General features: G+C 32.6%; 14 protein-coding genes across 40 annotated transcripts in view; 8 read left to right on the top strand and 6 right to left on the bottom strand.

The window, feature by feature from the left end:
- Positions 1 to 1,497, bottom strand: part of ATMAP65-6 (Microtubule associated protein (MAP65/ASE1) family protein) — a 6,824-nt gene extending 5,327 nt beyond the window's left edge. The window contains exon 1 of the mRNA XM_068605955.2: positions 747 to 1,497. Coding sequence (XP_068462056.1) covers positions 747 to 821 — 75 coding nt within the window. The 5' untranslated portion in view covers positions 822 to 1,497. The remainder of the gene's footprint in view (positions 1 to 746) is intronic.
- An 18,999-nt stretch (positions 1,498 to 20,496) lies between these two features.
- CYCJ18 (cyclin J18) lies at positions 20,497 to 22,698 on the bottom strand. 4 transcript variants are annotated; one of them, XM_068605956.2, is made up of 10 exons: positions 22,593 to 22,698; positions 22,370 to 22,466; positions 22,099 to 22,281; positions 21,930 to 22,028; positions 21,840 to 21,857; positions 21,563 to 21,633; positions 21,355 to 21,481; positions 21,209 to 21,269; positions 20,989 to 21,079; positions 20,497 to 20,690 (listed from the first exon to the last, which is right to left on the bottom strand). In XM_068605956.2, the coding sequence occupies exons 1-9, from the start codon at positions 22,646 to 22,648 to the stop codon at positions 20,997 to 20,999; spliced, it is 795 nt and encodes a 264-aa protein (XP_068462057.2). In that variant the 5' UTR covers positions 22,649 to 22,698; the 3' UTR covers positions 20,497 to 20,690; positions 20,989 to 20,996. The 4 variants fall into 4 exon arrangements, 3 of the variants coding, with proteins under 3 accessions (XP_068462057.2, XP_068462059.2, XP_090155769.1); XR_011080296.2 differs by having other exon boundaries at positions 20,642 to 20,690; positions 21,351 to 21,481; XM_068605958.2 differs by lacking the exon at positions 20,497 to 20,690 and having other exon boundaries at positions 20,946 to 21,079; positions 21,351 to 21,481.
- Positions 22,699 to 24,887: 2,189 nt separating this feature from the next.
- LOC137806046 (type IV inositol polyphosphate 5-phosphatase 9) lies at positions 24,888 to 29,407 on the bottom strand. Its single transcript, XM_068605959.1, has 8 exons — positions 29,151 to 29,407; positions 28,891 to 29,057; positions 28,223 to 28,330; positions 27,795 to 28,140; positions 27,044 to 27,228; positions 26,331 to 26,439; positions 25,476 to 25,630; positions 24,888 to 25,330 (listed from the first exon to the last, which is right to left on the bottom strand). The coding sequence occupies exons 1-8, from the start codon at positions 29,169 to 29,171 to the stop codon at positions 25,087 to 25,089; spliced, it is 1,335 nt and encodes a 444-aa protein (XP_068462060.1). The 5' UTR covers positions 29,172 to 29,407; the 3' UTR covers positions 24,888 to 25,086.
- A 6,384-nt stretch (positions 29,408 to 35,791) lies between these two features.
- Positions 35,792 to 46,794, bottom strand: EMB2765 (P-loop containing nucleoside triphosphate hydrolases superfamily protein). Of its 2 annotated transcripts, XM_068605961.2 has the most exons (14): positions 46,109 to 46,794; positions 45,920 to 46,009; positions 45,509 to 45,571; positions 44,796 to 44,882; positions 44,508 to 44,654; positions 44,241 to 44,401; positions 43,754 to 43,988; positions 43,506 to 43,616; positions 41,893 to 42,951; positions 41,503 to 41,766; positions 40,626 to 40,811; positions 38,103 to 39,257; positions 36,908 to 37,255; positions 35,792 to 36,554 (listed from the first exon to the last, which is right to left on the bottom strand). In XM_068605961.2, exons 1-14 carry the CDS (start codon positions 46,529 to 46,531, stop codon positions 36,204 to 36,206), a joined length of 4,680 nt encoding a protein of 1,559 aa, XP_068462062.1. In that variant the 5' UTR covers positions 46,532 to 46,794; the 3' UTR covers positions 35,792 to 36,203. The 2 variants fall into 2 exon arrangements, with proteins under 2 accessions (XP_068462062.1, XP_068462061.1); XM_068605960.2 differs by having other exon boundaries at positions 45,920 to 46,675.
- A 2,520-nt stretch (positions 46,795 to 49,314) lies between these two features.
- On the bottom strand, positions 49,315 to 49,961 carry LOC137806048 (uncharacterized). The gene has a single exon (XM_068605962.2). It carries the CDS (start codon positions 49,875 to 49,877, stop codon positions 49,422 to 49,424), a length of 456 nt encoding a protein of 151 aa, XP_068462063.1. The 5' UTR covers positions 49,878 to 49,961; the 3' UTR covers positions 49,315 to 49,421.
- Positions 49,962 to 52,936: 2,975 nt separating this feature from the next.
- U2A' (U2 small nuclear ribonucleoprotein A) lies at positions 52,937 to 57,040 on the top strand. The gene is made up of 9 exons (XM_068605963.2): positions 52,937 to 53,292; positions 53,560 to 53,681; positions 53,752 to 53,792; positions 53,931 to 54,060; positions 54,148 to 54,353; positions 54,642 to 54,815; positions 54,956 to 55,006; positions 55,777 to 55,950; positions 56,679 to 57,040. Exons 2-9 carry the CDS (start codon positions 53,600 to 53,602, stop codon positions 56,682 to 56,684), a joined length of 864 nt encoding a protein of 287 aa, XP_068462064.1. The 5' UTR covers positions 52,937 to 53,292; positions 53,560 to 53,599; the 3' UTR covers positions 56,685 to 57,040.
- An 800-nt stretch (positions 57,041 to 57,840) lies between these two features.
- Positions 57,841 to 69,332, bottom strand: LOC137806050 (uncharacterized). Of its 5 annotated transcripts, none has more exons than XR_016519562.1 (13): positions 68,888 to 69,332; positions 68,677 to 68,793; positions 67,847 to 67,911; positions 66,552 to 66,657; positions 66,115 to 66,186; positions 65,361 to 65,420; positions 64,596 to 64,725; positions 64,326 to 64,519; positions 64,043 to 64,227; positions 63,585 to 63,712; positions 62,127 to 62,345; positions 60,084 to 60,303; positions 57,841 to 59,115 (listed from the first exon to the last, which is right to left on the bottom strand). XR_016519562.1 is itself a non-coding variant. In XM_090300439.1 (13 exons), the coding sequence occupies exons 1-13, from the start codon at positions 69,236 to 69,238 to the stop codon at positions 58,328 to 58,330; spliced, it is 2,703 nt and encodes a 900-aa protein (XP_090156565.1). In that variant the 5' UTR covers positions 69,239 to 69,332; the 3' UTR covers positions 57,841 to 58,327. The 5 variants fall into 5 exon arrangements, 4 of the variants coding, with proteins under 4 accessions (XP_090156565.1, XP_090156566.1, XP_068462071.1 ...); XM_090300439.1 differs by having other exon boundaries at positions 62,127 to 62,413; XM_090300440.1 differs by having other exon boundaries at positions 62,127 to 62,413; positions 64,670 to 64,725; positions 68,888 to 69,312.
- Positions 69,333 to 71,494: 2,162 nt separating this feature from the next.
- LOC137806052 (pentatricopeptide repeat-containing protein At5g04780, mitochondrial) lies at positions 71,495 to 75,355 on the top strand. Its single transcript, XM_068605973.2, has one exon. The coding sequence runs from the start codon at positions 71,841 to 71,843 to the stop codon at positions 74,610 to 74,612; it is 2,772 nt and encodes a 923-aa protein (XP_068462074.1). The 5' UTR covers positions 71,495 to 71,840; the 3' UTR covers positions 74,613 to 75,355.
- A 370-nt stretch (positions 75,356 to 75,725) lies between these two features.
- LOC150028619 (uncharacterized) lies at positions 75,726 to 81,769 on the top strand. 6 transcript variants are annotated; one of them, XM_090300418.1, is made up of 5 exons: positions 75,726 to 75,741; positions 75,947 to 76,956; positions 77,623 to 77,760; positions 78,743 to 78,991; positions 79,850 to 81,039. In XM_090300418.1, exons 2-5 carry the CDS (start codon positions 76,090 to 76,092, stop codon positions 80,294 to 80,296), a joined length of 1,701 nt encoding a protein of 566 aa, XP_090156544.1. In that variant the 5' UTR covers positions 75,726 to 75,741; positions 75,947 to 76,089; the 3' UTR covers positions 80,297 to 81,039. The 6 variants fall into 6 exon arrangements, with proteins under 6 accessions (XP_090156544.1, XP_090156545.1, XP_090156547.1 ...); XM_090300421.1 differs by lacking the exons at positions 75,726 to 75,741; positions 79,850 to 81,039 and adding exons at positions 81,355 to 81,425; positions 81,631 to 81,769; XM_090300419.1 differs by lacking the exon at positions 75,726 to 75,741 and having other exon boundaries at positions 75,887 to 76,956.
- Positions 81,770 to 81,773: 4 nt separating this feature from the next.
- On the top strand, positions 81,774 to 87,453 carry LOC150028618 (uncharacterized). 5 transcript variants are annotated; one of them, XM_090300431.1, is made up of 5 exons: positions 81,774 to 82,640; positions 83,307 to 83,444; positions 84,427 to 84,675; positions 87,039 to 87,109; positions 87,315 to 87,453. In XM_090300431.1, exons 1-4 carry the CDS (start codon positions 81,774 to 81,776, stop codon positions 87,099 to 87,101), a joined length of 1,317 nt encoding a protein of 438 aa, XP_090156557.1. In that variant the 3' UTR covers positions 87,102 to 87,109; positions 87,315 to 87,453. The 5 variants fall into 5 exon arrangements, with proteins under 5 accessions (XP_090156557.1, XP_090156558.1, XP_090156556.1 ...); XM_090300432.1 differs by lacking the exon at positions 87,039 to 87,109; XM_090300430.1 differs by lacking the exons at positions 87,039 to 87,109; positions 87,315 to 87,453 and adding an exon at positions 85,534 to 86,723 and having other exon boundaries at positions 84,436 to 84,675.
- Positions 87,454 to 87,457: 4 nt separating this feature from the next.
- Positions 87,458 to 93,137, top strand: LOC150028617 (uncharacterized). Of its 5 annotated transcripts, XM_090300436.1 has the most exons (5): positions 87,458 to 88,324; positions 88,991 to 89,128; positions 90,111 to 90,359; positions 92,723 to 92,793; positions 92,999 to 93,137. In XM_090300436.1, the coding sequence occupies exons 1-4, from the start codon at positions 87,458 to 87,460 to the stop codon at positions 92,783 to 92,785; spliced, it is 1,317 nt and encodes a 438-aa protein (XP_090156562.1). In that variant the 3' UTR covers positions 92,786 to 92,793; positions 92,999 to 93,137. The 5 variants fall into 5 exon arrangements, with proteins under 5 accessions (XP_090156562.1, XP_090156563.1, XP_090156561.1 ...); XM_090300437.1 differs by lacking the exon at positions 92,723 to 92,793; XM_090300435.1 differs by lacking the exons at positions 92,723 to 92,793; positions 92,999 to 93,137 and adding an exon at positions 91,218 to 92,407 and having other exon boundaries at positions 90,120 to 90,359.
- A 4-nt stretch (positions 93,138 to 93,141) lies between these two features.
- Positions 93,142 to 98,821, top strand: LOC150028616 (uncharacterized). Of its 5 annotated transcripts, XM_090300426.1 has the most exons (5): positions 93,142 to 94,008; positions 94,675 to 94,812; positions 95,795 to 96,043; positions 98,407 to 98,477; positions 98,683 to 98,745. In XM_090300426.1, the coding sequence occupies exons 1-4, from the start codon at positions 93,142 to 93,144 to the stop codon at positions 98,467 to 98,469; spliced, it is 1,317 nt and encodes a 438-aa protein (XP_090156552.1). In that variant the 3' UTR covers positions 98,470 to 98,477; positions 98,683 to 98,745. The 5 variants fall into 5 exon arrangements, with proteins under 5 accessions (XP_090156552.1, XP_090156553.1, XP_090156551.1 ...); XM_090300427.1 differs by lacking the exon at positions 98,407 to 98,477 and having other exon boundaries at positions 98,683 to 98,821; XM_090300425.1 differs by lacking the exons at positions 98,407 to 98,477; positions 98,683 to 98,745 and adding an exon at positions 96,902 to 98,091 and having other exon boundaries at positions 95,804 to 96,043.
- Positions 98,822 to 98,825: 4 nt separating this feature from the next.
- LOC137806053 (uncharacterized) lies at positions 98,826 to 103,400 on the top strand. Of its 2 annotated transcripts, none has more exons than XM_068605975.2 (4): positions 98,826 to 99,692; positions 100,359 to 100,496; positions 101,488 to 101,727; positions 103,098 to 103,400. In XM_068605975.2, exons 1-4 carry the CDS (start codon positions 98,826 to 98,828, stop codon positions 103,209 to 103,211), a joined length of 1,359 nt encoding a protein of 452 aa, XP_068462076.1. In that variant the 3' UTR covers positions 103,212 to 103,400. The 2 variants fall into 2 exon arrangements, with proteins under 2 accessions (XP_068462076.1, XP_068462075.1); XM_068605974.2 differs by having other exon boundaries at positions 101,479 to 101,727.
- A 1,656-nt stretch (positions 103,401 to 105,056) lies between these two features.
- On the top strand, positions 105,057 to 108,105 carry LOC137806054 (pentatricopeptide repeat-containing protein At2g13600). The gene has a single exon (XM_068605977.2). It carries the CDS (start codon positions 105,116 to 105,118, stop codon positions 107,801 to 107,803), a length of 2,688 nt encoding a protein of 895 aa, XP_068462078.2. The 5' UTR covers positions 105,057 to 105,115; the 3' UTR covers positions 107,804 to 108,105.
- The last annotated feature ends 1,879 nt before the right edge of the window (positions 108,106 to 109,984 follow it).

Below are 109,984 nucleotides of genomic sequence, written 5' to 3'. Positions count from 1 at the left end.
TTTGGTAAATCAACAAAATTATAAAACACTAAGCCAAGGTACACAGTAGTTAACGAGAGTAACAGATAAAGAATAAAGAACAAATGAAAAAAAAAAACAAATTGGTAATAACTTCCTAGACACATTAATGCAAATCAACAAAATTATACAACACTACACAGAACCTAAACCAAATTGTCACCAAATCAGAAACCGGTTCTCTGAGCACAAGGCAACGAGATTGAAGAAACAGTGAACTGTTGTAATAGATGGACTGTTAAAGACCAAGTCAACCCAAAACTCCAGACCAACTGCTGAACTGGTAACTTCTAAAATGCTTCAAGAATCCCAATTAAATGAAATTTGAAAACATACAGTAAAAATGAACCTTCGAAATTTAGACTAAAAAACAAGGAACACTTAAAAAGCTGAAAAAGGGCCCTTTTACAACTCAGGTAATCAACCTCATGAAGAAAGACAAAGCCCCTTTCCCCCGTAATAAAATAACCTACAGAGACCCTATCAGTGTGCTTTCCCTTTTGACACAGTAAAACAGACAAAAGGTTGACCTGAAGGGAAATAAGACATCATTGGGTAGAGAATACTCAAGAAGAAGAAGATAAAGAAAAAGGGTAGGGCATATCATGAACAAATAATCACGAGCAGACTCTTCATCACGAAAAAAAAACACCCCATGTCCTCATTTTTTTTGCACCGACAAATTCCTCAAAACCCAGAATTCTGAAACACCAGAGAAGGAGAAAGACCTCAAGTTCCCGAAGCAAAGCAGTGCAAGTAGTACTTGTACGGATACTGGTGCCATGTACCCCAATGGCCAGCATTGTTGACCCTCTTTCAGTCGCTCACAAGGTAGTGCTAATTTGAGAGTTACTAAGTAAGGCAGTGGTAGAAGAAAAGCTAAGTAAGAAGAAGAAGAAGAAGAAGGGTCAAAGCAGAAAGCAAGAAACTTTCAACTCATGTGAAAGACCAAGAGACACGGGGTGTCTCCATTGGTTGAAACAACCTTAGCTCCCTCAGATCTAAAGCTGAAACCTTTGGTTGCTTCTTTCTCCCACTCTCTCTCTTAACCAGATTGTTTTGGCAGCCACAAAGAGAGAAAGGAAATAAATTGTGAAAAGAGAAATGACAGGATCTGTAAAGAGGGTGTGTGTTGGAGTAGGAGAAAGTGTTCAGAGGGAGAAAATGGAAATGATTGCCATTATTATTGCAGAAGAGGGAAGCAAAATAAATGAAGAGGAAAGAGAAAAAGGGTTAAGCAAAAGCAAAGGGGCAAAGAACAAAGGAAGAGGATAATGCTTTTTTAGGGTTTGGTTGTTAGATGCTCAAATGCTCAAACATGTAGCTGAAAACACAAGAGCAGGTAAAGAACCATGTATTCAAATGGATCTGTATTCTACTCTCTGTATCTCTCTCTCTCTCTCTTTCTTCCTCTGTTCACATTCACCAATGATTTCTATAGGTTATAAACTCCACCCAAAAACACAAACATGGCTTCTTATTTTATATTCTATTCTTAACATCAATTAGATTCCATGAGAATTCTGCGTTTTCTGGCTTAATTTTCAATGAAAGACACGAAAATACTTATAATCTCTAATTTTTAAAAACACGTATATTACGAATTATATAAATTAATAATAAAAATTTATGTGTATAAATAAGTTTCAATTTATAATATAAAATCATCACTTATTTAAAAAAAAAATTTCTTATTTTTACAATCATAATAAAAATTTATATAATAAATTTAAATTTTTAAAAAAATAATATTTTTTTTTAAATATATTATAATTATATTAAAATAGTCAAAAATCACATAAACATTTTTTAAATTAAATATTTTAAAAAACATAATTTATATGTATTTTACAAATATTGATATTGATACATATATCGACATAAACACATTGTTTAAGATACGTATTCCTAATCCGAGCCTAATAAATTATATTGAAACAATACATTTAAATTTTTCTTAAACTTCTCTCTCCTATTGATGATGTTGTTGTGTTTGTGAGGAAGGGTCTCACTGAGTCACAGTGTTTGAGTGAGAATTTTTCTGTGACAGGATAGAATCTCTGCATTAAATGTTTCGCACTCGCTGTAAGGCGCGTGATACACAATCTCTAATAAGACAAGGAATTTGCTTTGTGAAGTTTGTGGAAGCGCGTGGGAATTGTTTGGGTTGGATTTCGCTGTGACCCAACTAGCTGTTTTGACATTGAAGTGTTTGCGCCAAATATTTTTTTTCCTTTTTATTAAATCTTATGAAAAATGTATTTCATTTATATATTTGTTATAACTTTTTCTATAAAAATCATAAAAGCCACGTGATATTATAAAAAAATTGATGTAACAAATATTTTTTTAAACAGTCTCATATAATAATAATAAAAATATTATAATTAAATAAACTTTGAGATAAAGCATTAGATAAATTAAAAATATTTTATAATTTAAAATCAAACGGATATAGAAACGAGTGAGTTTATAAATGCGTATTTCCATTCTGGATTTAATTTAAGAGATTATTTATTATTCATATTTATATTGATGCTTAATCAATCTAAATATTTTCTATTAATATAAAAAAAATTCAAATAATTCATGTAGATACAAGTTGATTTGTTGTGGAAAAAAAAAGAAATAAAATGAAAATGAAAAAAAAAAAAATTTAGGTTTCAACGTTTATATATTAATGACGGGTTTGGTATGAATTAATATTATGAGCAGAATTTGTATAGTTTAAGATAAGTTTTAATTAAGATTAGATTTTCATTTGTTTCATTATTTCATCTTTTAAGGAATAACACTTTACTTTTAATTAATCTTAAAGAGTTTATCAAGTAAAATAAGATGGGATTAGTCATTCATTTTTATAAGATAAGATAAGATAAATATAGATATCTTAGTAAATGTTGTTTGAATTTTGAGGTTTTTTTTATCCTAAAATATATATGTGCAATGTTTTATTACACAGAAGACACCTCATTTAATTTAGGAATAAAGTCTTGAATGATTCACATGTTTCTTAAATATAAGGTCGTGAAATCATTTATAACTTTTAAATATAGAATATATATATATATATATATATATATATATGTGTGTGTGTGTGTTTTATTAAAAGAGTTTAGTCTTAAATAAAATGTTAAATGCGTAATAAATTAATAAAATAATAATCTAAACTAAGCAGAGTTTTTTTTAACTTAGTTTTATATTGTAATGTTTGTGTCAATATTTGGTGTAAAAGTATCATTTAGATTTTGGTAATGTTTTTTGTGTGTATAAGGTTATAAATAATGTTACAAACTAGAAAAAATAATGAAAAGTTGGTAATTTTATGTGTGTGTTTTTAAGGTTAAATGTGTTTCACCTTAATTATTTTATATACTATCATGTTACTTAATGCTACTCTTTGTGCTCCAACAACAAAAACTTGCAAATAAGGAACTAAATTGTGAAAATACTATTTTAAATAAAACTTAAAAATAAATATTTATGTATATAAAATGATAATATATCGATAAATATAATATTACTAATATACATATATAGATATATTATATTTTTTAAAAGTGACATTTAAAAATAATAAATTTATATTATTTTTTACATTTAATTTCAGATTAAATTTTAAATAGTATATATTTATATATTATAATGATTAATTATTTTTATCTTTGAAAATAATTATTATTATAATACAATATCATAATTAATATCAATCAAGAAGTAGTTATCTCAACAATATCTCAACCTTAATCAAATTGATATTTCAATCAAAATTGAGCTAAGAAAAATATATAAAAAAATACATAAATTAAAGAATATTATGAAAATTTTCAAATTTTTTTTTTTAAGTTTAATTTAATTTTTGCAAATAACCCAATTTTAAAATTCTAAAATATCACTTTTTTAAAATTCCTTACCAAACAATATAATTTGTTCTAGAACATTTGAAACTCTCTCCTTAAAATTTCCTATCCAAATATATATACTCACTATTAATTTAATTAGAAACAATGGAGTTTAATTTATATAATTTTCTTGAGTTTTAATTAGAAGAAGATTGGTTAGAGTGAATACGACAAGCATTATAAAACATAAAATGATAAAAAGGAAAGAAGAATTTAGTTGTTGTGTGTGTCCACATCATATATGATAATTTGAAAATTGAGTTTAGAAATGATTTCCATGTTTGGTTAAGTGTCTATTATCTCTCTATCAATCTCTATTCTCTCAAATTTCCCAAACTAACATTCACATTAGGACTACACTAACACCAAACACAACTTCCACAATCATTACAACTCACAATTTAGACACTTTTATACCCTACTAAAAAAACTATTAAATAAAAAATAATTTTAAAAAAATTAAAAAAAATATTATATTAATTAAATTAAATACTATTTTAAAAATTAAAAAATTATCAATATCTAAATTACTTTATTTTATTCTAAATTTATATCTAATTAGCTACCAAAATTTTAACTATCAATTATTTATATTCTAAAATTCGTACCTAAAATCTTGATATCTAATTAAATATTAATTCAAAAACTATTTATCAATCTTATAAATTAATTTAGATATCAATGTATTTTTAGTTTCTAAAATAATATTTAATTTAGTCAATATAACAATATTATTTTTTATTCATAATTTTATTGTAGTAATATTTACATTCTTCAACTTTTTCCCTAGAGATCAAGATCATATTAAAATTACTTAATTTCAATGTAGTTTATGTACCATGTTAAAATTACTTAATTTCAATGTAGTTTATGTACCATGTTTAGCAAAAAAACAAATAAATGCATAATAGATATGAAAAAATATTTTTAATAATCCATTTGATTTTTGAGGAAACACAGTTGCACATGACTATTGTTGTTATTTATTATTTTTCTCTTTTTTTAGTTACCATTTAAGAGACAGATATTTTTATATAGCAATATATGTCTATCCACATGAGGAAACCCTATTATAAATAGCTTACTTTATGACTCTTTTTTTTTCATTTGCCTGATTTTCCCATTTTCTCAAAAATAATTTCTTCAGATATTGAATGATATAATTTGTAGAAAGGAACAAAAATAGAGGGACAACATAGAACTACTCACTAGTGCAGAAACATAAAACAAATGCGGTTGTTTTGAATTTATAAATGCGGTTTTATAACCGCATTTGATCAACACGCACTTGTAAATCAAGAAATATAAATGCGGCTATATAGCCGCATTTATAAATACCATTTACAAGTGCGGTTATTTGCTTTAACCGCACTTGTATATGCGAAATCATTAAAAAAAATTAAAAATTTTAAAACATCGTCAATCTTGTGTGAAGCCAAGATTGATGAAGAGTCACGGGAGCGAAGAACGGTGGCGGCAGCAGAAGCGACGACGGACAGGGAAGCAACAACGGAGCAAACCAAAAAATCCACAAGAAACCACGAAGACAATGAAAGAGTGCTTCGAGACCACTAATGCAAGGAAAAAAAACATATATAAGAAAAACGAAAAACATTTGTGCATATATTTGTGAAGATGAAGAGGAAAAAAGAGAGTTCAAGAAACTTACGTTGCACAAATGGAATGCAGATGCAGTAGAAGGAGACGAACTCAGAGTGCAAACGCGAAACGAAGGCAAAGACGAGAAATAAAGTTTGAAATTGTGTATGGCGCGCTTCAAAATTTAAGGTAAAAAAGGATTTACGAATGCGGTTAAAGGTAAAACCGCATTCGTAAATCAAAGAATTTTGATTGACGAATGCGGTTATTCAAATAACCGCATTCGTAAATCAAAATAATTTCAAAAATGCTACCGCATTTTTTTCGAAAGCGGGTAGCGCAAAAGCCGCACTAAATAAAGCGTATCCTTTTCTTCTTTTTGCACTAGTGACTTCTGCTGCATTTCTAAAAATTTGAAAACAATATGAATAGATAAAAAAAATGCATTTAATCACTACTTTGTGTGTCTTTAGTGACATCAATAAATTAACTAGTAGTGTCACAATAACAAAAATGTTTACTAGAAAAGTAACATAAAGTAATATATTTTATGAACTTTTAACTAATAATGTATAGGGTATTCAAACTAATTTGTAGTTTCTAATTCATTTAATTTTCTTTTATTTGTTATCTTTTATATTTTAATAATTTTTTATATTTTTTAATTTTATTTGTCTTATTATTGCCTATAGGTATACACACATTGAAATATAAAAGAGAAACTCAATATAATAATATTTTAAATTAAAAAATAAAATAAATAAATTTATGAAAATAAAATAAAATTTTATTTTCATAAATTTATTTATTTTATTTTTTAATTTAAAAAATAAATAGAAATACTAGGAATTTTAATTATTTTTTAAAAATATATAATTATAATTACATAATAATATATTTTTATCTAAAAAAATAAATTTTATCTGTATAATATAACTTATATGATCATGTTATTTTATGTCATTCTATATTTACTAATTAATTTATCCACTACTCTTATCAAATATTTGTAATCTAATACATTATTTTATTATCACACAATTTATAAATTAACTTATCAATTAATAAAGTACAGTTTTTACAAACACATTACCAACATTAGTTTTTGTTCTAAACAATGGCAACATAATAATTGTTTTAAGCCATAGTAGTTTGCAGTTTTAGGTTAGAATACAAATGTGTATTAATGAGTTTATCATTAAAACAAGATTGAAGGAAAGTACACATGCATATTCATTCATCACTAAATAGTGACAAATAGAACTTACCACCTTAGCTACCTTAAATCATGTGCCATTAAAATAATAACATACACGTGTTTTCTTTAATAACAAAAGTATAAATAATGTAAAAGAAAAAAATATTTATCATTGAATATTTTATTTTTGGCTTAATTGCAAACTTTGTCTTTCACTTACCACTTTCTCTTTAGATTTGTTTTCAATCTTTTTATCATGAATTTTGCCTCTCAGTGTTGAAAATATTGTGAATTTGTCCTTATGTTGTAAGGATGGTGGATGTGCAATCTCATCTTCCATATGTAATGGTAGAAATAGTGGCCTTTTGTTATAATTATAATTATTATTGTTGTTTATTATTTTTTAGTTATTATCTTGTATTTTTTTCTTCATTGCACCTTCATCACTCTTTTAAAAAGTTTAATGTGTATCTGAATTCTAACAATTTTTTTATATTAGTCCAATCGGATTTTTTTGAGAAGGCTTGGTCCTAAATATTTTATACACCTTAAATTTTTTAATGGAAGTAGAGGAGAAAATATATTCAATATTCAGTTCCATATTTTTAGATATTGAAATTTATATAGCAAATCAATAAAAGAATAACATATTAACAAATATAACATAGCTAAACAGTTTTAGTAGGGTTATCATTCCCGTGAATTTATGGTTGATTCTCTTATATTGTGAAAAAATACTAAAAAAAGGTTTCGTAACAATGCTAGTCACTTGATAACAATTAAGAAGATGAACTAGACAGACCAAATTTTATTGAACTTGATCATGCATGAAATGTAAATCAAGCTCAAAGTGTTTTGGACTTGGAGTGTGAGACAAGATTGGCCATAAGGAGAACAACTCCAATATTATTTGAATAGACCACTAGAGTATTAGAGAAAATTCGAAGTTCTTTAAGTAGAGACATGATCCATGTAATATCTACAAACATAGTTGCAATGCCCCTATATTTAGCTTTTGTATTGTTTTTGGATATCACCCGTTGTTTATGAGATTTCCATAAAATAATATTAGAGCCAGCATAGACACAAAATCCTATAGTGTACTTCCTATCATCCAAATCTAATCTTCAATTTGCATCACCAAATTCAATGATAGATGAAGTCAAAGATTTGTGAAGGAGTAGGTTATGGTGAACTATTCTAACAAGATATCGTAGGATCCGTTTGAGTGCTTTCCAATGATGCTATCGAAGCTGGTGCATATACTTATTAACTTTGTTGACAGAGTAGACAAGTATTGGACGAGTAATAGTCACATACTAGAGAACGCCAACTATGGATATGTAAATCACGGAAGACAGTGATGTTAGCTTGAGTTAGGCACATGGAAGATGTCATAGGTTTAGGCTGCATGCTTTCTTTGTGTAGAAGTTGCTTAATATATTTATTCTAACAAAGGTGCATGTTGAAGTTCATGTGCCAAACAACTTCTATACCAAGAAACCAATGTAAAAGATCAAGATCTTTTAAAGATTTTTTTTGTTTAAAAAATATATAATAGAGGTATTTCGGTAGAGGAACTACCAGTTAGGATAATATCACCAACATAGATAACATATTTTTTTTAATCTTCTATTGTTTGGGTGATAATATGACTCAGTATTTTCATTCATTATTTTATCAATTTCACATATTTATAACTATAAATCTAAATTTCATTTTATGGTCCATTTTCATATTTTTTATAATATATTTCATTACATTTTTAGTAAATAGTAAATTAATAGTCTTTAAACTTTGTTTTGTAATTGCTATACATACACTTTTACAAAATACTCAAATTTAAAAGTAAAAGGTTATAATTGTTTTTCCATTTTTAATTTATGTGAGCTTATCTAGAGAACTCACTACAAATCCAAAATTATGTGACACATAACACATCTACTAACCTATAATGTGGATGAACCCTAATAATGGTTGGCGTTTATCTAGTGACATATTTAATGAAAATTGTGATTATTGGGTTTGTTAGATTAGGTGTATGATTATTGGTTGTTGATTGATGATATAATTTATGTGTTAATAAGATATGATTTATTCTCTTTGTGAATTGAATGATGGAGAGCAAAGGTTGAAGCTAAGGATAAGAATACAATGGAAGACAAAACAACCATAGCTGGCTGCCATGTATAAGATGGACCCCTCACTATTCATAACTTATTCATACTTTTATAATTCCACCACCCAATCAATCATCATTGCTTTCTCACTTCTAAATTCCCCTAATTTATTAATTCCTCTTTTGCTTTATCACAAACCCTAACAAGGGCATCTCTTATGTCATTCTTCTAAACAAATTATATATCAAAAAATCTTTAAAATAATTTTTGTAACAAAATGAAATCCACTTAACCTAAAAATCCCATAATCATCTTTGAATAGAAACAAATTTTAGAGATCAAAATAATTCATTAGTATTTGATTAAATTAGAGATTATTTTGTAAACTAAAAAAACTATTGGTATCTAAAGGAGTTTCTATTATTAATAAAAAATTATAAAATGGTTTCTAAATTGGTATCTAACCATTAGCTATCAAGGTTTTAGCTACTTACTACTTTATATTCTAAATTAGTGTATATTAGTCTTTTAGAGACTAATTAAAAATCTAAAATATTAGTAACTAAAATTTAGGTAGCTAATTTAGATACAAATTTAGAAATTATTTTATAAATTTTTATTAATAATAGAAACCACTTTATATATGAATAATTTTTTAGTCTCTAAATTAATATATAATTAAAGACTAATTAATTTTATTTTTAAATTTAATACTATTTAATGATTTTTTTTAGTGCATCAATTAAAAATAAAGACATTTTATAATATATAAGTGGATACAAATTTTATTCTATAATAATTTTTATCAACTATAAATAAAAATATTTTATAGTATGTAATTAATGGTATAAAATTGAGTTAAATTTAAAATTTACTAAATAATATTATATATCATCACCTAACTTATTATATAAAATGAAAGATGTTGTAACTAAATTGGAAGGTGAAGAATAACTTCCATTAAAAAAATGCATGACATTATATTTATTCATCACCTTCTTTCCCAATAATTAGAAAATGTGTATATAACCAGAAGTGATCGATGAGATGTCGTACCTAAAAAGAAAGAATAATTCAAAAAATATTAAACATTTCAAATGAGGTTTATGCAATCTTTGACTTTCTATCTCTGTTGATTTTTATTCTATAAAATTGTTTGCCCTAAGTTTTAGTCAACTAAGGTCTTTATTTCTAAGTTATTTTTCAAACTCATAAAATAAATATTTTGACTAATAAATTAATCATAAACAGTTTTAATTAAAATCTAATAAATAATATATTATTTTTTTAATATGTAATACTAAACATTTCTCTTTTTAAAAGTGGTCACAAAATGATCAACTTCTGACAATGAAAGTAATTAATGAGTGCATGTTCCTAACTAAATAACATTAAAATTTGTGATTAATTATGGTGGAAAAGTGATAACCATAAGCCTGTGTGGTGCCTGCTTAATAGGGGAAGCTTAAGTTTATCGCCAAAAATTAATTAGTGACAAAGATAAGTGTCACGTCAAAAATGATATATAACTAATTTTCAACAACAAAAATATAACCTCAAATTGAAAACATGTGCATTTTGAAACATCCCAAAAATTATAACACTTCTTTTTCACATACAATAATACTGTATCTTTTAGCCTTAAAATCTTTTTTTTTTTCCTTTGAAAGGGGACTTCATTTCAGAAACAAGCTTTCAAAGTCCATTAGTTTGTATTAAAGAATAAAACATAAATAATATTTTTTTATCATAAAAAATTAATTAAATTACGTGAAATTATTCTGGAGTGTTTCAATCCTTATAAAAAAAATCTACAACCTCGTGCTTATCAACCTTGTGGTGTTATAAGATTCTTATCAGTATATCATTCATACAACACCCATCTTCATATCTAGATAGGGGTGGCAAAGCGGGCCAGCCCGTCCAGCATAGGCTCGCCCTGCACTTGGTCCGCAAAATGCGGGCCGGGTTGGCCCGTCCCGCAAAGTGAGTGCAGGCTAGACTTTCTGTCCCATCCCGCATAAGGGCTGGCTCGTGGGTTTGTGGGCCAACCCGCATTCAATTTTTTTTTTTTAGAAATTCAATGTTTTTTTTAAACTTTTTCTCTTGAAAAAATTTCATAAAAAACAAAGGCATTAATGTTACATATCTAAGTATCAACCTACCAATATTCTTGACTTACTCACTACCTAACATATCCACTATTATTTATTCCAAATTACATAAAAAAATATCATATATGTATTTTCATCCCGAAACTAGACCAAAAAGGAGTCTTAAAGGAAATTATAACTCCAATGACCCTTGTAATTTTCTACCCCAAAATGAAAACGGAAGAAAAACAAAACATTTACTCCACTATTTTTTTGGTTTGCGGGCTTGCAAGCCAGCCCGCCCCGCTGTTGGCCCGCGCGGGCCACAGATTATGCGGAACGGGCTAATGTGGGTTAGCGGGTTGAATAGGTGAACTCACCCCGTATTTTTGTGCTAACGGGCCGCAGACCGACTCGTCCTGCTTTGTCATCCCTATATCCAGATAACCACAATCTTATAACACCACATAAATATAGACATGAGCCAAATCAAAAAGATCCTATAACAATAAAGAACCATTAACATAATCATCAAATATAAACCTTTTAACCCCAAAAAAATATCATTTCCACTATAAAAACAGAAAAAAACAACAACGAAAAAACATTCTCTCAATATTTTGTTCTACCATTGATACCTTTTAACCTATTACATACCCTTTATTAAGATCTTAACTGGTATTTATCTTGCTCTTATAAACAGTATATAAAAATAGTTATATATATGTTTTGACAAAGTTATGAACTTTTTAACACATGTGTGTAGACGTGCACGTGTGTAGACGTGCACGTGTGTTTATATATACAATTGTCCCATTTCCCTTTTTCTTCTCATGTGTGTTGGAGGCAAGTTATACAGATGAATTTTGGAAGGCAACAAAAGACAAACTTTCATGTTTTCCTCGAGATTCAATTACATATAAATAATTCTATATTATTTTACCCTGAAAAAAGTACTGTACGTAATTAATACTACACAATGAATTTTACTTTTTACTTATTATTGGTGTCTTGAAAAATATCTGAAATTTGAAGAAAAGAATTATTTTGATGGTGTGTGTGTGTCGTGTTGCTGTTGACAAAGAGTAAAAATAAAAAGAAGTAGTTTTGTGGTGCAGTGGAGTACACTGCATGAAGATCTTCATGATGACAGATGAGTTGGTGAGTGAGAAGGCTATGGGACAATTAAGGACACTGAACACAACCATGCAATGAGATTCAACCAGAGAAAGAGAAAGAGAAAGAGAAAGAGAAAGAGAAGTATATATATATATATATATATATATATATATATATATATATATATATATATATATACATGCAGAAAGGTGAAGCATGACACTTTACGTAGCAGGCAATTATTTTGGCTCAGCTTTGTCCATCCAATTATAAGAAGGAAACAGAACATGACAAAACCTCTCTCTGTGTTTTTTGTCCATTTTCTAATTCTAATAAACAAAAAAAATGCATATCAAACCAATCTATTTATATACATTCACCATTCACCACATATATGTAAGAAAACTCATCCAATTTTTTTCACTTTATTTTAATAAAAAATAAACAAAATGTGGTTCACTTAAGAGATGATCGAATTCTTATACATAACATAAAAATAAATATTTTTTTTTTCTGAACACAACAAATTCCGTAAGATACTTCAAACTGCTGACATTAACGAAACCAGTTAAAAAAATTCTACCACTCCCACTACAAGAAAATCATCAAATAGAAACCAATATTTAGAAACCAAAATAATTAATTACAATAATCACTAAATTAGAGACCATTTTAGAAACTAAAACAAAAATTAGTTTCTATTATTGTTAAGTAGTTTCTAAATTGGTATTTAATTAGCAACCAAGATTTTAACTACCAATTATTTAGTTTTTAAATTTGGTCTCTTAAAAATTGGTTGCTAATTAGATACCAATTTAAAAATTATTTAACAATAATAGAAACTAATTTAAAAACCAATTTTTATTTTAGTTTCTAAAATGGTCTCTAATTTAGTTACTATTACAACTAATTATTTTGGTCTCTAAAAATTGGTTTTTATTTCATGATTTTTTTTAGTGTCCCAACTACCTCAAAACTTCTCAAATACATTTGTAACTTCTCAAATACATTTGTAACCATCTCATCAACCTATAAAAACTTTTTTTAATCAAGACTATGCAAACTAGGGATTCAAATCACCAATGTAAAAAATAAAATCTCACATCTACTTTTAAAAAAATTCAAAAAATTCAAAGACCAATCCTTTCAGTGTAAAAACTAATATTTTATGAAACAAAATAAATATTTGAAACTAAAACTAGCTTATGAAAAGAAATTAAGAAATGATTTGGTTGAATTTGTTAAAATAAAAGTTGATGAAAATAGATATGTATGTGGAGGGTGTGGTGGGGTTTTGAATTTAGGTGGGAAGAGATATGTATTGGGTATAAGATGCAATGATTAGCCGACAAAATCAATGAAAAGCAGAAAATTATGGAATTGGTTACTATGGAATTGACAAGTTTTTTGGATAATTTGAGAAAAAAAAACCATCACTTGATGTAATATTTCATCAAAGATAGCTAAGTGAGAGGGATTAAAGTCCATTTTGCCCACCCTCTCCATATCTTATCTTGTGTCCATATTTAATATACCAAGCATAATCATTTGTGTAATGTCTTTTTTTTCTTTCTCTAAACCTTATCTTTTATCTATATCCATCATTTATATGCTAATAATAGTTTTTGTAATATTCATAAATTTTAGTAATAAATAAACAAAGTTGAGCATGATGGACATAATATTTAAGTATGTTGGATAAGTAAAGCTACATTCTTAGTATGTTTCTATTACTCATAGCACATGGGGTTTTATTTTATGTATAGAATAAAACTACCACATGAAAGAAATATATACATGCACACTAGTAAATACATGCACACTAGTAAGAGTATAGTTATTGTACATTTGTAATTTAAAAAATAAAAAAAAATATTAAAATATTGGAATTTAGGGTTTAAATTTTTAAGGAAGGAGTGTTCTGAAGCTTGGGTGTCTTAGAAGATAATGTGTTTTCTTTTGTCTTAATTGTCATCTATTTTATATTTTTTATAGTAGTCAGTCAGGGACATATAGTTCACATTCTGATATTTGTTCCTTATACTAGTCATTTATGAAAGGATTAGAAGATCTAATAAGTTGACTAGTAGGGATATCTTTTTGTTGTACCGACTAGAGAGTAAATGAGCTTTTGCTTTTGGTACAATGAGAGATTCATTTTTTTATCAGTAAAGAATAAATAAAATAAAAGAACGTACAACACTTGAGGGGTACTCTTACCCTTTTACATAAATATATAATCTATAAATATCAGACAACACCAAGAAATGTGATAAAAACTTGTAAACTAAGGCATATACATCAATGTATCCCTTTACTCTATTGGAAGGATTTGGAAGGATTTGTAAACTCTTTTGCTTCTCCCAATAGACTCAACCTAAATCAATGTGCAATTCAAAATCCATTAATATTCACAACATGTAAACATAACACCACTAATTTCCATTATCTCACTTCATGTTAAAATAGGGTCACGTGACACATGTTGTGTACCATAGCATTTTTTGGAAAAAAAAATATTGTTGTATATTTATGGAATAACACATAAAATTTAATTAAGACATGAACATATAATTCTCATTATAATCATCATCACATCTAACTCATACGACAACAATTCTAAATCATCGTTTAATTGTTGCTAAAATCTCATTATAATTTGGTTTGACTCTCTCAAGATTTGTTGGCTCACCCTTTATCATCAATAACTTAAATTTAAAAAGGAAAACATTAATAAGCTCTTGAAAAATTAAAATAACTTTAAATCAAACATTTATATATATAGATGACATGTAAATTAGAAAATGAAAAAACTAAACTGTGGATTAGAACAAGTTGTGAAGTGGAAGTGAAAATAAAAAATAATCACAAAATCATATGTTTGCAACAATGAAAAGTCATTTAAACTGAAGTATAGAAGGTTGTCCCAAATTTAAAAGAATTTTATCTGAACTGAATTCAATCATAAGTAAAAGTATTATTTTGAGCTATGTAAATTGTTTTGAAAATTTAAAAGAAAATAAAGATATAAATTAAAGTTTAGTGATGTATCATTGACAATTATCTTTAATAGAAAATGCCATTCTTTTATAGTAGTTGGTAGTGAAAATAGGTCTTAATAGTTTTTTAAATTTTATCTTTAAACATTATTGTTATGCAACTATGGAATTAATTATATTTTGTTATTATATCTAAACACAATTACAAGATGGAGCAATGGAAAAGGGTGCCTACTACAGTATTATTTATATTTTCTTTCACTTTTGATTTAAAATATAAAAAAATAAATAAATGGTGTAACAATATATTGAGTAGACCTATGTAATATAAAAAAAATTGATAGCATAATTGAGTAGTATAATGATGTATGATGAAGATATGAGCTAAAGGAACAACTCATATCCTCGTCTTATTCTATAACATATACAATAACTCTTAACTACCACAATACAACGAATCTAAAACTTCACTTCAAAATTTCAATATGCATTTCATAAAAAAAACTAGTTCTTACTATATACTAAATTTGGATTACATTCTAATTAAAATATATACTAAAGCTGAATTTAGAAGTTTAATATTCAATCATATTATGGGTTCAGTATTATTAGACTAATTATAATCGAAATACATTATTATAGTAGTTATTAGTTGTAGGAGAAATTTGTATTGGTCATTTCGTTTGGCTTTTTTTTATAAGAATTTTATTTATTAATATTTTATTATTGATAAAAAAATAGTACTTATTAGTTTAATAAAAAATGCAGCTAAATATTTTATTGTTGTTGTTTAGTTTTATTCACCAAGGTCTAAAAATCTATACTTACACATTATTATAAAAAAGAGTGAACACTCAATTCCTTTGACTTATTATTATCAACTTTTACTAATTTAAACATAGAAGATTTTAAAAAGAGTGAGAATTTTTTTTAGTACAACTCATCCCTTGAAATAAGAAGATTTATGTTATGATAAATAAGAAGTTAATATTTACTTTATTTTAATTGCAAAATTCTGTCGTTTTAGTATTGACATTTGCACATAAATAATTTATATTAATAAATATAAATTTTCAATTAAGCTTTTATTTTGGTATTATGTCCGCAATAGTTGTAAGAATGTATTTAATGTGTGATTGAAGGCAGAAGAAAATGTAGATTCTAAATTTTGTAGTAATGTTTTAATTATCAATTATTTAGATTCTAAATTTAGTAGTAAAAATATTGGTAGCTAATTAGATACCAATTTAGAAACTATTTAATATTAATAGAATCTAATTTAAAAATCAAAATTTTATTTAAAATTTAAAATAATATCTAATTTATTCATTATAACAATTAATTATTTTTTTTTTTAAATTGATTTCTACTCTATTATTTTCTGTATTGTTATGTGCCCGATAATTGTAAGAATGTATTTAATGTGGTGATTGAAGGGAGAAGAAATTGTAGAGAGTGATGATGTTGTGGAACCTGACAAGTGGAAGAAATGTAGGATTTAATTTTTGTGAAAATAGATAGAAAATGAGGTGATATCCTAGGATGCTCTTGTTGTTGTTGCTGTTCCTGTTGGTGGGTTCAGAACCACACTGTCCCCCTCATCTCTCTCTGCCCCTTTTCTCATTTCACAGCTGCTATTTCTTCCTTCCTTCTCACCTTCTCAATATTTAAAGAATCAAAAATTAAACAATGACTTTTCTTCACTCTTTCTACAATAGTTTTTACAAAAGCTTTGGGTTGAATTTTTGTCACAAAAGGTAGTTGTAATGTCAAGAATTAAAAGTTTTTCATATTCGATATTGGATCAAATGATACGAGTTGTTGGAAATTTCATATCGACTAGAGATGAAAACAATTCATTGTATATAAGTGGATGTAAAACTCAATCTCATGAACCGGTTTGATGAGGTTGAGTTATGCTTAAAGTTCACTTTATAATACGAGTTTAAATGAATTAGTTAAAATATACGGTAGCTAAATTTTATATAATTAAGTAATGGGAATATTAATTGTGATGTATTTAATTGTGAAATGATTTAAATATTATAAACAGACATTAATTAATATAAAAATATTATATTATTATAATTTTTATTATACTTAATATTGAACACTTAATTAAATGTCGAACATCTTTTTAGAAACTTTTTTAATTGAAAATCAAAGCTGAAAAAAAAAACTAAAACAATAAAAAGAAAAAACCCAATTGTTCAATCATAAATACTATTATCTCAACCTTTATACAAGACAAAATAGTAGTATTAATGAACATATTCAAGTGCTTAAAAATATTCAGACCTTTAGGAATTCAAACAAATTCATATTTCTTGGTATTGAAGTTGGCACAAAATGTTAAGATAGATTGAAGACATAACAGGTACTATATATGGCTTTTTAAATAAGGAAGTATATTTGTTATTTGATAGAAATGGGAATTGGAATGAAATTTCATTGAAGAAAATGAATATGAAAGAAAAAGATGATGAGTTTTTTTATTGTAGAAATAGGAAGGAATGAAAGTGAAAAGGTGAAGAGAAAGGGTCTTAAAAAGTGAGGAAGTAAAGAAATAAATGGATTAATTTAATCTGCAACAATAATATTCCATTGCAATATTATTTAATAAAGTTTAAGAAGCAGGACACTTTGTTTGAATTGGTTACTACTTTTAAGAGTAGACCCATCACACGTGAAAAGCATCATAGTTAATGATTTTGTTTAATTAAATTGGTTATGTTCTTGGGAGTTTGTTCCTACCACACAACACAAAGTGTCTCCATTATCTATCTTTTCATTATTTATTACTTATCCTAAACCTCCAAAACATTAGACATCAATGAGTAGTAAAAAACTTTACATAAAAGATATAAAAATTTCAACCCTCAAAACCTTCTAATATTACGGTCAAAATATAGTTTCACATTGCTTAAAAGTCGAGGTAGTCGAGGTTAAAGGCAGTTTAAATACACTTTCATTTCTTAATCCACTGAGACGTCTTTTAAGGACAAAATTGTGACGGAACACCGACTTTCAAAGTGAACAATATCTCGAATGTAGTGATTGTTCTGGTACGACCAAAATATAGTCTCACATTATTCAAGAGTCGAGGTTAAGGGCAGTTTAAATACACCTTCCTACCTTAATTCACCAAGGCGCCTTTTGAGAACAAAATTGTGACGGAGCAACGATGTTCAAAACGGACAATACCTCGAACGTGCTGATTGACCCTAACGATGTTACATCTTTTTATATAACATTTTTTTATCAATGTAAAACTTTCCCTCATCTTAAATTTGTAGTGTAGGCACAAATGTATGTATCTTTAATGTCATTTATTTGTCTTAATTGAATAACAAGACTATAGAAGAAAAGGGGTATGGTTGGTTGGTTGAAGGAAAAAAGAAATGGAAAGTGGAGAAGTATGCAATAGTTGAGGAGGTGAATGGCAGCTAGGGCAAAACAAATAGTTGGTAATATATTTGAAAAGAAAGAATGATTGCATGGAGATGGGGTTGGGGGGCCTTCATGTGTCTTCACACTTCATTCTCCACCGACACCAACTAAGGATTTCAGAACACATCCCACCATTTCTGACTAAAAAGTTCATATTTAAAAGCACATGAATTGCTCTTCTTTTGCATTTTTCATTTTCATGCTCAAAATTTCTGATGCAATTAATATATAGTTCTTATAGGTTGGACCTTTGAATCAAGTGAATTAGAATTATTAGTCAATGAATATTTCTTTCAATTCACCATCTTCACACACTCACTATATTAATTATTCATCCTTCAATTTAACTATTTAATGTTACCATTTCATGTCCTTTTAGTTCCTAATTTAGCCATTTCAAATCTTTTATTATCTAAATTTTAACTATACTTGCTTTTATTTTTGTAGGATTTAATAGGAATATGAGAATAAGTGATTCAGTCTAGGGAATAAAGATGACAGAAAGTACATAATTTTCAAAACTCAAATATTAAAAATTATCATTTCAATAACAAATAAATTTGTTATGTAAGATTTATTTAATGACAAATTTAAGTGATCGATAAACTATATTTTTTGAGGGTTTTATATTTATTTTATTTTAATACCTTCAAAAAAAATAGTTAAATACAAAAATGTTTAAAAAAACGTAGAAGCCAAAATGAGAGATAAGAAATAGTGTTTTTGCATTTTTTGGACTTGGTTTGGCTACTTTAAATAATGTTCATGCATTATGCAATAGAGGGGTATTGTTTCTTTTAAACACTTTTTACAACACTTTTAGCGTATATTTGTTTTTGTCTTTTTCATTACAATTTTTTTTCATTCCTATTTCTGATTCTTATAAATTATAAAGAATATATATTTGTTGTAGAAGTAGAAATTTTGTTTGAAAAGGGACAAAAGAAAATAATGAATGCAATGTGTTGTGCTTATTTGAGGAGATGAAGTACAATAATGAAAAGGACTGAAAATGTAGAAGAACATGTTTTTAACTTTAATTTTAATTTAAGTTGAATTTAAACTCGTTGTTTGTTATATAAAGGTTGAATTTTACCTTTTGGTTCTCCTATTTAGTTTTTTTGTTGTACAAAGGAAATATGATCTGATTTTACAAAGTGTATTGAGAGAATATTTGTATTCTCTATTTATTTAACACCTTAAATGATTTTTACTTTAAAATGGACCCACTTCGTCTCCACCATTACCATGCTTCTTCAGAATAAGAGTCTTCAATAATATTTGAAAAAGTGTGTAATATTCTCTTTAACTTACTTTTCTTTAACACAATCTTTATTAAAGTTTTAAAAAACTATAGAATTGAGAGTGAGAACCATTAAATAAGAAGTGATATATAAAACTTTGATTTTGAATAAATTTCCACCATTAATTAAAAATATGTTTAAGGGTATTTCTTGCTGCACCCTACATTTTTTTGCAATATCTGAATTATCTTTAATAATTTTGGATGATCCAGAATAGGATTCCATAAGCAAAAGGTATTTCCGAGGTTCTGTAAACAAAATATGTTTCCATAATAGAAAATCCAGAAGTAAAAAGACCATTCTATAACACATTTTTTTAATTTCCAAAATGGTAAATCCAGAATTCATAAAATGTATTCCAGAAAGTATGTTCTGGAAATATTTGAGAAAGAGTAATCCAGAAGTCATTTTTAAAAAGAATAAAATGGTCTTTTCCGAAAATGATGGGGTGTGGGAAGTCATTTGTTGGGGTGCAGGGAGAAACACCCTTAGATTAATGGGCTCAAATTCAATAGGGACATATGGCCCAATATCTCTGCCTCATTAGTCAAACAAATTGACTACATTGACTACTAAGCTATAGAAGTTGTGAGTGTTTAATATTTTTTTTTTTGTTTCTATAAAACTAACATCCTTTATAGGAATTCAAATGAAAAGGATGTTTCTGCAAAAAAGAAAGAAAGATAGAACCAACTTGCAAGTAATTGAAGCTTAATAGATGGTCACATGTAGCACAATGTCCTCCATTACTGTCTCATGAATGGAAGAGTGTTATTTCTTCGTTTTTTGAATTTTTAACATTCTTCTTTGATATGGCTACATATTTATCCTCAAACTCTGCTTCAACCTGAATGTCTAATTTCTTTTGCCGCCACCTACTACAGCACCCTTCACACAGCACAGAATTATACAAGTTATCCAAAATACAATCAAGCTAAGAATATGATGTAAATAGTTACGATAAATGAAGCAGAAGAAGACAGGAGTTAGAATAAGAATCCATATTCTCAATATACTATACTCAGTCAACTTCATCAAACTATTTTCATCTGATAATAATATGTACACTTTGTACAGACAAATCGATTTTAGCTATCAAATTCAGGAAATTTTAGTAATTGCATAGTGCACCGATGGGCCACATTCCAGATATTAAAAGTCTTTCATTCTTTGGAAGTCCACTTACCTCATATCTCAAGAAGGACCAAGAACATGCTCGAGAATCCTGGTCACCAATTTAGTTATATCATCTTCCTTACATGAGGTCACAAAATTTACTGACAACAAAATCCTTTTGTTACTTGCTCTCGTGATCAGTGAAAAAAGTTTGTTCATATGATTGTGTTAGAAAGTCGATAGAAAATCAAACAGGCACACTATATTAGAACCCAGATGCACTTTCTTACCCCATGCAAGAACTGGAAACTCCCATTTCTGTCTAGGGACCGTGATTACATATGAGGTAACCTGCAGAAGTATGTTAGAACTTTGCAATAGTATATTACCTCATATTACTTGAAATTTTGAAATAAGTAGTAGGGAATATACCAACCAAGATTGACGCAGCAAGCGACTTAGGAGACCTAAAATGAACCGACATCTCCTCTTTTTCATAGAGAAGATCCATAATATCCATGCAAACTTCAATGCTAATCAATTCACCAACTTTGGCCACTCCCCTGTTCTCAACCATTCAAAAGCGTGAATGAATGAGAAGATGACACAGTGCAAGTAGACAGATAAAAATGAGTCACACTCACTTGAACTGAACCCAAAGCTCTTGAAGGAAGAAAAACGCAATATTTGCTGTACCAATCTCAAAATTCAAAACCTGGGGAAATACCAAACCATGTCAGGATCAGCTCAACTCCAAAAGTTCATAGGTTTTCGAAAAACTGTACAGCAGAAAAGTCTTTGTGGTCTCAGGGACTGCAATTGATGCTGTATGAGGTGCATAATTTTCCACATGACCATGGTGTGTGAAAAAAACTGAACCCGAAAGTAAAAAGGTTGAGTGATAGTTGGGGTTGAAGTTACCTGCATGAAGAGGACCTCCTGCAGAAAAAAGTAGGTAAAAGAGTGAGAGGGTAGAAAAGGAGAAAAAGGAGATGATGATGGGTGGCTTACTGCTTCTAGGAAATTACGAGTAGTGAAGTGGTGCTCCTTGATGGAAGAGTTAGCTAAGGACTTGAAAGATGCAACGGAGAGTGGTCGAGAATAGTGTATCTGCATGCATGGAAATTGTGAGTGCAATGTGAGAAGAAGGGTAACAGAGAGAAGGAAGAAAGAAAGGCACTTTGGTGGAAATCCAGAGAGAAATAAGCGCAAACAGGTGGAAGGTGTTCTGGGTGAGGGGTCGCAATAGCCAGCTTGAAGAAGAAGTTCCACCAGCTTCAATGAAGGTTGGTAAAGAGGGAAAGAAGCGATCAACAAAGAAGGAGAATGCAGAGTATTTAACAATGGCGGAAACTTGGAGGAGCTACCATTACAACAATTACAGAGAAAGGATTAGAAAATTACAAATATTAGAAGAAACAGTGAAAGAGGCAGAGATTCAAAGAGGTTACTTCTGCAGAGTGGATAAAAAACTCAACCATGGCCACACGATCTAACCCACTTTCAGTTCCAATCTCCATTTCCATCTCAATCTCTTCCATTAATTCTCTGCAACAAAACTTTAATTAGACAGTGGAATAAAAGAAGAAGATCATCATAAATAAATTAAAACAAGCACAAAATTCCATGAAAACATGATTCACAACACAAGACATTGTGACAATAAAACCCTACTCAATACATTGGAAAGCTAATGATTTTCGAGAGGCAGTTTCTTCCTGCACCTCCATGCACTTGAACTATATTTATTTTTTCATTATGGATTATGGAATCCGAAATTTTTTTGGATTGGCCGGTAAAATTTCGAATCCACCAATCCATAATTTAAAATATGCATCATTCAAAAAAATATTTTGGATCCACCAATTCGTAACAGAAATATGCATTCTGGATTCAAAAATCTGTAATTTAAAAAAAAAAATTCTGGATCCATGAATCCGTAATAGAATTAGACTTCCGGATTCAGCAATCCAAAAATCAATAATTTATGCAAAAATTACTTCTGGAATACTCCCTCATCCAGAAAAAAAAAAAATTTCAGTTCTGGATTGCTGAATCCGTAGCACACTCCCAGATTCCTATTTTCGGTAACCACGGTTTTTCAAATAAAATATTAAGGCCAATTTCGGGATTTAAAAAATTGTGAGGGTGCAGGAAGAAAAATGTAGGGGTGCAGGAAGAAGAAGCCTTTTCGAGAATACCAGAAAGTGTAGGAAAAGAGGAAGAAACCAAAACTCACGTAGTTTTATTTGAAAAATGTTACATTTTACAATAGTAAAAAACACTGTATTATAATTTTCAACAAATTTCCATGGGTTTCATTTCAGAAAGATATTTTTTTCTTCTACTTCTAGATTGAATTATCAAACATATCACACGTGTACAAGAAAAAAAAACAAAATAGAACATACTTATTAAACAATTGTAATTATAGATGCCATATTTTTTTTATTGAATTATTGCATTTTCTTAAAACAGCCATATTATAATAAAATCAAATTCTTTTTGTGATCATTTTATGTCCTCACTTTAATTCTGTTTAGAGTTTTCATCTATGGTTGTTTCAAGTATGAAGACAACAAACAAACACCAACCTCCCAAAACAGAGTATTTTCATTTTTTTATTAAAAAATAATAAATTTTAATGGCATGAAAAAATGTTACGTGGCATTGTTAGCATAGTTATTCTTCAACTATGTCATCGGTTAACCTATCTAAACTAACAAAAAGATAATAAAAACAAAAATATATAGCACCAATAACAAATGCAAAAAAATAATAATAATTAGAAAAAACACTTTTTTATAAGTAATAAAATATATTTAATTAAATGAGTGAAGAAGTTGATAATAAGGATTAAAAAAATTAAGCATAAGGGAAAGTCGGTTTTATAAACTATTAAGGATTAGTGGCGGCGCTTTGGATTGCATTGTGTTTAAGAATCTATTTTCCCATCGAATGGGATTCAAGATATTCGTTTTTATTTTATTACTTTTTTATTCATAGATAAATATGTAGAATAAAATAATAGAAAGGAACAAAAAGAAACATTATATTGTGTGTAAATGATTTCTCTAATAACAACAATTTATCTTCTTTTTTTATGCAATGAGGAGAACCTATCAAATACAAAAGTTTGTGTGATTAACTTGCTCAATAATTGGCTTATACTTTATCTTCTTTCACTTTTTAATGCATACTTTTCTTTTATATTTTAATCTCTTGATTTTCTTTGAATTTATTTATATAAAGTCTTTTAATTTCTTCTTTAACTCTCACAAGTTGCTCATACCACTTGTCCCCAACTTTGACCCCATTCACCATATTCTTCATTCTCCTCCATTTGATCATTCACCAAAATTCTCCATCTCTTTTATCTATTTCACTTATTTTTTAAATGATATCTTCTTACTCCCATTAATGTTACTAAAATCCTCATTATTCCAAACATTGATGTCATTTTTAGCTCTTTTAGTTTCTCTTAAAATACAATATTTTATTTTTATATATATCTTCCTTTCTAATTCTTATAAATTAATTCCCAACTCTTATAAAGCTCTTCTCTCTATTCTCTCTATGGCACACAAGTAACTAAATGGTTTAGCTCCCCAATCAATGGTAGAATATTTATTTAAGTATAAGGGACATCAATCATAAATGAAAAAAAATGATGTTTGATCCATTCTCTTTCATCTTCTACAATTTTAAACTCTACTTTTTTTTATCAATAAAAAATATAAATAACTTAATCTTTATAAAAAAAATAAAGAGAAAAATAAGATAAACTTTACACGTCAGTCTAAATCAATCTTCCAACAAAAACTGTCAACTAATCCAAATCTTAAAAATATCTTCTTTGATGTGTTTAGTTTGTGAGTTATTTGTTCATCTTGCACCACTTGAGAATATGTTTTGAGAATATGTTTAATTATTAAAAAGTAGAACTGATTTGGGTCGAAAAGATGAAGCTTCAAGAAAATGTGTGTGATTATAGATTATAGATTTCATGTTGAATGACATATTTCCACCTTCTACCGGATAACTTAAAAAACTAGCTAAATCATCTGATTTATTCCTTGGGAATTTCTTCTTCTTTAACTACAGTTTTAAACATAAACATGTATGTGTGTGGATGTACATAAGAACACTAATTAATACTAATCATTATTCACAACCGAAAACTTGGTTGCCTTTTAGATACAAACTCATCAGTGGGGGAAACTTCAAAGTGAGTTTTAATTTGTTCAAATCTCTCTGACATAAACAAGCTTTCAAAGCTTTTCAGTGCTGCTGAAACCCTCACTTGTGCCACAAACAATGCCTTCACAGGCCTGTGATCTGATAGTTTTGACTCACTTCGACCGTACTCAATTTGCTTCAAACCTTTGGCAAGCCATATGATTCTGTCACACCTACAACATCAAAATTTCCAAAGTTTAAGCACATTCTTATTAGGTCATTTTTGGTTTAGCTGTTTTTTTTAATTAAACAACATTGTTTAACGACATTTATTGTTGAAACAATGTTGTTTTAAAAAACATGTAAGTTGTTTCTTACCATGCTGGTGCTCGTTTCTTTGCTGTTTTTTTGCAGTGATAACAACATCCATAGTACAGGTCAGAACTTGGACAATACTTGTAGGTTGGTGCAAATTTGATTGTTCCCTCATGCCATCCTTTTAACATGTTTCCACTCGTCACTTCCATCATTAGCTTCAGTTTCATTAATTCAATCCAAGTTAGAAAATATACAGTTAATCCAACAAGATATATATGTATTAATTCTATCCATTTTCATTTCCCAAATAGAACATATAGAAAAGTATACATCAAGGTGAGTAATCTAGATCATGCTAGTTGAATCCTTAATCTGAATCGAAATTTTTTTATTTTGAATCGTGAATCGTTTCCTATTGTAAATTTAAGATTTATAAACATTTAAAATATATAATATATAAATATGTAAAAATATAATTAATAATCACAATCATGTTAAAAAAGAGTGGTTGTATTAGTGATAAGATTAGGTTAGTATTATAATGGTTTGATTGAATTGAGTTATATGATCCAACTATTTGTTAAATGAAAGAAAAAATTAAAATTTGAGTTTTATAAAATCAATTCAAGTGATATAACCCAGTTTACACCGAAACACAAAATAAAATTCAAACTGTGATACAAAATTATTTCACGATTCATACTATTCGTGATACAATTCACACAATACTACTACGACATGAGAGTAAAAACAATTCTAATGATTAACATCATCACGAACATCTGAAATCGTATCATATCATACAATTCGTATAGTGAATCGTAGATCTAAATTACTCTAACGTATATGTATTATGATCTAAATTACTTTAATTAATGTATATGTATTTGTAGTTTTATTCATGGATTTACATACCTGATCATATTCTAGTAGAGAGTCCCAGTCTTCATTTTCAACAAGTAAGCGTGTTGTTTCTTCTGGTAGAGAAATTCTGTAATTTAAATCTCCTAATAGTATTATGTGGCTGCACAACATCACCATCATTAGTTAAATGTTAAAGTAATACAACTTGCAAGTCAAAGTAAAAGTAATTAAAACTAAATTCTGTTTGAATATTGAGTAATTAAATAAATGGTTAAAAGTCGGCAGAAAGTAAATTCTATTTTAATATTGAGTAATTAAAAGGGGTCAAATGGTTTTCTTTTTAATTATATTTCTATGTATATGGACAGTGATAGGTGCAAATGTTTTGTATTTTATTCTAATTGGCACCTCTTTGCAACATTTTCATTAATTAATTAATTAACTCACAGTCCCTCTTTAGCTACAAACAAAAGAGCCAACAAAGAACAATATTTTAAGTGTTTTGGCAGCCTTCAATATTTAGATGGACAGATTCAAAAGCTGGAAACACACAACAATGATGCTTTCAAGTAGCAAATTCTTTATTTTAACAGCCATAAAAATAAAAAACAAAAAAATAATTTATTCAATATTGGAACTTTGTTTTCATGATTTGTTGGGAAAGGAACCTAATTACTATTAAAATAAAACCAAAAAGCAATTATTGAGGTTGATTAGTTGGAGGGTTTGTAATTAACAAAAAAATGTGATTGCTAATTACTTACTCATGATCAAGAATCTTCCTTGGCAAATCAAGCAAAGGGCCTTTGGGAAAGCTTGTCCTTGAGAATATTTCAGCAACATTAGAGTTTCTGTGCCTCTCATCACCCTCTCTCCCCCCAGAAGCTAGGTGACCACACACAAAGCAAAAACTTGTTTCATGTAACACAAATCTCACAGACACAGAACCCTGCAAATCAAATCAATCACAGTGGAATAAATCAATAAATATAATCAAGAGGACTTATTCCTAACCAACTCAAATGGATGAAGTTGATGTTGACAGTGATGATCAGCATATAATTAAACTGCAAAGTGCAAAACCAATAGATGTATGATGCATGAATTAAGGTAATGAATATGAAAGAAGTGGGATTTATATGAATAAACCCTAAATCCTAAATCCGAAATTGGTGAGATAAGTTTCTCATATTTTGACTGGTGTTTTAACCTTTGACATAAAATATGACTGGTGTTTTAACCTTTGACATACATGAGATCTGTTAGAAAATTGTAAGTTTTTGTCGTGTTGTATCGTGGAATTGTTATGTCTGTCGGATTCTCAGTTTTTGAGTTCTGTTGGAATTGTTATGTCTGTTAGATTTTCAGTTTTTGAGGTCTGGTCTGTGTATGGTTTTTTGAAAATTAGTTCAGGATGACTTTGTATAAAGGTTGAGATATCGGGAAAGACATCAATTTAATTTATTTATTTTTATCGATAAAAAAAATAAAGAAAGTAGGGTTTGGTTAGGTAACCTTGTTCCCTAAGCAGCCCATAATGCCACATCCCACACATGAGACACTTGGATGTTGAATGAATGGACGAAGGTGTCTCTTTGCCCATACAGATATCATTATACCAACCATTTGCTTGCTAATGATACATTCGAAATCTTGTGGGGCTTCAAACTTCTGCTGACATGGATTATCATTTTTTCCTTCCTTAATATTGCAACAATTCTTCATCTTTTCATCTTTCAAATCCCTACCATGTGTGTTCTTGTTCAGGGCTTCTCTGATCATGGAGTTCCACTTGCTACAAATCTTACTGTTTTCACACCCCAGTACATTGGATGCTTTCAGAGGCACAATTTCTTGAAACCTAAACAGTTAATGATGACAATTAAGCATCTTGCACCACATGCATGATCTTAAGGATTGTTAAAAGAACCTCAAATTCATACCCTAGTACATAGATGTCACAGGACTTGTTGCATGTCTCCAACAAATCCTCCATGTTCACTCCTTCATCTGGGGCAACCCCACCTACGTTCCATGTGCTCACAAAAATCCTTCAATCATTAAACAAAGATTGTTTCAGAAACATATGGAAATAATTGATCAAAATGAAAACAGCATCGAACATTATGGAACTCTATCAAATATATATATATATATATATATATATATATATATATATATATATATATATATATACTGCATTTCATCGCAGCTTTTCTTATGTGCAGTGAGCGAGTTGTTTTTTTTATTGGCAAAAAAAAAGGTATAAAATAGACTTATTTCGGTATATCTCAACCATTATACAAGAGAGGATAACTTAGTTAAACTGTAATCGATCTATAACCGACTTCTAACCTTAAACAAATCTACTCTTCCCTACCTTAACTTTAATCTCTTATACTTACACAACTGCTATGATACTCCATCTCTAACTATTATTGTTTTTAATAGATCTCATACATCTTAAAGATTCCAGATACCAATCAGAATAAGAAAAACATATTAGACGTAATTTTGATGTTACCATGACCAAGCAGTGAGGGAGTTGTGAGAAGGATAATAAGAAGAGACAGGAATTAGTATATAGTATATAAGATATTCTAATTCTTACTTGTATTTTTGTGTATCTTTGTGATCATTGAGAAGTGTTTTGGATGTGAGAGATGAGTGAAGATGAGCCAATAAGGGTTCTGTATTAGTTGGATAATCTGCTATGAAGTTGCTGCTTCCGACTCGCTTGTTGAGTATCTTATTAGCCACTAATGCTGGCCACATCAACTAAGCAAATTGTGTACATGCACAAATAGATTCATATAAGTAAAGAATAGGTAAGAAATTAAAGAAGAGAATGGAATAGTTATGTATACTTACTTCAGTTAGCTTTGCAGTCATGGTAAGAAACAGTGGTCTGTGGTACTTTTGGGGACAGAAAAATGATGAGAAGAGTGAAAAAATGGAGATGATTAGGATATATTATAGGAAGAATTGAGTGGCATTGAATGTAGGAGGAAGAGAGAAGAAAGCATGGTGTTGTTGAAGAATGGAATAATGAGTAGAGTTATATATTGAAAGTTTGTGAATGGTGTGCAAGTGGGAGAAGTGTGGTCCATCACAAGCTATATTGCCACAACAAGTTGCCAACCGTTTTGCATGCTAATATTATGAGGCCATTTTCATTGTTGGAAAACCACCCAATCAATATCTTTTGGTTTAGGACAAGGTTCAAAGTTTGACTGGTTTTTATCAGATTATTATAACTTTATCTTCTTTGACAATCTCATTAATTATGCACAAAATGGACCCAAATTTTTATATATTAATACTACTTACTAATTTTTATATCAATCAATAGTCGATAAACAAATAACTGGTTCATATTTTAGAATTTTTAAAGATATATATTAGTCATCAACTTTTACTTATGCAGATTTTTTTTATCAGCAATTTTACTTATATATACATTAAACATAAATAATTTTAAATAAATATAAAATTTATATAAAAAATATGTCAATAACTTTTAAATTCTAAGTTGAATTTTGAAGAGAATATGATTCAATTTAAAAATTATTTTGCATATTTTCTCTCTCTCTCTCTCTTTTATTTATATATATTAATTAGATGTGATATGAATATTTTACTTGAAAAGAAATTAAGAGTATATGAACCTTGTTAAGATTCACATGTTTAGTTTTACATGTTTAAAAGTATTTTTTATTTGGTTGAGATTTTTTTTTTAAAGGACCAAGATATCTTCTTTCTCTATTGGAATAGTAGGATAGGTGAGTATGTGAAGACATTCTAATTAGATGAGATATAAATGAGATAATAAATGTGTAATTAATAAAAATATTTTTTTTCTAAATTTAGAATTTAAATAATTGGTATTTAAAAATTTTGGTAGTTAATTAGATATCAATTTAAAAACTATTTTTTTTTTATATAAAGTTTTCATCTCACTATGTAACTTGACATCTAAGCTAAGTTCTACTATCACATGAAAAAAGTATTATTAAAAAAAATACAAAAAATATAGAGAGACTAGCCCAAAATCCATATATTAACAAAAATATATATGGGTAGACTACAAATTCACCCTTTAATGAAAGAAATTCATTATTTTCACTATACCACTTTAGAATTATCACAATTTATAAACTACTTATCAATAATAAAAACGAATTTAAAAACCAATAATTTTTTTAGTCTCTAAAATAATATCTAACTTAGTCAATATAATAATTAATTATTTTTAATCTCTAAAATTAATTTCTATTTAATAATTTTTTTTTAGTGTTATATGATTTATTTCACCCCTATATGTATTATAATAAAAAAAATATGTATTATAATAAAAAAAATATGTGTTGATTTCATTTATCAAATATTATAACTTAAGCCTAAAGAAAACTGTTTATCGAATTCTATCAGCTACAGTACAAGATAAGAAAAGAACCAACAGAAAAAAAAAAAAACAAAAAAAAGGTTTGCAAAGACCCAATTAAAATATGGAAATGGAAGAATTAAATTAAAAAAAAATTAAAAAAACAGAAGTTCATTGATTTTACAATTAAGAATTGGAATCCACTATGTTATAAGAATCTTCTTTCACTTAGCTGCTCATTATCTGGTTTGCACTATTCGTATCAAGAAAGTGTCACTAAAAACCAAAAGTGTCAAACGAAACTAAAACATGATTCGTTATATTATGAATTACGTGAAGACAAAGGTTAAGTGTTTTTTTTTATGATGGTGACATAACTTTTACACTTTTTGTTAAAAAAAATAGGCAAATTTGCACCAATTTCACTATGAAAAGACAAAAATGTCCTTAGATAAAATGGAGGTATATATAAAAATACATTTCGGATATTTTTTTCTAAAATATATTCTGAATTTTTTTTCAGAACAAATATTTTGTATTACAGATTTTTTTTATTTAAAATGAAATTTTGATTTTTTTTTCAAATTTTCATTTCTAGAATACAATCATCTCATCTCGATCTATTTTTCGGAATGTATTATTTTTAATTTTTAATTTTTATTTCCAGAATGAAGAATTTTTTGGAAATTTAAAATTGTGTAGGGTCTAGATTTAAAATGATTGGATGTAGAGAGAATTTGCAAAAAAAAATTAAACAAAAGAGATGTTAGAATGCATGTTTTTTAAATTAATTTGTGTAATTATGATATAAATTAAGTAATCTTGTAGCCATGAAAGTGATGTAATGAAGATTAGTTTGTTTGGTTAGAAACAAAAAGAGAAATAGGAAGTGTGATTGGATGGACGGCACAAGTGATTCCACATTCATCGTCAACTTTATCTTATTTTTAAACTCATTAATTATCCAATTAACATGCATCTTCCAACCTCCATCAAAATTATATTTCTTTTAGAACACCATCACTCTAAAAGTTGCATCTAATCAAATGGGGTGATTAATATTTTTTAATGCACAAAGAGAGGGAAGTTTCCAACAAAAAAGGAAATGAAGTATACTTAGAAGAGAGAAGGGTGTGAAAATCAAATGGTAATATCCAATCACAACCACACACCTCTCACTCACATCATTACAAAACTAACCCTCTAATTAATTATCTATGCACTTTTTTTATGTGCTAAAGCTCTCTTCTATATGCACCAACCAACTCCATAAATAATATCATAATAAATGAGGATATGCTTTGTGATGAGGGTTAAGATACTTAATGTATAAAATTCACACCATTGTCATATGCTTTAAAAAATTTGAATTTGAAGGTAAATATGGATGAAGCAATAAAGTTTTTCCTAATTTACTATATTTTTTAAAAGAGATAGTACTTTGTCAACCCATATGGAAAATGAGATATTTTGTTTGATAGGTTTGGAATACCAAAAATAAATATATGTTTTTTTTTCATTGATCATATATTATATAGAAGAAAGTTTGAATCTTTCCATATCACACTTCAAAATATTAGAAACTAATATACATATCAATATTTTTTTAGTTTCTAAAATAATATCTAATTTATTCAATATAACAATTAATTATTATTTTTCTCTAAATTTAGTTTATATTTAATTATTTTTTTTAGTGGAAGAGGATGATGAAATTGATTTTAGACAAAACCGTTGTCTAAATTTTAGACAACAAATTCTTTGTGATCTAGGTGGTTGTGTACTATAGTATATAAACTAAGATTTTTTCAATTAGACAACAAAAGTTTAAAAATTGTTGGTTAAAATATGACAATTCACAACAGATTTTTTAGCATCTACATTCAGGTTGCAATTATTTAAGAGTAACAATTGAGTTTAAATAATTATGACTTATATTATCATTTTATAATTACTTTTAAATGAATAAAAAAATTAAGTTTTTCTTTATTTGAAAGCATTTATCTCTTATGGTTTAAAACTTTTTCTATATATTCTTATATTGAATTATTTGATTTAAATAATGAATTAGTGTGACACATCCTCTCTTTGAAGTAACATATTCTTCATTCTCTTTTTCCTTTAATATCTTAAAAAAATTTCTTTGATCTTTTCTAATATTGTATGGAATGAAGAACATCTATTCATTGCTTCTATATAAGATGGTTTGATTAATAGTTTACCTTATGAGCTTTACATAATCCCACAATTTATCAAAATTCAAAACTTCAATCAAATTCAAATTCAAATTTCTCAATACAAGAACCTGTTCATTTATTCCTCTCCAAAATCATGTTTCAATTCCAAAATCATGTTAAAAGAGTCTTTGATTTTTATTTTTATTTTACTTGTAATAATAGTTAAAAGTTGACCCTTTATACAGTATAGAAATTTTAAAAAAAAAAATTGTTTTACAACGATTTTTAACAAAATTAATCTTAAACTAAGTTGTGATTGCTTTTAAAGTATATAAAAAACTAAATTAAACTTTTAAAAATATAAAAGGTAACCTTAAATCAAATAGAAATAAATAAATTAATTAATAAGTAAGTAAGTCTATATTTCACCATTCTTTAAAAGAAAAACTAATAACAAAAGGTTGGTGTCTCTAATTAATTATCTTTGCACTTTTTGTTGCTTTAAAGTATCACTAGAATGAAGTTCTATTGCACCAACCACTTTAAGGTTGACTATACTTTAAAAGTGACCTATAATCGTAATTATAAAAAGTAATATGCTTTAAAATAAATCAACATTATACTTACCATTTTTTTATTTACAAGATTTTGGAATCTTCATGGTACCAAAAGTGTCCTAGCTTCAAATAACTAGATAACATAATACATTCACTCCAAGAAAATTATTAAATAAAAATTAATTTTAAAAATAAAAAATAAAGAACTACTATATTAATTAAATTAAATATTATTTTAGAGACTACAAAATATTACAATTTTTATTATTAATAAATAATTTATAAATTAATATGTAATTATCTATCAAAATTTCAAGTTATCAATCTTAAAATCAAATTGAAATATATCCTAACCGACGTGGCAGGAAGTGCTTTTCAAAATAATTATTATATTTTAATTTAGGTGAAAAATATTTTAGTTAATTAGGGATTAAATTAAAATGTGAAATAACTAACAAAATGACCATCCTTAATTAATTAATTGTTCACCACTTATCTTAACCTATTTCTCCATCTTCTACTAATCATATGCATCTTTCAATTGATATGAGATGATTGGTTAGATTTAACATTAATTATAATAAAGTGTTGCACAAATTTAATTGAAAACATAGATTAAGTAACAAAAAACACCTCCAATGCCCTCATCAAAATGGAATACTATATGACAAAAATTTAAGTAGAATAAAACTTTTTGGAATTAAAAATAAATTTTTGGTTTGCTAACGTGTCGACATTTAATGGTTCCTAAAGTATAATTTTAATTTGAATTGAGAAAAGTATGAAATTTGAGTCACCATCACTAACCACTTGGTATATCAAATTATGTAATAGCATGGTAATATCTTAGTTCTTAGTGAATTCATATTTAAACATCAAGAACAAAACAAAAATATTATTAATAATAGTCCACAGTTTCAACTTCAAAAATATGCATGCACAACACAACAATTTTAATAACAAAATGAGTGATAACAACTATGGAGAAAGGAACAAATAATGCAATAGTCATTTGCTCTTATCTCAAACTAATTAAGTTTAGGATCACCAATTAATCAACTATTAATGCCTTATTACTTCAATTTAATTTAATTGCTTGGATTTTCTTTTCAGTACTTAAAGAAGCCTTAATTTTCTATCGTTTCAACTAATCTAGTTTAACTAATTTAAAACAATAAATTTATTAATAATTTGTATTAGTGTTCAGAAGTTATTCATTTAATGTAGTAAAATATACCACTTTAATATCAAATGCTTATTTTGTTTGTGAAATATATACTTATATTTTAAATATTTAAACACAATCAGACTTTATTAATTATTTTATCCAGAATCAATAAGATTTGAAGACTGATTCTAACTCCATTAGCTAATATCATTACATCTGTTTGTCATCACTATATCTCTATCTATGATGAAACTAAGTAGGAAATAATTTGTACACTTCAAAGTTTTATTCCAATTTACATAAGAGATAACAAATAAATTTATATTGAAGATTATTAAACTAAACATGATTTTAACGGAAAATATTTAGATTGATGAGATATAAAATAATATCTGATTTTTTCAATCTAACTTCAGATTAAAAAACAACGGACATATGCATATTTATCTTGTTTTTGTTCCCATACTTTTTCTATTGATTTATTTGGATATCGTTTTTAAATTTCAACGATTACAATTTTACCTTATTATTATTTGGCATTTATTATTGAATTCTTAAATATTTCTTTATTTATTGAGATTTCTATTTTATATAAAAAAATATTTAAAAAATATTTGAACAGGTTAAGTTTCGAAACATACAAATTTCATATTTATCTAGTTTCAGAAAAAAAAACCGACTTTTAAGTCAAAAAAATGGATAAAATGAAATTCACATCATATAATTCCAAATTACAATATCTAAAATATAGTTCTTAATTACAGAATAAATTATGTAATTCAAAATATAGTTTTAAATTTTATATTTTAATCCAAAATTATATTACAATTTATGCTGAAAACACATTCCACATTTTTAACCTAAAATCATGTCAAATTTTGCTATCCATAATATAATTTCAAGATCTATAATATGAAAATTATGTAATCGAAATATATTTCAAGTAAAATATAATTCTGAATTACCTAATGCATAATATAATTTAGAAGAAAAAAAAAGATCTAAATTACCCAATCTCGAACTACGATTAAAACAATAATTAAATGTTTCCAAAAACAAAAAAAATTATAATCCTAGACTGACAATTATAGAACCTTTCTAGATTTCATAATCAAGAAGATCTTCGACATATTCCAAAGAGTGAGGGATTTTACTGATAAAAGTATTTTAGTAAATGAACAATAGGTATGGGGTGAAAAAAAAGAAAATGCCCAGAAATTTGGTTAGTTTAAAGGATACCCTGTGATAAAAAAACAATGTTCACACAGTTTTACTTTTTTTAACAAAAAGAACAAAACTTAAATAAAAGTCATCTTATCCTACACTAGAGAATGTTGGTGGAGTTACTGTACAGTATGAGATGGGCATACCCTTCTTGTAGGGGTGAGACATTCAATCTACAGTAAATTCATCGTAGTCTATCAAAATTTAATGGAAAATATTGCTTCCTCTAGGCACTGGCATCTCCATATACTCACTACAATTGGTACAAGCTCATGAATTCCTCCATGCTACCTTTCACATCAAAAATCTGATTTCCCATTGCTACATCTTGGCAATCTATCTAGACATAGAAAAGAAATGGCATGCCTACGGATATGTAGCTTAAAAATAAACAGAAGTGTAAAGGATGCTCGATTACTCAGCAGCACCTACACCAGTCTCCTCCTTTGCAACACCATCACTGTTATCAACCATGGTAACTTCTTCCACACTGTTTTCCGGTGGCATATTTTCAGCCACATGGTTATCGACAGTTGTAGCCTCCTTGATTTCGTGCGGTGTGTCCTCTGCTTGTTGTGGTTTATCAGTGTCCTCTGCTTGTTGTGGCTTATCAGTGTCCTCTGCTTGTTCTGGCATATCAGTGTCCTCTGCTTGTTCTGGCATATCAGTATCCTCTGCTTGTTCTGGCATGTCTATGCTGTTTTCGGTATTTTCTGATGGTTCTAAATAAGGCTCATTTTTATGAAACTCTAGTCTCAACTTTTCCTGGAAATATATAGAAAAAATCATTAAGTATTTTTGTTGAATAGAACCCAGAAAGAATATAATCTATGGCAAGTAAAGGAGTACAACGAAAGTTCAGCTTGTATTAAAAGAAGCTAGCGTAAACAATATTATCCCACAATAAATATCTCATCGGAATACTTCAGGCATAATGTTCAGAAAAATTGGAAGATAAACTTTACTGTATACTTATGTTAAGATGTATTCCTTAGCCCGATTTTCTAAACTTTTCGGTCCAAATAAATTTAGTTTATTAGTAAAAAGCAGGAAAAGTATCAGAGTAACTGAAGATAAAATGGAGAACATTTTCTTGTATTATGAGATTTGGGACATACCTGATACAATCTATCTATGATACTCCCCATCTCCTCGATGCCACTGACAAGATGTACATGATGTTTAGGTCCAGGATTTTCAACATCTCGTTCAGTATATGATGTTATTTCATTCACATTAAGGGCAAGGTGGTCGGGTCTTTTAAGAAGCAGCTGAAATGTCGGTTGCAGCTCATAGCATTGTTCAAAAAGGGAACGACGGCAAAAGACATACAAACCAAGTCGAGCACGTGACATTGCAACAATTAATCTTCTTACATCACGTAGGTGACCAACAAATCGAGTACGCACAAGAGATAGCAATATAAAATCATTTTGCTGACCTTGAAACTTGTCCACTGTAGTAACCTGAGAGCAGCCATTTATAGAAAACTGACATAATTGAGAATCAAAACTTGAAAAATGTACAACAATTTCAGAGATGTCTGTTTACTCCACAGTCCAAAATATCATAGAAAAAACGGTATTAGTATGCAAAGTATGACTTGAGTCCCACGTTGGAAGTATGGGATTCTAGTGTGGGGTCTTACAAGGCTTTGGGCTCTCCAACTACAATAGGTAGTTTTTGTGGTGTGGTTTTCCGAATATATTTATCAAAATTTTAGTATCCTTCCTAGAAAGACACTGACATTAGGCTACCATCCACTCTAATTTAAAAAATAACCACTCCTCCCGATAAATGAATATGTAGTGTAAAAAAGCTAATTGCTGGTATTTTTCTCTCTACAATACCCCACACCATCTGTAATGTAATCAGTTCTGAACCCTACTATCAAATTGGGAAGTTTAGAAGATGAAACGAAGATTATAGGTAAAAAAGTTCCAAAGCTGATAACAGGCATGTTTAAAAATTCATTACATCTTCTAAAATCCATAACTCAATAATAAGGCATTAAAACTAGTAGTTGGTGACACGGAAAGATATAGGGAAAGGAAAAATGTCAGTGAGAGCCTAATCCATAATTGTTTGCAACTACTAAATTCGTTTACGTAAAATGGACAAAATTGTGGCCCATTTCGTCTTGGTAAAATGTCCTATCAAGAGAGGGAAATATAATACACCCTAATAAAAATAATAATTATAAAATCATCTTCAGAAATCAAAAACCCAAAATTGACACTTCCTTCTATTAAAGAAACCATTTTGAAATTTGATCTAAAATATAAATTAAAAGGTAAAGGATGAGAAACATACCTTGCTAGGAGGACCAATGAAGTGATATGGAACACATCTCCTATTTATAACATCTCGGATGAGAAGTTTCTGACCATTATAAGTAGTCAAAATGGATATCTTATTTGCAGGATACCCTAAAAGACGCATGTATATATAGACACTGACAACATATTCTGCTTCTCCCTCATTTTGGTAAAACCAAGGGGATGGAGTTGTCTCCCCCTTATCAAGGTAATCTGGAACATCCACTAACTGATAATCATAAGCAAATCCAGCATTTGCCCTATTGAATATGACTTCCTCCTTTACAGAAGCAAGGTCTCCCAATTCTCTGTATCTCCAATTGTAAAGTTTAGCTATATTTGGCCTGGCTCTTCCTTGAGCATTTAGCTCAATGTAAGGAATGCCCAATCGGACGAACCTGGTAAATAGACTCTGATCCATGTGACTGTACTTCTGAAAAGCCATGTTCTTCACAACAGGAGGTAACTGGTGATGATCACCAATCAGAATACAGCGTTTAAGCCGTGCATGACCATCCTCTTGCCGCTGGAGTAACATTGGAATGAAAGTCTCAATTTCTAAAATTTGGGCACTTTCTTCCATTAACAAGTTGTCATACTTAAAACCTAACTGGAGGAAATCTTTCCTCTTTAGAGCTGCATGGGTGCAAGTCATTGCCACAATCTTAGCCTGCTTGGTCATTAAGTAGTTAGCCCTATCAGCTGTTGATTTAAGTAATTCAAATGCTCGGCACTCTTCAAGTTCTTGAAACATGGTCTTAAGATGGCAAAAACACCCCATAGCAGCCCGCATATCTTTCTCAAAAGACTCACCTGTAAATACAGGATGGGGTGTATCAGAGAAGAACTCTTTGAAGGGGAAACGATCTCGAACAAATGTTGGTTTTTCTTTATTCTCAGCACAAGCAGCAAGAAATTGCTCCCAGCGAGAATAAACATGAAGTAACCAAAAGTATCCTGCAGTTTCACAAGTGTAACCCACATCCTCTGGTAATTGAAGAGATCTTGCCAGCCTCTCCACTTCACTCAGCAATTCTAACCGTCTAACAAGCATTGCATTAACACGACCTTGCCGACTAAAATCAAGATCAGTTGCTAGCTCTTGTTCTCCTTGACCAAGTCGGAGAAGATACCGTGCAGGAACATCTCTCTAAAGCAAAAAGAAATAAAATGAAACACATGTTAAACTTACGTAAAGAAGACAGAATTAATCAAAAATGAAGTTACTAACTTCCAAGTTAGAACCCTCAATAAAAAATCCTATTCCCAATAAGAAAAACAATACTAAATATCAGGTTCATCTTCCAGAAAACTAAATATTTGGTTGAAACAAAATAATGAAAATAACAGATTCAAGATTAATGAAAACAACATAAATGATTGATACTGTGAGCTTGAGGATGCTTCCATCAATGATGAAGCCCAAAAATTTCTTAAACTGCATAGAAGGGAAAATATGGAACTATGTTTGGTAATTATGAGGGATAAAGGGTTGTGTGGGAAGATAAAAAACTATAATGATCAGATGTTTTATCAGAAGTTAAAAAGAATATCCAGAGATCATTCCCAATATACTTCAATCTGCAGCAAGTCACCCTTTCACTATCCGAGTCTCCCTTTAAGTTCTCTGCCACTTTCATGTTGGCATTGGAGAACAAAATACTCCAGAGAAACATACCACCCTAGGACCAAAACTGCCCATATATATTATTCCCTTCTTTGGAACTGTGTCTGGTATATTTGATTTGTTCGAAAGGATCGTCAGTTGGTGTTAATTTTAGAGGATTGAGCACCATAATTTTCTTTACTTGGATGCGTCAGATTGAAGACAAAGGCTAGAAATTTTACTAGTCAAGTATTGCCTCTAGAGTTCATATGGGATCAAGTAGTTCATCTAGCTTTTTCGCCTTTGTTGGAATTGTTCAACTTGTTTGAATAGGTTTAACTTGTAAGAATAGTTTAACTTATTTTTTTAAATACTTATTTGTCAGTTAGGTGTAGTTGTTGGAGATCTCACATCAATTAGAAATATGACCAAATTATAATAAATATATAAGAATAATTTTTGTTTCCACAAGTTATGCAAATCTTGCCTTATAAGTTGATTGTAAGGTTGAGTTAGGATATCCTAACAAGTTTTGTTGGAACCCACTATTGAATAATTTTTGTTTCCACACTCAAGATATTTGGTCCTCAATGTGAGGGGATATGTTAAAAATATCACATCAACAAGATATATAGGCAAATTATAGTATATATAAGTAGGTGTTCCTTACAAGCTAGTTTTGTAAGATTAATTAAAGCTTAAAGTCTACATTCTAGGAGTAGTTTTTCAATTGTTCTCTTTCCATCTATGATGTATGAATTGTTATAAATACATGAACCAGCTAGAACATTAATACATCTCATTAACATTCTTTCCATATTTTTCATTCCATGTACTAGGACATTAACTACTAAAAATTTTAATCCAAAAATTAAAATCACAACATTGTGAGGAGTTGAAATAAAAGCTCACCTGCATTATCTTCTCAAACAGGTCATTCAAAGCCTGATTTGAATGAGTAATTATTAAGGTTCTTTGAGAAGGACAATTATGATAAAGAACATTCAGAATTTGTACAGCTGTATCAGTCTTTCCTGTACCAGGTGGCCCCACAACCATAGTTAAACCAGGCTGAATACCAGAGATAATTGCTTCAACCTGCTTGACAGAAACATTCACATTATCATTAATATTACTCCTGTGTACTCAGATGGAGAATAGAATAAAGTAAATGGTGGGAAATGTATATGGGGATTTTGATCACCTGCACTTGAACAGCAGTTAGAGAGAAAGGAAGAACAAGAAGCCACACAATCTTTTAAAATGTGCAAACCATGTTCTCCTTTACATGCTCTCTCCAACTGCCGCTACTGACAGAAATAATGGGGCAAGAAAAAAAAACAGTCCAATTTCTTTGCAAAACTAATGTGGAAATAGCTTTAAAACAACCATCAGCAGAACATCACACAAGGAAGGTAAACATAATCTTATTCTATAAGAAATGTAAGTGTAATGAGAAAACCTAGAAAATATGGTCCGTACTCTAGGAAATACATGAGAAAACTACATAGATTCAACCATGGTCTCCTTACTCTATCAAATGAAAAGAATGCTATAGCATCACCGTACAAGATGCAAGCCAAAGTAGGTTAGCTCTACTTGTATCAAAACACAAGCACTGCATTTGTACATTCCAGGTGAATCAAATTAGCCATATTAATCAATTGAATTTTGGTAAAAGATCAGACTCACCTACAGTGAGGGAAGCAAGGGGCAGAGTAAGATAAAAGCAAAAATCAGTATGTCTGGAAAGTGAAAATGTAAGATTGAGATCAAGAGCTGAATGCACCTGTGTAGGAGTAAATCTAACTGAATTTTGTTTAGGCTGATCTTGAGGATAAGGACCAGGATCTGGAGGAGTATATGCCTCAATAATTAGTGCTTCTTTCTGATCAAAAGTAACAGCTGTATTGACATCATTTGTTGCACCAGCAGTAGAAACTGCATTCCCAGTAAGAGCTCCATTGCTAGGTTTGAGTGTTCTCGGAAGCTTGATCTTAAAAGGAGCCCTTGGATTCAAATTTTCTGTTCCATTGGAATTAATAAAAGACACCTGAAAAATACATGAAGTGAGAGAAAATCACAAAAGCACCAAAATTTCATACAAGAATTCCAAATGGAAAACATCAACCACACCCATGCAACAAAAAGCTTTATGAATTTTATGAAAATGAAATACCTCATAATCCTTAAAACATTCTTTCAAGTGATCAGCATCAATAAAAGTATCTTTGAAATCTACTGTCTCTAATAGATCAGGCATATTAGTCCACTGTGCAGCAGAAGGATCCCCATAACCGAGAAAAATGTTTTCCAACCACTTGGGAACAATACAGTATTCATTCATTAAATCCCTTATTGATTCTAAGATGGCTTTAAAATTGTTTTCTTTTGGCTTCCTCCTCATCAACACATTAAATGTACCATAAACATCTTCTGCCCCTTTCTCAGCAATGTTACTTACATCCATGTGATATTGTGCTGTATCCAAAGCCACAGTTACTGTTCTCAGTTCCCCCTTTGGGGGTTTCCACTCATCACGTTTAATCCTTCCAGAAAAATCATTCATAAGGTTTCCTTCCTCATCCCGAATCTCAATAACTTCACACCCACGTACATATTGTAGGCCTAGCTTCTGTGGGACACTAGCCTTGTCTTCTTCCTCTGCACTAAGAGGCTCAAATGATGGACGAATAGATAGTAAAAACAATACATCATGTTCTTTGAGTGCATCCCATTCTGATCTAATCTGTGCTCTATAGCTGGAAATACTATAAGTAACTTCTGCAGTCACAGATGCTGGTTTGACTTCTCCAATGTTAGGTTGTTTAACTTCAGAAATTTTGAATTCTTTGACTGGCACTCCCATTCTTGACCAACCACGAAAAGCAGTTTCTCCATCATTATTAATATATGCAAGAAGATGTGGAACAGCTTCCTGAATGTCTTCACGTATCTCATACGTTGATTCAAGTCTAAAAAGATTAAAGTTTCGAAGAAGATAATCATGAAGTGTTAAGAACTGTAAGTTCAGCTTTGGCAATGCTAAACAGCCTTCTCCTGAGTAATTTATGCTAGGTACAACACTTTCATCCCACATAATCTGCTCATTTGGGTAAAGGGGAAGAGCATTAATAGCTTCTTTTTGAGATTGTTGCTTCTCGAAATAGGATACCATTACTTCAATAAGAAAATCAACCCTCTCAGACCAGGGGTCTTCCTTGGAGATCAGTTTGAGCTGCATAACAAAACGATGTCAACAAACAAAGTATGTACTAATGAAAATCAACACATGGTGCATTCCTACAAACACTACGATACAATTTCTAAAATTAATCAACATAACTACTGCATGAAATAATGGAAACACGTACATTAAAATGAAAGTTAACCCCACTACAATACAGTAAATATAACAAAAGATCACTTCTCCTTATGATCATAAACAGAGTAAGCCAGTATGCATTTTATTAAAAGGGAGACCAAGCAAGCTTTTAAATTCAGGAGGAACTCGCAAATATCTGGATAAGTATAAAAATGACAACTAAATTGGAAAATATATAAGCTAAAAGATACCAGAAAACTGAGAAAATAAAAAGAGGAAATGATATGAAATAAGAAAGGAAGAAGAATAAGTGAACTTTAAATGAAATAACTATAATCATTAGCAATAGAGATAAAGATTAACAATCAATTCTAAAACTCTACATTTATAAGTGGTACAGGAAAATTGAAGACCCAAAATCAATATTATAAAAAATAGACGAGTCAAGAGTTAATCTATTAATATACCTTACAGCAAACAAAATCCCTTAACTCCTCTGGAGAAAGAACAGACAATTTCTTGCATAGATTAGCACGCTTGTGAATAGAACCAATGTTAGTCAAAGCAAGTTCCCGCAGCTACAACCAGAAAAAAAAAATATGAAATCTTGTACACAAACATGAAATTAGGGAAAGGTAGGATATTAGTAATAGACAGTATAGTAGGATTTTAGTATTTTATGTTCATTCATATTAAATTATATCTAAACTCTCACCTTTTCCATCTTTTTAAATGCAAGAAGCTGGAATGCCTGCAATCGACTGTAATGAGTTTCAAGAACCTCATGATCTGTTAACTGTGTTCCTGTATGATCATTAATCTCAAACCCTTCATAGAATTGCAGCAAATCAACCAACTGGGCAAAAAGCTTCCCCTTTTCATGCCTATAGAGTGCACTTAAATGGCATTTGGCAACTACAGCTACATCAGCCACCAGAGGCCTCAAATACCTACAAATCAGAATCAGAGTCAGGAAATATTTGTTCTGTAATATTAGACAAAAGAATGATATTGTCTACAAGAATTCCATCTTGCTCCAAGCGTTTAAGAATTGAATCCATTTTAAATTATGGAAGTAACTTGGACATCATTCATAACACTGGCAAAATATCTAAGTAAAACTTAAATATAACATTTGTAGTATTAAACAAAACAACATAGTCCTTAAATGAAAAAGACTACAGATAGTCATAACAAAATACCTCCTTGTTGGCAATTGACTCAAGAGGTCAATTAGAAATTCCATAAACCTCTCACAGTACAGGACACAAGCATCATTAACAAGTCCCAATCCGGTACCATCAAAAATTTCATCATCCCCACCGCAAAATTGTTTCTGGGGAAGTACCTGTGAATCTAGTATCTAAAAAGAAAATGAATACAACAAAAAGAAATTCAGGAAACTACTTTCAAGTAAAAATATTTTGTTGAAGTGGAAAACATTACATTCAAACTTTTTAAAACAAAACCTCAAGAAATTCTTCTATGAGGTTTCTCACGAACATCACTTCAACTGTAGTTGAGGGATCTAAATGTGATCCACCTCCTTTCACAGGTTCCTTCTTTATCATCCTTTTCCATTTCTTGCTCAAACCAGGATTAAGACAAAGCTCCATCTACATAGGTGAAGACCAATGGCCCAAAGAAATGGCACTTAGCATGCAAACAATAATATTTAACATTAATCATAAAATAAAGAATATGATTTAACAAAGGTAATATTCATCAACACAAATTGATTTTTTATTCAATCTTACCTGAAAACGACCATAAGATAAACTGTGCCAAGATTTCAAACTTGCCAATCTCAATATTGTCCTGCTAACAACCTCATCTTCCAAACTCTGCAATGCAAAGTAATAGCTTAGCTACATTTAACAATGATCTGAGAGCCTATTAGGTTCACTATAACTATTACAGTTAGAATGGGAAAACAGAATGTATGGAATAGAATAAAATGACCATTCCTAGAATCACTCTTGTTAGGCATGTTAAATAATGGATTGACCATTCTGTTTCATTTCAGTTGGACTGCCTTGTCAATTCTCCAAGTAGCACTAACTGACAATCACTAATAAGATAATGGATTGCTACAGTTCATGTACAACAACAGATTTTGATGACTTGAGAAATTGGAAATTATTCTCTCCATTTTGGTATTTTCTTCTATGATGACAGTTTTTGTCAAAATTAAAATCGGAAACGAAACATTCCTATTATGTCTCAAGGCTTAGGAGCTGTAGCAAACCAAAAGATATTTGAACAAAAAAATTGCTGAAAACATAACGACTGTGTAGAGCAGTAGTAGTAAATCAGTAAATCAACAACAATGTAAGCGTCTCCTTGAAGATATGATAACATTACAGACACACAGTCACATAAACATACATACATGATTAAATTATAGCCAACAAAAAGTTGTGCATAATGTAAACTAAGAGACAAAGCGCAGGTGCGCTAGCAAGCATACCTGAAAGGCATTTATCATGAAAACTAGATAATTTGTCTTCTCTGCTATACTCAGTTCTCGTCCCTACAGTCAGATTAAACACAAGGTTTAGCAAAATGTCATAACTAACATGGGATTCTAATTGTACAGTCAAATGCCACAGTTCAAACAGAGAAAAGGGGGAATGAAAACTCGAAAGCAAAGGTTAGAGAAAAAACTTGAAAAGGGTCAAGGTTCAACCGTAACACCAAGGTTGATGGACCCTGGGTGACAGAATTGCTACCACAATTATGGCTGTATTGACTACATTAGTGTGCAATTTGCCGCAATGTCAGGGACTGCATTGCAACGAAACTGCAACCGTGACCGCCAGCATAATTTAAATGTTGCTAGAAAATCCAACCGAACAAGAAAAGTTGAAGCTAGGTATACCTCCTTTAAGCGAAGAACCCTCTCAAGAAAGCCTTTGAAAGCGTCTTTCCTCTCATGGAAGCAAGTCCAGGCAGCAACATTCTCACGGAACTGGAAGCAAGGCACACAATATAAGCAACACATAAGTGAAATTAACTTGTAAGAAAGCAGAACAAAGACGACAAAAAAGAAAAAGAGGAGAGCGAGGACCTTCTCGTTGACCATGATGATGATGGACATGACGTGCTCGAAGGTGGCGGTGAGAGGATCGAAATGAGGCCACAGATAATTCTCGAGATACTGGCTAACCTCCAGAATCATGACGCGTTGCAAGGGAACGGGTTTGGAACCCTCCTTCACCAACAATTCGGTCTCGTAGATTTTGCGAACCAGGTCAGGGTCCAACTCCTTCACCTTCGCCGCTGCATCGCTGCCCGTCAGCCAGTTCGCCTCCGCAATCTTGGTCAGCCGGTCGCGCTGAATCTCCGACAGAGTGATGCTGCTCGGAACGGCACCGCTGCCACCACCGGCCACATGACCTACCGCTTTGGAGTCGGCCGGCGGCGCAAGCGGATACTCGGCCACGCGGTGGCGGCGGAAATCATACGTCCCGGTGCCGTAAACCTTGGTCATGATGGGAGCGAGGGTTGGGGAAGTTGTGGAATTAGGGTTTTGAGGGTTAAACCCTACACAAACCAAATGCGCGCTCTTCTTTTCTTTTGGCTATTAAGATTGATTCACGTCTTCATAAGAACGACGTTTGTGAGCATTCACTCCACTGGCTAAGATTTGGTGTTGGTTCTAAGCGCGCACACTTTTGGATCTGTTTATTTTAAACGGGATGATGTTATTCTACTAGTGCCCTTCACCACTCTCTTACTACCTTCTTTCTCTATGTATTTCAATCTTTGCTATATTTTATTTATAACAAAATTTTAAGACCTTCAAAATTATTTTTCTTGTGAAATTTTGTCTTCTATGATTTTTTTCAAGCAAATTTTATTTTAATTTCAAACATATGTATAAAATCAGTGATTTTTTAAGTTGGGAGGTAAATTGAAATCATCTTGAATTTCTTAAATAAATAAAAGAATTATGAGTAACTTTAAAAAGTTATAGTTGTCGCAAATAATTTAATTTATTATTGATAATTTAAAGAAAAATAATAATTTAGTCATAAAAAAATATGTAATTTAGTTTTTTTTTTAAATGTCCATAATCAACGTTAACTGCTTATGATTACTCAGTATAATGGGTATGCAAACGTAAATTGTGCAATTATGACCCATAGTATATTCATGTATACACTCACGTTAGGGTTTTATTTTCTTCTCGGTGGCGAATGTGGTGGTTGAATGAGATGGATTTAGGGCAACGACAACGGCTATTCTAAGATTTTATCATCTTCACATTTCACCTTCACTTTCCATCCCAAATCAACCATGAAATCGTGCTTAAATTAACCTTTTCGTGCGTTGTCCAAATAATGGTTTTTCTTATAAGGGTTGCGTTTCCAGATGACCATTGTCAATTCATTTTATTTGTTGGATTTAATTACCTTTGAGCTCCAAATCTATTACTTTGACACTATCCAACAATCAAAATACTCAATGAGAAATTATTAGGTTTACATATGGTCTCCAAAGTTTAACGTGCAACATCAAATCTTTCCCACTTAACATAAAAGTCAACATTAGATTCTTGATTGCGTTGCCGATTCTGCCATTGAGCAAGCGGACTACGATGACCCATTTGTTGTGAAGCGAGAATATGGGCATTGGAGGAAGATGGTTAGAGTTGATGGTTGACAAGGTTATGATGTGAAGACGCGTGTGTGCACACTGTCAGTCACACTTGTCACATCTTAAATAGTTAAAATGTTGTTGGTATAAATTTAACAAAATGAACCAACTTGCATACGTTTACAAAAATCTTTGAACTGAGTACGTTATGTCAACATAAATAAACAACTATCTACCTCTTTACGACTTAAAAAAAATACCATTAAATTTGTTAATACACGAAACAAATTTACTTAATCTGGAAAAAAAAATTATTTAAACAAAATCGTCTATGATTTACACGACTTCACTTAACTAAGTGATTCCATCTTTTTATTGGTAAAATTGTTTCAAACAACCATGTATTTTTAAGTTGAAGAAGTTCATATTTATTTGACACAATTTATCTAAATAAACAAATATTCATTTTGATAACAAACTAGTTAAATTGCACACAAAAATCTTACTTATTGTGTAAGTGATGTACATATTTTGAAATCTTAATTATAATTTCTCACATCTAATTGTAATATACATTGATTTAATCTAATGATATTATTTAAAATATTTATGGTGGCAAAATGCAAACTTGTGGTAGTTAAAAAAAATGGAAAGAGTAACAAATATGACTGTTGATAATATGTACGAGGAAAATAGTTAAATGAATGAGAAAATTTAGTAGTATAGCTCATATGTACATATAGTTAAAAAAAATCAATAAATAAAACTACACAAATATTATATTATAAATTGTAATTCATAGTTATTTAAAATATATAAAATTTAGTTTAATAGATAGTTAATTCCACCTTCCTTAGGTTGGTTAGGTATGACAAAAGCAATTATATTTACTATAATTATTATGTTTTTAAAATACTATTTTTATATTTATATAAATAACTAAATTATAAATACTAGTAGTCTTTTAGTAGTTATACTATTAATATTTTATTAATATATACTTTTATATTATAATAGACAAAATAATTATACAATAAATAAAATTATTTAATTTAAATTTATCAATTTAATATTTAATAACATATTTTAATATTTAATAACATATATTTTCATATTACAAAAAGAATAAATAAAAATAAAAACATTACAATAAAAAAATCAAATTAAACTAATTTAATATATATCATAAAAAAATAAATGACTACATAATAAATTAAATTAATATAAAATTTATATATTTATTATTTTAATATATAATTAATTTTTTTTATTGAGATAGATAATAATTTTCTGTTTTAATATAAATTTATTTTAAATATACACCAAAAATCTATACTATTACACATGCTGTGAATTTTTCACTTACATTCCAATTTCTTTATAAATATAATTAATCTTAGTTCTTAGAATAAAAAATGATTGAAATACAATTATTTTATATATAAACTTTTAAAAATAAATTTTATTTTATTTATTATAATAAAAAATGAAGATGTGTTTCCTACTGAACACATGACACATGCTTAATGCAGTGAACAATTCTTAAATAACAAATTAGGGTTCAAAGTCTTCAAAAAGCAAAATCGTTTCTTGCATCAATAAATCGCGAAACAAACAAAATATGCAATCTGAGAAAGGGTTAAAGATGGGAAAAGAAAGAAAAAAAAGTGAAAATGTGAGAAACAGAAAAGATATTTGAAGGAGTGAGTTATATACAGAATGAGAAACAGAAGCTGTGAAATTCAATTTTGATGAACAGTAAAATAGAAATGAGTTGAATTCTAGATATCTCGGAGGTTCTGATCGTCGTCGTCGTCGTCGGAGGGCGGAGAAGGATCAAGCCTCGCCGCATCCTTAGCCCACTCAATGAGTTTCTGAACTTGAGTCTCTTCGTCGTCTTCACTTTCTTCTTCTTCTTTGCAGTAATTGGAATTGGAATTGGATGATTTGGCTTTGAGAGCATCAAATCTGGCGGAGAGATCTTGGTGTTGCTGTTGCTGTTTGAGGTTAGGTTTTGTCTTCATTTTGAGGGCCTGGAAGCGACGCTCCAGGTCAAGATCCAGATCTAGACCCGTAACCGTAACCGGATCCGGATCCGGATTTAGGGTGGAAGAAGAAGCACGTGCGATGTGGGCTTGGGAGAGATTCAAGAGAATCTGATCTTGCGCTGCTTGCAACATTTCTTCAACTTCATCTTCTATCTTCGTCTTCTTCTCCTTCTTGCTTCCCTTCTTCATCTTCTCCGCTCAAATCCCTTCCTACATCCCATTATTGATGATATTATAATTGCATCACAATTTTTAATTCACTGGATTATTTTAATTTAATTCGTGCCAAACATAAACTTAATTTATCAAATTATTATACAAATAAAATAAATTATAATATTATAAACTCATTTAGTTTTTTTTTTTAATTCTTGAAAAACTTACTTGTGAATTATAACTGTGCATGTATTTGTATTTTTTTTTTCATATTTGTGACATTTTTAGAGTATATGTTGAAAAAGCCTGATTTAATTGTTTGTGGTAAAATTTATATTATAAAATATACGTGTTTTAATTATTAACTGTGACGTTTGCGGGTAATCATTAAAAAAAAGATTTTCGATATGAAAAAACAACTTATATAGAAAAGGATTAATAAAACTCTAGTATTTTTTTGAAAAATAAATAATACAAATTAATTAATATTTTAGCATAATAATAATTTAAAACTGTGAATAAAAAAATTGATTGTAAAATAAATTGCAACATTGATTACATTTAAAAAGAGGAAGTTTAATAGTATACTATTGGTACTCCAGGTTTTGTTTTTGTTTAGTTTTTGTTTTTCTTTTAAACGAAGTTTGACTCTTCTCAACATAATAGTTATCTATTCATATAAATAACCTAACACGAGTCATTATTAATGAAAATATATTAAATAATTTTAAAAATTAAATATAAAAAAATTATATTTATAGATATAATAATGGTTTCACTAAATATTTTACCTAACCGAATGCAATTTAATATATTTTTTATTATTAAATAAAATTTATTAAATAACTTCAACATTAAAGATCACTTCGTTAAAAAATGGAAACATGATTCATATAGAGACGACATTCAACTTAAAAGACAAAGTCGATCTCAAAGTTCACATAACTAGATAATTTGTTTTTTTTTTGTTTCTTACAAGAGATCTTGTTATGTGAATTAATATATGTTTATTTAAAATCATAATCTTAATGGTTTTCTTCTTGTAGGATACAACTCCATTACAATAAGTGGAAACACATGTTGAAAATTTACTTAAACTAGTTAAATAGAAGTCGAACAAAAAAAGGGATTAAGATAGTTTGTAATGGATGGACAAATTTTCAAGATCTTTTATTCATTTTATGTTTATAATGTATTAATTACTAGGTTGACTAAAAGTAGTTGCATTACTCACTCTATGAATCTTAGTTAATTTTGTTAATACTCGTTTTTTAAAGATTTGGTATTAGAGTCCCGACACTCTCTACAAATGACACACATTTGACGTCGCAAACGTGACAATGACGTGATAGAGTGAGATTGTGCGCGAATGAACAACGCGAGCTTCAAAATAGGGTCAAAAATATATATTACATCGGTTATTATAAATAACTGGTGTAATATATATTTTTTTACTTATAATAACTCATATTACATCGGTTAAGTCATCTAACCGATGTAATATATGGTTCATATTAAAAAAAATTGATTTTTTTTTCATAAAGAGTGGGTGGGTCATAAACGTCACATATGTAACCACTACTTACAAACACACGGGTAACCAGTTTTGTGTGTGTCAGTATATGTGAAGAAACCTACATCGGTTAAGCCATTTAACCGATGTAATATATGATTTTTACATCGGTTAAGCTATCTAACCGATGTAATATTGATTTTTTTTCATGAAGAGTAAGTGACCATAAACGTCACATAGATAACCACTTATAGACACACGAGTAACCAGTTTTGTGCGTGCCAGTATATGTGGAGAAACCTACATCGGTTAAGCCATCTAACCGATGTAATATATGGTTTTTATTTAAAAAAATAATTTTTTTTCATGAAGAGTGGGTGACCATAAACGTCACACAGGTAATCACTTACGGAAACACGGGTAATCAGTTTTGCGTTTGTTAGTATATGTGGAGGAACCAATTTTGCGTGCGTCACATAAGTAACCACTTACAAACACACGGGTAACCAGTTTTGCGTGTGCTACGGGTCATATATTATAATATAGAGTCAGTGTCACATCCTTACCAAATGTCACGTCTGCAACGTCAATTAATGTCACGTAAGCAGTGTTAAGTCTATGTTAGTGACAGAGGGTATTATAGTAAATAATGACTTTGAAAGATTTAAAATAAGATGAGGATAAAGACATTTATAGGAAAATAAATGAATGTTTGAAAAAGTGTTTCACAACCAAAGAGGATAGAAGAATGATTGCACTTAATGTGCTCACTTCTCATCAAATGAAAACAACTTTACTTATTTTAACCATTGAATATACATTTTAGGTTTAGGGTTTAGGTATACATTTTATGTCTTATAGTTCATGTGTTAGGATTTAAAAGTTTTTACACCTGAATCTAAGGTTTAGCTGTGACATTTTTAATAGGGTTTATATTTAAGAATAAATATTTATTTTATAAAAAAATTCAATTTTTTAACAATTTAATTAATTATTCTATTTTTTAAAAAACAAAAAATAAATACTTTTTTTAATTTTTTTTTTTAACAAAGTTGAAGTCATATTGTACATGCAAGCCTTCAACTTTGTTGAATTTTTACACCAAAGTCATCATGTACCTTATTCACATTTTTTTTTTCATACAAGAGTCGTGTGTACGAAAGACAATTCAATTGAGGAACCTTGTGCTTTTGCTTCACAACTTACCTATTTTGTAATAATTTTTTCACTCATTCTAGTAATTCGAGAAAAAAATTACAACATTTTGCTGATTTTGTCCATAGTACATTCCGATTTTTAAATTTTTTAAAGGTATTTATTGTGTTTAAAAATATATTTTAAACTCTAAAATTTTAAATACAATTTTATATTTCAAATTTAGAGTTAGAAATATACTTTCAAATCTAAAAAATATCTTTTAAATTGTAGAATTCAAAATACAAAATTGTATTATATTTCAAATTAAGATTTATGGATTATACCAATTTGAAAATAAAAAAAACAAACCATACACCTTTTATCGAAGGATAATTTTGAAATTAAAAGATTTATAAGGTTACATGAAGAAACTAGGGAAAGTGGAGGAAGAAATTGCCTAAACTCATGAAGAAAACTCATGGGGAGTTTTCTTGCTCCCTTTTTGTTCAATTAACACCATTCATTCCATGAACTTCACCTGGTTGCAGTGCTGTCTCTCTCAGTCATGGTTAACAACAAATCTTCCACCATTTTGGGGAATATTTTTTTAAAAAAATTATAAAGGTTGATAATTGCATAAGAAAATATTGTTATAAAAATAATGTTTTGTTATCCCTTTTACCTAATTTTTTTTTTACATTATGAGTGGAGGGAAGGATTATATTCACTCCCTTTAAAACCATAAAAGATTAAAAGGGACTCAACACTGTGACCCCCTTGCTCCTGCTTCTTCTCTAGGTTTTTGTCTTCTTCTTTCATCTCCCTTTAGCTTTCGCGCACTTCAATTTCATGCTTGTTCTCTCATTTCTCGTGTTTCTGCATTTCATTTTTGGATTCGTGTTTTGTTTGTTTGTTTGTTAGTGTTTGGTGTTGTGATGACCTAAAAGGGTTTGAACCCTTTTAGGTTTCAAATTATTCTTTGTGTGTTATTTGAATTATTTTTGGTTTGTAAAAGCACCCTTTGTAATTTTGACTTGCTCACCTCCACAAGTTACGTTTTTGCAGCCATTACTGTTCAATTTCTTCTGCACTCTGAGTAGAAGAGATGGTGAGGCTCACTGCTGACTTGGTATGGAAAAGCCCTCATTTTTTCAATGCAATTAAAGAGCGTGAATTAGATCTTCGAGGTATTTACCTTTCCATCTCTCTCCTTCTTACTATCCCTCTTTGAGAATAACTTTGTCATGTTTTTTACAGGCAACAAGATAGCTGTAATTGAAAACCTGGGTGCTACTGAGGTGTGCAATTTAGTTTTCCCCTTGTATTGTGCAATTTAGTTTTCCCCTTGTATTGTTGAGGTCTTCTTCATTAGAAAGGATGTATTAAGTGATTCAGTGTTCACAATTTTGAGTTCCTGTGTATTGAATTTCCTTCAGGACCAATTTGACACCATAGATTTATCTGACAATGAGATTGTCAAACTGGAGAACGTACCATATCTTAACCGGTTGGGTACCATTATCATTAATAACAACAGGATTACTAGAATTAATCCCAGCATTGGAGGTACAGTTTTTGAACTTTGAACTGCACATTCTTTCTTTTAATTTCCTCATTTTAGTGACCTTTTCCCTTCTGTCATTTTCATTGCAGAGTTCTTGCCAAACTTACACACACTAGTCCTCACTAACAACAGAATTGTAAACTTGGTAGAGATTGATCCTTTAGCATCCATTCCAAAGCTGCAGTTCCTTAGTCTGCTTGACAACAATATTACGAAGAAACCAAATTATAGGCTTTATGTTATTAACAAACTGAAATCCCTCCGAGTTTTAGATTTCAAGAAAGTGAAAAATAAGGTAATGCTTGTTTTTCCCACTACCCGTACTATTTTTTATTGGGCTTGTTGTTTGAAATATGAAAGATAGTATGTTCTGTTAGTGTCTGTATAAAATTTATAAATCAGCATTTTGAGTATATTTTTGAAAGATAGGATGTTCTGGTAATGCCTGCAAGGCCTTTGTATCTACCAATGTTATAAAAAAGGAGAAAGATGATAGATATATTATCAGGTCTATTTCTTATTTCCAATTGCATATGCCCTTCTATTATATTTCATTCTTTTTATGGTTTATTTAAATTAATAGGAACGGTTGGAAGCCAAAAGCTTGTTTGCTTCGGAAGAAGTTATGGAAGAAATTAAAAAGACACCACCCAAACCATTTTCACCTGCTAAAACTCCAAATGTTTCAGAAGCAGCTGAGGAACAACAGGTGCCCAAAGTGGTTGCTCCCACACCTGAGCAAATTACTGCTATCAAGGTACAGTGATGATACTTGAACTCGTCATTTATTTAAGGCTTATCACAATAGGGTTGAACATGTCACATATCCAACATGACACACTCTGATAACTGCTAAGCTTGGTTACCTGTGGTTTGATGTGTTTCTTCTTTATGCAGGCTGCCATTGTGAATTCTCAGACTCTTGAGGAGGTTGCTAGACTTGAAAAGGTGCTTACTTTTCTAAATTAGACAATCGCTTATTGGATTTTAAGTATTTGTTTCTGTCATACTCTTGCTTAACATTATATTGAGATTATTGTAAATAATGATAGGATAATTTGTAACTAATGACCTGCTAATAGAGGGATGATCTGCAGGAAGACTCTATGAAATGTGTCACATTGCACCAGAGCTTTAGAAATACTGACCCGCACTCAGTTTTTTTTGTCAACGTTGCTACTTACTGGCATAGAATATGTAGATTGGATTATTTGCTGTGTGGGGTAGGTTGAATTTGGGTTGGGTTAAGTTGAGGAATTCCTCTTGGTTTTCTTTAGTGGTTTACAGAAAGAGAAGGGTAATTGTTTTTTTTTTATCATTTGGTTTAGGGAGTCTTATTATGATATTTTGCTGGCTATTTCCTTGATTCATGATATTGTGTCTTCAAAAACTGAAAAAATGTTGATTCGTCCTAATTGAATTTGAGAAGCTGACAGTGTTAAGACATACTATTCTTACACTGATGAATAGCTTAAGTATGGTTTATTTGAACAACAATATAAGAATACAATTATATAGCCCTTAATTTAACATATTCCAAAATTACGTATCATATTAATTTTAATGTATATAAATGTGATACTTATTAATTTCAATAATGGTGTAAACTAAGAATGGTTTTAACTGTTGTAAACTGATTTTTCCTCGTTTAATTGTTTAATCTATTACGAAAAAAACTGTAATGATGCTGTACATCTAATCAGTGTACATGATTGCAGGCATTGAAGTCTGGCCAGCTTCCTGCAGATATACAAGGCTTGAATGATAATATAGTGTTGGGTAATGTTGATGAAAAACCTGAAGATATGATCCATGATGACAGAGGTCAAGCTGATGGTGAATCCAATGATACACAGGAGCAGACAAATACTGATTCTACTTCAATGGAACAGGTATATGTCCACTCTGATGTGTTTATGACTTGTATTCTGTATATTTGTTACAGTTGAGACATCATTATTGCTCTCTGATGCATGTTTATTCAGTTTGTTTCCTATAGTTATCTATTGTGCTATACCTATGTCTTCATCAGAACTTTTTTGAGCATATAAGCAGTTGCTGCTCAGTGTACTCAATCATTGTTTTATTTTAATAATTTAATTTTAACTAATTGTTAAAATGTATCAAAATGAACTTTTGCTCTGCGATTTACAGAGTCTGCAGACTCTTCCTCGTTTCTAATTCTTTTTACCCAGTTCCTACTGTTTGACTATGCATCTCTGGTCCGTGGTCACTGTTGCCAGCCACCATGAAATGCTTTTAGGCTTGTTTCAGACCATACCCTGATCGAGTCCCCTTCTTGCTATTTTTTTTGCCTGGGTTTCCTGTTTGGTTGGTGTTTTAACTTTACATGACATGTTTGCATTGTACCAAGTCCTTATTTGAGGCTATGCACTAACTTAGCTGGTGTTTTATATGAAGATTAGGATTTGTTTTTTTTTTCCTGTAGTTGAGACTTTTGGAAATGTGGATAAAGCTCGAGTGTGCCTCAGCTGAATTATATATATGTGTGTGTATGCTCAGTGTTGATCAGTTCATATTTGGCAGCTCAATCTTTATCTGTTTTCATGCTCTAGTAATGCTCTATGTGTGGTTCAATATTTATTTTATTTTTGTGCAGGATTAGAGTGAAGATTTTGAAGATGCCTTGGCACTTCTTTAATGTGATGATGTTCTTGGTAGATTTCCATGAAGCGTTCTTGATGAATTTTCTGTACTGAACTTCTCTACTTGATGATTTACATTGCAGTTTAGTATGTCTGATTTCGGAACTTCGATATTGATTTTCTTATCTTTCTACTACTTTAGTTTCTACAATTTAGATACACAATTTTGATTGTATCTTTAATTTCTTTTATAGTGTGTTTTTATCTCGGAAAACGTAGCGTCCATAGTAGTGGAAAGACAAGTTTTGTAACTTTGCTCAAAGTTAGAGTAATAATGTTACAAATAGCGATAATGGATGGAAATTTATTTGGTGGAGATGTTATTATACAGTTTTGAGAAGAGTTTTTATTAATATGAAAAAAATAAAACATTCTTTTGGGATTTATTATAATTTAGATCCTATTGGAGATAAAATAGAATGATTTAGCTAACAGTAGAGTTTTATAATTAGTTTTTTAAAGATTTTTAGTAATATAATTAATTGATTTTGGTTGAGAATTGATATGTGAATAATTTTGAGATACTTGAGTGTTGGTAGGTATATAAGTTCTCAAGCTTAAAATTTAAATAACTTATATTATGTAGGTGACCATTTAATGGATTCATTCTTTTTTGAGGATAAAAATTTATCGTTTTGTAAATTTTGCTGAGTTCCATTATATATAGCATAATATAAGCACGTAATTTTTTTTTCTTTATCAAGATAATATTATTTAGTACTTTTAAACACCATTTCTCCATTTTTAAGGACTCTTTTATAAAATAGCGTTCAGCTTTATTGTTAATTAGCAGCAATAACAATTGTGTAAAAATTTACAAATAATTAAAATTTCGTAAATAACTTTTTTAAATACTTAACTTTTTTCTTTAAATTCCACTTAGGTAAACTCTAAAGTAGAATTTCTGCACATTCATTTTAAATACAATTTTTTCACACTACCACACTATATCTACTAACCAGAGTAATTAGTAATTATTTTCTAACGTGAAAGATCTGAAATCACAAATCATACTAAGATTTGTTTTATAAGACATTAATAATAGAATGTGAACAAATAATCTGTTTTAGTGAGAAAACATTGTGTTCCTAGTAACACAAATAAGCACCAAATAAGTAAAATAAATCCTTATTAGTAACATATTCAATTTTTTAGAAAAAAATGTACTCTTCTATTTAATACAAATAAATATAAATAACTAATAATATTAGAATAAATCTGTGTTAATTACATGTATAACTTAATAGCAAATATATTCCTGAACGTTTCATCAATAAGAAATAAACAAACCCAAGCAGGTGTTTTGAGACAAACAGAAAGCAGAAGCAGCAATGGAGTTCAGTCTCGGAAACATCATGATCATTTTCCTCGTACTTATGATAGCAGCAATATCAATCGAAGCAGAAGAAAGCAGCAACATATAACGATTCCTGCAAAATCTCAAAATTTCTCTTCATACGTTGAGAGAAGGCGTCTCTTCCCTTCGCTGTAACCAGTGCAATTTGCAATAACAATATCATGTTGTCAATGAACAAAACATCTTCTCTGTCAACATATAGTGTCAATGAAGTCGGATAAAAAAGGAAATTACAAAATCTCCCCTTTATTCGGAATCAGAATCTGGATCTCCATCCACAATATCAGGAAAACCATCTTCTTCTGCCAGTGAATTGTCATGATCCAATTTAAAAGCAAAATCCTGAAAAATATTAGAGTCTGAGGTTGTTTGCCATAAGCTATTACTCTGAGAAGCAAATGCAAAGTCTTTGTTAACAGAGCTTCCTTGATCTGATTCCATATGACTGGCTTCATTATGAGGAACAGTGCTGCCTGAAAGAATCTTCTCAGACACTATATCATCAAATGTACCATTGTGAGCTTCAACCAATGGGATGTTTGTGGCGCAAGATCCAGGTTCCCGAAACTGCACCGCGGATTCTCCAGGTTGATCTAACTTCAAATTGGTTTCATCCTCAACAGTTTTCATTTCAACATCTGCACGGGTGGCAGCCTCAGAATCCATCTGGGTCCTCTCCTTGTCAGAAGATACATGCACAGGAAGCACTATAGGATCACTATCTCTGCAAACTGGCTCTTGGTTGTTTTCTGCATCTTTATCCATAGACACATCAGCTTCTTTGCCATTTTCAAGCCATCTAGCACAAAGATCATCATCGTAGTCAGGAGGATCTTGAGGTAAACTGAATGGGGTACTGTTGCTTCGGCCAAAATATTCATGTTGGAGACTACCATGGGCTTCACCCAAAGAATTGTTATTAGCATAGGCGTAATCTACCAATGGAAGTGCCCTAGGATGTATCAGCACTTCCAAGGTTAACAGAGCACGGGCACAGAACTCAGCTAGCTTTGGTACAGCAGTTTGTTGCTTCCCTGCAAACAAGGATTCCCATGTTCCAGGAAACAGGATTAAAATAAAATTTCATGAAATTGTAAGTACAAGGAACACAAATGCTGCTTTTATTTTATCATTCTATATTCAATAATAAAACCAAATAAATGGGAAGTATATATTCATATCAACAAGAATTTATATTATCTAAAACACAGGATATTACAAATACACCTTAGATATCATGTACAATACAACATCCTCCCTATTACTAAATGCTTTCATACATATACATGTACATATATATATATATATATATATATATATATATATATATATATATATATATATACCAATGAAAATCTAACAGTATAATAGTCAAATTTGAACAATACATTCATGGATGCTGTGTAACCTTCTCTAAACTTCTCATTATCAAACACTACTTCATTCTACTACACCCTATCCATTTTTCCAAATCACATAATAAAAATTTGAATCCACTCCTGCTCTGACACCAGAAAATTTAATGTCCAAAGTTAAAATCCAATACTTTTGAAAACTGGACCACCTTTAAGGTCATGGTGATTTGCTGTAAATAATTTGGATTTGATTTGCCTACCTGTTTCTCTATACAAACATACCATGCTAAGGATTTTCTCAATCAACTCAGAAATCTTCTCTCCCTTTTTGTCCACAAAAAAAAAGGCATAAATTGAAATATGCAAATCAAGATCTAATTATTAACAGCAAACACCGTATAATAGGACATACTTTCCAACAATATCACCAACTATGCAAGTTATAAAATCCTAAGCATCTTGCAACAATAATCACAAGATTTTACGTAATTAAAAGAAGTGTTAATATTCCAAGCAACAACAATCATCAAAATCTCTTTAGACACATAAAGCCCAATATTTTACAACCTGCTAAAATACCAATACTTGATACCAAAATAAATAAGAATAAAACAAATTCAAATTGATATATGTATATATAGAAGTACCTCTACGGAAAAGTTCAAGACCCTGAGAAAAATATGGAGGTCGTTCTTGAATAAATGAAAGAAAGGATGCTAGTAAAGCCCGCAATGCAGCAAGCTGCAAATCTGTGACAGTGGCAGCGGGTTCTTCAGAAACTGTTCCTTCCTTAAAAGAATCCGTTGCAATGACTATCAAAAGGCTATCAACTTTTGATCTCCATGGTTCAGATTTTAAAGCTCCAGCCTGTTAAAAATTATAAAAAAAATCATACAGATCTCTTAAAATTGAGAAGAAAATAGAGATCTCAAGGGTCAATTTGATTTCCCCTTTAACTTGTGAAGATTAGAGAGGATGTATGAGGATATGTGAAGTTGTTTGGATTGAGGGATGATAGAGTTGATTTGTGAGGATGGTTTATTGTAAGTTTATAAATTTGTCCTTCTTATTAAAAAATATTTGAATAATGAATTATGATTCTTTTTGTGTGAAGGTTTTAATTAATTAAATTTTTTAATATATAATATTCATAATTATTTATATTTTATAATAAAAAATTTAAAAATATAATAGAAAATATTTTTGTGTTAAATTGAAATAAAATTATTAAATATATTAAAATTTATGAAAATAATATTTATTATTATATTCATTTATTATTTTATATAACTATATATTTTGTTAATAGTATAATTTTTTTATTTTTATTATTTATAATTGTATGTTGTTATTTTGATATTGTATGTTGTTAACTATATATTTTTGAAATTATAAATAAATTTGTAATATTTAATTTTGATATTGTAATAAAATGCATGCTCAATGGTATTTTGGTAAAGTACAACCATCCTACATAAATCTCCACAAATCTCTTCATTTTGTGAAGAATGAAAAAAATCACTCACCCTCTCCTCCATCCACTCCCCACCCTCAAAACCCTTGAAACAAACACAAAAAACACCCCTCCCTCCTCCCCCTTGGAAACAAACACACCCTAAATGTATTCCACAGGTACTAAACAAAAACTGTAAGTAAGCATTACAATATTCAACCCCATTTAAAATAGAACACCTTTTCCTCATTTTCAATTTTTGGCATGTCAATTTGTTTAACATGTGTAAAAAAACTAGATAAAGGATAGAAATTACATAACAATTGTGAATTGCACCAGTTTGAGTCTAACAATATTGAATACCTTAAATTACTTGCTGAGGGATAGCTTTTAGCTTCTCTTTGTTGTTTTGCTTATAGCTGTTTAAAGGGGTCACTATCTCGGAAATGCAGTTTATAGGGCAGGTTCACTGTACATTTAACTGTTTTTCATGCTCTCTTCCAATGTGTAGTTGTTAGGCAGGGAAGTAATGAGGCGGTTTGGAAATGTATTATAGGAAGAAATTTATAAATAAAAGTAGTTAAAAGTTAGTTTTTACAGGGGGTTGAGTTGAGAGTTGAATTAGACACAAGGCCTAAGTTCTAGGAAGTTTCTTGTTTGAAGGATATCCTGTCCTCATCTAACTTGTAGTTCCCCTATTTTCCCTCTAATAAATTCCTTTTTATTTTTTATAAAAAAATAAATAAAAATAAAAATAGCAGACTGTTTGGACAGATAAAAGTGTATTTATAGAAACAACATTCCAAACCATGGCCCACCAACATAGCAGTGTCCCAATCTGTCCTCCCAGAGAGAATATGATGAGTTGATATATCATTAGAAATTTATTAAAGAGGTTGTGAATAACGACACTTTGCATAAGAAACATAGGCAAGCACTTGCAATTATAAACATTGAGTTCTGTGAGAAGATTAGGATACCAATGTGTTGGGATTCTTATTATATTTGGAGTAACTGTGATGGGCTCATACTAGGTATATTACCTAAAATATCTGTGCAAATAACAAGAAGTTATACAGTCACATTACTTAAAATATGGTTTTTATCCTTTTCCATCTAACCCTACAATTACAACACAAATTATGAACAAGAATAGCCATTGAAGGTAAGGAAAGGTTGATGAAGAAACAAACACCTTTAGTTATTTTATAATAAAGTTACTCAGACAGACGCATACCACAGTAAGAAGAGCCTCTAATGTCTCAAGTGCAGCTATTCTCAGAGAAATTGGAGTCAATGGACGATTCTTGGGAAGTTCCACACCCAAACCACCTCCTTCATCATGCTCCTGAAGGGATCCCGTTGCACTGCTGTGCTTCCTTTTTCTATGACTGGGCGGTAGCTGTGCTCCAGCAGAGGCATTTGAATTTGAACCATTTAATATGCCACCATCCATCTGCTCGATACTACTTAAATCAGTAAAAGCATTGTTGACAACTTCCTGTGCAAGGTATAAAGCCATTCCTGCTCAAGATGACTAATTAGTAAAGGCCAGTATGCATGGTCAAATTAAATGCATCTTAATCATACACCAAGATAAGGGAAACCGATGAATTCATGTGTCAACAAAGATAAGCTGAAAAGGGAAAGAACTGCCCATGCAGCCTACATGTGAAGTTGTTGAAAAATAATATACGGAAAAAATACATAAACAGTGTAGCACAAAATCAGATGCAAGATGGAAACAACAGAGACGATGGAACTAAGACTAAATACACTTAAGCTGAAGCATTTCTCTTTCCTCCTTTCTTATTCTCTCTTCATCTCCCCTTCTCTGCCTGTATTTTAGTTTCCTTAATGGGAAATAGTACAGAGGAAATTGTGTCTCGGTAAATGTTTCTAAACCTGATTTGTGATGATCTGGATTTGCAAATTGACGTTTATTAAAACCAGGTTTGAAGTTATTCAATTTAGGAAACTTTTATCTCAAAAGCAAGCGAGTAATAAAACGTTGGCAGTGTCTGGCTCAACACTTTTGGGATTCTTTCCTTAAAAGAAGTTAGGCCAAACAAAATTTCCAAAAAGCTTAAAAACATACAAGTAGCTTTTGCAAAAACCCAAAAAATACATCCTCTTCAAAATATAATCAGAGGAGATTGTTCTTTTAAGAAGAGAAAAGCCCAAAAAGTTGGATCAAGCACTACCTTAGTATAAAATCTTAAGCCCCACTCAAAAGCTACAATTTTTAGGTTTGATTTTAGAAGCAAAAGCAATTTTAATGACAAACAACCAAAGATCATGTTTTTCCCCGGAGTCATGCTGTTATTGATGTTCAAAGTGGTTGCATATAACTGTTGATGGATGAGAAATTTGGGGATATAATATAAGAGAAAGTAAGACAACCATACACAAGGTTCTCGCTTGTATGGAGAGAGTAGATGCATACAGATTTAACGCCACAAGCATCAAAGATTTAATTGAGTGACCTCTAAGTCAGAAGGCAACAAAACTTACCATTGAGCCAGGGCCCTTCCTCTAGGAATGTATAATATATCTTCCCAAAATGTAAAAAAAAAAAAATGTAACAAGGAGCATGAAAAAAATAATATAAAGACATTCCAATCCACAAACTTCATTGCTACAAGATAATACCAGTGTAGGCAGAAAAGCAATTAAAATGGGAAATTTTACATACCAGCACCCATGGTTATGAGCAAATCCCTCGCGACTGAATAGAACTTAATCCTTAACTCTGGCAATTCACATGTCTTGAAGTACTTTGTAATGATACGTACAATACTGGCAGCATATGGTAATAGTTGACTGCAATACAAATATTGGCAATAAGTAGAGTTCTTCCACTGACAACAAATAAATACATGAAAGATATATCAGAGGAAAGAACTTGAAAGCCATGCATAGAAAGAATACCAGAACACCAAAACAGTGACGGGTAAACCCTTTGATGATAAGACACATTATAACAGAGATCATTAACAATGGCATTAAAAGTAATGACAACATTATTCTGAAATGTCAAGGTTTGAAGAATGTTACATTTAATTTATCCCAACCATATTTTTTTTTCTGTTTTGCCTCTGTTTTCTTTCTTTTTTTTAAGGGAGAGAGGCTATCGTGTAGTCATACACATACCTGCCCATACACTTTATGATAGCTGTGAGCAATTCCAGGCTACTCGAGTGCAAAAATGGGAGTTCTGAACAAATGTTCTCTTGCTGCTTGGCAGTCATGAATGGCAATGACATTTGTGGCAAAGAGCCATTTACCATCAGAACCCTATCAACCAGGGCCAATAACAGACGAACAGGAACATCTACCTAATAATGTGATTGCATTTTGTCATTGTTCTTCCAAAATAAGAATACACAGAACTGACCATCAATTGTAGGAACACATTGTACAAACTAAAAAGTACCTTAGCAGGATATGAATTTGTAAGCATTAGACAACAGCCCAACATAAGGGTAGATACATTAGACATCAGTGATTGCTCAGTCATTTGTGATGCCTTGTTTCTAACTTCTTTTGCCAATATGTAGCCTCCTAACGGTGGCGGAGGATGTTTTCCTGGTAAAACCAGCAGCCTAGTAACACTGTCACGCATGGTTTCTGCAACACATGGAAAAAGATTATCACAAACTGCTTTAACAGAGGCATTTACTACACAGATATTATCAACATTTACCTTCTTCTAGCCCATGAAAGGCTAGATTTAATTGATCATTTATTAACACCAAAATTTTCTGCATCAGCACATACCAGCTTTCATTGTCTCCTTTCGATTTTGGAAGCAGTGCAAGGCAATGGGCGAGTTTCTAGATGTACCCAAGCAGAAAAAGTAACACGACAGATTAAGACTAGGAGGATATTCTTTTTATTTATCAGAAAACACATCCATACAAAATTGAGTTAAGCATAAAAGACTAGGAAACTATAAAAAATAAAAGAGAATTAAAAAATCACAAATGATGCCCCCCATGTTGAACATTGACCCAGCAAAAATAGTGAAATTACTTTTAAGAAAAATGTGGATGCTGCTAACATATAGAGGCAGACAAATAATGTCCTTGATTTAATTGATCATTTATTAACACCAAAATTTTCTGCATCATCACATACCAGCTTTCATTGTCTCCTTTCGATTTTGGAAGCAGTGCAAGGCAATGGGCGAATTTCTAGATGTACCCAAGCAGATAAAATAACACATCAGATTAAGACTAGGAGGATATTCTTTTTATTTATAAGAAAACACGTCCATACAAAATTGAGTTAAGCATAAAAGAGAATTAAAAAATCATAAATGATGCCCCCCATGTTGAACATTGACCCAGCAAAAATAGTGAAATTATTTTTAAGAAAAATGTGGATGCTGCTAACATATAGAGGCAGACAAATAATGTCCTTTCAAACTTATACCAATGATTCAAACAAAATTTGATGAACATATTACCTTCGACATATCAAGACTGCATCCTCCAGACAAAAGTTTTAAAGCGACAGCAGATTCAACCTGCATAAATTAAAATCACTCATCAAAATGTGAATACAGCACCAAGGGAACTTAAATAGTTTTTTCTCAACCCTTTCCCTGTAAAAGCAACAAAAAAACCTAGTGCTAATCACATGCAAAAATGACATGCTCATCATCTTCCAAACATGCAGAGAAAGGGACAGGCCAGAGTATTGTCTATAATAAGAAAATCAGTGTCAATGCAAGTGCAGATGCAGATACATAGTGCAACAGCATTAACATCCCAATCATGCAAAGCTTAGAACAAATGTACATAAAACCTGATTAGAACCATCAAATAAACATGATTATATCCTGAGTATTTATTTTAGTAGAAAAGAATTTCATTGACAAAGAGGGGAGAAATACAAAGGGGTGACAATAATAAATCCTTCTACAGCAAAAAGTATGCAAGAGAAAAGAACATAAACTTGAGACTGGTGCATGCAGCACAACACGCCAAACTCCACCTACAGCATGTCAATGTCTGTCAGCCTAATGTAATAGGAACATAGTATTGAAGTCAAATGTTGCTGGTGAAATTAAAAGAAAGGAACATATCAAACGCACCATTTGAGTTTGAAATTCTTGCTCTGGTAAAAAAAGTATTGAAGAAGGCAGTGGAATTTATCCAAGAAAGAATATTCTACTCATGCAAACAGAAATTAAGGACTTCCAAAAAGGAGAAACTTACACTATCATAATGATTACGAATAGAAAACGGAAATGAAGTTGTTATGGTGCATAACAAATGAACTGCAGCATCCTGCATTCACCACAATTCAAATATTAAAAACGCTGTAGGCAAATAAAGCATATAACTTCTGGATAAAAATAATAATAACAGGTATATGAGAATTTACAAATAAAAGTATATAATGTCAACAGAAACAGAAAATATATTATATTTAAAGATTTGTCTGCATTCAGCCAAAACTTTTTATCTTCCACATTAGATAAGTTTAACACAAAAGACATTTCAACTCTTAGCATAACCTGTGTAGGGGTAGGTAAGTCAGGAGAGGTCCTGAGGAAACTATTGCATGCCCATCAACATATATTGCACATATAAAATACTATCAAATATACTGAATCCAAATGCAAATCTACGAACTGCCCAAACCAACTTACCCATATTGCCTCTGAGTTCTCATCATTTAACATCTTCAATGTAGGCTGAACAACTTTAACAGCAGAGGAAGATGATTCTTTCTTGATCTTAGGATATCCACTTAACCTATTTTGTAACAGAGTTAGCACAGGAAGCTGCCAGCTATTTTAATGAAGACAGATCTCACCAGCAATAGGACTAAGAATGGCAGAAAATGTAATACTACAAACAAAATATTGGACATAAATATATAGAATAAGTGCATGTCTATATTAACTTGTTTTTCATCAGAGATCCTGGGAGCTATTAAACTTAATAAACACTCAAGTAGATTGAATGTCAAATCTAAGAAACTTGGTAGAACCATCCATTGTTCTCAAACTCACAAATAAACTTGTAAGTATAAGATTACAAATTTGGGCTCATAAATCATGCCAACTCACTAACAGACTCGAACTTGATCAACTTAACTACTAGCTGTTCACAGTCAAGTTAGCAAGATTGCTTGAGGTGCAATAAAAACCCAAAACATGACCATTCAGTCAGGGTTCCTGCCGTTACTTGGTTCTATTATGCGTTTGCTTAATAGCTATTTTGACCAACCACAAACTTCAAATCTATAACAAATGCAACCCCTTCTTGCTTGGTTACCCACCCATGAATCAACAAACAATGCAATTTGGTATAAGAGCAGTATTACTTGTGACTTGTGAATGTGATATACAACTGTTTGTTCACTCACTTGCTTGGCAACAACAAGTTTGCAACTACTACTGACCTCCATGCTTGACTGCCATTCTGAAACCTAAATTGTGAACAAGGTACCCTCTGGCCTCTACATGAACAAGGTGTCTCTTTTTTGTTTTTTTTTCTGAACTTGCAGTATTAGTTGAGAACTGAGATCACTGTGAAATAGTGGATTGTGTAATTGATATTCCCAAGGCATGGAATGGTGGGTTCTTTTTATTAATTTATGCTATTCATTTAATTTAGATACTATGAAAAATATTTTAATTTTATTTTTTAATTATGCAAACTCTTACAAGTTTATTTGTCTAAGTTTATGAATCTTCCTGAAGATGGACAACCTTAACATCATCCCATTGAGTATTATGCATAACAGAGAAGACGTAAGAAATCATTGGTAATGTGGGTGGCAACCACACAACAGCTAGCATAAAAATAAAGAGAGATATTTCTACCAAGGGATTCATTTAATCAGCAGCATCAAGCATTAGTACTCTACTCTACATTGCAGAACAATATTTGTACCAATTAATAGAAAACTCTCAAGGTACAAAAAGAAATATCTAACCTTAAAAATAAATCAGACATTGAAGCACAAGCCGCTACCCTCACTAAATTTGAATCTGCTGGTGACTATTTCCAACAAACATCAAGGAGCTTGTCAAAATTGAGCATACCAAAAAATAAAATTCATTTCAGAGATTTGTACAAAGATGAACGCAAATAAGGGTAACTATGTTTGAGCATGCATGTACTTTAAAAGATAGAAATGAAGTCAAATAAAAAAGACAGTGTATCACATAAATGATGTTTAGCATTAATCCGTGACATATCATGCCAAAAAAACAGGATCCTTATCGAATACAAAAAAGGAAGCCCTGTGAGCTCTTTAATGGCCTACAGAGGGAACAAGCACATTTACTAATTCCAAGCGGCATCAGCAAAAGATACACTGCCCATTCACAATTTACAGGAAGGATGCCTGAAATCAGTAAAGGTGAGTAGTACAAGAACATTAAATTTAAACGGTATCAACTACATTAAGTTCTCCTTCAAGTCCCAGCATTGGCTTGTGGGCTAAAATATGTGCTGGATAGCATGCTTAGTATTACAATTAGAAAACGTCATGGTTTAGATCAGAAAATGTACCAAAGCTATTCTCATTGCCAGAATACACAGGACTTGTCCTCTTGTGGATGTAAAGCACAAGATAAGGGATCAAACCCGTGTCATATACTCAAAAGAACCAAAGGTACTAGCTACTTGTGAGCATCACTAAGGTTTAAAGGTTTATCCAAAAAACAAATACCCTAAACAATAGTATATCTACAGCACTTCATACTCCTAAATCCTAAAACTCTAACAAAGAACCATCAGCATGTAAGGCAAAACATTTACCTGTAGAACAGCTAGCAACTTGTTGAACCACACAGAGTAAGATTCTAGAAAACGCTCAGAGTTGCACTCTTCACAAGTAACCCCGAGCAGAGAGATCCCCACCCAGCGTTTATCAGGCTAGAAAGAACAACACACCCATGTCAACTACAAAAACCATTCAAAACAAAAAAAAAGGGAAAAAAATCAAAAGCTTGCTGGTTTTGATTCCCACCATGGAGGTGGACAGGAGGGAGAAGATGCGGTCGAGCCAGGAAGAGAATGCAGAGTTCCAGGCTTGGATTACTTTGGGAGGCGTGGAGTCTAGCAGGAAACACTCAGAGAGAAGAGAGTGCGTTTTAACGAGTGACACGACCTTGGAGAGTTGGAAGGGATTGGAGAAGGCACGCTTCTCGTCCGGAATATGGTCTCTGATGATGGAGAGAAGCAAGCGGGGTTTGAATGCAACGTCGTACATGTTCCCGAAGGCCGCCATTGAAGCCGTGAAACCCTGCCGGTCCGACAGGGTGATGCTGCTCGGAACGGCGCCGCTGCCACCACCACCGGTGCCGTAAACCTTGGTCATGATGGGTTGTGAAATTAGGGTTTTGAGGGCTAAACCCTACACAAACCAAATGCGCGCTCTTCTTTTCTTTTGGCGCTCTTTTTTCGATCTCTTTATTTAAATGGGATGATGTTCTTAATTTTATTACAGTCTTTGCTATATTTTATTAATAACAAAATTTTAGATACACAATTTTGATTGTATCTTTAATTTCTTTTGGAATTTGTTATAATTTAGATCCTATTGGAGATAAATAGAAAATTTTAGTTGTTAAAAGTAGAGTTGTTATAATTAAATTTTTAATCGATTTTGGTTGAGAATTGATATGTGAATAATTTTGAGATACTTGAGTGTTGATAGGTATATAAGCTCTCAAGCTTAAAATTTAAAATTTAAATAACTCTAAATGTAGGTCACAATTTAATGGATTCTTTTTTTTTTTGGAGAATAAAAAATTATCGTTTTGTAAAATTGGTGAGTTTCATTATATATAGCATAATTTTAAGCACGTAACTTTATTTTCTTCCAAGATAATATTATTTAGTACTTTTAAACATCATTTCTCCATTTTTAAGTACTCGCTTATAAAATAGCGTTCAGCTTGATTGTGAATTCGCAGCAATAACAATTGTGTAAAAATTTACTATAATTAAAATTTCGTAAATAACTTTTTTAAATACTTATAATTTTTTTCTTTAAATTTCACTCTTTCGACCTTCATTCTTAAACTATGTCATTTATTATATTGATGATGAGTTGATTATAGAGTCAAGTAAACTCTAAAATAGCTGCACATTCATTTTTAACTATAATTAAATTTGTCCCTAAAAGTTGAATAAATAACATATTAAGTTGAATAAATAATGTGGACTCGATCATTCAAATATTTTTATTGTTGAGAATAATATTTTTGTGTGAAGTAATTAGGATTCGCATAATTTAATGATTAGTGTCTCCGAATTTGTTTTGCAATAGTTTTCTACCACATTAAATAAACTCACATGAGTCATTACAAGTACAAATTTATGATAATATTATTGTTAAATTCTTTTCACCTTTATTTCGTGATCTACAAAAGTTTTTCTTCAATTACATATGTATAAGATTGATTAAATATGTTTTCATTAGAAAAGAGATGTAATCACTAATGGAAATTATTAAAGATTTTTTTTTCATACTACCACACTATATCCACTAACAAGAGTAATTATTTTTTAATGTGAAAGATTTCCAATCACAAATTATACATACTTAAGTTTGTTTTATAAGACACTAATAAAAATAGAATGTGAACCAAACCATTATAACAACAAGTAACTCACAACTAAAATAAATAATGAAAAAAAAAAACAACAAAACATCTACAAAGAGAACATAAAAGAATAAACTATTTTTCCTTTTCTCTCGCGCTATAGGAGTAGAAAAGAAAAAAAAAATCTTAATCTGTTTCAGTGATAAAACATTGGGTTCCTTATAACAAATAAGCACCAAATAAGTAAATTTGGTGAGTTTTTTAACTTTTGTTCTCACATTAAAAATTAGTAACATATTCAACTTTTTAGAAAAAAATGTATTCTTCTATTTAATACAAGTTGCTCTCGAACGTAGTTGGAATTAAGAGAAAAATTGTCATTTTTTTCGGTCGGTTTGCTCTTCCTTCCTCCCTCTCGAACACACTCTTTCTGCTCCTCTCACTCCTCTTTATGTAAATCTCATACTTGGATGTATCTGCAAAAGGTACTCAGATGCTAAAGTAAGACTTCGACACTTAACATTTAGTATAATTAGTACTAGATGATGACGTACATGATTATTGGAATCTGTGTTTATTTATATAATTATCGTGGACCATTTGTTACGGGACCCAATTAAGGATTTAATCTTGACTGTTTCTTCCTGCACCCAACAAATTTCTTCCTGCACCCCATCATTTTTGAAGAAGACTGTTTTACCCCTTTTAAAAATGACTTTGAGATTGTTCTTTCCGAAATATGTCCAAAACTTATTTTTTGGAACACATTTTATTAATTTCAAATTTACAAATAAAAAAATAAAAAAAATGTATTATGGAATGGTTTGTTGTCTTCCAAATTTCAAACCATCTTTACTTATGGAACCTATTCCAGAAACACATTTTATTCACAAAACTCTTATTCTGGAATCACATAAAACTATAAAAGGGTAATTTTGATATTTTAAGAATGTAGAAATGCAGGAAGAAACTCCCTTTAATATATGGTTAAGAATATACTACTTAATGCTTAATTTTTTATTAATCTCTTTAATACTCTACTTGAATATAATTGTTTCGGTCAGTTTTAATCTCTGATGCCGGACTTCGAATTGATCTCTGATGAACGTTTCATCAATAAGAAATAAACAAACCCAAGTAGGTGTTTCGAGACAAACGGAAAGCAGAAGCAGCAATGGTGTTCAGTCGCAGAAACATCATGATCATTTTCCTCGTACTTATGATAGCAGCAATATCAATCGAAGCATCAGTGTCAGAATCAGAATCAGAAGCAGAAGCTGAAGAAAGCAGCAACATATAACGATTCCTGCAAAATCTCAAAATTTCTCTTCATACGCTGAGAGAACTAGTGCAATTTGCAATAACAATATCATGTTGTCAATGAACAAAACATCTTCAAGGTCTTGGTACATCAATTTCCTTCCACACAGTACTCTTCAACGTCTCTACATGGCATTCAAACCCCCCACTATACAAACCACGTCTTCACAAAGCCTCACAAAACCACCCGTATCCTATTCCAACCTCTTATCACAGTGTGTTGCTGCAAAGTCCCTAACTTCAGGTATGGAACTCCATGCCCACTTGATCAAGTTTGGATTTTCCCGCCATCCAAGTCTCAGGAACCACTTGGTAACACTCTATTCTAAGTGTTGTCGTTTTGGGTATGCCCGCAAGCTGGTTGATGAAAGTTCTGAACCAGATGTGGTTTCTTGGTCTTCGTTGTTATCTGGGTATGTGCAAAATGGGTTTGTGGAGGAGGCACTGTTGGTGTTTAATGAGATGTTTTTGTTGGGTGTTAAGTGCAATGAGTATACCTTCCCAAGTGTGCTTAAGGCATGTTCGATGAAGAGAGATTTGAACATGGGGAGGAAGGTTCATGGGATGGCTGTGGTCACGGGGTTCGAGTCTGATGGGTTTGTTGGTAACACTTTGGTTGTTATGTATGCCAAATGTGGGTTACTAGATGATTCTAAGAGGTTATTTGGTGGAATTGTGGAGCAAAATGTTGTTTCGTGGAATGCCTTGTTCTCTTCTTATGTGCAAAGTGAGCTGAGAGGTGAGGCTGTGGATCTATTTAAGGAAATGGTGAGGAGTGGAATAAGGCCTAATGAGTTCAGCATTTCCATCATATTGAATGTCTGTGCCGGGTTGCAGGATGGTGGTCTAGGAAAGACGCTTCATGGACTTATGCTGAAGATGGGGCTTGATTTGGATCAATTTTCTGCAAATGCGTTAGTTGACACGTATTCTAAAGCGGGGGAGATTGTAGGGGCGGTTGCTGTTTTTCAGGAAATTGCACACCCTGATGTTGTTTCTTGGAATGCAGTTATTGCAGGTTGTGTTCTTCACGATCGTAATGATTTGGCTTTAGTGCTCTTGGATGAGATGAATAGCTCAGGAACTTCTCCCAATATGTTTACACTGTCAAGTGCTTTAAAGGCCTGTGCTGCAATAGGGTGCAAGGAGTTGGGTAGACAGTTACACTCTAGTTTGATAAAGATGGATGCTGATTCAGATTTGTTTGCTTCTGTTGGACTTATAGATATGTATTCCAAGTGTGAAATGATGGATGATGCGAGAAGAGCTTATGATTCAATGCCAAAGAAGGACGTTATTGCATGGAATGCTTTGATCTCTGGTTACTCACAGTGTGGCGATGACTCAGAAGCAGTCTCACTTTTTTCTAAAATGTACAATGAAGATATAGATTTCAACCATACTACTATTTCAACAGTTCTCAAATCTGTGGCCAGCTTGCAGGCAATTAAGGTGTGTAAGCAGATTCATACAATTTCCATCAAATCTGGAATTTATTCAGATTTCTATGTTATAAACAGTCTTCTTGACACATATGGGAAATGTAACCATATGGATGAAGCTTCAAAAATATTTCAAGAGCGCACTTGGGAAGATTTGGTGGCTTACACATCCATGATAACAGCATATTCTCAATATGGGGATGGGGAGGAGGCTTTAAAGCTATATTTACAAATGCAAGATGCAGATATCAAGCCAGATCCATTTATCTGCAGTTCTCTCTTAAATGCATGTGCAAAATTGTCTGCATATGAGAAAGGGAAGCAATTACATGTCCATGCCATCAAGTTTGGATTTATGGGTGATATTTTTGCCAGCAACTCTCTGGTTAATATGTATGCAAAATGTGGAAGCATAGAGGATGCTGATCGTGCCTTTTTTGAGATACCTAACAGAGGAATAGTCTCATGGTCTGCAATGATAGGAGGATATGCTCAGCATGGCCATGGGAAAGAGGCTCTTCAGTTGTTCAATCAAATGCTTAGAGATGGTGTGCCGCCCAACCATATTACTCTAGTTAGTGTTCTTTGTGCATGCAATCATGCTGGTTTGGTAAATGAGGGAAGGCAATATTTTGAAAAAATGGAGGAAATGTTTGGGATTAAACCCACACAAGAGCATTATGCTTGCATGATTGATATCCTTGGACGATCTGGGAAATTAAATGAAGCAATGGAGCTTGTAAATTCCATTCCATTTGAGGCAGATGGCTCAGTTTGGGGGGCACTTCTAGGAGCTGCGAGAATCCATAAAAATATAGAACTCGGTCAGAAAGCTGCAGAGATGCTTTTTGATCTTGAGCCAGACAAATCCGGTACCCATGTTCTCCTTGCAAACATCTATGCCTCTGCAGGGATGTGGGAAAATGTTGCTAAGGTTCGAAAGCTAATGAAAGACAGCAAGGTGAAGAAGGAGCCTGGAATGAGTTGGATTGAGATCAAAGACAAGGTATACACTTTCATAGTTGGAGACAGAAGTCATTCTAGAAGTGATGAAATATATGCTAAATTGGATCAGTTGGGTAACCTTCTAAGTAAGGCTGGATACAGTCCCGTTGTAGAGATTGATATACATAATGTGAACAGAAGTGAAAAGGAGAAGCTCTTATATCACCACAGTGAGAAACTTGCTGTGGCCTTTGGATTGATTGCCACGCCACCTGGTGCCCCTATAAGGGTGAAGAAGAATCTACGAATTTGTGTTGACTGCCACATCTTTTTCAAATTTGTATGTAAAATTGTTTCAAGGGAAATTATTGTTAGAGATATTAATAGATTCCACCATTTTAAAGATGGCTCATGTTCCTGTGGTGATTATTGGTAATGTCATTATCATCCATTCTTTCAGTATCACAAGATACGCAGATTCTTTATCTTTACTACTGCAACTGTTTCATGACTATTGTCACCATTGAAACACAGACTGATGGTATAATTACTCAGAAGTCAGATATCCAGTTTACTCGAGGTTCATTATTATTTCCCTATATTTCCACTGGATTCATGTTGGAAAAAGACATTGGTTAAGATGTAGGAAGCCAGATGTTGCTCTAAAATTGTGATTTCTTGTCTGAGATGAAGGCTAGTCAGACAAGATTTCAGTTACGGCTGAACTGGTTCTTTATCTCATTCAAATTACTTGACATTCGGTGTTTAATGCACCTTATTATCCCATTCACCAACTGGATATGTTTGGGTGGCTCTAGTGGTTTTGAAGTTCATTTTTGACTAATTAAAAACCGGGTAATGATTTCAGTGGTGGTTATTAATTATTGGACTAATAATGTATATACCTCTGTCCTGCTACTGTTCAAAAAGTAAATGTAGAAAGATGATAGAGGATATTGATTCAATCTTTTGTTTTTCACTTTCGTGAAAATTTGTAGCCACAGTAACTGGTATCTTCATTAAAAGATACAAGATAATGAGATTGGTCTGCTGCAGATATATTCACTGTAAGTACTGTTGTGTCAGTTGGCTCAATTTTATTTTGGTCATTGGTTTGAGCACCAATGTGGTGTGTAAGGGTGTGGATGTGTCCAATGACTATAATTGCTTGACTGTTAATTTCTTTCCAATCTCTGCCGTCACGTGGATATGGAAATAGAGCAAATGACAAAAATAGATGAAACGTGTTGAGATTAACTAATTAATCAAACTAAAAGGAAAAAAGTTAGAGTGTTGGAGTGCAAATGCAATATGAAATCTTATAAGTTGGATAAAGGTGATGTTTGTAATAAGGAAAAGATCTGTAAAACTGTTAGTTTTTAGATGCGTTCCATTGAAAAGGATGTTTTGGTTAAAGTTTTTGTTCATTTGATATTTTTCTACTTGAAACTGCACAAGTGTTTGTCCATCGACCAATGCTTCTACCATATGCAGATTTTGCATAGAGAAGAAAAGTTGAAAGGGATTGAAATAACAGTAAGACACATGCATGGTTAGATGACAAGGTAAGGGAGGGTCTCTCACTTAAATCAAAATTGTTTGTGTTAATAAATTATATATAAACTTTATCTTGTTACATTTTAATGACCGAAGATTGTTTTTGTTTGAGGGTCATACATAGATGTGTCAAGTTATAAGCTACATAAACATGAAAATTTTATATGAAAATAAATTATATATAAACGTTATCTTGTTACATGTTGATGGCAGATGATCGTTGGAGATGTCACCATAGCTAAGATTTGAAGTTGTAAAATGATGCCAAAATTTCTATAAAAAAATTCTATATAAACGTATGGTTGTGAATATTTAAAAGTGTGGAGAGAGTGAGAGAGAAACAGTGAGCAGCAGCGATGGAGTTGTGGAGTTGCAGAAACATCATGTTCATCTTCCTCACAGTTTTGATAGCAGCAAAAGGGATGGAAGCATTATCAGAGTCAGAGTCAGAATCAGAAGAAAGCAGCATCATATCAAGATTCCAGCAATACCTGAAAATCAACACTGCCCAACCAAACCCTGGTTACAAGGAAGCAGCAGAGTTTCTGATATCGGAAGGGAAAGAGCTTTCCCTGGAATCCCAAAGCATAGAGTTTGTGGAAGGGAAGCCTCTGGTTCTTCTCAAATGGGAGGGCACAAACCCCCACCTTCCCTCCATCCTCCTCTACTCCCACACCGACGTCGTTCCCTCCGAGCACGCCAAGTGGGACCACCACCCCTTCAGCGCCCACCTCGACTCCCACGGCCGCATCTTCGCCCGCGGCTCTCAGGACATGAAGTGCGTCGGCATGCAGTACCTCGAAGCCCTCCGCCGCCTCAAGGCCCGAAACTTCCGCCCCCTCCGCTCTCTCTACCTCGCCTTCTCCCCCGACGAGGAAATCGGCGGCCATGACGGCGCCGAGAAGTTCGCCCAATCCGAGATCTTCCGACGGATGAATGTCGGCGTGGTGCTTGATGAAGGGCTGGCTTCCCCCGATGCACACTACAGGGCCTTCTACGCCGAGAGAAGCCCCTGGTGGATGGTCATCAAGGCCGTTGGGGCTCCTGGCCATGGATCCAAGCTTTATGATAACTCTGCCATGGAGAATCTCCTCAAGAGCATTGAATCTATCAGAAGGTTCCGCGCCTCCCAGCTCGACCTCATCAAGGCCGGGTTGAAAGCTGAAGGCGATGTTGTTTCTGTTAACATGGTGTTTCTCAAGGCTGGAACTCCATCTCCCACTGTAAGTCAACCACCACCTTCTCTTCTTCTCATACAATAAATACACTTCAAGACAACAAAAATGTTGCCAATATCTCTCTCTTTTTCAAACTAATCATGTGGGTCATCAAGGTGAAGTCAAATTCATGTGCTTTCCATTGATCAATCATCTCTCTTTTTCAAACTAATCATGTGGGTCATCAAGGTGAAGTCAAATTCATGTGCTTTCCATTGATAAATCATCTCTCTTTTTCAAACTAATCATGTGGGTCATCAAGGTGAAGTCAAATTCATGTGCTTTCCATTGATCAATCATCTCTCTTTTTCAAACTAATCATGTGGGTCATCACGGTGAAGTCAAATTCATGTGCTTTCCATTGATCAATCATGCAGCTTCCATTTCCCTTTTTGTGTTGGTAGGTCTCATTCCCAAAAGAATTCCACCACACCCATGGGAATTTTAACAAATGAAACAAACCTTACTGTAATACACAATGTTACTGCTGCTACTCCTCGGCATTTTGTTTTCTCTTGTTTTGTCAGAATTCGACACTACATTTGACTGTGTTTCTTCAACATGGTTATAATTTAATTGACACATTTCACATGCCTCACGAACCATCATCATCATGGTTGAGTGACTGGGAGTCTCTGATGATTCTATTCTATTCGCCTTTTGCTTTGCCAGGGTTTTGTCATGAATTTGCAGCCGTCTGAAGCAGAAGCTGGATTTGACATTCGGGTGCCACCTACAGCTGATCCAGAATCCTTGGAGAGACGCATTGCTGAAGAATGGGCACCTTCATCCCGCAATATGTCATTCGCTGTAATTAGCTAATTATCCACTCTTTGCTCTATATATTTCTTCCATCTTGTATATGTTTTAATGCACCCTGCTTATAGTTGATTCACTGCTTGGCTTTTTCACTACTGGAATTTTGCACTCAGAGAAACCTTGTGTTGTTTAATTTAGATAGAACTTATACACTAGAACATATTAGATAATGACCTTCACCTTCTGCAATTTTTGTTTAATTTTGCTGGATATTGCACATTGACTAAAGATAAAGATACTATTAAATTATAGTATATAAATAAGTGCAAACTCCTACTCGCAAACGGATTTTTTTAGGTTAAGTTAAGCTTTAAATTTACTTTATAAGATAGAATCAGAATGTATCCTAACAAAATTTGTTGGACCTATCATGTCATCCACGATTGGATTACTACGAACCATCTACATATATTTAGTCACACATTTGATATGACAATTCCTAGTTTTATTTGTTGAGATGTATAGGTTGTGGATGTGAGTACGGATGATGTTTGAGATGACTGTAATAGCACAATTGTTTGTTGACGGTGCTTACCGTGAATCATACTTGCATGTGTATATGGAATGTAAAGCTTGTGCTAGAAACAAATAAAATGAAACGAGTTGAAATTAATAAATTTTTAATTTAGATTGTTATAGTACTCAAACAAAGGGTGAAGACATTAAGGTATTTGTTTGGAGGATGGGGATTGATCTCGGTTAGGCTTTTGGAATTGAATTTATAAATTATTTAAAATGGCTGTTCAATTTTAACATCCCAGATTGACCTGCCTTTACTAATACTAAGGTCGCTATGGTGATGGTTATGAAATGGATATATATTGGTTGGAAAGTGCCATGTTGTCGTCTTATGTGATGATATGGGTGATCACTTTGGTTCAAATTCTCGTTTGCATACCACATGATTATTAGGGTTTCTTCATTTTCAGATTAGATGACCCTCTTAATGGATTCTTCATCTAATTTTAATTAGCTTGGGCAGTTCAAACAGAAGGCATCCACTCGCAATAAGTCTGGGAAACTACTCCTCACAGAAACGGATAGTTCCAATCCCTGGTGGAACCTTTTAGGAAATGCTGTCGAACTGGCTGGTGGGAAACTTGGTAAGCCGGAGGTCTTTCCTGCAGCTACAGATTCACGCTACTTCCGTGAACTTGGATTACCAGCAATTGGATTCTCACCTATGGCAAACACTCCTGTTCTACTCCATGACCATAATGAGGTGATTCCTTTAATTTATTGTATGCATAATTGCTTGTTTTGTCGGTAAGCTTATTTGCATAAGAGTTATGATTGTCTTTAAAATCATATATCTGATTTGTTATTTAGAACTGAAGCTTGCTATAGAGTCCTGCATCCTGGGTTGACTTTAGCCTCTTACAAACCCTTGTCTGCCAGATCAGAGCATAGTTTGTGGTAAAGAAAGTGTAACAATAAACGTGTAAGAGTCAATGAATATATATCTGCTTGATTCTACTAAAACAATAGTCTTTTCAGGTTCAATTCAATTAATACTAATTTAGTCAAAACTACCCTTTAACTTTTCAACTACTTTTTTTTTAATGTAAGTGATTCTTTTTTACTTACTCTTAATTATATGTAGAAATATTGTTGAGTAAATAACTTAAAATCTGAAAGTACTATTATTTTGGAATAGAGGGAATCATAGAGGGATAAGCTATTACGGAAAACTGTTTGGATTTAAGGACACGAAGATAGCCTAATCCAAAAGACTAGTCCATTAGGTGAGAGAGCCTTAATATCTAGTACTATTCATTCTACTTTATGTGAAACTTCTAACATTGTCACTCCCTTTAAATGCTGACATCCACAACAGCTTTCACTTCTCTCTTTGACAACTTCACTCACATATCATGTATTTGGTTTTAATCCAGCATATGCTGTTCTCAAGTGGGTATTCACTAAAATTGCACATTGAGTAATATGAAGCAGGGAAAATAAATTATTATAAAAATAGGGAGTTGATTTGAGTATTTACGTTACAACTTAATAAGTTTTTTGGTGTATAGTGGACTTTGGTAGTTGTGTGTTCTGATTCTGATGTAAAATTGTTGCTAAGGTTCGAAAGCTAATGAAAGACAGCAAGGTGAAGAAGGAGCCTGGAATGAGTTGGATTGAGATCAAAGACAAGGTATACACTTTCATAGTTGGAGACAGAAGTCATTCTAGAAGTGATGAAATATATGCTAAATTGGATCAGTTGGGTAACCTTCTAAGTAAGGCTGGATACAGTCCCGTTGTAGAGATTGATATACATAATGTGAACAGAAGTGAAAAGGAGAAGCTCTTATATCACCACAGTGAGAAACTTGCTGTGGCCTTTGGATTGATTGCCACGCCACCTGGTGCCCCTATAAGGGTGAAGAAGAATCTACGAATTTGTGTTGACTGCCACATCTTTTTCAAATTTGTATGTAAAATTGTTTCAAGGGAAATTATTGTTAGAGATATTAATAGATTCCACCATTTTAAAGATGGCTCATGTTCCTGTGGTGATTATTGGTAATGTCATTATCATCCATTCTTTCAGTATCACAAGATACGCAGATTCTTTATCTTTACTACTGCAACTGTTTCATGACTATTGTCACCATTGAAACACAGACTGATGGTATAATTACTCAGAAGTCAGATATCCAGTTTACTCGAGGTTCATTATTATTTCCCTATATTTCCACTGGATTCATGTTGGAAAAAGACATTGGTTAAGATGTAGGAAGCCAGATGTTGCTCTAAAATTGTGATTTCTTGTCTGAGATGAAGGCTAGTCAGACAAGATTTCAGTTACGGCTGAACTGGTTCTTTATCTCATTCAAATTACTTGACATTCGGTGTTTAATGCACCTTATTATCCCATTCACCAACTGGATATGTTTGGGTGGCTCTAGTGGTTTTGAAGTTCATTTTTGACTAATTAAAAACCGGGTAATGATTTCAGTGGTGGTTATTAATTATTGGACTAATAATGTATATACCTCTGTCCTGCTACTGTTCAAAAAGTAAATGTAGAAAGATGATAGAGGATATTGATTCAATCTTTTGTTTTTCACTTTCGTGAAAATTTGTAGCCACAGTAACTGGTATCTTCATTAAAAGATACAAGATAATGAGATTGGTCTGCTGCAGATATATTCACTGTAAGTACTGTTGTGTCAGTTGGCTCAATTTTATTTTGGTCATTGGTTTGAGCACCAATGTGGTGTGTAAGGGTGTGGATGTGTCCAATGACTATAATTGCTTGACTGTTAATTTCTTTCCAATCTCTGCCGTCACGTGGATATGGAAATAGAGCAAATGACAAAAATAGATGAAACGTGTTGAGATTAACTAATTAATCAAACTAAAAGGAAAAAAGTTAGAGTGTTGGAGTGCAAATGCAATATGAAATCTTATAAGTTGGATAAAGGTGATGTTTGTAATAAGGAAAAGATCTGTAAAACTGTTAGTTTTTAGATGCGTTCCATTGAAAAGGATGTTTTGGTTAAAGTTTTTGTTCATTTGATATTTTTCTACTTGAAACTGCACAAGTGTTTGTCCATCGACCAATGCTTCTACCATATGCAGATTTTGCATAGAGAAGAAAAGTTGAAAGGGATTGAAATAACAGTAAGACACATGCATGGTTAGATGACAAGGTAAGGGAGGGTCTCTCACTTAAATCAAAATTGTTTGTGTTAATAAATTATATATAAACTTTATCTTGTTACATTTTAATGACCGAAGATTGTTTTTGTTTGAGGGTCATACATAGATGTGTCAAGTTATAAGCTACATAAACATGAAAATTTTATATGAAAATAAATTATATATAAACGTTATCTTGTTACATGTTGATGGCAGATGATCGTTGGAGATGTCACCATAGCTAAGATTTGAAGTTGTAAAATGATGCCAAAATTTCTATAAAAAAATTCTATATAAACGTATGGTTGTGAATATTTAAAAGTGTGGAGAGAGTGAGAGAGAAACAGTGAGCAGCAGCGATGGAGTTGTGGAGTTGCAGAAACATCATGTTCATCTTCCTCACAGTTTTGATAGCAGCAAAAGGGATGGAAGCATTATCAGAGTCAGAGTCAGAATCAGAAGAAAGCAGCATCATATCAAGATTCCAGCAATACCTGAAAATCAACACTGCCCAACCAAACCCTGGTTACAAGGAAGCAGCAGAGTTTCTGATATCGGAAGGGAAAGAGCTTTCCCTGGAATCCCAAAGCATAGAGTTTGTGGAAGGGAAGCCTCTGGTTCTTCTCAAATGGGAGGGCACAAACCCCCACCTTCCCTCCATCCTCCTCTACTCCCACACCGACGTCGTTCCCTCCGAGCACGCCAAGTGGGACCACCACCCCTTCAGCGCCCACCTCGACTCCCACGGCCGCATCTTCGCCCGCGGCTCTCAGGACATGAAGTGCGTCGGCATGCAGTACCTCGAAGCCCTCCGCCGCCTCAAGGCCCGAAACTTCCGCCCCCTCCGCTCTCTCTACCTCGCCTTCTCCCCCGACGAGGAAATCGGCGGCCATGACGGCGCCGAGAAGTTCGCCCAATCCGAGATCTTCCGACGGATGAATGTCGGCGTGGTGCTTGATGAAGGGCTGGCTTCCCCCGATGCACACTACAGGGCCTTCTACGCCGAGAGAAGCCCCTGGTGGATGGTCATCAAGGCCGTTGGGGCTCCTGGCCATGGATCCAAGCTTTATGATAACTCTGCCATGGAGAATCTCCTCAAGAGCATTGAATCTATCAGAAGGTTCCGCGCCTCCCAGCTCGACCTCATCAAGGCCGGGTTGAAAGCTGAAGGCGATGTTGTTTCTGTTAACATGGTGTTTCTCAAGGCTGGAACTCCATCTCCCACTGTAAGTCAACCACCACCTTCTCTTCTTCTCATACAATAAATACACTTCAAGACAACAAAAATGTTGCCAATATCTCTCTCTTTTTCAAACTAATCATGTGGGTCATCAAGGTGAAGTCAAATTCATGTGCTTTCCATTGATCAATCATCTCTCTTTTTCAAACTAATCATGTGGGTCATCAAGGTGAAGTCAAATTCATGTGCTTTCCATTGATAAATCATCTCTCTTTTTCAAACTAATCATGTGGGTCATCAAGGTGAAGTCAAATTCATGTGCTTTCCATTGATCAATCATCTCTCTTTTTCAAACTAATCATGTGGGTCATCACGGTGAAGTCAAATTCATGTGCTTTCCATTGATCAATCATGCAGCTTCCATTTCCCTTTTTGTGTTGGTAGGTCTCATTCCCAAAAGAATTCCACCACACCCATGGGAATTTTAACAAATGAAACAAACCTTACTGTAATACACAATGTTACTGCTGCTACTCCTCGGCATTTTGTTTTCTCTTGTTTTGTCAGAATTCGACACTACATTTGACTGTGTTTCTTCAACATGGTTATAATTTAATTGACACATTTCACATGCCTCACGAACCATCATCATCATGGTTGAGTGACTGGGAGTCTCTGATGATTCTATTCTATTCGCCTTTTGCTTTGCCAGGGTTTTGTCATGAATTTGCAGCCGTCTGAAGCAGAAGCTGGATTTGACATTCGGGTGCCACCTACAGCTGATCCAGAATCCTTGGAGAGACGCATTGCTGAAGAATGGGCACCTTCATCCCGCAATATGTCATTCGCTGTAATTAGCTAATTATCCACTCTTTGCTCTATATATTTCTTCCATCTTGTATATGTTTTAATGCACCCTGCTTATAGTTGATTCACTGCTTGGCTTTTTCACTACTGGAATTTTGCACTCAGAGAAACCTTGTGTTGTTTAATTTAGATAGAACTTATACACTAGAACATATTAGATAATGACCTTCACCTTCTGCAATTTTTGTTTAATTTTGCTGGATATTGCACATTGACTAAAGATAAAGATACTATTAAATTATAGTATATAAATAAGTGCAAACTCCTACTCGCAAACGGATTTTTTTAGGTTAAGTTAAGCTTTAAATTTACTTTATAAGATAGAATCAGAATGTATCCTAACAAAATTTGTTGGACCTATCATGTCATCCACGATTGGATTACTACGAACCATCTACATATATTTAGTCACACATTTGATATGACAATTCCTAGTTTTATTTGTTGAGATGTATAGGTTGTGGATGTGAGTACGGATGATGTTTGAGATGACTGTAATAGCACAATTGTTTGTTGACGGTGCTTACCGTGAATCATACTTGCATGTGTATATGGAATGTAAAGCTTGTGCTAGAAACAAATAAAATGAAACGAGTTGAAATTAATAAATTTTTAATTTAGATTGTTATAGTACTCAAACAAAGGGTGAAGACATTAAGGTATTTGTTTGGAGGATGGGGATTGATCTCGGTTAGGCTTTTGGAATTGAATTTATAAATTATTTAAAATGGCTGTTCAATTTTAACATCCCAGATTGACCTGCCTTTACTAATACTAAGGTCGCTATGGTGATGGTTATGAAATGGATATATATTGGTTGGAAAGTGCCATGTTGTCGTCTTATGTGATGATATGGGTGATCACTTTGGTTCAAATTCTCGTTTGCATACCACATGATTATTAGGGTTTCTTCATTTTCAGATTAGATGACCCTCTTAATGGATTCTTCATCTAATTTTAATTAGCTTGGGCAGTTCAAACAGAAGGCATCCACTCGCAATAAGTCTGGGAAACTACTCCTCACAGAAACGGATAGTTCCAATCCCTGGTGGAACCTTTTAGGAAATGCTGTCGAACTGGCTGGTGGGAAACTTGGTAAGCCGGAGGTCTTTCCTGCAGCTACAGATTCACGCTACTTCCGTGAACTTGGATTACCAGCAATTGGATTCTCACCTATGGCAAACACTCCTGTTCTACTCCATGACCATAATGAGGTGATTCCTTTAATTTATTGTATGCATAATTGCTTGTTTTGTCGGTAAGCTTATTTGCATAAGAGTTATGATTGTCTTTAAAATCATATATCTGATTTGTTATTTAGAACTGAAGCTTGCTATAGAGTCCTGCATCCTGGGTTGACTTTAGCCTCTTACAAACCCTTGTCTGCCAGATCAGAGCATAGTTTGTGGTAAAGAAAGTGTAACAATAAACGTGTAAGAGTCAATGAATATATATCTGCTTGATTCTACTAAAACAATAGTCTTTTCAGGTTCAATTCAATTAATACTAATTTAGTCAAAACTACCCTTTAACTTTTCAACTACTTTTTTTTTAATGTAAGTGATTCTTTTTTACTTACTCTTAATTATATGTAGAAATATTGTTGAGTAAATAACTTAAAATCTGAAAGTACTATTATTTTGGAATAGAGGGAATCATAGAGGGATAAGCTATTACGGAAAACTGTTTGGATTTAAGGACACGAAGATAGCCTAATCCAAAAGACTAGTCCATTAGGTGAGAGAGCCTTAATATCTAGTACTATTCATTCTACTTTATGTGAAACTTCTAACATTGTCACTCCCTTTAAATGCTGACATCCACAACAGCTTTCACTTCTCTCTTTGACAACTTCACTCACATATCATGTATTTGGTTTTAATCCAGCATATGCTGTTCTCAAGTGGGTATTCACTAAAATTGCACATTGAGTAATATGAAGCAGGGAAAATAAATTATTATAAAAATAGGGAGTTGATTTGAGTATTTACGTTACAACTTAATAAGTTTTTTGGTGTATAGTGGACTTTGGTAGTTGTGTGTTCTGATTCTGATGTAAAATTGTTGCTAAGGTTCGAAAGCTAATGAAAGACAGCAAGGTGAAGAAGGAGCCTGGAATGAGTTGGATTGAGATCAAAGACAAGGTATACACTTTCATAGTTGGAGACAGAAGTCATTCTAGAAGTGATGAAATATATGCTAAATTGGATCAGTTGGGTAACCTTCTAAGTAAGGCTGGATACAGTCCCGTTGTAGAGATTGATATACATAATGTGAACAGAAGTGAAAAGGAGAAGCTCTTATATCACCACAGTGAGAAACTTGCTGTGGCCTTTGGATTGATTGCCACGCCACCTGGTGCCCCTATAAGGGTGAAGAAGAATCTACGAATTTGTGTTGACTGCCACATCTTTTTCAAATTTGTATGTAAAATTGTTTCAAGGGAAATTATTGTTAGAGATATTAATAGATTCCACCATTTTAAAGATGGCTCATGTTCCTGTGGTGATTATTGGTAATGTCATTATCATCCATTCTTTCAGTATCACAAGATACGCAGATTCTTTATCTTTACTACTGCAACTGTTTCATGACTATTGTCACCATTGAAACACAGACTGATGGTATAATTACTCAGAAGTCAGATATCCAGTTTACTCGAGGTTCATTATTATTTCCCTATATTTCCACTGGATTCATGTTGGAAAAAGACATTGGTTAAGATGTAGGAAGCCAGATGTTGCTCTAAAATTGTGATTTCTTGTCTGAGATGAAGGCTAGTCAGACAAGATTTCAGTTACGGCTGAACTGGTTCTTTATCTCATTCAAATTACTTGACATTCGGTGTTTAATGCACCTTATTATCCCATTCACCAACTGGATATGTTTGGGTGGCTCTAGTGGTTTTGAAGTTCATTTTTGACTAATTAAAAACCGGGTAATGATTTCAGTGGTGGTTATTAATTATTGGACTAATAATGTATATACCTCTGTCCTGCTACTGTTCAAAAAGTAAATGTAGAAAGATGATAGAGGATATTGATTCAATCTTTTGTTTTTCACTTTCGTGAAAATTTGTAGCCACAGTAACTGGTATCTTCATTAAAAGATACAAGATAATGAGATTGGTCTGCTGCAGATATATTCACTGTAAGTACTGTTGTGTCAGTTGGCTCAATTTTATTTTGGTCATTGGTTTGAGCACCAATGTGGTGTGTAAGGGTGTGGATGTGTCCAATGACTATAATTGCTTGACTGTTAATTTCTTTCCAATCTCTGCCGTCACGTGGATATGGAAATAGAGCAAATGACAAAAATAGATGAAACGTGTTGAGATTAACTAATTAATCAAACTAAAAGGAAAAAAGTTAGAGTGTTGGAGTGCAAATGCAATATGAAATCTTATAAGTTGGATAAAGGTGATGTTTGTAATAAGGAAAAGATCTGTAAAACTGTTAGTTTTTAGATGCGTTCCATTGAAAAGGATGTTTTGGTTAAAGTTTTTGTTCATTTGATATTTTTCTACTTGAAACTGCACAAGTGTTTGTCCATCGACCAATGCTTCTACCATATGCAGATTTTGCATAGAGAAGAAAAGTTGAAAGGGATTGAAATAACAGTAAGACACATGCATGGTTAGATGACAAGGTAAGGGAGGGTCTCTCACTTAAATCAAAATTGTTTGTGTTAATAAATTATATATAAACTTTATCTTGTTACATTTTAATGACCGAAGATTGTTTTTGTTTGAGGGTCATACATAGATGTGTCAAGTTATAAGCTACATAAACATGAAAATTTTATATGAAAATAAATTATATATAAACGTTATCTTGTTACATGTTGATGGCAGATGATCGTTGGAGATGTCACCATAGCTAAGATTTGAAGTTGTAAAATGATGCCAAAATTTCTATAAAAAAATTCTATATAAACGTATGGTTGTGAATATTTAAAAGTGTGGAGAGAGTGAGAGAGAAACAGTGAGCAGCAGCGATGGAGTTGTGGAGTTGCAGAAACATCATGTTCATCTTCCTCACAGTTTTGATAGCAGCAAAAGGGATGGAAGCATTATCAGAGTCAGAGTCAGAATCAGAAGAAAGCAGCATCATATCAAGATTCCAGCAATACCTGAAAATCAACACTGCCCAACCAAACCCTGGTTACAAGGAAGCAGCAGAGTTTCTGATATCGGAAGGGAAAGAGCTTTCCCTGGAATCCCAAAGCATAGAGTTTGTGGAAGGGAAGCCTCTGGTTCTTCTCAAATGGGAGGGCACAAACCCCCACCTTCCCTCCATCCTCCTCTACTCCCACACCGACGTCGTTCCCTCCGAGCACGCCAAGTGGGACCACCACCCCTTCAGCGCCCACCTCGACTCCCACGGCCGCATCTTCGCCCGCGGCTCTCAGGACATGAAGTGCGTCGGCATGCAGTACCTCGAAGCCCTCCGCCGCCTCAAGGCCCGAAACTTCCGCCCCCTCCGCTCTCTCTACCTCGCCTTCTCCCCCGACGAGGAAATCGGCGGCCATGACGGCGCCGAGAAGTTCGCCCAATCCGAGATCTTCCGACGGATGAATGTCGGCGTGGTGCTTGATGAAGGGCTGGCTTCCCCCGATGCACACTACAGGGCCTTCTACGCCGAGAGAAGCCCCTGGTGGATGGTCATCAAGGCCGTTGGGGCTCCTGGCCATGGATCCAAGCTTTATGATAACTCTGCCATGGAGAATCTCCTCAAGAGCATTGAATCTATCAGAAGGTTCCGCGCCTCCCAGCTCGACCTCATCAAGGCCGGGTTGAAAGCTGAAGGCGATGTTGTTTCTGTTAACATGGTGTTTCTCAAGGCTGGAACTCCATCTCCCACTGTAAGTCAACCACCACCTTCTCTTCTTCTCATACAATAAATACACTTCAAGACAACAAAAATGTTGCCAATATCTCTCTCTTTTTCAAACTAATCATGTGGGTCATCAAGGTGAAGTCAAATTCATGTGCTTTCCATTGATCAATCATCTCTCTTTTTCAAACTAATCATGTGGGTCATCAAGGTGAAGTCAAATTCATGTGCTTTCCATTGATAAATCATCTCTCTTTTTCAAACTAATCATGTGGGTCATCAAGGTGAAGTCAAATTCATGTGCTTTCCATTGATCAATCATCTCTCTTTTTCAAACTAATCATGTGGGTCATCACGGTGAAGTCAAATTCATGTGCTTTCCATTGATCAATCATGCAGCTTCCATTTCCCTTTTTGTGTTGGTAGGTCTCATTCCCAAAAGAATTCCACCACACCCATGGGAATTTTAACAAATGAAACAAACCTTACTGTAATACACAATGTTACTGCTGCTACTCCTCGGCATTTTGTTTTCTCTTGTTTTGTCAGAATTCGACACTACATTTGACTGTGTTTCTTCAACATGGTTATAATTTAATTGACACATTTCACATGCCTCACGAACCATCATCATCATGGTTGAGTGACTGGGAGTCTCTGATGATTCTATTCTATTCGCCTTTTGCTTTGCCAGGGTTTTGTCATGAATTTGCAGCCGTCTGAAGCAGAAGCTGGATTTGACATTCGGGTGCCACCTACAGCTGATCCAGAATCCTTGGAGAGACGCATTGCTGAAGAATGGGCACCTTCATCCCGCAATATGTCATTCGCTGTAATTAGCTAATTATCCACTCTTTGCTCTATATATTTCTTCCATCTTGTATATGTTTTAATGCACCCTGCTTATAGTTGATTCACTGCTTGGCTTTTTCACTACTGGAATTTTGCACTCAGAGAAACCTTGTGTTGTTTAATTTAGATAGAACTTATACACTAGAACATATTAGATAATGACCTTCACCTTCTGCAATTTTTGTTTAATTTTGCTGGATATTGCACATTGACTAAAGATAAAGATACTATTAAATTATAGTATATAAATAAGTGCAAACTCCTACTCGCAAACGGATTTTTTTAGGTTAAGTTAAGCTTTAAATTTACTTTATAAGATAGAATCAGAATGTATCCTAACAAAATTTGTTGGACCTATCATGTCATCCACGATTGGATTACTACGAACCATCTACATATATTTAGTCACACATTTGATATGACAATTCCTAGTTTTATTTGTTGAGATGTATAGGTTGTGGATGTGAGTACGGATGATGTTTGAGATGACTGTAATAGCACAATTGTTTGTTGACGGTGCTTACCGTGAATCATACTTGCATGTGTATATGGAATGTAAAGCTTGTGCTAGAAACAAATAAAATGAAACGAGTTGAAATTAATAAATTTTTAATTTAGATTGTTATAGTACTCAAACAAAGGGTGAAGACATTAAGGTATTTGTTTGGAGGATGGGGATTGATCTCGGTTAGGCTTTTGGAATTGAATTTATAAATTATTTAAAATGGCTGTTCAATTTTAACATCCCAGATTGACCTGCCTTTACTAATACTAAGGTCGCTATGGTGATGGTTATGAAATGGATATATATTGGTTGGAAAGTGCCATGTTGTCGTCTTATGTGATGATATGGGTGATCACTTTGGTTCAAATTCTCGTTTGCATACCACATGATTATTAGGGTTTCTTCATTTTCAGATTAGATGACCCTCTTAATGGATTCTTCATCTAATTTTAATTAGCTTGGGCAGTTCAAACAGAAGGCATCCACTCGCAATAAGTCTGGGAAACTACTCCTCACAGAAACGGATAGTTCCAATCCCTGGTGGAACCTTTTAGGAAATGCTGTCGAACTGGCTGGTGGGAAACTTGGTAAGCCGGAGGTCTTTCCTGCAGCTACAGATTCACGCTACTTCCGTGAACTTGGATTACCAGCAATTGGATTCTCACCTATGGCAAACACTCCTGTTCTACTCCATGACCATAATGAGGTGATTCCTTTAATTTATTGTATGCATAATTGCTTGTTTTGTCGGTAAGCTTATTTGCATAAGAGTTATGATTGTCTTTAAAATCATATATCTGATTTGTTATTTAGAACTGAAGCTTGCTATAGAGTCCTGCATCCTGGGTTGACTTTAGCCTCTTACAAACCCTTGTCTGCCAGATCAGAGCATAGTTTGTGGTAAAGAAAGTGTAACAATAAACGTGTAAGAGTCAATGAATATATATCTGCTTGATTCTACTAAAACAATAGTCTTTTCAGGTTCAATTCAATTAATACTAATTTAGTCAAAACTACCCTTTAACTTTTCAACTACTTTTTTTTTAATGTAAGTGATTCTTTTTTACTTACTCTTAATTATATGTAGAAATATTGTTGAGTAAATAACTTAAAATCTGAAAGTACTATTATTTTGGAATAGAGGGAATCATAGAGGGATAAGCTATTACGGAAAACTGTTTGGATTTAAGGACACGAAGATAGCCTAATCCAAAAGACTAGTCCATTAGGTGAGAGAGCCTTAATATCTAGTACTATTCATTCTACTTTATGTGAAACTTCTAACATTGTCACTCCCTTTAAATGCTGACATCCACAACAGCTTTCACTTCTCTCTTTGACAACTTCACTCACATATCATGTATTTGGTTTTAATCCAGCATATGCTGTTCTCAAGTGGGTATTCACTAAAATTGCACATTGAGTAATATGAAGCAGGGAAAATAAATTATTATAAAAATAGGGAGTTGATTTGAGTATTTACGTTACAACTTAATAAGTTTTTTGGTGTATAGTGGACTTTGGTAGTTGTGTGTTCTGATTCTGATGTAAAATTGTTGCTAAGGTTCGAAAGCTAATGAAAGACAGCAAGGTGAAGAAGGAGCCTGGAATGAGTTGGATTGAGATCAAAGACAAGGTATACACTTTCATAGTTGGAGACAGAAGTCATTCTAGAAGTGATGAAATATATGCTAAATTGGATCAGTTGGGTAACCTTCTAAGTAAGGCTGGATACAGTCCCGTTGTAGAGATTGATATACATAATGTGAACAGAAGTGAAAAGGAGAAGCTCTTATATCACCACAGTGAGAAACTTGCTGTGGCCTTTGGATTGATTGCCACGCCACCTGGTGCCCCTATAAGGGTGAAGAAGAATCTACGAATTTGTGTTGACTGCCACATCTTTTTCAAATTTGTATGTAAAATTGTTTCAAGGGAAATTATTGTTAGAGATATTAATAGATTCCACCATTTTAAAGATGGCTCATGTTCCTGTGGTGATTATTGGTAATGTCATTATCATCCATTCTTTCAGTATCACAAGATACGCAGATTCTTTATCTTTACTACTGCAACTGTTTCATGACTATTGTCACCATTGAAACACAGACTGATGGTATAATTACTCAGAAGTCAGATATCCAGTTTACTCGAGGTTCATTATTATTTCCCTATATTTCCACTGGATTCATGTTGGAAAAAGACATTGGTTAAGATGTAGGAAGCCAGATGTTGCTCTAAAATTGTGATTTCTTGTCTGAGATGAAGGCTAGTCAGACAAGATTTCAGTTACGGCTGAACTGGTTCTTTATCTCATTCAAATTACTTGACATTCGGTGTTTAATGCACCTTATTATCCCATTCACCAACTGGATATGTTTGGGTGGCTCTAGTGGTTTTGAAGTTCATTTTTGACTAATTAAAAACCGGGTAATGATTTCAGTGGTGGTTATTAATTATTGGACTAATAATGTATATACCTCTGTCCTGCTACTGTTCAAAAAGTAAATGTAGAAAGATGATAGAGGATATTGATTCAATCTTTTGTTTTTCACTTTCGTGAAAATTTGTAGCCACAGTAACTGGTATCTTCATTAAAAGATACAAGATAATGAGATTGGTCTGCTGCAGATATATTCACTGTAAGTACTGTTGTGTCAGTTGGCTCAATTTTATTTTGGTCATTGGTTTGAGCACCAATGTGGTGTGTAAGGGTGTGGATGTGTCCAATGACTATAATTGCTTGACTGTTAATTTCTTTCCAATCTCTGCCGTCACGTGGATATGGAAATAGAGCAAATGACAAAAATAGATGAAACGTGTTGAGATTAACTAATTAATCAAACTAAAAGGAAAAAAGTTAGAGTGTTGGAGTGCAAATGCAATATGAAATCTTATAAGTTGGATAAAGGTGATGTTTGTAATAAGGAAAAGATCTGTAAAACTGTTAGTTTTTAGATGCGTTCCATTGAAAAGGATGTTTTGGTTAAAGTTTTTGTTCATTTGATATTTTTCTACTTGAAACTGCACAAGTGTTTGTCCATCGACCAATGCTTCTACCATATGCAGATTTTGCATAGAGAAGAAAAGTTGAAAGGGATTGAAATAACAGTAAGACACATGCATGGTTAGATGACAAGGTAAGGGAGGGTCTCTCACTTAAATCAAAATTGTTTGTGTTAATAAATTATATATAAACTTTATCTTGTTACATTTTAATGACCGAAGATTGTTTTTGTTTGAGGGTCATACATAGATGTGTCAAGTTATAAGCTACATAAACATGAAAATTTTATATGAAAATAAATTATATATAAACGTTATCTTGTTACATGTTGATGGCAGATGATCGTTGGAGATGTCACCATAGCTAAGATTTGAAGTTGTAAAATGATGCCAAAATTTCTATAAAAAAATTCTATATAAACGTATGGTTGTGAATATTTAAAAGTGTGGAGAGAGTGAGAGAGAAACAGTGAGCAGCAGCGATGGAGTTGTGGAGTTGCAGAAACATCATGTTCATCTTCCTCACAGTTTTGATAGCAGCAAAAGGGATGGAAGCATTATCAGAGTCAGAGTCAGAATCAGAAGAAAGCAGCATCATATCAAGATTCCAGCAATACCTGAAAATCAACACTGCCCAACCAAACCCTGGTTACAAGGAAGCAGCAGAGTTTCTGATATCGGAAGGGAAAGAGCTTTCCCTGGAATCCCAAAGCATAGAGTTTGTGGAAGGGAAGCCTCTGGTTCTTCTCAAATGGGAGGGCACAAACCCCCACCTTCCCTCCATCCTCCTCTACTCCCACACCGACGTCGTTCCCTCCGAGCACGCCAAGTGGGACCACCACCCCTTCAGCGCCCACCTCGACTCCCACGGCCGCATCTTCGCCCGCGGCTCTCAGGACATGAAGTGCGTCGGCATGCAGTACCTCGAAGCCCTCCGCCGCCTCAAGGCCCGAAACTTCCGCCCCCTCCGCTCTCTCTACCTCGCCTTCTCCCCCGACGAGGAAATCGGCGGCCATGACGGCGCCGAGAAGTTCGCCCAATCCGAGATCTTCCGACGGATGAATGTCGGCGTGGTGCTTGATGAAGGGCTGGCTTCCCCCGATGCACACTACAGGGCCTTCTACGCCGAGAGAAGCCCCTGGTGGATGGTCATCAAGGCCGTTGGGGCTCCTGGCCATGGATCCAAGCTTTATGATAACTCTGCCATGGAGAATCTCCTCAAGAGCATTGAATCTATCAGAAGGTTCCGCGCCTCCCAGCTCGACCTCATCAAGGCCGGGTTGAAAGCTGAAGGCGATGTTGTTTCTGTTAACATGGTGTTTCTCAAGGCTGGAACTCCATCTCCCACTGTAAGTCAACCACCACCTTCTCTTCTTCTCATACAATAAATACACTTCAAGACAACAAAAATGTTGCCAATATCTCTCTCTTTTTCAAACTAATCATGTGGGTCATCAAGGTGAAGTCAAATTCATGTGCTTTCCATTGATCAATCATCTCTCTTTTTCAAACTAATCATGTGGGTCATCAAGGTGAAGTCAAATTCATGTGCTTTCCATTGATAAATCATCTCTCTTTTTCAAACTAATCATGTGGGTCATCAAGGTGAAGTCAAATTCATGTGCTTTCCATTGATCAATCATCTCTCTTTTTCAAACTAATCATGTGGGTCATCACGGTGAAGTCAAATTCATGTGCTTTCCATTGATCAATCATGCAGCTTCCATTTCCCTTTTTGTGTTGGTAGGTCTCATTCCCAAAAGAATTCCACCACACCCATGGGAATTTTAACAAATGAAACAAACCTTACTGTAATACACAATGTTACTGCTGCTACTCCTCGGCATTTTGTTTTCTCTTGTTTTGTCAGAATTCGACACTACATTTGACTGTGTTTCTTCAACATGGTTATAATTTAATTGACACATTTCACATGCCTCACGAACCATCATCATCATGGTTGAGTGACTGGGAGTCTCTGATGATTCTATTCTATTCGCCTTTTGCTTTGCCAGGGTTTTGTCATGAATTTGCAGCCGTCTGAAGCAGAAGCTGGATTTGACATTCGGGTGCCACCTACAGCTGATCCAGAATCCTTGGAGAGACGCATTGCTGAAGAATGGGCACCTTCATCCCGCAATATGTCATTCGCTGTAATTAGCTAATTATCCACTCTTTGCTCTATATATTTCTTCCATCTTGTATATGTTTTAATGCACCCTGCTTATAGTTGATTCACTGCTTGGCTTTTTCACTACTGGAATTTTGCACTCAGAGAAACCTTGTGTTGTTTAATTTAGATAGAACTTATACACTAGAACATATTAGATAATGACCTTCACCTTCTGCAATTTTTGTTTAATTTTGCTGGATATTGCACATTGACTAAAGATAAAGATACTATTAAATTATAGTATATAAATAAGTGCAAACTCCTACTCGCAAACGGATTTTTTTAGGTTAAGTTAAGCTTTAAATTTACTTTATAAGATAGAATCAGAATGTATCCTAACAAAATTTGTTGGACCTATCATGTCATCCACGATTGGATTACTACGAACCATCTACATATATTTAGTCACACATTTGATATGACAATTCCTAGTTTTATTTGTTGAGATGTATAGGTTGTGGATGTGAGTACGGATGATGTTTGAGATGACTGTAATAGCACAATTGTTTGTTGACGGTGCTTACCGTGAATCATACTTGCATGTGTATATGGAATGTAAAGCTTGTGCTAGAAACAAATAAAATGAAACGAGTTGAAATTAATAAATTTTTAATTTAGATTGTTATAGTACTCAAACAAAGGGTGAAGACATTAAGGTATTTGTTTGGAGGATGGGGATTGATCTCGGTTAGGCTTTTGGAATTGAATTTATAAATTATTTAAAATGGCTGTTCAATTTTAACATCCCAGATTGACCTGCCTTTACTAATACTAAGGTCGCTATGGTGATGGTTATGAAATGGATATATATTGGTTGGAAAGTGCCATGTTGTCGTCTTATGTGATGATATGGGTGATCACTTTGGTTCAAATTCTCGTTTGCATACCACATGATTATTAGGGTTTCTTCATTTTCAGATTAGATGACCCTCTTAATGGATTCTTCATCTAATTTTAATTAGCTTGGGCAGTTCAAACAGAAGGCATCCACTCGCAATAAGTCTGGGAAACTACTCCTCACAGAAACGGATAGTTCCAATCCCTGGTGGAACCTTTTAGGAAATGCTGTCGAACTGGCTGGTGGGAAACTTGGTAAGCCGGAGGTCTTTCCTGCAGCTACAGATTCACGCTACTTCCGTGAACTTGGATTACCAGCAATTGGATTCTCACCTATGGCAAACACTCCTGTTCTACTCCATGACCATAATGAGGTGATTCCTTTAATTTATTGTATGCATAATTGCTTGTTTTGTCGGTAAGCTTATTTGCATAAGAGTTATGATTGTCTTTAAAATCATATATCTGATTTGTTATTTAGAACTGAAGCTTGCTATAGAGTCCTGCATCCTGGGTTGACTTTAGCCTCTTACAAACCCTTGTCTGCCAGATCAGAGCATAGTTTGTGGTAAAGAAAGTGTAACAATAAACGTGTAAGAGTCAATGAATATATATCTGCTTGATTCTACTAAAACAATAGTCTTTTCAGGTTCAATTCAATTAATACTAATTTAGTCAAAACTACCCTTTAACTTTTCAACTACTTTTTTTTTAATGTAAGTGATTCTTTTTTACTTACTCTTAATTATATGTAGAAATATTGTTGAGTAAATAACTTAAAATCTGAAAGTACTATTATTTTGGAATAGAGGGAATCATAGAGGGATAAGCTATTACGGAAAACTGTTTGGATTTAAGGACACGAAGATAGCCTAATCCAAAAGACTAGTCCATTAGGTGAGAGAGCCTTAATATCTAGTACTATTCATTCTACTTTATGTGAAACTTCTAACATTGTCACTCCCTTTAAATGCTGACATCCACAACAGCTTTCACTTCTCTCTTTGACAACTTCACTCACATATCATGTATTTGGTTTTAATCCAGCATATGCTGTTCTCAAGTGGGTATTCACTAAAATTGCACATTGAGTAATATGAAGCAGGGAAAATAAATTATTATAAAAATAGGGAGTTGATTTGAGTATTTACGTTACAACTTAATAAGTTTTTTGGTGTATAGTGGACTTTGGTAGTTGTGTGTTCTGATTCTGATGTAAAATTGTTGCTAAGGTTCGAAAGCTAATGAAAGACAGCAAGGTGAAGAAGGAGCCTGGAATGAGTTGGATTGAGATCAAAGACAAGGTATACACTTTCATAGTTGGAGACAGAAGTCATTCTAGAAGTGATGAAATATATGCTAAATTGGATCAGTTGGGTAACCTTCTAAGTAAGGCTGGATACAGTCCCGTTGTAGAGATTGATATACATAATGTGAACAGAAGTGAAAAGGAGAAGCTCTTATATCACCACAGTGAGAAACTTGCTGTGGCCTTTGGATTGATTGCCACGCCACCTGGTGCCCCTATAAGGGTGAAGAAGAATCTACGAATTTGTGTTGACTGCCACATCTTTTTCAAATTTGTATGTAAAATTGTTTCAAGGGAAATTATTGTTAGAGATATTAATAGATTCCACCATTTTAAAGATGGCTCATGTTCCTGTGGTGATTATTGGTAATGTCATTATCATCCATTCTTTCAGTATCACAAGATACGCAGATTCTTTATCTTTACTACTGCAACTGTTTCATGACTATTGTCACCATTGAAACACAGACTGATGGTATAATTACTCAGAAGTCAGATATCCAGTTTACTCGAGGTTCATTATTATTTCCCTATATTTCCACTGGATTCATGTTGGAAAAAGACATTGGTTAAGATGTAGGAAGCCAGATGTTGCTCTAAAATTGTGATTTCTTGTCTGAGATGAAGGCTAGTCAGACAAGATTTCAGTTACGGCTGAACTGGTTCTTTATCTCATTCAAATTACTTGACATTCGGTGTTTAATGCACCTTATTATCCCATTCACCAACTGGATATGTTTGGGTGGCTCTAGTGGTTTTGAAGTTCATTTTTGACTAATTAAAAACCGGGTAATGATTTCAGTGGTGGTTATTAATTATTGGACTAATAATGTATATACCTCTGTCCTGCTACTGTTCAAAAAGTAAATGTAGAAAGATGATAGAGGATATTGATTCAATCTTTTGTTTTTCACTTTCGTGAAAATTTGTAGCCACAGTAACTGGTATCTTCATTAAAAGATACAAGATAATGAGATTGGTCTGCTGCAGATATATTCACTGTAAGTACTGTTGTGTCAGTTGGCTCAATTTTATTTTGGTCATTGGTTTGAGCACCAATGTGGTGTGTAAGGGTGTGGATGTGTCCAATGACTATAATTGCTTGACTGTTAATTTCTTTCCAATCTCTGCCGTCACGTGGATATGGAAATAGAGCAAATGACAAAAATAGATGAAACGTGTTGAGATTAACTAATTAATCAAACTAAAAGGAAAAAAGTTAGAGTGTTGGAGTGCAAATGCAATATGAAATCTTATAAGTTGGATAAAGGTGATGTTTGTAATAAGGAAAAGATCTGTAAAACTGTTAGTTTTTAGATGCGTTCCATTGAAAAGGATGTTTTGGTTAAAGTTTTTGTTCATTTGATATTTTTCTACTTGAAACTGCACAAGTGTTTGTCCATCGACCAATGCTTCTACCATATGCAGATTTTGCATAGAGAAGAAAAGTTGAAAGGGATTGAAATAACAGTAAGACACATGCATGGTTAGATGACAAGGTAAGGGAGGGTCTCTCACTTAAATCAAAATTGTTTGTGTTAATAAATTATATATAAACTTTATCTTGTTACATTTTAATGACCGAAGATTGTTTTTGTTTGAGGGTCATACATAGATGTGTCAAGTTATAAGCTACATAAACATGAAAATTTTATATGAAAATAAATTATATATAAACGTTATCTTGTTACATGTTGATGGCAGATGATCGTTGGAGATGTCACCATAGCTAAGATTTGAAGTTGTAAAATGATGCCAAAATTTCTATAAAAAAATTCTATATAAACGTATGGTTGTGAATATTTAAAAGTGTGGAGAGAGTGAGAGAGAAACAGTGAGCAGCAGCGATGGAGTTGTGGAGTTGCAGAAACATCATGTTCATCTTCCTCACAGTTTTGATAGCAGCAAAAGGGATGGAAGCATTATCAGAGTCAGAGTCAGAATCAGAAGAAAGCAGCATCATATCAAGATTCCAGCAATACCTGAAAATCAACACTGCCCAACCAAACCCTGGTTACAAGGAAGCAGCAGAGTTTCTGATATCGGAAGGGAAAGAGCTTTCCCTGGAATCCCAAAGCATAGAGTTTGTGGAAGGGAAGCCTCTGGTTCTTCTCAAATGGGAGGGCACAAACCCCCACCTTCCCTCCATCCTCCTCTACTCCCACACCGACGTCGTTCCCTCCGAGCACGCCAAGTGGGACCACCACCCCTTCAGCGCCCACCTCGACTCCCACGGCCGCATCTTCGCCCGCGGCTCTCAGGACATGAAGTGCGTCGGCATGCAGTACCTCGAAGCCCTCCGCCGCCTCAAGGCCCGAAACTTCCGCCCCCTCCGCTCTCTCTACCTCGCCTTCTCCCCCGACGAGGAAATCGGCGGCCATGACGGCGCCGAGAAGTTCGCCCAATCCGAGATCTTCCGACGGATGAATGTCGGCGTGGTGCTTGATGAAGGGCTGGCTTCCCCCGATGCACACTACAGGGCCTTCTACGCCGAGAGAAGCCCCTGGTGGATGGTCATCAAGGCCGTTGGGGCTCCTGGCCATGGATCCAAGCTTTATGATAACTCTGCCATGGAGAATCTCCTCAAGAGCATTGAATCTATCAGAAGGTTCCGCGCCTCCCAGCTCGACCTCATCAAGGCCGGGTTGAAAGCTGAAGGCGATGTTGTTTCTGTTAACATGGTGTTTCTCAAGGCTGGAACTCCATCTCCCACTGTAAGTCAACCACCACCTTCTCTTCTTCTCATACAATAAATACACTTCAAGACAACAAAAATGTTGCCAATATCTCTCTCTTTTTCAAACTAATCATGTGGGTCATCAAGGTGAAGTCAAATTCATGTGCTTTCCATTGATCAATCATCTCTCTTTTTCAAACTAATCATGTGGGTCATCAAGGTGAAGTCAAATTCATGTGCTTTCCATTGATAAATCATCTCTCTTTTTCAAACTAATCATGTGGGTCATCAAGGTGAAGTCAAATTCATGTGCTTTCCATTGATCAATCATCTCTCTTTTTCAAACTAATCATGTGGGTCATCACGGTGAAGTCAAATTCATGTGCTTTCCATTGATCAATCATGCAGCTTCCATTTCCCTTTTTGTGTTGGTAGGTCTCATTCCCAAAAGAATTCCACCACACCCATGGGAATTTTAACAAATGAAACAAACCTTACTGTAATACACAATGTTACTGCTGCTACTCCTCGGCATTTTGTTTTCTCTTGTTTTGTCAGAATTCGACACTACATTTGACTGTGTTTCTTCAACATGGTTATAATTTAATTGACACATTTCACATGCCTCACGAACCATCATCATCATGGTTGAGTGACTGGGAGTCTCTGATGATTCTATTCTATTCGCCTTTTGCTTTGCCAGGGTTTTGTCATGAATTTGCAGCCGTCTGAAGCAGAAGCTGGATTTGACATTCGGGTGCCACCTACAGCTGATCCAGAATCCTTGGAGAGACGCATTGCTGAAGAATGGGCACCTTCATCCCGCAATATGTCATTCGCTGTAATTAGCTAATTATCCACTCTTTGCTCTATATATTTCTTCCATCTTGTATATGTTTTAATGCACCCTGCTTATAGTTGATTCACTGCTTGGCTTTTTCACTACTGGAATTTTGCACTCAGAGAAACCTTGTGTTGTTTAATTTAGATAGAACTTATACACTAGAACATATTAGATAATGACCTTCACCTTCTGCAATTTTTGTTTAATTTTGCTGGATATTGCACATTGACTAAAGATAAAGATACTATTAAATTATAGTATATAAATAAGTGCAAACTCCTACTCGCAAACGGATTTTTTTAGGTTAAGTTAAGCTTTAAATTTACTTTATAAGATAGAATCAGAATGTATCCTAACAAAATTTGTTGGACCTATCATGTCATCCACGATTGGATTACTACGAACCATCTACATATATTTAGTCACACATTTGATATGACAATTCCTAGTTTTATTTGTTGAGATGTATAGGTTGTGGATGTGAGTACGGATGATGTTTGAGATGACTGTAATAGCACAATTGTTTGTTGACGGTGCTTACCGTGAATCATACTTGCATGTGTATATGGAATGTAAAGCTTGTGCTAGAAACAAATAAAATGAAACGAGTTGAAATTAATAAATTTTTAATTTAGATTGTTATAGTACTCAAACAAAGGGTGAAGACATTAAGGTATTTGTTTGGAGGATGGGGATTGATCTCGGTTAGGCTTTTGGAATTGAATTTATAAATTATTTAAAATGGCTGTTCAATTTTAACATCCCAGATTGACCTGCCTTTACTAATACTAAGGTCGCTATGGTGATGGTTATGAAATGGATATATATTGGTTGGAAAGTGCCATGTTGTCGTCTTATGTGATGATATGGGTGATCACTTTGGTTCAAATTCTCGTTTGCATACCACATGATTATTAGGGTTTCTTCATTTTCAGATTAGATGACCCTCTTAATGGATTCTTCATCTAATTTTAATTAGCTTGGGCAGTTCAAACAGAAGGCATCCACTCGCAATAAGTCTGGGAAACTACTCCTCACAGAAACGGATAGTTCCAATCCCTGGTGGAACCTTTTAGGAAATGCTGTCGAACTGGCTGGTGGGAAACTTGGTAAGCCGGAGGTCTTTCCTGCAGCTACAGATTCACGCTACTTCCGTGAACTTGGATTACCAGCAATTGGATTCTCACCTATGGCAAACACTCCTGTTCTACTCCATGACCATAATGAGGTGATTCCTTTAATTTATTGTATGCATAATTGCTTGTTTTGTCGGTAAGCTTATTTGCATAAGAGTTATGATTGTCTTTAAAATCATATATCTGATTTGTTATTTAGAACTGAAGCTTGCTATAGAGTCCTGCATCCTGGGTTGACTTTAGCCTCTTACAAACCCTTGTCTGCCAGATCAGAGCATAGTTTGTGGTAAAGAAAGTGTAACAATAAACGTGTAAGAGTCAATGAATATATATCTGCTTGATTCTACTAAAACAATAGTCTTTTCAGGTTCAATTCAATTAATACTAATTTAGTCAAAACTACCCTTTAACTTTTCAACTACTTTTTTTTTAATGTAAGTGATTCTTTTTTACTTACTCTTAATTATATGTAGAAATATTGTTGAGTAAATAACTTAAAATCTGAAAGTACTATTATTTTGGAATAGAGGGAATCATAGAGGGATAAGCTATTACGGAAAACTGTTTGGATTTAAGGACACGAAGATAGCCTAATCCAAAAGACTAGTCCATTAGGTGAGAGAGCCTTAATATCTAGTACTATTCATTCTACTTTATGTGAAACTTCTAACATTGTCACTCCCTTTAAATGCTGACATCCACAACAGCTTTCACTTCTCTCTTTGACAACTTCACTCACATATCATGTATTTGGTTTTAATCCAGCATATGCTGTTCTCAAGTGGGTATTCACTAAAATTGCACATTGAGTAATATGAAGCAGGGAAAATAAATTATTATAAAAATAGGGAGTTGATTTGAGTATTTACGTTACAACTTAATAAGTTTTTTGGTGTATAGTGGACTTTGGTAGTTGTGTGTTCTGATTCTGATGTAAAATTGCAAACCCTCTCATGCAAATTTTATTCTTGTCAAATCGTGTGGCAGGGTCTGCAATTTTCTCTTGAAAACAATTGCATGTTGAATAGTAAAATATTTTTCTTGAATGTTTGTGGATGTAGATTGAATCACATTAAATTTGATTGAGTGCACTTTTGGGAGTGTGCTTTCATTAGAAAAAATTATTTCTTAGTGTAATTTTCACAAACGTATAGGCCTAACACCCAAATGAAAACATTGAAGACATCAATTATCAGTACTTAGACATAAAATTAGAATCTAACCGAAAATATTACTCTAGAGTGAGAGCCTCAAATCTTAAGTACCACATGGGGCACTCATAACAAAACCACCATTGTTTGGGAGGTTGTCTCACAGATCACTGGCATAGGAATGGACATTTTTTCTTCTTTTTGGGTATGAATTGCACTAATGTGTTTCTGCCAGAATCTCTGATTTTGATAACTGTGTTTAGTTTGAAATTCAAATTTGACCCCAGTATTTTCCCCCCTCCTTTATGCAGTTTCTGCACAAAGATGAATACTTGAAAGGGATTGAAATCTACGAATCAATAATCAAGGCATATGCATCATTCAATGACCATGGAAGAGATGGAGCATCCAAAGATGAGTTATGAGCATTCAATGATGATGGGATGAGTTATGAGCAAATGGTGCAGCACCTACCCCATCTTAGTTCACACTTTCTACCTTTTCTCCATCGATGTAACAATAAAGAGGAAAAATAATACCTGTACTGACTCCGAGTAGATTCTGACATGTGACATTAAGGAGGAATCAAATGAGATGGTGACAAACTTAGCTCAGAGTAACTTGCCACTTTCATGAATGCATTTATAGAAAAGATTTCTGTGCATTGTTAACATGTTTGTTTGCTTCTAAAAAGTCTCTTTTGTTGATTAATAAATAAACTAAAAACAACGACTACTATACAACATGGTTCAGTCAAATTGCCTTAAAAGAAACTTTTTAGATGAATTCTATGAACCTTTATTTTGAATTGGAAGGTTATGGTGGAATATTTAATCAATAATACGAAAAACATATTCAAGTGAAACATAATAATTTTTTTATACTATTGTCCGTAAAGTAGATGAAGGATTGCTTTTTCCTACACCTCCATATTTTTTTGTGTCATTCCAAACTAAACATAAAAATACTTTTTTATCCTTTTTGTGCCACTCTATAATCCTTCGGAAGCAATTTAAAAAAATTATATAGATTCTGGATTATATAATATGGAAGTTATTCTCAAATTCAGAAAAGACTTTCGGAATATATAATTTGGAAACTAATCATGAATTTGAAAAGGACTTTCAGATTACATAATCCGAAAGTTAATCTCATATTAGAAAAGATTTCTGAATTATGTAATCTGAAAACTAATCACACATTTATTTATATAAATAAGTGAAATAAATGTTCAAATTGATTTTTATTTTTTAAATAAATGTATTTATTTAAAATTTTTTGAAAAAAAAATTCTGAATTACATAAACTAATTATAAATTTAGAAAAAGACTTTTGAATTATGTAATCTAAAATATTACAAAATAACATTTTTAAAATACAAAAATTCATGGAAGTGAGAGAAGAATATATGGAGGTGGTGCAGGAAGAAGTAGTCTAGATGAAATAATAATATTGATGTAAGCTAGTTGTACTTAAGTTGTTAATGGGTTGAAGAGATTGAGTTTTGTTTAATACATCCAATTAAGATTAACTTAATTAACAGATTCATTATGCTAATCTTGATAAATTTTGATAAGTTAATCTTTTTTTTATATAGAAATTCCCTTTTAACTTCAATGCAACATCAAATAGCTACAAAATGGCTTTAACAACCATAGTCTTTTTTTCCATTTTTTTCTTTCAATTATCAATATATTGTTTCCAATATTTATGAGATGAATATATTTCTCTTCATAACTTCATTCATCATCATGATTAACCTCTTCATAGGAAATAAAAACAGAGATAAAGAATCCCTATTTCCCCTTCCTATAACAAATTCTTTAGTATGTTTTATATTAACTTAAACTAAAATATACATCTCAAAATTCATTTTTTTTCTTTTTTTTCCTATTTCCATTATGTAGTCTAAGAATTCCTAACATATTGTATACTTTAAAGCAACTTAACTCTTTCTTTCTACATCTCGCATCATGAATAATTAATATCGATAGAAAATGAAGTATAAAGTATAAATAATCGATTAAATTAGATAAGTTCAATAATTAAAATCAAATTCCAATACTAAATTGAATTAATCCAGTTTATATTTTTCTAATGCTCTATGAACCAATGATTCAATCAATTTGAATATTTTAATTTGGTGTGGCTGATATTCTTTAGATGATAACATAATGATGAATGATAAGAATGCTTACACTTATTTTACTAGATCAATAAGTTTTAAGATTTTCAATAAATTTCAACTTATAAAAAAAAATGTCTTCAAAACTGTTAGTTGATGAAAGAAATGATTGAGATTTGAATTTGATTTGAAGAAAAACAAGATATGAAAGTGATGGTGAATTATCATAACTGTATTGCTCCAACTGTGGAGCAGGTAAAGCAAATGTCTTACATGCAACTATCTCAGAAGTTTTACGATGCTTTCAAGCAGTGTGGGACTTCCCTCAAATCCCCACTCATTGCTCGCAAACTTCATGGCCAACTCATACTCTCTGGCTTGGACGCTTCCCTTTTCTTACTCAACAATCTACTGCACATGTACTCCAACTGCGCCATGCTAGATGATGCTTTTCGTGTTTTTCGCCAAACCACTCACGCCAACACCTTTACCTGGAACACCATGCTCCATGCACTCGTCCATTCTGGTCGGATGCAGGAAGCAGAGAACTTGTTCGATGAAATGCCTGTAAGAATGAGAGACTCTGTTTCTTGGACCACAATGATATCTGGTTATTGTCAAAACGGCTTCTCTGCTCATAGCATCAAAACTTTTAAGTCAATGCTTCGAGACTCTGATCATGAAATTCAAAACTTTGACCCCTTTTCCTATACTTGTACAATGAAGGCTTGTGCTTGCCTTGCCTCCACTCAGTTGGCTCTTCAGTTGCACGCCCATCTCATCAAGTTACATTTGGGAGCCCAAACTTGCATTCAGAACTCCCTTGTTGATATGTATATTAAGTGTGGAGCAATCCGTTTGGCTGAGGCTGTTTTCCTTGACATTGAAAGCCCGAGTTTGTTTTGTTGGAACAGTATGATTTATGGATATTCTCAGTTATATGGACCCTTTGAAGCTCTCCGAGCTTTCACCCAAATGCCTCAACGTGACAACGTTTCATGGAACACACTGATATCAGTGTTCTCTCAACATGGCCTTGCAGTACGCTGTCTTAGTATGTTCGTGGAGATGTGCAATCTAGGTTTTAGACCCAATTTCATGACTTATGGTAGTGTACTCAGCGCATGTGCCAGCATTTCTGATCTACAATGGGGTGCCCATTTGCATGCTCGAATTCTTCGAATGGAACATAGCCTGGATGCATTTTTTGGAAGTGGTCTCATAGACATGTATGCCAAATGTGGATGCTTAGGACTGGCTAGGCGTGTTTTTGACAGTGTAGGGGAACGTAATCAAGTTTCTTGGACTTGTTTGATTGCTGGTGTGGCACAGTTTGGACTTGGCCAAGATGCTTTGGCACTATTTAACCAAATGAGATTGGATTCTGTGGTGTTGGATGATTTCACTCTTGCCACAGTACTTGGGGTTTGTTCGGGTAAGAATTATGCTGCCCCTGGAGAGCTACTTCATGGATATTCAATCAAAAGTGGGATGGAATCCTTTGTTCCTGTAGGGAATGCAATCATTACAATGTATGCAAAGTGTGGTGATACTGAGAAAGCTAGCCTTGCATTTACATTGATGCCACTTAGAGATACCATATCATGGACGGCCATGATCAATGCATTCTCTCAGAACAGAGACATTGATGGGGCACGCCAATGTTTTGATACTATGCCTGAGCGAAACGTCATAACTTGGAATTCCATGTTAAGCACATATTTTCAGCACGGCTTCACAGAAGAAGGGATGAAATTGTATGTTTGGATGAGAAGGGAAGCAGTCAAACCGGATTGGGTCACTTTTGCAACCTCTATCCGGGCTTGTGCTGACTTGGCAACTGTAAAACTTGGGACACAAGTCATATCTCATGCCATAAAGTTTGGGCTCAGTTCGGATGTTACAGTCGCAAATAGTATTGTCACTATGTATTCAAGATGTGGACAAATCAAAGAAGCACAGAAAGTTTTTGACTCAATACACGTGAAAAGCCTGATATCCTGGAATGCCATGATGGCAGCCTTTGCACAAAATGGTATAGGCAAGAAAGTAATTGAAACATTTGAGGATATGTTGAGAACAGGGTGCAAACCTGACCATATAAGCTACGTTGCTGTTTTATCTGGGTGCAGCCACATGGGGCTTGTAGTGGAAGGAAAACATTATTATGATTCCATGACTCAAGTGTTTGGCATTTCTCCAACAAATGAGCACTTTGCTTGTATGGTAGATCTGCTTGGTCGAGCAGGGTTACTAGACCAGGCCAAGAATTTAATAGATGGAATGCCTTTTAAGCCAAATGCAACTGTTTGGAGTGCTCTACTAGGAGCATGCCGAATCCATCATGATTCAAGACTAGCTGAAACTGCCATGAAGAAGTTGATGGAGTTAAATGTTGAAGATTCTGGAGGTTATGTCCTTCTAGCAAATATATACGCAGAGTTAGGGGAGTTAGAAAATGTTGCTGATATGAGAAAGTTGATGAAAGTGAAAGGAATTCGGAAGAGTCCAGGTTGTAGCTGGATTGAGGTTGATAACGGGGTACATGTGTTCACTGTAGATGACACCAGTCATCCACAAATAAAGGAGATTTATATAAAACTGGAGGAGATGATGAAGAAAGTAGAAGATACAGGAAGATATGTTGGTGTTGGCTCTTCTGCTCATAGGAGTAAAAAATACCATAGTGAAAAGCTTGCTTTTGCTTTTGGGTTGCTTACTTTGCCATCTTGGATGCCTATACATGTAATGAAGAATCTTCGTGTTTGCAACGATTGTCACTTGGTAATAAAGTTGTTGTCTTTGGTCACCTCAAGGGAGCTTATAATGAGAGATCGATATCGATTTCATCATTTCAAGGATGGATTTTGCTCCTGTGGAGACTTTTGGTAGTTCAGGTACACATTATCTTTTTCTATACCATTATTTGAAAAGAGTTTGTTCACTATACCAAAATTGTTAACTTTTTATCTTTATTAAGTAGCACTTCTGCATATAACTGCTAGCAATTTGACAGAACAGAAATATATACGCTGCTTAACTTATCCTGTTTGGAAGTTGAGGATTGAATCAAGAAGGAGCTAATTCTATAACTATTAAACTTTCTTTTCATATTGTTGAATCACACATCCCATGTGCTAGTACAAAAGGGTGCAACTTTCAATATTTTGAATGTGGTGTTTTTTCTCAGTTGATGTATTGGTGTCTTGTCTCTATTTGTTCAAATCTCTTTTACTGTGTGCTGGTTGTTTTGAGTTTGATAATGATAGATTGACCCAACCCAATATCTGTACGCCCAATTTACACTCATTGCCCGCTGGACAAAGGGCAAGTCATCAATTCCAATGAAAGTACAGACAAGAAATTTGATCGTAGGCCAGAAGTTGAATGCTCCATAAAACCCCTGTTCAAGCCTTCCTTTCTTCTCATTTTTTTTTGGAAATGTTGAATTGAAAATTGTATACCACTTTAGATATAAATATATATAATAAAGGATAAATTTTAGATATAAATATATATAATAAAGGATAAATTTGTAATTAAATGATATAAAAAAATATTAAAATAATAATATTAGAGGTTATAATGTGATTGTATAAAAAATATGGGTTGTCAATGTATCATTATTTTTTTTTTATTGTTGTAGTTGCTACTATAGGAGTGGTGTGTATGGGACACAGACACACGAATGACACTTTTAGAACTTTTTTTAATGAAATATCTAATTCAAAAAATATTTTTTTAGATATATGACAATTCTAACACGATTATAACACAAATTTAAAAAGCACAAATATATTAACTTACTAAAAAATTAAATTTATTGTATAAAATTTTTATTATGATTATAAAAATAAGGAATAAAACCATAAGAAGCATCTTCCTCTCACAACAAAAATTCAGACTTATTTGTGCACATAAATCTTTATTATCAATTTATATAATTCACAATTATATAATATATAGATTCATATTCACATGTCCTACATTTTAGAGATTATACGTGCGGAAGTGTACGACTTTGTGTCTGTCGTACCAGTGTCGGGTTTATGCTACATTGTGCAAAGTGTATATTTTTTAGTTTTTTTCTTTTATTTACCTAAGTGTATTTATTTATTTTTTTGTTATTGAGTAAGTTAGTCGTTAATATTTGTATTATGGATACATTTTTTGTTAAGAGTTTTACTAAGATCTATAAATAAGCCATACATATTTGATATTGTAAAAGATATCAAAACTTGGAATATTTTTGAACCATCAAATAGTAACTTGGGTCTAACATATTGCATTTGCTATTTTATATCAGGTTATTATGGTAAGAGACATTAATTAAAATGAATAAAAATTACACATTAATATTATTTTTTTTAAAAGTGAAAGGTGCAACGTGAATAGAAAATTGACAGGTTGTGAGGAAAATAAATGCATTTACTCCACAATTTAACGATTTTATTGTACTAGTGATTTTATGTATTCCTTTTAAAATGTTTAAATATGTTTTCATGCAAACACGGTCATGCCTTACTTTCTATAAAACATTTATCCACTTTTAAATAGCTGTCCCTTTTTAATGTTTTTGATCTTAATGTTAATTATAGTTCATAATTGAACCAACTATATACAAAGAATTAAATTACGATGTAATATTTTAACTTATGTATCGAGACACATTATCCAGATAGAAAATTTATCTTTATTCATAACATTATAAACATCTGAGCAAATTATCAAATTCATTTGATAACATCCACAGGGAAACATTTTTTTAATGTTTGTAACAAAAATGTTCCATGAAAAAGTGAAAATCTAATGTTTCATTTTTTTAATGGAGCAAAAAATATTACATTTGTTTGTTTTTTTTTTGTTAAGAGAGGCTATATAATATATGAGATTGTCGAAGTTTTCTTGTTTTTTTAAAATCTCTTTATTATTAGTGTTCGGTCGATGTGGATTTAAAATTGGTACTCCGACAAGTAAATATTTTGTGTATAAAGTGTGTTTTTGTAATTGATAAAAACATACCACGTAGAGAGTTTATTTATAATGTTGGTTATGAGCTGTTATTCGGATGGA

Source organism: Phaseolus vulgaris, chromosome 3 (assembly GCF_051622355.1).
Source record: "Phaseolus vulgaris cultivar YP4 chromosome 3, ASM5162235v1, whole genome shotgun sequence".
NCBI lineage: Eukaryota > Viridiplantae > Streptophyta > Magnoliopsida > Fabales > Fabaceae > Phaseolus > Phaseolus vulgaris.
Note: the sequence above shows the minus strand (reverse complement) of the source record. Positions and strands in the feature narration are given on the sequence as shown.

Coding starts and splice junctions, on each gene's coding strand:
- CYCJ18 (XM_068605956.2), bottom strand. CDS start 22,648: ATGGAGGTGCAGGAAGAAACTGCCTCTCGAAAATCATTAGCTTTCCAA. Junction 22,467..22,592: donor TTAGCTTTCCAATGTATTGA/GTAGGGTTTTAT, acceptor GTTTTGTTGCAG/AGAATTAATGGAAGAGATTG. Junction 21,482..21,562: donor GAGCTTTGGGTTCAGTTCAA/GTGAGTGTGACT, acceptor GGTTGAGAACAG/GGGAGTGGCCAAAGTTGGTG.
- LOC150028618 (XM_090300429.1), top strand. CDS start 81,774: ATGGAGTTGTGGAGTTGCAGAAACATCATGTTCATCTTCCTCACAGTT. Junction 82,641..83,306: donor CTGGAACTCCATCTCCCACT/GTAAGTCAACCA, acceptor TTGCTTTGCCAG/GGTTTTGTCATGAATTTGCA. Junction 83,445..84,426: donor CCCGCAATATGTCATTCGCT/GTAATTAGCTAA, acceptor AATTTTAATTAG/CTTGGGCAGTTCAAACAGAA.
- U2A' (XM_068605963.2), top strand. CDS start 53,600: ATGGTGAGGCTCACTGCTGACTTGGTATGGAAAAGCCCTCATTTTTTC. Junction 53,682..53,751: donor GCGTGAATTAGATCTTCGAG/GTATTTACCTTT, acceptor TGTTTTTTACAG/GCAACAAGATAGCTGTAATT. Junction 55,007..55,776: donor AGGTTGCTAGACTTGAAAAG/GTGCTTACTTTT, acceptor ACATGATTGCAG/GCATTGAAGTCTGGCCAGCT.
- LOC150028617 (XM_090300434.1), top strand. CDS start 87,458: ATGGAGTTGTGGAGTTGCAGAAACATCATGTTCATCTTCCTCACAGTT. Junction 88,325..88,990: donor CTGGAACTCCATCTCCCACT/GTAAGTCAACCA, acceptor TTGCTTTGCCAG/GGTTTTGTCATGAATTTGCA. Junction 90,360..91,217: donor TACTCCATGACCATAATGAG/GTGATTCCTTTA, acceptor ATTGTTGCTAAG/GTTCGAAAGCTAATGAAAGA.
- EMB2765 (XM_068605960.2), bottom strand. CDS start 46,531: ATGACCAAGGTTTACGGCACCGGGACGTATGATTTCCGCCGCCACCGC. Junction 44,402..44,507: donor TCATAGAAGAATTTCTTGAG/GTTTTGTTTTAA, acceptor TTTTCTTTTTAG/ATACTAGATTCACAGGTACT. Junction 43,617..43,753: donor CATTTAAAAAGATGGAAAAG/GTGAGAGTTTAG, acceptor TTCTGGTTGTAG/CTGCGGGAACTTGCTTTGAC.
- LOC150028619 (XM_090300418.1), top strand. CDS start 76,090: ATGGAGTTGTGGAGTTGCAGAAACATCATGTTCATCTTCCTCACAGTT. Junction 76,957..77,622: donor CTGGAACTCCATCTCCCACT/GTAAGTCAACCA, acceptor TTGCTTTGCCAG/GGTTTTGTCATGAATTTGCA. Junction 77,761..78,742: donor CCCGCAATATGTCATTCGCT/GTAATTAGCTAA, acceptor AATTTTAATTAG/CTTGGGCAGTTCAAACAGAA.
- LOC137806050 (XM_090300439.1), bottom strand. CDS start 69,238: ATGACCAAGGTTTACGGCACCGGTGGTGGTGGCAGCGGCGCCGTTCCG. Junction 66,187..66,551: donor AGAACTCAGAGGCAATATGG/GTAAGTTGGTTT, acceptor TGGTGAATGCAG/GATGCTGCAGTTCATTTGTT. Junction 59,116..60,083: donor TCTTGAACTTTTCCGTAGAG/GTACTTCTATAT, acceptor CCTTGTTTGCAG/GGAAGCAACAAACTGCTGTA.
- LOC137806052 (XM_068605973.2), top strand. CDS start 71,841: ATGTTGTCAATGAACAAAACATCTTCAAGGTCTTGGTACATCAATTTC.
- LOC150028616 (XM_090300424.1), top strand. CDS start 93,142: ATGGAGTTGTGGAGTTGCAGAAACATCATGTTCATCTTCCTCACAGTT. Junction 94,009..94,674: donor CTGGAACTCCATCTCCCACT/GTAAGTCAACCA, acceptor TTGCTTTGCCAG/GGTTTTGTCATGAATTTGCA. Junction 94,813..95,794: donor CCCGCAATATGTCATTCGCT/GTAATTAGCTAA, acceptor AATTTTAATTAG/CTTGGGCAGTTCAAACAGAA.
- LOC137806048 (XM_068605962.2), bottom strand. CDS start 49,877: ATGAAGAAGGGAAGCAAGAAGGAGAAGAAGACGAAGATAGAAGATGAA.
- LOC137806053 (XM_068605974.2), top strand. CDS start 98,826: ATGGAGTTGTGGAGTTGCAGAAACATCATGTTCATCTTCCTCACAGTT. Junction 99,693..100,358: donor CTGGAACTCCATCTCCCACT/GTAAGTCAACCA, acceptor TTGCTTTGCCAG/GGTTTTGTCATGAATTTGCA. Junction 100,497..101,478: donor CCCGCAATATGTCATTCGCT/GTAATTAGCTAA, acceptor AATTTTAATTAG/CTTGGGCAGTTCAAACAGAA.
- LOC137806054 (XM_068605977.2), top strand. CDS start 105,116: ATGAAAGTGATGGTGAATTATCATAACTGTATTGCTCCAACTGTGGAG.
- LOC137806046 (XM_068605959.1), bottom strand. CDS start 29,171: ATGACTGCAAAGCTAACTGAA. Junction 26,440..27,043: donor AGGAAGATTCTTGATCATGA/GTAAGTAATTAG, acceptor GATGTTGTGCAG/CCACATAATACTATTAGGAG. Junction 25,331..25,475: donor AAGAAACGAGCACCAGCATG/GTAAGAAACAAC, acceptor TTGATGTTGTAG/GTGTGACAGAATCATATGGC.